Genomic DNA, 123351 nt, shown 5'->3' with positions numbered 1-123351 from the left:
TTTAATTTACTTGAAAGTGTAGTAGAGTCATGAAAACAAAACAAACCCAACAATTAGGACATGCATGCCGCTCATTCTGAGTAATCGAAGCATTGATTGAAAGGAGGTCGTTCAAAATAATAGCAGTGAGGAGTTCAATTGGTGAAGTCATTCATTCTGCAGAAGAATGGGTGTCAATTTTTGCCCTTATTTAATTTAGGAGGGTGGCAAATGTTGCACAGGTTGGTCATAGTGCATTTCCTTCTGAAATACTGGATAAAATGGGTTGTTCCAGACATTGTTCTGACGAACAGCGTACTTTTATTAAAAAGTTGATTGTAGAGGGAAAAACATACAGAGAAGTGCAGCAAATTATAGGCTGCTCAGCTAAAATGATCTCAAATGCCTTGAAGTGAAAACCAAAACCTGAAAGACGCGGAAGGAAGCATGGAACTACTGTTCAAAAGGATCGAAGAATAGCCAGAATGGCAAATACTCAGCCAATGATCACCACCAGAAAGATCAAGGAACATCTGAAGTTAACAGTAAGTACAGAAGATGATTAAGTGAAGCCAATTTACCAGCTAAAACTCCTTGCAAAGTTCCGTTGTTAAGAAAATGATGTCCTGAATGGGTTCAAATTTGCCAAGGAACACATTGACTGGTCCAAAGAGAAATGGCTCAACATTTTGTGGACTGATGAAAGCAAAATTGTTCTTTTTGGGTCTAGTGGCCGTAGACAGTATGTCAGACGACCCCCGAGCACTGAATTCAAGTCAAAGTACACTGTGAAGAAAGTAAAGCATGGTGGTACAAAATGATGATATGGGGATGTTTTTCATACCATGGTGTTACACCTATTTATCACAGACGAGGGATCATGGATTAGTTTAAATATATCAGAATACTTGAGGAGATCATGTTTCCCTTTGTCGAAGAAGAAATGTCCTTAAAATGGGTGTTTCAACATGACAATGACCCAAAACATCTTGGTTACAGACAAACAAGATTGAGGTAATAGAGTGGCCAGCACAATCCCCTGCCTTCAATCCCATAGAGAACTTGTGGGCTGACATCTGAAACACGTTTGTTTGAGGCAAAATCCAAAATTGCAGAAGAACTGGGGAATGTAGTGTAATCATCCTGGACTGGAATACCTGTTCAGAGGTGCCGGAAGTTGGTCGACTCCATGCAACACAGATCTCAGAAACAATTGTTATGCCACTAAATATTATTATTATTATAATTTAATGTAAAGTGAAACCTCAAACATTTTTTATCAGTTTATACAGACATTTTATGAGTTTTTAAAGAAAAATGCTGGCACTGCTATTTTTTTGAACAGCCTAATATTCATTTTTCTTAACTTTCTGTAAAGGATTAACACAAACTGGCTAAATTTTGTTAATGTTTTGATTTAGAATTGAAAGTGTAGTATTTTCAGTGCATTTGCATTTATGGAAATAAAAGTTATTATAATGATTTTGCGCTTTATTCACTTTTTAAAAATCACTGCTATTTTTTTGAACACCACTGTATGTCAGTTCACAGTATCAAACCTGCAGTGAGGTCCAAAAGGATATGAATATTAAGAAAAAACAGCATCAGTAGTAAGTAGAAATCAACAACAACCCAGTACTGTGCAGGTTGTGGAAGCCAGACTGGAAAGGTTTATAAAGATTATTTCTGTTTAGAAAATCCTGAAGCTGTGAGGCTATGACTCTTTTCATCATCTTAACTAAAAAAAGGAGGTTAAAGAGAAGCCCAGGCTTTTAAAGTATTGGTCTAAGTGCAGGCATTTTTAGAAAAGTGGTGACAGAATCTGGGGAACAACACTGGTTAATTAAATGAGCTATAGGAGAAGAAATAGCAGACATACAGGATTTAAGACAAGCAGTAGTAGCAGACATATTGTTGCAAGTTTCAGTCAGCAAAAGCATGTCCATAAATTTGTAAGTGATCATTTATCAATGATGCCTTATTAGTGATGGAACAAATGTTTAAAATGTCTATTTTTGTCAGATTTGTGGTTAAAGTTTTGGAGGATGTAGAAGTATGAGCTTTCAGTTGTCAGAACGAGCAAAGAAAATCATGGTGCCGAAGCCCGGGATTTGTTATTATGATGGAGATGGACAAAGTGAATAGACGGTCTACACGACAGAGGAAACTCCCCAGCTATCTTGAACAGTACCAAACGGATTCAGTGGGACCTGACCGCACAAAGGAGTCAAGTTCATCGCTCCCAAGGCCTTTGGCTACCCATCCTAAACATGGAAACCGAGAGCAAGTATTCCTGGACTCTTACCAGCAACCACCTCCTCCTTCACACCCTCAGGATTCTGACATCAAGGTTCTACAAGAAGAGGTACGGAATCTCAAAGAAACTGTTCAATGTTTAGTGGATAAAATGGAATCCATGTATAGCCATAATAGAGATTCTGAATCAGTATGTTCAGTCCCAGCTTCCCAGTCCTCTAGTTCCCATATTGAAGAATCTGATTCAGATGAAGACGAATCGCACTGTAAAGTAAGACCCCACAGTTGTGTAGAATTTGTAGATCCTAGTAAACGGCTCCAACCAAGAGCTGGAGGCTCCTGTTCAGCCCCTCCAAGATTAGCCTTACCTCACCCTCCTCCTGAAGCCAGCTCTTCGTCTCCTTATACAGTACCGACTTCCCAGCCAAGTGTGTTGCCTCATCCCAATTCTCAATCTGCAGCCATTCCTTCAGCCATTCCTTCAGCAAATCCACCAGCCAATTCATCCATTCCTTCATCCATTCCTTCAGCCATTCCTTCAGCCATTCCTTCAGCCATTCCTTCAGCAAATCCACCAGCCAATTCAGTTTTACTGACTAGCTAGCTTAAGTGTCCAAATAATGGGGATGCAGTCCTCCAAAGTGTACTTTAGTTGAAGTGCAATTCTGATGAAACCACAAAACTGATATGTCAAACATTTTAAGCTTTTAATTTATTTAAGCTTTTAATTTATTTGCCAAGTATGTGATCCACACAGGGAAAACAAAACCCCTTAGACCAAAAGCCAAAAAAAAACAACAGATGTGCAGATGTAGTCCAAAGTGTAACCACATCACAGCAAAATTACTGCCAACTTAGCGAGAGGTGGAAACTCATTCACCGCAGCTCCATTCCAGAGGTTCGGTAAAGGAGTTAGAGAGCTTAGAGTGGTTGGCTACCAGTGTTGCAATTAGGTAACACAGCATTCTACAACAAGAACACCTGGATTAAAAAAAAGGTTTCTCTGAGCTGATGTGACAAACATTGAACTATTTGGGTAAAACGGCAAGCATTAAGCAGGCACTGCAGGGTCATATCATCACTACAGGGGAGCATAGTGGGTGCAGCTTAATGCTAAAGTAGTGCTTCTCAGGGGCAAGGACAGGAAGACTGTAAAAAAATAAGGGACAGATAAATGCAGCCAAATCTGTAGGCAACCAACAGAGTTCCAAAGGGGTTAAATGGTATGTGCCTAAAATGAGTACATTTGTTTCAAAAACAAGTCAAAAATAAACAACAGAACAAAATAGGCATTTCTATAAACCAGTCTTGACAAACAATGTAAATGTATAACATTAACAAAACTGGAGTTCATGGCAACATTACACACTCTTGGTATAAAAGGCTAATGGGCAAAGATGCATAACAGTGTAAGGAGCACAATATATGGACCACTGAGTAATGGATAAAGTCATTTTCTCATAAGGCAACCTTTACAATATTTGCTACATCTTAGATTTATCCATCAAGAAAGCCCAGATGCCACCTCGCCTGCTGACGACAGTTCTGTACAGTGGGAAATCCATAATGCTAAGAGTCATATTATTGAAATCATTAGATCCAATTATTTCTTTATATTGTTTTATGGCAGTAAAAAAATTAACATAACAGGGTGCACTTCTTCTGATAATGGTTTTATATTCTATGATGTTAATATTTTTAAACATACTGCTGATTTATTTTTAAGAGTTGCAGGATTAACCACAAAATAAAGACTTTCATGGCCATAAACAATATTAAAGTATTACAGAAAGTTCAAAATGTGCTGGAGGCCAAAAGTGGCCTCACTTATGACTTTCCACAGACACACACTTAAATAACACACTTTCTTTTCATTCCTTTATTCATTGTCTGATTTACGACAGCATTATCAGACCTGCCTTCAAAGCCTGCTTGCCTTTTTGCTCAACATTATGGGAAAATGAAAATAAATCAACCAAGACATCACAAAAACAATTATGGTCCTCCACAAGTCTTGAATGTGTGTTTATACATGGTGGGGGTGTGTTAGTGTGTTTTGTGCTGGTATGAGTGGATCAGACACAGCGGCGCTGCTGGATTTTTTAAATACTGTGTCCACTCACTGTCCACTCCTACCTAGTTGGTCCACCTAGTAGATGTAAAGTCAGAGACAATCGCTCATCTATTGCTGCTGTTTGAGTTGGTCATCTTTGAGATCTTCATCAGTGGTAGAACTTCAAAGTGCTTCTATATGGTAAGTGGAGCTGATAAAATGGACAGTGAGTGTAGAAACAAGGAGGTGGTTTTAATGTTGTCTGATCAGTGTATGTTTCTGCTGACTCATGTTACAGGTGGTGTGCGGCCTTATGGGTTGCCACACTCCCCACCTGCAACCCCTGAGCCAGCAGATTATGTCACGGAATAAAGTGGCATGTTGATTACACTCGTGGAACACGTCTGGTAAGCCAGATCGCCACAATACTTTGGTGAGAAAAATACAAATATTGACAATGACCCCAAGCATACTTCCAAAGTTGTGGCAAATGTCGTAAGGACAACAAAGTAAAGGTAATGGCCTGACCATCACAAAGCCCTGACCTGCATCCGATAGAAAATGTACGTGTAGGACTGAAAAAGCGAGTTTGAACCATAAGGCCTTCAAACCTGACTCAGTAACACCAGGAGGTCCAAAATGTCAGCAACTAATTGTGAAAATCTTGTGTAAGGCTACCTGAAATGTTTGACCCAAGTTAAACACTTTATAGGCAATGCTACCAAATACTAACAATGTGTAAACTTTTGAGCCATTGAAAATGTAATGAAAGAAATAATAGCTTAAAAGGAACCATTGTCTATATTATTATTCTGACATGTTATATGCTTACAATATAGTAGTGATCCTAACTGACCTAAGAGAGTGAATGTGGACTAGAATTAAATGTGATTACATTTAAACTGTACTAATGCAAATTAAATAAATATGTAGGGAGTGGAATATAGAGGCTGTTTAATATAGCGTATTAGGCCTTTAGTTTAAAGGGGTGAGTAAACAAACTGTGCATGCAATAATTAAAATTAAATCCTTAAAGAATGAGAATTGTTCTACAGGAAGCATACACTAACTAGCATAAAATATTTGGATATCATTAGGGCCCTACCAAATTCACATTTCACAACAGTCATTAAATAACATACATAATTTGAATGACAGAATAAATGGAAGCTACAATACACAGTACAGCCTACCTTAATAGTTGAAAGACAAAAATTCTCGGCCACCCTCTCTACATCCACAGAATCAGTTTGAAGTTTTCCAAACTTAGTTACCCGAGTCGTGTTTTTAGCTGCTTTAGACTTCGACATCTTGGACATTCTGTCTAACCCATTGCTAATGTCACCAAGCATCTTTAGAGTTTGCTGTTCACAGCCAAATTATTGGGAGCATAATACTTTACTGGCTTGTTCTTTTGAGCACACCTTTCCATTGATTATGGAATCCCCAAAGGGACAAAATGCACTTAATATGTAAACACATACATCAAACACTGTCAGCACACTACACCACAGAAAAGTCTGTTACACTATATTATGATGCTGTATGACTGCTACTACCACCTCATATTTCATATTGCGCCTCATATTTCATATGCTATGCTAATAAAAAAACACACAAAAACTGGAAATAGCAGTTTCACCATAGGTCAAAACCAAATGTAATGATAGGTGTGAACTACACACTGGGACAAAACAGCTTTCCTTTGCTCTGTGTGCACTATGGTACAGCGTTACTGATGCTAATATTATTATTTTTTATGTGAAGTTTCTCGTCAATCCTGAGTGTTGTATCATTGGACTAATCCAGGATGGAGATAAGTCTGCATATCGGCAGGAGATTGAACAGTTGGTGCTCTGGTGCAGTCAGAAGAACCTAGAGCTGACCACTCTAAAGACTGTAGATGGTAGTGAATTTTAAAAGGAAACCCTCAACACTGCTTCCCATCACAATATCCAACAGCACTGTGTCAGCTGTGGAGACCTTCAGGATCTTGGAAACTACATTTTCCAGTGACCTAATGTGGGAGTCCAACACCAACTCCATCCTCAAAAAGGCCCAGCAAAGGATGTACTTTCTGTGTCAACTGAGAAAAAACGGTCTGCCACAGGAGCTGTTGAAGCAATTCTACACAATTCTACACAGTGTACTGTGCACATCCATCACAGTATGGTTTGGTTCAGCGACAAAACAGGACAGATGCGGATTGCAAAGAGTGGTGCATAGAGCAGAGAAAATCATCGGTGCTCCCGTGGCCACCCTCCAGGACTAATACAAAACAAGAACCAGTAAGCGGGCAGAAAAAAAAAAATCATGGACTCCTCACACCTGGACACAAACTTTTAATCTTTTACCCTCTGGCAGGCGCTACAGAGCCCTACAAACAAAATCAACCAGACAAAATTAGTTTTTTTTCCCCAAATGCCATCAAACTTATTAATAACCAGAACTGAACTGTTGCTTACATGCCACACTGCACTTGATACATACTGTACATTACTGTAATTTCGTTTAAATTTTTACTATTTATCTATTTTCTGTACATATACAAATTCTGTCTAGCATGTTACATTTGTACATTATCTGCATCCCTTAATTTAAATGTCCACCTAAAGACGACGTCCTAGTGACCCTTCTGCCTGTCCCTGTATATTAATTTTCCATTTTGTTTATCCGCCTGCAGTTTTCTCCACCACAGTAGGTGACGCTAACCGGCTAAACTCACTTCAGTTCCGTCAAAAACGGAAGTTGTTCCGGGTTGGACATGTGTTTCATGCGCATTTTCCACATACATGTAGTTTAATTATTTCATGATATTTTATTCTCAATCAAACACGAGTCTTTTATAAACACCATGGGAAAATTAAACGTGGTTCTACTGAGGTATTTATCTCGGGATGATTTTCGGGTCCTGACTGCTGTGAGTAATGTTTACCATGTATTTTAAAAGCTAGTTAGAAGTTCATGTAAACTGTATTAACTACAGTAACTGAACACTATAGTTTTTTAAATTTTCCACTTCATATATCCAGTATACATTTATTCACACAGTATACATGCACTCACAGTCATTTGTACTTATAGATAAAAAAGTACGTTTTTATTAGCATAAACAAATGTATGCTTAATATAAAAACTGATATAGGATATTTAGACACTGGTATACATTAGAGTCAGAGTCATTGTATTGTTTGGCTAGTAAAAAATAAACCCAGTTATCAATTAAATATACACCGATCAGCCATAACATTAAAACCACCTCCTTGTTTCTACACTCACTGTCCATTTTATCAGCTCCACTTTCCATATAGGAGCACTTTGTAGTTCTACAATTACTGACTGTAGTTCATCTGTTTCTCTACATACTTTTTTAACCTGCTTTCACTCTGTTCAGGACCACCACAGAGCAGGTATTATTTAGGTGGTGGATGATTCTCAGCACTGCAGTGACACTGACATGGTGGTGGTGTGTGTTGTGCTGGTATGAGTGGATCAAACACAGCAGCACTGCTGCAGTTTTTTTTAATACCATGTCCACTCACTGTCCACTCTATTAGACACTCCTACCTAGTTGATCCATCTTGTAGATGTAAGGTCAGAGACAATCGCTCATCTATTGCTGCCGTTTGAGTTGGTCATCTTCTAGACCATCAGTGGTCACAGGATGATGCCAACTGGGCGCTGTTGGCTGGATATATTTTTGGTTGGTGGACTATTTTCAGTCCAGCAGTGACAGTGAGGTGTTTAAAAAAATCTATCAGCGCTGCTGTTTCTGATCCACTCATACCAGCGCAACACACACTAACACACCACCACCATGTCATTGTCACTGCAGTGCTGAGAATGATCCACCACCCAAATAATATCTACTTTGTAGTGGTTCTGGGAGAGTTCTGACCATTGAAGAACAGCATGAAATGGGCTAGTAGATAGCACGTCTGAGATTTAAACTCGTATCTTAGCTGTGGTGGGCTAGCAAAAATTAGAAAAAGAGTAGAAGAGACTGCTGTGCCCTTTGGTTTGTATCGTTGTGGAGAAGGGTTATTACTGCATTAGAATAATAACACCAAAACACATCTAGACCAAAAAAGATTAAGAAGTGCTTGTTGTCATGAACTTTCTTTCAGTCACCTGATCCAAACACTGTCGATATTTATGGCAGCATTTGAAGACAGAAATGCTTGAAATACATAGCAAAATTAAGCTGGAATAAATCATGCTGGAATAAATCAGATTAACAGTTTAAATTCCAGTTGGATTTTAAATCTTTCTTTTTACATTTTTGACCAGGTGGAGATGGGCATGAAGAATCATGAAATCGTCCCGGTTAGCTTAATTGCATCTATTGCAAGTCTGAGGCATGGAGGGTGCAATAAAGTGCTGAGAGAGCTGGTGGAACACAAACTGCTGGCCTACGAACACACCAAAAGTAAAGAAACACTATATTAACAGCCGTAATAGCAGCCTAACTGGCTGATTTGTTTCTGACATTCATGTTAATGGAGTTTGTGTTATTTTTCTAGCTGTGCATGGGTACCGGCTGAACTATGGTGGTTATGATTACCTGGCTCTTAAGGCACTGTCATCAAGAGATGTGATTTTGTCTGTGGGAAACCAAATGGGAGTTGGGAAGGAGTCAGGTAAGAAATGAAAATAAGCTCACTACATTTTAACTGTTTTGCTATTTAAATATTCACATTGTGCCTTTTCCCCAATTTTCCAATCCAATCACCCAATTACATTTTGCTTCCTCTACTGCTGCAGACTACAAGGCGGGCCATAACTAAAACACACACCCTCTGACATGTGCTGTGACTGCTTGTCTTTCATTTGCCTGATGTGTGTTTATTTGGGAATCTCCAAAAGCATCTCCAAAACTGCAGCGCTTGTGGGGTGCTCATGGTCTGCAGTGGTCAGTATCTATCAAAAGTGGTCCAAAGAAGGAACAGTAGTAAACCAGCGACAGGGTCATGAGTGGCCAAGGCTCAGTGATGCATGTGGGGAGCGAAGGCTGGCAACAGACGAGCTACTGTAGCTCAGATTGCTGGAGACGTTAGTACTGGTTCTGATAGGGCTGTTTTGGCAGCAAAAGGGGGACCAACACAATATTAGGAAGGTGGTAATAATGTCTTGCCTGATCGGTGTATATTAGCAACTAGACTAAGTAAAAATTGTAAATAAGTCAAATACAATGTGTGATCATGTGATCTCATTTGCCCCTGTTGCTGCTGATGGAATTAAAGGCAAACTGTCATGTTATGACACACCTTGAAAAAATGCTTAGCATGCATTAATTTTTGGGTAAAGCACACTTGGCATGAGAAGATCAGTAGTTCACAATATTTTTGTTTCTGCTTCAGATATTTACATAGTGGCGGATGCGGAAGGTGAGCAGTTTGCACTTAAGCTCCACAGGCTGGGAAGAACATCCTTCAGGAACTTGAAAAATAAGCGTGATTACCACAAACACAGAAACAAAGTGTCCTGGCTTTATCTATCCCGCCTCTCGGCTATGAAGGAATATGCATACATGAAGGTAATGGATTCCAGACATGTATTTTTAAGATCATTAAAAGACTTTTTCGATTTAATTTTAAATGTAAAAATATTCCTTGACATTGCTAAGATACAGTAAAAATGAAAAAGTTAAAGAACATGGATTTCTAAAATGTAGTCCTAATGCTCATCCAGGTCATAATATCATGTCATGTCATGCTTAAACCAATAATAAAAAAAAACACAGTACTTTTTATGTCTTTATTGAACAGTTTTGAAGCTGCTGAACAGATTTGTTAAAAAGTGAGAGGAAAGTTTCACCATTCTGGTGTAGGGCTGCCGCGATTGGTCGACCTAGTTGATGACGTCAATGCATTTTAATATTTTAAGTCGATGCATTATTTTTAAAATGTACAATTTGTAATTTGTACAATGTTTCCATTTATATAACCGTTCATATGATTTTCCACAGCACTCTACTTGCTGTGACCTAAGTCGTATTTGGTCCAGTCACTGGTTGGCGGCATTAAGCGCAGTCTTAAAAAATGCCATCTGCAGCAGTCAGGGGCCGATTGTAGAGCTTTCAAAGAAAAGCTAAAAGTTTTCCAAGACCCAAATCATTAAAAGTTTGGGAAAACTTAAAACTAACACAAGACAAAAAGATGGTTTGTACACTCTACAAAGCTTTGATGGTATACCACAGCAGCACTAGCACGATGTTGCACGTCTATATTGTTTCATTAAGCTTCTTAATCAGGGAGATCTTGGAATACCGTATTTCTTAGCAAGTTCAGTTAGACCACCGCGCACTTTTGCTGCGTTGGGCTCGTGATTTTTGTGGTTGCCGCAAAGCACAAAAAGCTTCTCATGTGAAACACTTACACACTTTGTTTGCATTGCTTAGAATTTGAAGTAAGTTTTGAGTGAATGTGTAGGTTAGAATCTGGGCTCATTCTGTCATTACTGTATGTTGGACTTAATGAGACGTGCCTACCTCTAACTATTTTATTTCTGCTATAAGTTTAAGCACTTTGCTTTGTGTATGGAATGCCATAAACACATGTTGCACTTTGTTTGTTTTGGAACACTTGAGAATGTGATAATATGGACATAAACCCTGTTTACATTTAGTTTTGTGCCATATTATTATGCCATACAGTTTGTTGTTAAAATAAAAGTAGCTTAAATGAGATTCTGAATTACATTTTTTGGAGGAAAATTAATCGGTTAGATTAATCAACTAATTGATAAAAATAGTCTATAGATTAATCGATAGAAGAATAGTCGTTAGTGGTAGCCCTATTCTGGCGTTTCCTATGTAAACAAGAATCTCACTGCAACCCAGCTGGATCTGGACTCTAACATCCTATAACAAAGTCTGTTTTTGGATCTTTGTTACATTAAACTGCGGTTTAACCTTCTTGGTTAAAATGTTAAATTAATTATGTTTTTGTTTTATTTTTGCAAGTTACTAAATTAAATATTGTGCATTTTGTGCTAGCATTGTGTCATTTACACATCTAGGCTTTAATATTTTAAATCCTCTTACCTGATAATTGCCATGTTACATATGAAATAACATGGAATTTGGCAACCGTATTAGGTCTTAACCAGGGGAATTGCTGTCAGTTTAATCTGGTTTTATACTCTGGGTGCTTTTTAACATAACATTAACCAAGTAAATGTTTATGTATAAAATGTAAAGTATAAGGTTGTCTTTCAAAGTGTCGTTTAATGTTGGATATTCACTGTACCACTGTGTTTATAAAACTCAGATCTGGTGCACCGCATTTGTTTATTTTTTTATTTGATTGGTATATTTAGTGGGTTTTTTTTTTATCTGCATTCAGGCTCTGTATGATCGAGGCTTTCCTGTACCAAAGCCAGTGGATTTAAACAGACATGCAGTGGTTATGGAGCTCATCAATGGCCATCCTCTGTAAGTTAAATATATCAGCACTGTATGTCCAGAATAGATATTACATAGTCTACATTTTACATATACATTTTCGGCATTTAGCAGATGAGTGGCTGTTTGATTACTAGTCCAGTACCTTAACCACTATGCTACAACTGCCATAATGGTTTTTATCAAAATGGGTGGACTGATGCACTGATTACTAGGGTGAGGCCATGCAAAGCTCTGGAGAATTATGGAACACTTATGTATGGAAAAAGCTTATAAATGACTGGGGATTCTGCACTGACACCTTTTAAGTTAAGGATGAAATATGACAGGAGCGAAGAAAAGTGGTTTATTGAATATTTGCAATAGGATTTGCTAACTGATGAGTTAATAATTAGCAAACTATGAATGTAGGCTTGATATTAACAATTATCTGACACAAAAATGTACACTATGGGTGTGTTCGAAAAGCTAGGGAGCTCTACATAGACAGCATTTTACGTCATCCTACTTGCGCTCCCGAGAATGAGCGAAATCCTAGATGCCTTAATATCCTCACTACTAAGGCATCTTAAAATTTCAATGTTATTTTGACTCAAGAACGAGTGAGCATCGGAAGCGTCCTTAGTGATCAAGGCAATCCTGGCATTCAGTGCGGCAGCTCTTTTCTCACAGAAAAATAATAAAAACATGGCTGACAGGGCAGTGAAACGAATGGAGTTACTTTTAAACGTAAATAAATTATTGTTGATTTTTAACTTGTTTAAACTTGCACAAGTGTTTTCATTTGCAAGTTCGGGCTTGTCAGTGAATGTAACCATTTTCGGTACACGAAGGGAGATGTTAGTTGACATGCTAGCATGCTGTGCCACCCCATCCCATTGGTTTGAATGGCAAGATGCTAAATGCTACATCTGATGGAATCGCTGTCTAAGTAGTGCGTTCGAATAACCTGACTTATAAGTCATTGACTTATTAGAATCCTCTCTACTGAGGCAGCTGCCTATGTAGGCAGTAAGACAGCAAGGCAGCTCCCTAAGTTTTTGAACACACCCTATGTCTAATAAGGAATTAGAGGTTAATAAGGAAAAACATGAATGGTTCATCATTGTGTGCAGCTCTCGGTTAACAAAAATCTAATTTAATCTCTAAATATCTAATCTTATTCGGGCAGCACTGGTCACCGGGCTTGGTGGGTAGCACTGTCACCTCACAGCAAGAAGGTTCTGGGTTTGATTCCCAGGTGGAGTGGTCCGAGTCCTTTCTGTGTAGAGATTGCATGTTCTCCCAGTGCCTGCATGGGGGAGTAGTAGTTGGTCGTGACTAAGAGAGAGTGCTTATAGTCCGGATTTAGCACTGTCTGATTTCCACCTTTTTGGACCGCTCAAAGAAGCTTTGAGGGGAAGAAGATTTTCATGTGATGATGCTGTATAAGCAGCGGTGCATGAGTGGCTACACACTCAACTCAAATTTTTTTGCTGATAGCATTATGCTGGGAAAAATGCATCGCAAAGGAAAAATTATGTTTTTTGAAATTCTTAATAAATAGAGTTTTTAAAAGTGCGGAAACTCATAAAAAGTTGGATAGATTTATCCTTGTCTTTAAAAAGGAAAGGTGTCACAGCGGGATATTCCGCTAGCACACCAGTGCCAAGATTTTGAACTTCACGGTTTGAAACTTGCCGTTGCCACCGGTCGGCTGGGCGTGGACCGGACTATGTGGGTGGGGTCTTCAAACGCTGTGTAAGGACCATGATTATCAGATAGAGAGGCGCCTGTGCAAAATGCATGGGTGAAAAGGGGTTCCACTAAGAGCTGCACGTGGGTTGGAGGTGAGCAGCAATATACCCACCTCAACTGCTAGGCGTTGCCATGAGTGGTGGTGGATTTACACTGGGTAAAGCATGATGTTCTTAGCAATATACAGATCTGAAAATCCAATGCTAGATAGGAAAAAAGCAGCTGGCCACTGCATACCTGTTAAGGAAGCGGGTGCTAGTTCGTAGCTATCCTCGGTTTGCTTGTAATGCAAGTAGTAAAATTATTTTAAACTTACCTAAATGAGAGAAAGCAAGAGAATGTAAAATGCAAATAAGTTTATTTTTTAATGATTATTTTTCTTCTACAGGTGCCAGGTGCATGAGATTCAGGACCCTGCTTTGTTGTACAGTGAAATAATGGAGCTGATAGTTAAACTGGCAAACCATGGGCTCATTCACGGAGATTTTAATGAGTTTAATCTGATGCTGGATGATAACGACCAAGTCACAATGATCGACTTTCCACAGATGGTTTCCACGTCTCATCCGAACGCTGAATGGTGACTAAATTCATTTAACCACATATGCTCCTTTTCCCCTGCACGGTACCCTGTGGTATGGCACAGTCATCCATCATTTTGTAATTGCTTCCATTGTCAAGTAACCAGAACTACAAAAAAGAAGAACTACAGTACATAAAATAAAGGACCACAACAAGTAGGGCAAAGTGAAAATCATGCTGTTGTTGCTTCTGGTTTGTTTATGTTTACAGTTAGAATGGCGTATCTGCCTTCAGAGTCTGGTGGAGAATGCCATCACAGCCTTACCTTCGGCGAACTCCTAATTTAATGAGTACTCTTGTGCAATTAAGACAGATGATAGCACATTGAGTACATAACATAGTTCTGGATTTGGATGTGTACAGTATTGTACTGTAGGGTACCGTGGAATAAAGTACTTTTGATTGCAGGTGTAATATTTGGTTAGCTTTAGCTTTTAAGTTTTGATAGCACAAAATTGGAGTAAATAGTGTTATATAATTTAACATACTGTGAATTCAGAAAGTATTCAGACCCCCAATCACTTTTTGCACACTTTATTGTATTGTGGATCTGATTTTGAGTGAATACAATTGCCATTTTTACCTGTCAATCTACACTTAAATCACTGATAAGTAGTGCTCAATTGAATTAACAGGAAAATGTGCTTAATTTCACGGACCTCGTTTTTTTAAAATTATTATTTTGTTTATGTTTTTTTCCCCCCTTTCTCCCGTCTTTAAGCGCATCCAATTGCCTGATTGCATTATGCTTCCTCTCCACTAATGCCTATCCCCGCTCTGATTGAGGAGAATGAAGCTAACCCATGCCCCCTCCGACAAGTGGGCAGCAGCCGTATGCATTTTTTCACCTGCACAAGGCAAGTGCTTATGCGGATCAGCCCTGTGTACGGAGAGTAGGGTTGGGCGGTATTGCAGATTTTCATACCGTCATACCGTCTTCAGAAAATACTGCGGTATACGGTATTACCACGGATTGTGGGGGAGGCGGACAAACTTTACAGCGTACAAACTTTACACTGGTTAGTTTTTAGTTGTAGTTGCATCAGTCAAGTCAAAAAGTTCTTAAAAGTGCATGAAGCAGAACGCTGATTAAAATGCATTAAATGTTGTAATAGTTACACAGTTACACCCTTACTGTGGATGCGCAAATGTCTTCAGTTTTTAAGGTAGACCTGAAGCAGAAATTTGGTGCTTCACATTTTTTAAATACCGTCACCATTTTTAAATGCCGCAGTATACCACAATACCGTCATACCGCCCAACCCTAACGGAGAGACACAACCTGATCAACACAATCCTTCCCCGTCCCTGTGCAGGCGCCATCAATCAGCCAGCAGAGGTTGTAGTTGCATCAGTTATGAGGAGATTCTATCCAGCTTACTACTAGTCAAGTCAAAAAGTTCTTAAAAGTGCATGAAGCAGAACGCTGATTAAAATGCATTAAATGTTGTAATAGTTACACAGTGACATGTACGATTAGTTATGCCTGTATTACAGAATGACGTTTTTAAATTTCTGCTTGTTTGTTATTAGATTTTTGATCTTGAATCGAAGAACAAATAACACCCCGTTATTCATTATTGTTTTTTGAAATGAAAAACAACCCGTTTTCTTGTTTTTCAACTTTGGGATTTGAAGTGAAAAACGAATGACCAAAGGTACACGGACCATTCATCAAGGTTTGCTGGCTCCCCCTTTTCATTTGGAACAAATCCAAAATGCTGCCAAACTGCAGCAGTGGCATTTTTCTTCTGAACTAGTTTGCTTACCTCACAGCTAACACTAGCCATTGTGGCTTTTCACTTGTCTCTCTGTGTTATCACCTCAAACAGTGAGCACCCCTACAACCAATCAGTGAGCTCCAACCGCCTACCACTCCCACCCTTCCCTTACTGTGGATGCGCAAATGTCTTAAAGCCTCAGTTTTTAAGGTAGACCTGAAGCAGAAATTTGGTGCTTCACATTTTTTAAATACCGTCACCATTTTTAAATACCGCAGTATACCACAATACCATCATACCGCCCAACCCTAACGGAGAGACACACCCTGATCAACACAATCCTTCCCCGTCCTTGTGCAGGCGCCATCAATTAGCCAGCAGAGGTTGTAGTTGCATCAGTTATGAGGAGACCCTATCCGGCTTACTACTAGTCAAGTCAACTTTATTTATATAGCGCTTTTTACAGCAGACATTGTCTCAAAGCAACTTTACAAAATCCAGGACCAACAGATACAAAAACCCCTGATGAGCAAGCGGAGGGCGACTGTGGCAGGGAAAAACTCCCTGAAAATTACAGGAAGAAACCTTGAGAGAAACCAGACTCAGCAGGGCCCATCCTTCTTGGGTGGCCTGGAGGATAACTACCCCACCTCTATATGAACAACAGGCCAATTGTTGTTCATGTGGCCGCTCAGCTCAGTCTCTATGTATTCGAGATCCCAGCTCCAGTGTGCTAGCGTGTTTTTTTACCGCTGCGCCACCTGAGCGGCTGACCTCATTTTTTAAAAATCACAGATTTTTAAACAAAAGTGCCACATTTCACGGCAGTCATTAAATTGCACTTATAAAATGAATATTAAAATCAATGGAAGCTACAACACACAGCACAGCCTACCTTAATGGATACATAAATACCCGTCCGTGTTTTGACACACCCCACTCCCTCGGCGTCCACATAATTGGTTTTGTCTAACCAATTGCTAATGTAACCGAACGTACATGTACCTGTACATAGACAAACTGTCGGGAGCTTAATACTTTACTGGCTTGCTTTTTTTTTTTTTTTTTTTTAAGTACAGACCACAGAGAGATGATCATGTGTGTATAGAAGTGTACTTTTTTATTGACTATCTATTATTGGAATCCCCAAAGGGACAAAATGCACTCAATCCATAAACACATACATGATACATTGTCAGCACACTACACCAATGAAACGTGTGTTACACTAACATAATTATGCTGGCTGATTGATGACGCTGGCACAGAGACGAGGGATAATTTGTTGATCAGGGTGTGGCTCTCCGTGCACAAAGCTGATCCGCATATTAACTCACCTTGTGCACACAGATCGGAGGGGGCATGTGTCAGTCTCGGCTCTCCTCAACCAGGGTGGAGATCAACATCAGTAGTAATTGGATACAACTAGATTGGGAGGAAAATTGGGAAAAATGAAAAAAAAAAAAAAAAAAAACTACATACCTCTTATTCTTATAAGACAGAAAAAATGAACATAAATCATTGAAAAAATTAACATGTCACTCTAAAAGGGCTCCTGTTGGGAGGATATCTCTGCATCACTACATGAGTTAGACTTTAAAGAAAGAGTGGCAAGACGAAAGCTAAAAAGGCAAGTAAAGATGATAAAACAATTTTTTTTTAATCTTTGGATAGAACAGCAAGCACTACCATTGGCAACAATCAGGCACTGCTTCTTACCTGGCTAATACCATCCCTACTGTGAAAGATTGTGGTGGCAGGATCATGCTATAGGGATGCTTCTCAGGGACAGGGAGTCTGGTAAGAATTGAAGGACGGAGCAATGCAAGGGCAGGTCTCTGAGAGTTTTTGAGTGGCCCAGGCAAAGCCCAGATCCTGTCCAATGTCTGTAGAGAGACCTGAATATGTATTTACATAGACTCTCTATTTAGTCTGACAGTATGAGAGGATCTGCCATGAAGAATGGGATAAACTGCCTACGTACGTCTTGGTATGCAAAACTTGGAGATATGCATTCAAAACACTTGCAGCTGTTATTGCTGACACTAGGGCTTCTACAAAGTGTAGATCAAATCCACAACACAAACTGGGCATAAAGTCAAGCGAATGTAATACTTTCCCAATCCACTGTCTATATTTTTACTGATTTCTTTTTCCTCTACAGGTATTTTGACAGAGATGTCAAATGTGTTCGAGATTTCTTCATAAAACGGTTTAACTATGAAAGTGAACTTTACCCAACATTTAAAGATATCAGGTAATACTTTCATGTGCTTACCATTTTTGTCTGTTAATAAAAATGTTAAATAATAAATTGTTGATAGCTTAATGGTTGATAGCTTAATGGGTAAAGACGATTAAAATTCTTATCTCCCAATGCTTAATGCTGTTTAGAAAAGCCTGCTCTCTTGATGTGGAGGTCTCAGCCAGTGGTTACACCAAAGAGTTGCAGCAAGATGATGAGCTTCTACACCCAACTGGCCCAGAGGGAGAAGAAATGCTCAGTGAAGATGAAGATGACATGCAAGGAGCAACTGAGCTAGATACTGAGGAGCACATTAACATTGAGGAATACAAACAAGCCATTGATGAACTAGAGGGGCAGAGGATTGGTGACAATACCCCATTGGGAGAGGAGAACCCACAGGAACATGGGGAAAGTAGCTCATTTAAGAAGAACTGCAATGAAAATTTTACTGATAATTCAGAAGACATTGACAGTGAGGAGCTTGAGAATGAAGATGAATGCCCGGATTTGGTTGATATTTCAGCTTTCAACAAGGAATTCAAGCCTTTCAGGTAATGTTGTATTAGTTAAAATAGCAAGTGTAAGCAAAATTATATGTGGAGTACTAGCAGCAATCATAATGCAGTAAAATATGGTCAGACTGATATCAGTTAAGGTGTTTATATTTAGCAGTCGTTTGCTTTTAAGATTTCATAGGTATGTGACCTTCACACCTTTAGATTAGATTCTTGTAGTAAGTTATGAAGGAGGAGATATGATCAAGGCTTTATTTGAAAGCAATGACACATTTAATGAATACTTTTAAAATACACCGATCAGCCATAACATTAAAACCACCTCCTTGTTTCTACACTCACTGTCCATTTAATCAGCTTCACTTACCATGTAGAAGCACTTTGTAGTTCTACAATTACTGACTGTAGTCCATCTGTTTCTCTGCATGCTTTGTTAGCCCCTTTTCATGCTGTTTCTTAATGATCAGGACTCTCCCAGGACCACTACAGAGCAGGTATTATTTGGGTGGTGGATGATTCTCAGCACTGCAGTAACACTGACATATGGTGGTGGTGTGTTAGTGTGTGTTGTGCTGGTATGAGTGGATCAGACACAGCAGCGCTGCTGGAGTTTTTAAACACCTCACTGTCACTGCTGGACTGAGAAAAGTCCACCAACCAAAAATATCCAGCCAACAGTGCCCTGTGGCATCCTGTGACCACTGATGAAGTTCTAGAAGATGACCAACTCAAACAGCAGCAATAGATGAGCGATCATCTCTGACTTTACATCTACAAGGTGGACCAACTAGGGAGGAGTGTCTAATAGAGTGGACAATGAGTGGACATGGTATTTAAAAACTCCAGCAGCACTGATGTGTCTGATCCTCTCATACCAGCACAACACACACTAACACACCACCACCATGTCATTGTCACTGCAGTGCATCCACCAAATGTGAGAGGGGAGTGTCAAATTTTTCAGTTTTTTTGTTTTGCATGTTTGTTGAAGTGCTTGTGTTTAAAGAAGCTTTTTTTTGCACAAAATTAGGTTACCATTTCTGTTAAGGCACTGATATTTGCAAACCTCAAAGCAGAGCTTATGAACTTTCAGCTGCCTGAATCCATAACACATTTAAAACCCACAAGACAAAAATAATAATCTTAGATCAGATATAAGTTTTTCTGTAATTTCAGGTGTCTAAAGACTAGCGTCTTATGTCTAAATGCAGTACTGGCTAAGAATGCACTCTATTCCTCTATTCCACTCTACACATTCTAATCCTCTTTCGTTTTCAGTCATCCTCATCTGAATCTCCCTTTTCCACCTATTTTCCTTATTCAGTTGTTTTTTTGTCAAAATACAGGTATACTGAAAATAGTGCTGCTCCGCTACGCTCAAATTGTTACAAGTACAGTGTAATCTTCTTATAATCGACGAGGTCAGGAGGTCCCGGCTGAACGCCTATATAAATATTCAGAAAAACCATCGGATGTAACGGACTCGCTATAACGGAATTTCGGTTATAATGGACTAAAATGTACACACGTTGTTTTATTTGGTTATAACGGACAGTGTCATACAGTACATTTGCACCGGTCTGACGGGCTCATCACAGGAAGACCCGTCAGTCTAAAAATACACACTGCCCATGCGCACACCTCTGAACTGTGCTGTGTTTTGTAAAAATAGCTGGCAAGTCTGCTATTAAGCGGCGTTCAATAACATTAAAATTAAAACACGAGATTGTTAGTGTATTGGAAAACAAAAATAAAACACAAGCGGACATTGTACGCAAGTACGGTCTTGGGAAATCAACTGTCAGAGACATTTGAAATAATCATGAGAAATACAAATCAAATCAAGTTTACAAATGACTGCAAGAAATTGCGGAAATCCACATATGATGACGTTGAAGATGCGCTTTTCCTTTGGTTAAATCAAGCTGGTTCAGTCGGTGCACCTGTGTCTGGTGCAATATTGAAAGAAAAAGCATCAAGTCTTTCCACTGAACTTGGTCACAATGATTTTAAATGCAGTGACTGTTGGTTGGATCAATTTAAGAAACGCAGAGCAGTTATTTTTCCCCAGATATGTACTCCTTGAAGTCCGTTATAACGGGATTGTACTCTGTTACATCTTATTTATCTTATGAGTAAAAATTGCCAGCCAGTCATAGGCTGGAATTGTTTGAATAGAGGACAAAAATGACAACACTTCAGTCTTCATACTAACCCTTACTAAAGCACAAATGCCTTATTAATCACTGATTATTAAAGATTGTTGTTTTCACCCTAGTCTGTGTATTTGGTTTAATCTGACAGTGTTTGTTTTAATCTTTACAGAGACCAAGATAGTCTACTGCATGTGAATGCACACAGGCAAAGAACAACCAGTGAAGCCTCCATTGGAAGTGTAACTAGCCAGTCCACAATTCCTCCAGTGAGTATAAACATCAAAGGTTATTTAAATTGTGGTCATCATTGTAAGATTATAACACTGTCTTAAAGACAACTTAAAATCAAATGCTTTTTTTCTCTGCGTCAGGACACAGTTGTTATTACTGCTGTTTAGGTGTAACTACACTGCTCAAAAAATTAAAGGAACACTTAAATCACACATTGGATCTTTACTGATATAAATTGTGTAATTAGTTAGGAACAAAATGGCATAACAAAATCATCAACCCATGGAGGGCTGGAATCAAATTCATATCGAAAATCAAAGTAAAACAATGAAATCATAAGCTCATCTAATTTCCGTAAATTCCATCACGGCAACTCATAATGTTACTCAGTAGTGTGTATGGCCCCCACGTCCTGCACCAGGGAGGAACCCAGGGCCCACTGCACCATCTGACAGTGGCTCTGAGGATTTCATCTTGGCACCTAACAGCATTCAGGGTACCGTTGGCTATCACGTGGAGGTTTGTGCAACCCTCCAAGGATATGCCTCCCCAGACCATCACTGACCCACCACCAAACCGATCATGCTGGATGATGTTTTAGGCAGCATAACGTTTACCACGGCCTCTCCAGACTCCTTTATGTCTGTCACATGTGCTCATTGTTAACCTGCTCTAACATCTGTGAAGAGAATGGTGTGCCAGTGGTGGACCTGCCAATTCTGGTGTTCTCTGGTGAATGGCAATCGAGCTGCACAGTGCTGGGCTGTGAGTACAGGTCCCACGAGAGGACGTCGGGCTCTCATGCCACCCTTATGGATTCTGTTCCTTACAGTTTGTTCAGAAACATGCACACCTGTAGACCGCTGGAGGCCACTTTGTAGGGTTCTGGCAGTGCTCCTCCTTGCACAAAGGAGCAGATACCGGCCCTGCTGCTGGGTTGATGCTCTTCTACGGCCTTGTCCTGCTCTCCTCGTGTAATGGCCTGTGTTTTGGTATCTCTTCCATGCTCTTGAAACTGTGCTGGGAGACACAGCAAACCTTCTTGCAACAGTCTGTATGGATGTGCCATCTTAAAGGAACTGGACTACTTGTGCAACCTGAAAGGGCTCCAGTTACCGCATCATGCTACTAGTAGTGACAAGGACACTAGCAAAACTAGACAAGAATCAGACAGGAAGGATAAGGAGAGAGTAAATGTCTGTGGCCACCACCTGCAAAACCATTCCCTTTTTGGGGGTTGTCTTGCTGTTGCCCCTCCGGTGCACGTTGTCACTTTCATTTGCACCAAAGCAGGTAAACTTAATTCACAATCGCTTATGCTTCCTAACTGGGAAGATTGATATCCCTGAACTTTAACAGACTTTGTGTTATACTGTGATGATTAAGTGTTGTCTTAATTTTTTTTGAGCAGTGTATATAGTAGGCATTGGGCCTGGTTGAGCCAACCATAATGATTTTCTTTATATTTTAGTTTTAGTCCTTTTTATGCAATTATGATTACTGGAACACTGTAGCTTAACTTTTCACTCTTATTTTGCCTCTGTTCCAACTATTTTTTGTTATTAAAGAGAAAAATGAAAGAGAATTAAGAAATTGGAGATTCTTCTTTTTATTACTGCGTTTTACTAAATGTTCCACTTTTTTTTCTGGAAATTGTCTATATATCGAAATCGCTTATTAGAGGTTATCAAGGCAATACACCTCTATAATGCCTTTTGAAGGTAAGGGGGGTTAAGTATTTCTGATTACAACTGTACATAATTACAATTTACATTGAGTTTGTAGTTTATTTGGAATATGTGCCTTGTACAGTGGTGTTCAAAAAAAAAGCAAATAAAGCACAAAATCATTATAATAATTTTTATTTCCATAAATGCAAATGCACTGAAAATACTACACTTTCAATTCTAAATCAAAACATTAACAACATTTAGCCAGTTTGTGTTAATCCTTTACAGAAAATTAAGAAAAATTAATATTAGGCTGTTCAAAAAAATAAGTGCCAGCATTTTTCTTTAAAAAGGTTTTACTTTACTTTAAATTACTGAACTAATATTTAGTGGCATTACAATTGTTTCCGAGATCTGTGTTACATGGAGTCGACCAACTTCTGGCACCTCTGAACAGGTATTCAGTCCAGGATGATTAGACTACATTCCACAGTTCTTCTGCAATTTTGGGTTTTGGCTCAAAAAAACGTGTTTCAGATATCAGCCCACAAGTTCTCTATGAGATTGAAGTCAGGGGATTAGGCTGGCCACTCTATTACCTCAATCTTGTTTATCTGTAACCAAGATGTTTTGGGTCATTGTCATGTTGAAACACCCATTGCTCTTCGACATAGGGCAACATGATCTCCTCAAGTATTCTGATATATTCAAACTGATCCATGAACCCACGTATGCCATAAATAGGCGTAACACCGAGGTATGAAAAACATTCTCATATCATCATTTTGTACCACCGTGCTTTACTGTTTTCACAGTGAACTTTGGCTTGAATTCAGTGCTTGGGGGTCGTCTGACATACTGTCTATGGCCACTAGACCCAAAAAGAACAATTTTGCTTTCACCAGTCCACAGTTTCACCAGTCAATGTGTTCCTTGGCAAATTTTAACCCATTCAGGTCATGTCTTTTTTTTAACAACGGGACTTTGCAAGGAGTTCTTGCTGGTAAATTGGCTTCACTTAATCATCTTCTGTACTCACTGGTAACTTCAGATCTTCCTTGATCTTTCTGGAGGTGATCATTGGCTGAGTATTTGCCATTTTGGCTATTCTTCGATCCTTTCGAACAGTAGTTCCACGCTTCCTTCCGCGTCTTTCAGGTTTTGGTTTTCACTTTAAGACATTTGAGATCATTTTAGCTGAGCAGCCTATAATTTGCTGCACTTCTCTGTATGTTTTTTCCCTCTACAAACAACTTTTTAATCAAAGTATGCTGTTCATCAGAACAATGTCTGGAACAACCCATTTTATCCAGTATTTCAGAAGGAAATGCGCTATGACCAACCTGTGCAACATTTGCCACCCTCCTACCTTAAATAAGGGCCAAAATTGACACCCGTTCTTCTGCAGAATGAATGACTTCACCAATTGAACTCCTCACTGCTTTTATTTTGAACAAGCCCCTTTCAATCAATGCTTCGATTACTCAGAATGAGCGGCATGCACGTCCTAATTGTTGGGTTTGTTTTGTTTTCATTGCTCTACTACACTTTCAAGTAAATTTTTTGCTATGTAGAAATAGCATTTCTACTAAAAACAGTGATTTATCAGGTTAATGGTGTTGTGACTGCTATTTTTTTTTAACACCACTGTACCTGCAGTAATGGACAACATTAGTAACAAACGTAAAACAATTTGCCTATCAAAGTTTGCCTGCTAGACAACTTTAGATTATTTGCTATCTTTTTATTTAAAATTTTATACTATCATTTTGCACATTGCTCTTTGGTCCTAACTTGCTTATGTTACACCCTGATACTCTTCTTTCTACAGGCGGTGATTAAACAGAAGGTAAAACGGCAGCTTACTAAGCAGCAGAAGGTCACACAGAGAAGACGCCTGCAGAAAGGAGAGGCCAACCTGGTGACGAAAGCGAGAAGAGAGAACCAGAGCAACATTAAGGGCAGTCTAGAAGCAGCTCAATTCTGGGGCTGAGGGCAAATACTTACATAGAGACATCTCGGACTGAACTACATGTTTAAAAAGATTTTACTAAACAGACTGAGAGTCAGTTAAAGGTGACACTATGATCTTCCTGTGTGATGCTCATGAAATATATAATAAACTGTTTATTCTTAATGTCTAGGTGGTTGTCATTTGTCTGAATTAGCTGAATCATCAGTATATTGTTTAAAAACTGTAAAAAAAAATAAAATGCAAGCAGTGAGGAGTTGAGATTTTCCACTTATGTGGAAAAACTGAATAAACCAGTAGTTCAAAATTTAAAGTACAATGCCTCTCAATGCACAATCTCCAGGATTTAGGGATTTTACCCTTTATAGTCTACAACAGAATCAGGAGAAATCTATGCATACAAAGGTAAGGCTGAAAACCAAAGCAGATGAACAGACTCAAAGTGAAAACTTTCAGAAGCCAGCATCTGTCATGGTATGGGTGTGGTCATGGGGTACTTTAATAAAAACATTACATGTGCTTTAGCTGTAATCTTTGCAGGATACCCACTTAGAATATCAACTGCTTTTTGCTTTTGTAGACAGTTTGGCCTTTTATGGTCCTCATAAATGCTTTTCTAGCAACTCTGATGCCTGCATACAATTATACTTATGGTCTCTTAAATCTGTTTTATTCAGGAACATACACTGATCAGCCATAACATTAAAACCACCTCTTTGTTACTGCACTCACTGTCCATTTTATCAGCTCCACTTGCCATATAGAAGTACTGTTTTAGTTCTACAATTACTGACTGTAGTCCATCTGTTTCTCTACATACCTTTTTAGCCTGCTTTCACCATGTGCGTCAATGGTCAGGACCCCCATAGGACCACTACAGAGTAGGTATTATGTAGGTGGTGGATGATTCTCAGCACTGCAGCGACACTGACGTGGTGGTGGTGTGTTAGTGTGTGTTGTGCTGGTATGAGTGGATCAGACACCGCAGCGCCGCTGTATTAGACACTCCTACCTAGTTGGTCCACTTTGTAGATGTAAAGTCAGAGACGATCGCTCATCTATTGTTGCTGTTTGAGTTGGTCATATTTGAGACCTTCATCAGTGGACACAGGACGCTGGCCACGGGATGCTGCTGGCTGGATATTTTTGGTTGATGGACTATTCTCAGTTCAGCAGTGACAGTGAGGTGTTTAAAAACTCCATCAGCATTGCTGAGTCTGATCCACTCATACCAGCACAACACACACTAACACACCACCACCATGTCAGTGTCACTGCAGTGCTGAGAATGATTCACCACCTAAATAATACCTACTCTGTAGTAATCCTGTGGGGGTCCTGACCATTGAAGAACAGCATGAATTGGGGGCTAACAAAGCATGCAGAGAAACAGATGGACTACAGTCAGTAATTGTAGAACTACAAACTCTATCCCAAGAACACCCAACAATGGGAAAATGGGAATCCCTGGGCAGAAATACACTACATGAAATATGCCCTCATAACCACCCATACCATGATTAGACCACAAAACCAAGCAGATTAAAGTACGATATTCAGATGCCCACCCGTACTTACTGAGGAGGAGACATGCCAATCTACTCTAACATACTATCCGAATGCTCTGGATATTAATTTATTCATTAATTATCTGTTTTACCACCACTTTCTTCTATTTAGGGTCACAGTGGGTACAATTCAACAGGGTAGACACACATTCACATCTAGGGCAATTTTAGTAGCTCCAGTGCATTTCTTTGGACTGTGGGGACCTTTGAAAAACCATGCCGACACAGACATGCAGACTCGACACAAAAAGGACTGCTTCACCTAGGAATCAAACCCAGGACCTTTTAACTGAGGCGACAGTGATACCCACCGAGCCACCGTGCCACCCTTGCCCAAGATATGCATGTAACTGGATTGTGATATTTACAGTAGTGTTAAAAAAAATAGCAGTGATTTTAAAAAAGTGAATAAAGCACAAAATCATTATAATAACTTTTATTTCCATAAATGCAAATGCACTGAAAATACTACACTTTTAATTCTAAATCAAAACATTAACAACATTTAGCCAGTTTGTGTTAATCCTTTACAGAAAGTTAAGAAAAATTAATATTAGGCTGTTCAAAAAAATAGCAGTGCCAGCATTTTTCTTTAAAAACTAAAAAAATTTATCTATAAACTGAAAATGTTTGAGGTTTCACTTTACTTTAAATTACTGAACTAATATTTAGTGGCATAACAATTGTTTCCAAGATCTGTGTTGCATGGAGTCAACCAACTTCTGACACCTCTGAACAGGAGGTATTCCAGTCCAGGATGATTAGACTACATTCCACAGTTCTTCTGCAATTTTGGGTTTTGCCTCAAAAAAACGCGTTTCAGATGTCAGCCCACAAGTTCTCTATGGGATTGAAGTCAGGGGATTGGGCTGGCCACTCTATTACCTCAATCTTGTTTGTCTGCACTGATGGTCTGTAACGCGTTACTTAGTAACGCGTTACTCTAATCTGACCAATCTCTGACAGAGTAATCTAACGCGTTACTATTTCCAATCCAGTAATCAGATTAAAGTTACTTATTTAAGTTACTGTGCGTTACTATTTTTGTCATTTTCCTTAGTGAAAAGATATTGTAGCGTCAGTGGGAGGAGCCGGCAAGGGCTATACCCAGAAAGCCTTGCGGCCGTGGTATCCAGGCTTACCGTCAGCGTGTATCCCAGTGTGGGAGACTGGGTGGCTGCGGTGAGAGCTGGATAGGTAGCTTATGTGTTTGTCTGTTGTATGAATGTATGTGTGTATGAATGAGTATACGTCCTAAACCACTGAGAGAACTGCCAAGGGCAGCTCACTCGTGGCCCCGACGCTCGCCTTCCTGCTCGCCGGCGCCACAATATTTTTGATTTCTTCTTGGCAGGGGGCGGAGCCAGGGGGTGGCCAGTGGTTGCCATGGCCACCATAAAGTGTTCTCCGGCCACCCCTCTGGCCCCCCCACCACCGCTTTGCCGGCAATTTTTCAGATGAGTAGTTCTTCACCAAAACAGTGCAGTAACACACTCAACATAAATGTCAACCACCAACACAATTACAGAAGTAGTACTATTTAGTAGTATTCGTGGCGCGCTACGAGTAAAAGCGCCAGCTTCTCTGCGCATTCCAGTGTTGCCAGATTGGGCGATTATCCGCCAAATTGGGCGGATTTTGTTGGAAAACAATTTAATAGCAGGTAAATAACACTTCTATTTAAAAGAAAATCTTCCGTTTTAAGAAGCTCCAGCATTGTAGAAGGCTATTAAAAGTAAAGTCAATTTTCAATGCTGATTTAGCGTAATAGTGTTGGTCAGTCTGTATCATATTCTTGAAAGAAAATTAAAATTTGTTTTCCATGCATTCACACTGGCATGTTCTGGGATTCAATTGAGTCTCATCAGTACACACAAGTTGGCAGCCAAATGATAAAGTATTGCAAAGGAATATCTTTGAAATATTCCGCATTATATAACTAATAAAGTAACTTGTAATCTAACTTAGTTACTTTTAAAATCAAGTAATCCATAAAGTAACTAAGTTACTTTTTAAAGGAGTAATCAGTAATCAGATTACTTTTTCAAGGTAACTATGCCATCACTGTTTGTCTGTAACCAAGATGTTTTGGGTCATTGTCATGTTAAAACACCCATTTTAAGGGCATTTCTTCTTCGACATAGGGCAACATGATCTCCTCAAGTATTCTGATATATTTAATCTGATCCATGATCCCTCGTATGTGATAAATAGACATAACACCATGGTATGAAAAACATCCTCATATCATAGTTTTGTACCACCGTGCTTTACTGTCTTTACAGTGAACTTTGGCTCGAATTCAGACATACTGTCTATGGCCACTTGACCCAAAAAGAACAATTTTGCTTTCACCAGTCCACAAAATGTTGAGCCATTTCTCTTTGGACCAGTCAATGTGTTCTTTGGGAAATTTGAACCCATTCAGGACATGTCTTTTTCTTAACAACGGGACTTTGCAAGGAGTTCTTGCTGGTAAATTGGCTTCACTTAATCATCTTCTGTACTCACTGGGAACTTCAGATGTTCCTTGATCTTTCTGGAGGTGATCACTGGCTGAACCTTTGCCATTCTGGCTATTCTTTGATCCATTCAAACAGTAGTTCCACGGTTCCTTCTGCATCTTTCAGGTTTTGGTTGTCACTTTAAGGCATTTGAGATCATTTTAGCTGAGCAGCCTATCATTTGCTGCACTTCTCTGTATGTTTTTTCCCTCTAAAATCAACTTTTTAATCAAAGTACGCTGTTCATCAGAACAATGTCTGGAACAACCCATTTTACCCAGTATTTCAGAAGGAAATGCGCTATGACCAACCTGTGCAACATTTGCCACCCTCCTACCTTAAATAAGGGCCAAAATTTACACCCATTCTTCTGTTGGGTTTGTTTTGTTTTCAATACTCTACTACACTTTCAAGTAAATTTTTTGCTATGTAGAAATAGCATTTCTACGACGGCGTATTAGGGCCACTTTAAATAAATTTTTTTTTTAGTTTTGATTTTGAGAATAAAGTCACATAAGTTTCGATTTCGAGATTAAAGTCAAAATAATAACGAGATTAAAGTCAAAATAATTACGAGATTAAAGTCAAAATAATTACGAGATTAAAGTCAAAATAATAACGAGATTAAAGTCAAAATAATTACGAGATTAAAGTCAAAATAATTACGAGATTAAAGTCAAAATATTATAGCCATAGCAACCTCCTTGTGTTGAAATAAGGGGTGTTCATGATTTGTTATACTTTCATATCAGTTACACAAATAAAGAAATCATCACTCTCCTGCACATCAGCACCAGTTTGTTATTAGTATAAGGACAATGAAACGGCCTTGTAATAAACTGGGTTTATTTAGAAGAACGTGCAGCACCGGTGCGCTCGGTGTCTGCGTCGTCGCCGGTACCTCAACCGAGCCTTATGGACTCGTACGATAAACTAAAACCGTATGACATCGCTATAAATGATTGCAGTGACATGTATAGTCGTCATGTCATGTGGATGGAAGTGTACAATACAAACAGCCACCCAAAAATAATCACGGGTTATTGGATAACCACAATAACACGCATTATAAACTGCCCTCAGCGCATGCATGCCGATCCAGGTACTGAGACCCGAGTTTCTCTGAACTGACAAACCTGTGACGGCTGCACACTCTCTGGCCATAATATTTCAACTTTAATCTCAGAATAATGTCGACTTTAATCTCAGAATAATGTCGACTTTAAGCTCAGAATAATATCGACTTTAATCTCAGAATAATATCGACTTTAATCTCAGAATAATATCGACTTTAATCTCAGAATAATATCGACTTTAATCTCAGAACAAATAAAAAAAGAATTTCTTTAGTGGCCCTAATACGCCGTCGTAGTATCATATTCTTGAAATGATAAAGTATTGCAAAGGAATATCTTTGAAATTCTTCCTCATAATGTTAAGGTTGCTATATTTTGGTTTTTCACTTGTCAGGGAAAATTAAGAGAGAAAAAAGCTTATTATTATCATGCGTGTGATCTATTGTATATCATTTACGTGATTCACGTTACCACTGTACGTCACTGAGCTGATATGTGTATCAGGTGACCAGCGGGTAACGGCGTGTTATGTTTAAGTGTGATGCTCCAAGTTGTGGATTAAGCAATAAAGACAACACGTTCTCCACATAACTAGTGTCATTTGTATTTCGTGGTTAAGTACAAAACATAACAATGCGGGTCTTCGTGATGTAATTCTACATGGCACTCACTGCCTGTATAGATACATTTTTCCTGTATAGAATTTGCGTTAACGGCACTATTTTTTTTTATCGCGTTAAATTGAGGTCGCGTTAATGCGTTATTATCGCGTTAACTTCGACAGCCCTAATATACATATACAGTGTATCACAAAAGTGAGTACACCCCTCACATTTCTGCAGATATTTAAGTATATCTTTTCATGGGACAACACTGACAAAATGACACTTTGACACAATGAAAAGTAGTCTGTGTGCAGCTTATATAACAGTGTAAATTTATTCTTCCCTCAAAATAACTCAATATACAGCCATTAATGTCTAAACCACCGGCAACAAAAGTGAGTACACCCCTTAGTGAAAGTTCCTGAAGTGTCAATATTTTGTGTGGCCACCATTATTTCCCAGAACTGCCTTAACTCTCCTGGGCATGGAGTTTACCAGAGCTTCACAGGTTGCCACTGGAATGCTTTTCCACTCCTCCATGATGACATCACGGAGCTGGCGGATATTCGAGACTTTGCGCTCCTCCACCTTCCGCTTGAGGATGCCCCAAAGATGTTCTATTGGGTTTAGGTCTGGAGACATGCTTGGCCAGTCCATCACCTTTACCCTCAGCCTCTTCAATAAAGCAGTGGTCGTCTTAGAGGTGTGTTTGGGGTCATTATCATGCTGGAACACTGCCCTGCGACCCAGTTTCCGGAGGGAGGGGATCATGCTCTGCTTCAGTATTTCACAGTACATATTGGAGTTCATGTGTCCCTCAATGAAATGTAACTCCCCAACACCTGCTGCACTCATGCAGCCCCAGACCATGGCATTCCCACCACCATGCTTGACTGTAGGCATGACACACTTATCTTTGTACTCCTCACCTGATTGCCGCCACACATGCTTGAGACCATCTGAACCAAACAAATTAATCTTGGTCTCATCAGACCATAGGACATGGTTCCAGTAATCCATGTCCTTTGTTGACATGTCTTCAGCAAACTGTTTGCGGGCTTTCTTGTGTAGAGACTTCAGAAGAGGCTTCCTTCTGGGGTGACAGCCATGCAGACCAATTTGATGTAGTGTGCGGCGTATGGTCTGAGCACTGACAGGCTGACCCCCCACCTTTTCAATCTCTGCAGCAATGCTGACAGCACTCCTGCGCCTATCTTTCAAAGACAGCAGTTGGATGTGACGCTGAGCACGTGCACTCAGCTTCTTTGGACGACCAACGCGAGGTCTGTTCTGAGTGGACCCTGCTCTTTTAAAACGCTGGATGATCTTGACCACTGTGCTGCAGCTCAGTTTCAGGGTGTTGGCAATCTTCTTGTAGCCTTGGCCATCTTCATGTAGCGCAACAATTCGTCTTTTAAGATCCTCAGAGAGTTCTTTGCCATGAGGTGCCATGTTGGAACTTTCAGTGACCAGTATGAGAGAGTGTGAGAGCTGTACTACTAAATTGAACACACCTGCTCCCTATGCACACCTGAGACCTAGTAACACTAACAAATTACATGACATTTTGGAGGGAAAATGACAAGCAGTGCTCAATTTGGACATTTAGGGGTGTAGTCTCTTAGGGGTGTACTCACTTTTGTTGCCGGTGGTTTAGACATTAATGGCTGTATATTGAGTTATTTTGAGGGAAGAATAAATTTACACTGTTATATAAGCTGCACACAGACTACTTTTCATTGTGTCAAAGTGTCATTTTGTCAGTGTTGTCCCATGAAAAGATATACTTAAATATCTGCAGAAATGTGAGGGGTGTACTCACTTTTGTGATACACTGTATATATATATATATATATATATATATATATATATATATATATATATATATATATATATATATATATATATATATATATATATATATATATATATATATATATATATATATATATACAGGGGTTGAACAATGAAACTGAAACACCCGGTTTTAGACCACAATAATTTATTAGTATGGTGTAGGGCCTCCTTTTGCGGCCAATACAGCGTCAATTCGTCTTGGAAATGACATATACAAGTCCTGCACAGTGGTCAGAGGGATTTTAAGCCATTCTTCTTGCAGGATAGTGGCCAGGTCACTACGTGATGCTGGTGGAGGAAAACGTTTCCTGACTCGCTTCTCCAAAACACCCCAAAGTGGCTCAATAATATTTAGATCTGGTGACTGTGCAGGCCATGGGAGATGTTCAACTTCACTTTCATGTTCATCAAACCAATCTTTCACCAGTCTTGCTGTGTGTATTGGTGCATTGTCATCCTGATACACGGCACCGCCTTCAGGATACAATGTTTGAACCATTGGATGCACATGGTCCTCCAGAATGGTTCGGTAGTCCTTGGCAGTGACGCGCCCATCTAGCACAAGTATTGGGCCAAGGGAATGCCATGATATGGCAGCCCAAACCATCACTGATCCACCCCCATGCTTTACTCTGGGCATGCAACAGTCTGGGTGGTACGCTTCTTTGGGGCTTCTCCACACCGTAACTCTCCCGGATGTGGGGAAAACAGTAAAGGTGGACTCATCAGAGAACAATACATGTTTCACATTGTCCACAGCCCAAGATTTGCGCTCCTTGCACCATTGAAACCAACGTTTGGCATTGGCACGAGTGACCAAAGGTTTGGCTATAGCAGCCCGGCCGTGTATATTGACCCTGTGGAGCTCCCGACGGACAGTTCTGGTGGAAACAGGAGAGTTGAGGTGCACATTTAATTCTGCCGTGATTTGGGCAGCCGTGGTTTTATGTTTTTTGGATACAATCCGGGTTAGCACCCGAACATCCCTTTCAGACAGCTTCCTCTTGCGTCCACAGTTAATCCTGTTGGATGTGGTTTGTCCTTCTTGGTGGTATGCTGACATTACCCTGGATACCGTGGCTCTTGATACATCACAAAGACTTGCTGTCTTGGTCACAGATGCGCCAGCAAGACGTGCACCAACAATTTGTCCTCTTTTGAACTCTGGTATGTCACCCATAATGTTGTGTGCATTGCAATATTTTGAGCAAAACTGTGCTCTTACCCTGCTAATTGAACCTTCACACTCTGCTCTTACTGGTGCAATGTGCAATTAATGAAGATTGGCCACCAGACTGGTCCAATTTAGCCATGAAACCTCCCACACTAAAATGACAGGTGTTTCAGTTTCATTGTCCAACCCCTGTATATATATATATGAAATTTGTTGAGGGGGCCCAATTTTTTTTTTGAACTGGTGCCCATGAGCTCCTAGTTACGCCACTGGTACAAAGACACACAGGTGAGGTGAATTGGAGATACAAAATTGTCCATGACTGTGTTTGACATTAAACTTGTGAACTGATGAATCTTGTGTAACGAATAACTACCGTTTCTGTCATGAATGTAACCAAATTGTGTAAACAACGACGTTAAAATCGGTGTAAATAAATATTCATTTTACTTTCGTTTCGGTTTTGTCCCTCTTCCATTGCCGTCGATAGGTGGAGTCTCACGTGACTCACTTGCGACACAGTTCGCGGAAGAACGCAGACCAAAACAGAGCGACGAAGTGACAGGTATTAGTGTATTTTACTCCACTGTTTTTGTGCTTGTTTTGGTTAGTGTTAACAGCAGCAACAACAACAACAGAACGTATGTACTGTAAAAAAGTGCTGTAACGGTAAGTGATGTCTGTGATATTTGTGCTGTTGAGAAGTGAGCACTTTTATGAGAGCGATACAGTATTCAGTGTTTGTGTGATAAACAAGCTGCTGTAAATATGTGACTCTATGATCTGTTGTAGATAAGATAGTTTGTTTTTAGACTTCAGTGGCTATTTTTTTTTACACTGATTAGACAGTACTAGTTAAATGATGTTTATATAAAATTATAAAATGTGTGTATTCATGTGGCACATAGCTAATCTATCTATCTATCTATCTATCTATCTATCTATCTATCTATCTATCTATCTATCTATATTGTTATATGTTATATTTTGTTTTGTCTGTAGTTGTACATTTCAGGAATTATATATATATATATACAGTGTATCACAAAAGTGAGTACACCCCTCACATTTCTGCAGATATTTAAGTATATCTTTTCATGGGACAACACTGACAAAATGACACTTTGACACAATGAAAAGTAGTCTGTGTGCAGCTTATATAACAGTGTAAATTTATTCTTCCCTCAAAATAACTCAATATACAGCCATTAATGTCTAAACCACCAGCAACAAAAGTGAGTACACCCCTTAGTGAAAGTTCCTGAAGTGTCAATATTTTGTGTGGCCACCATTATTTCCCAGAACTGCCTTAACTCTCCTGGGCATGGAGTTTACCAGAGCTTCACAGGTTGCCACTGGAATGCTTTTCCACTCCTCCATGATGACATCACGGAGCTGGCGGATATTCGAGACTTTGCGCTCCTCCACCTTCCGCTTGAGGATGCCCCAAAGATGTTCTATTGGGTTTAGGTCTGGAGACATGCTTGGCCAGTCCATCACCTTTACCCTCAGCCTCTTCAATAAAGCAGTGGTCGTCTTAGAGGTGTGTTTGGGGTCATTATCATGCTGAAACACTGCCCTGCAACCCAGTTTCCGGAGGGAGGGGATCATGCTCTGCTTCAGTATTTCACAGTACATATTGGAGTTCATGTGTCCCTCAATGAAATGTAACTCCCCAACACCTGCTGCACTCATGCAGCCCCAGACCATGGCATTCCCACCACCATGCTTGACTGTAGGCATGACACACTTATCTTTGTACTCCTCACCTGATTGCCGCCACACATGCTTGAGACCATCTGAACCAAACAAATTAATCTTGGTCTCATCAGACCATAGGACATGGTTCCAGTAATCCATGTCCTTTGTTGACATGTCTTCAGCAAACTTTTTGCGGGCTTTCTTGTGTAGAGACTTCAGAAGAGGCTTCCTTCTGGGGTGACAGCCATGCAGACCAATTTGATGTAGTGTGCGGCGTATGGTCTGAGCACTGACAGGCTGACCCCCCACCTTTTCAATCTCTGCAGCAATGCTGACAGCACTCCTGCGCCTATCTTTCAAAGACAGCAGTTGGATGTGACGCTGAGCACGTGCACTCAGCTTCTTTGGACGACCAACGCGAGGTCTGTTCTGAGTGGACCCTGCTCTTTTAAAACGCTGGATGATCTTGGCCACTGTGCTGCAGCTCAGTTTCAGGGTGTTGGCAATCTTCTTGTAGCCTTGGCCATCTTCACGTAGCGCAACAATTCGTCTTTTAAGATCCTCAGAGAGTTCTTTGCCATGAGGTGCCATGTTGGAACTTTCAGTGACCAGTATGAGAGAGTGTGAGAGCTGTACTACTAAATTGAACACACCTGCTCCCTATGCACACCTGAGACCTAGTAACACTAACGAGTCACATGACATTTTGGAGGAAAAATGACAAGCAGTGCTCAATTTGGACATTTAGGGGTGTAGTCTCTTAGGGGTGTACTCACTTTTGTTGCCGGTGGTTTAGACATTAATGGCTGTATATTGAGTTATTTTGAGGGAAGAATAAATTTACACTGTTATATAAGCTGCACACAGACTACTTTTCATTGTGTCAAAGTGTCATTTTGTCAGTGTTGTCCCATGAAAAGATATACTTAAATATCTGCAGAAATGTGAGGGGTGTACTCACTTTTGTGATACACTGTATATATATATATATATATATTATATATATATATATATATATATATATACAGTGTATCACAAAAGTGAGTACACCCCTCACATTTCTGCAAATATTTTATTATATCTTTTCATGGGACAACACTATAGACATGAAACTTGGATATAACTTAGAGTAGTCAGTGTAGAACTTGTATAGCAGTGTAGATTTACTGTCTTCTGAAAATAACTCAACACACAGCCATTAATGTCTAAATAGCTGGCAACATAAGTGAGTACACCCCACAGTGAACATGTCCAAATTGTGCCCAAAGTGTCAATATTTTGTGTGACCACCATTATTATCCAGCACTGCCTTAACCCTCCTGGGCATGGAATTCACCAGAGCTGCACAGGTTGCTACTGGAATCCTCTTCCACTCCTCCATGATGACATCACGGAGCTGGTGGACACCTTGAACTGCTCCACCTTCCACTTGAGGATGCGCCACAGGTGCTCAATTGGGTTTAGTCCATCACCTTTACCTTCAGCTTCCTCAGCAAGGCAGTTGTCATCTTGGAGGTTGTGTTTGGGGTCATTATCCTGTTGGAAAACTGCCATGAGGCCCAGTTTTCGAAGGGAGGGGATCATGCTCTGTTTCAGAATGTCACAGTACATGTTGGAATTCATGTTTCCCTCAATGAACTGCAGCTCCCCAGTGCCAGCAACACTCATGCAGCCCAAGACCATGATGCTACCACCACCATGCTTGACTGTAGGCAAGATACAGTTGTCTTGGTACTTCTCACCAGGGCGCCGCCACACATGCTGGACACCATCTGAGCCAAACAAGTTTATCTTGGTCTCGTCAGACCACAGGGCATTCCCGTAATCCATGTTCTTGGACTGCTTGTTTTCAGCAAACTGTTTGCGGGCTTTCTTGTGCGTCAGCTTCCTTCTGGGATGACGACCATGCAGACCGAGTTGATGCAGTGTGCGGCGTATGGTCTGAGCACTGACAGGCTGACCTCCCAAGTCTTCAACCTCTGCAGCAATGCTGGCAGCACTCATGTGTCTATTTTTTAAAGCCAACCTCTGGATATGACGCCGAACACGTGGACTCGACTTCTTTGGTCGACCCTGGCGAAGCCTGTTCCGAGTGGAACCTGTCCTGGAAAACCGCTGTATGACCTTGGCCACCATGCTGTAGCTCAGTTTCAGGGTGTTAGCAATCTTCTTATAGCCCAGGCCATCTTTGTGGAGAGCAACAATTCTATTTCTCACATCCTCAGAGAGTTCTTTGCCATGAGGTGCCATGTTGAATATCCAGTGGCCAGTATGAGAGAATTGTACCCAAAACACCAAATTTAACAGCCCTGCTCCCCATTTACACCTGGGACCTTGACACATGACACCAGGGAGGGACAACGACACATTTGGGCACAATTTGGACATGTTCACTTTGGGGTGTACTCACTTATGTTGCCAGCTATTTAGACATTAATGGCTGTGTGTTGAGTTATTTTCAGAAGACAGTAAATCTACACTGCTATACAAGTTGTACACTGACTACTCTAAGTTATATCCAAGTTTCATGTCTATAGTGTTGTCCCATGAAAAGATATAATGAAATATTTGCAGAAATGTGAGGGGTGTACTCACTTATGTGATACACTGTATATATGGGTGAAAGACGAATAGGGTGTTCCAAGTACCAATAAAATGGTTTCATTTAATATGTGTCACCTATGTAAATATGTATTTTTTTTCTCAGCATTTTGCTTATTTGATAATTTTAGTGTTGTTGACACACAACAAGGGCACAAAAATGTCATTCAGTGCAACAACTAATTTATGACAAAATACACACACAAAAAACAATCTTAGCCATTTCAAATTTATAAGTTTAGTATATCTCTTACAAAAGATTTAAAACCTCAGAAAAAACTGTACTTACTCTATTTTGAATTTTCTGTGCATTGTTTGTACTCTAATGCATCTTGGGATTTTGTTTATTTGTATACAAGATGTTTTTGCTACACATTCTATTCTATTTGAAACCTAATCAAACTCTGTTTTCTATGAAGCAGGCCTGGATTATCTTGCATTCACATGAAAAAAATATATAATAATTACTTATTACAGTTATTTTAAGCAAATGTTTTTGTTGCACTGTATGATGATTTTATGTTGCACTGAATGACATACTCCAAATTATCCTGTTACATCAGAATATTCATGACTTAATTTGTTTTTAAGTTTTTTATTGATTAAAGTAGCAGTAGTAGAATGAAAATATGCCACACCAGTGGCAAGTATGTGTTATAATATTACTACATCATGAAAAAAGTAAGGCAATGAAAAACATAGCTAATGAAGCCATCATAACAACTTGTAAGGCACCAGAACAGTGTGGAAGTGTGGAATTTGTGTCATAACACGTGAAAAATGGCAGGTCATCGTACTTGGCAATAACAAAATCTCAGGGACCACTTCATCAAAAACATAATTATTAATATTCATTGTAATTACTGCTCTTATTAAGGAAGACTAGAATGGAAAAAAGTGGTTTTAATATTTAAAAATAATTTTAAAACATTATAAAGTCAGTATAACAATGTCATTGTCAATTTAGTGCAACAGCGAAATTCTGTTGCACTGAATGACTGTTGTTGTACTGAATGACAGAAATGTTACTTTACACATTTTACAGTTATCCCAGTGGTTAGCAAAAGCTAACATTGACCTTAGCTCAAAGACATTTCTACACATATTCACATTTAAATGTTAATAACCTTGTTTGTTTACAAGATTAACCGTAATATTACGTTTTCTGTGTTGTACTGAATGACACTCAGTTTTGTTTTTTAATGTACTGTGTCAGTAAAAAGACATTTTTATCAAATAATGTTAAAATGCATTGACCTCGTGTGTGTGCTGAAGGGTCCCCAGGAGTCTTCTTTTGTTGTTATAATTGGTCACATGACTGCAGTAGCTTGATTGCATATTAAAAATAAGGCTTTTTATTAACGTTGTACTGAATGACAACTGAAGATTGGGAAAATGGGGACTGAAAGTATCCTGAATATTATTAATATTAAAAAACACATCTGATTGAATATTATTTAATATGTCACACATGACATTTGTACAATTATGCCAAAGCAGTAAATTTTAAGTTTTACTTAAGATTAATTAGTTTTTTCTTAATGTTTTATTACTTAAAGAGGTAGGGGGACTGTTGCACTGAATGACATTTTGGGGGTTTCAAGGGTTATTTTTTCAAAAATCATACATTTTCCGTAAAAATTACTTTAGGTTTCAGTAAAGATGTACAAATGGAGTAGATTGAAGGTATATCCACTTATATTAATATAATTGTATATTATTTATCAAGTGGGGACACTAAAAAGTTACGTCTCGTCTTTGACCCATATATATACAGTATATGTTAGTGTATGTTGTGCTGGTAGCCTGGTACGAGTGGATAAAAATATATATATATATACAGTATATATACACTGATCAGCCATAACATTAAAACCACCTCCTCCTTGTTTCTACGTACACTCACTGTCCATTTTATCAGTTCCACTTACCATGTAGAAGCACTCTGTACTACTTTCACCCTGTTCTTCAATGGTCAGGACCCCCACAGGACCACCACAGAGCAGGTATTTTTTAGGTGGTGGATCATTCTCAGCACTGCAGTGACACTGATATGGTGGTGGTGTGTTAGTGTGTATGGTGGTGGTACGAGTGGATCAGACAGCGGTGCTGCTGGAGTTTTTAAGTACCGTGTCCACTCACTGTCCACTCTTAGACAGTTCTACCTAGCTGATCCACCTTGTAGATGTAAAGTCAATGATGATCGCGCATCTATTGCTGCTATTTGAGTTGGTCATCTTCTAGACTTTCATCAGTGGTCACAGGACGCTGCCCATGGGGTGCTGTTGGCTGGATATATTGTTGGTTGTTGGACTATTCTCAGTCCAGCAGTGACAGTGAGGTGTTTAAAAACTCCATCAGCATTGCTGTGTTTTATCCACTCGTACCAGGCTACCAGCACAGCACACACTAACACACCACCACCATGTCAGTGTCACTGCAGTGTTGAGAATGATCCAACATGCAAATAATATCTGGTCCTGGGAGAGTCCTGACCATTGAAGAACAGGGTGATAGGCTAAAAAAAAGCATACAGAGAAACAGATTGACTACAGTCAGTAATTGTAGAACTAAGAAGTGCTCCTATATGGTAAGTGGAGCTGATAAAATGAACAGTGAGTGTACAAACAAGGTGGTCATAATGTTATGCCTGATCAATGTGTGTATGTATATACTGTATATATAAGTTTATGATTTACACCTGTTAGCAATTGCTTCAGCTGTACCACATAAATTACACATATTAGGACACCTCTAGGACAGGGGTGGGCATTTAAATTTTGTAAGGGGGCACATGAGAAATTAGGACTGTTGTGGAGGGCAGGACCAATAGGCTGAACTTACTTCCACTCAATACTTATTTTATTCTTTTAAAAAGACAGTAAATTGTATGTTATAATAAACTCCTTTAGTTAAGAATTAATGTTACCATCAGGCAATGAAAATGAGATTTAGGCGGAGTAAAAACATTTTACTATTTCACAGTTTAACACAAAGTGCTACTGTCTAATTACCTTAGTTGCTGTTTTTCAGTCCTTTGTTCTGACATTTTTCCAGTCCTTGTTGCTTTTGCAGTTTAGCTAGCAAAGCTTCAGATGTGACCGTTGTGACTGCATCATTTAAGTTCTTGTATTTCTCTGTGTTTAGTACCGTGATGGCATTTCAAACTGTAATTCTTAAACGGCGGCCTGTTTTCCACAAACTAAACACAGGGCATTACATCTGACTTCAGTAAATAAATACTTATACTTGTATCTGTATCAATCGCACTCACAGTTTTGTTCACCAACACATTACGGTGAAGCTTGATACACTTGCACATATGCACAAACATAAATTAAAGAGGTGTAATCTAGGACCGCGGTGCAACACAGAACACAAGTGCAAACAATACAGTTGCAAAACAATGCAGATAAAAAACCCCAGACCAGACCGTAGAGTAAAGAAAGCAGCTCCTGTAGAAAATCACCATACCCCTTTGAAGTACAAAAATTTTTGTCTTATAGCCTGAAACCCTACTGTAGCCTTATTTTCACATTTGAACCTGCCACTAACTTCCACTTTTAGCCGTCTAACGGAGTGACGCATTTTGGTGTTTTTTAAAGTCGCCATTGACCTCTTGGCAAGGACGGATTAAGGATAGTCTGGGCCCCTGGGCAAAGAGTTGCCCAGGGCCCCCCCTCCAAAAACATAAATAAATTAATACATTAAACAACCTGTCAATAACTAACCCTAACACAAGAATCTATTTTATATAAGTTTCTTTCTACTCTTCTTTCTTGTAAAGTCATCCACTAATTCATCAAAATTAAGCTGTCTGACCAAATCTGATTCAATGGCCAGAAGTGACAGTGAGTTCAGGCGGTTTTGGCGCATCCTAATCCTGAGTTCATTCTTAATACCAGTTAAGTTTGGAGAATGAACGCTCCCCTTCACAATTTGTGATGGGCACAGTCAAAAAAAGTCTAAGTGCTATGTAGACATTTGGAAAGGTTGACTGTAAATTCAAATTTATCATGGTTTTGAGCATTTTACTAGGACATTTTTCTTTTTCTGTTATGAATGATTTGTATTGTATCAATTCATCTGCCAGGCTCATGTTCAGATCTGAAGGATATGCTGCAGCGAGTGAGTTAGCCTTTAAAGTGAGCTCACTGTTGGACATATTGTCAGGCATGAAAAGAACATCAAATAGCTCAGTTAAGTGTGTGTATGCATTCAAACTGCTTGAAATTGCTTGTCTTAAATTTAAATTGATAAATTGATTTGTGTCTCTGCGCTTAAGAGAAATTGAACATAATAATCTTAAAACAATACAAATTCAGAAACATTAAGTAAGGGCCTGAATCGCATATTTGCAACAAAACGTCAGTTATGAAATATGGTAGCTTGCCTGGCAATTTTTAGGTCCCTAGAAAGTCAAGGAGCCATGGTAAACGACTTCTATGGAAGTCAAGGGCCCCATAGCAGGGGCCCTCGTGATCAAGGGCCCTCTAATGGTATGCCCTGCTCTTCTCTAGGGCCCCCTGGTAGGGGCTCTCATAACCAGGGCCCTCTAAAAATATGCCCCCCTCTTTCCTAGGACCCCTAATAGCCAGAAGTCGAAGTCAGAGCAGTGCCACAACGCCTCATCCATTTTCATAAGGGGCCCAAAAGCATGGCTAGGGCCCCCAAAAGCATGGCTATGGGCCCCAAAAGCATGGCTAGGGGCCCCAAAAGCATGGCTAGGGCCCCCAAGAGGCCCTGGGGTCAAAGTCCCTAATAGTCAGAGGATCCTTAAAATGGAGGGCCCTCAGAAATAAAAATATATTGTATCATAAATGTTGATAGGCATCGCAAAATGTTTTGGGCCAGGGCCCCGGGGCCCCCTGACCTCAAGGGCCCCTGGGCGCTGGCCCCACGGGCCCGGTCAGTAATCCAGCCATGCCTCTTGGTACTTTCTCTAAATCAGTATTCTACTGGCTTAATTATTCATTTTGGTAGGATGGCAAGGTGTTGGTGAAAACACGATGAAGCAAGAGAAAATTGCCTTGTCAAAAATTAATTAAAATCTGAAACTAAAATCTATTTTTTCCACAATTTGCTGTTGACAGGTACTTCCAATTTTCTTTAATTATTCTTCTTACGTGTCTAGGACTCAGTTCGTCCACCCCTTTATCTCTGATCAGCTTTCCTGATGGTGCCATGCACTTCGCAGATCTTAATAACACTCTGAATGGTACTCAGGGGAATTATAAAACTAAAATGCTTTTGATCCGTCTTCAACTTGTGCTTTTCCACACCTTTATCTCGAAGCGTTTTTGAAAGCACCTTTGCATTACCATGCAGTTTGGAATCCTCACTATAATTGATGTCAGGTGTGGGCCAACTAGCCTAGTGTGATCTGGAAGGTAATTGGTTGTACATGATTAAGTTTATAGAAGTTACTATGTTGGGCTGATCATACACCGATGAGGCATAACATTATGACCACCCTCCAAATATTGTGTTGGTCCCCCTTTTGCTGCCAAAACAGCCCTGCAACTGCAATGCACTGTGTATTTTGTATTCCACTAAAACTGACACTTAGATTTTTTTTTATGTGATAAAGACATCTGTGAAAAGATCTGTGTAAAGATGGCTGAAGCAGTGAGACCAAAGAAATCAAAGGTGAAATCCTCTGGAAAATCACAGGTAAAACACACTGTTTCACTAAGTTTATTACACCTCACTTTATTACACCTTTTTTCTGTTTTCAGTTTAAGCAAACTAAACTTACCACAGTCAATTTTGCTGTTATATTTACCTTGTAAAAAGTACTAAAAAAACTGAAATTACTGTTATCATACATCATTAGATTTAAACAGTAATGCTTGGATCTACTGGGTAACTGTGTGATTTTGTACAACCCCAAATCAGAAAAAGTTTGGACAGCATGGAAAATGACTTTTATTTCATTACACGCAGGATGAACCTAAGATATTCCATGTTTTGTCTGCTCAACTTCATTTTATTTATTAATAAACATCCATTCCTGCATTTCAGGTCTGCAACACATTCCAAAAAAGGTTGGGACAGTAAAGCATTTACTACTTTGTAATGTTGCCATTCCTTTTCACTACACGTTTTGGCACCGAGGATACCAAGCGATTTAGTGTTTCAAGTTTTATTTTATCCTATTCTTCCTGCAAACACGTCTTAAGATGTGCAACAGTACAGGGTTGTCGTTGTCGCATTTTTCATTTCCAAATTCTCCACACATTCTCTATTGGGGACAGGTCAGGACTGCAGGCAGGCCAGTCCAGTACCAGCACCCTCTGCTTCTGCAGCCATGCCTTTTTAAAGTGTGCAGCATGTGGTTTTGCATTGTCTTGTTGAAAAATGCATGAACAGCCCTGCAAAGGATGATGTCTTGAAGGCAGCATATGTTGCTCTAAGATCTCAATGGACTTGTTGTTGATAATCATTGTTGATGATGGTCCTTTTCATCCATTTTTTCCAAAAAAGACCTGGAATGCTGATTCATCTGACCACAATACATGTTTCCACTGTGTGATGGTTCATCCTAGATGCCTCTGATCCCAGAGAAGTCGACACCGCTTCTGGACATGGTTAACTTAAGGCTTCTTTTTTGCACAGTAAAGTTTTAAGTGGCATTTGTGCATGTAACTCTGTATTGTAGTGCTTGACAAAGGTTTGCCAAAGTAATCCCTCACCCATGTGGTTATATCAGCTATTGTTGAGTGGTGGTTCTTGATGCAGTGCCGTCTGAGGGATCGAAGATCACAGGCGTTCAGCTTAAGCTTGCTGCTTTTGTACCAAACCATGATTACAATCACCTGCTGACATCACCTGTTTGGAATCACATTATTATTTAGTTTTTTTACCTCAATACTAGCCCTAAATTGCCCCCCTCCCAACTTTTTTTGGAATGTGTTGCAGGCCTGAAATGCAGGAATGGATGTATATTAACACATGAAATGAAGTTGAGCAGACAAAACATGAAATATCTTGGGTTCAAACTGTCTGCAATCAAATAAAAGTCAAAGTAAATGTAAGGAACTGTGTTTTTTTATTTTATTTGCATTTTCCAACTTTTTTTCTGATTTGGGGTTTTATTACTGGTTATTTGATATTAAGGGATTGGTAATAAACAAGATTAGTGTTAATCGAGTTTTAAAACAAGGAATTAACACTTTTCCAAAATCAGTGGTTGCGAAAGGAGAGGCAGCTAGAAATTATTAAAGATTGAGAGAACTCTAGAAACATCACCAATGAGTTTATTTACACTTAAGCATTGTGATTTCATACGCACTTCGTTAATGCATTGCTTTGTTGTTATAGGAGAAAAAGAAGAAACAGACTGACAGTTTGAGAAAAGCTGCTGAACCTGCAGAACATTGTGGTCCGGCCCCGAAGCTCACATCTGAATTTACAGATGTTTTTCTCAGCCTTCCTCCTGAACTACCTGTTTCTGTTCAAGAACCCTCATGCACCCAGCTCCTAGCAGACCAAAATGAAAAAGCAGAACAAGATCAAAACAAAGATGCATTGTTTCAAATTTCGGACACTGTGGAGGTCCCTTCTTGCCCTGGAGACACTGAGTCCGAAGAGTTCACACAAGACTCTGGAATCAAAATGGACCAACCTGATCTGTCTTCTCAGCTGAACCAGTGTAATGAAAAAACCTTATGCCATAAAATGGAGCTCCTTAATGTCTCCTCACTTTATCCATCACTTCTTGCTTCATCTGTGGAGCCCCAGCTTCTCGTCAACCTGTCCTCAGTCACTTCTGGAGTAGCACAAGCATCTCTCATGCCAATAGAAGATAAAGAAGCAGTAAGAATAGGTCATATAAGTCCAGCACCAGCCATTCTCCCTTTGGCTGATCAGGAGTCTTCACCCCCCAGTCTAGTACCAGTGCAGCTAGATAAAGCTGACAGGACCCACGAGAGGCTGTATCCAGAACTGCCTCAGGAATGCCAGACAGTCCAGCCTTTCACCAACCAGCAGCTCAAAATGTGGGAACCAGGTTCCTGGTTGGAGAATGTAGAGCTACATGCATCTGAGTTTCTGGCTCTAGTTCACTGTGAAGGCCATGAGCTGCATGAGCTGCTGCTAAATTACTGGAGGTGCCGAAAGCAGCTGACTCAAGCGCAGACCGAGTTGCAGGCAGCAGTTTCGGACTGCAAAAGTGTGCAAAACAGGCTGTGGAGTTTTAAAGATGAACAGCTGACGTTACAGGTCATAAAGATATCTTAGCTTAAATGTAGAGTTACTTACAACATTTTAAAACACAATATCTACAGCAAACTGTTCTTAAATGTTCTGAATGAAGTTTTTTTTAATGTTAATACACAGTTTATACACCGATCAGCCGTAACATTTAAACCACCTCCTTGTTTCTACACACACTGTCCATTTTATCAGCTCCACTTACCATATAGAAGCACTTTGTAGTTCTACAATTACTGACTGTAGTCCATCTGTTTGTCTGCATGCTTTGTTAGCCCCCTTTCATGCTGTTCTTTAATGGTCAGGACTCTCCCAGGACCACTACAGAGCAGGTATTATTTGGGTGGTGGGTCATTCTCAGCACTGCAAAGACTTAACCTTGACCAGGCAAAAACAGCAGCCATGGATCGAAAAGCGTGCAGGAATATTGTGAAGGAAGTTCGGAATCCTGCGGCACCCACAGCAGCGTATTGGCTAAGGAGTCGTCTCAAACCAGTCGCCAGCTAGGGACCAAAGAAGAAAAGACAAAGACTGCAGTGACACTGACATGGTGGTGATGTGTTAGTGTGTGTTGTGCTGGTATGAGTAGATAAGACACAGCAGCGCTGATGGAGTTTTTAAACACCTCACTGTCACTGCTGGACTGAGAATAGTCCACCAACCAAAAATATATCCAGCCAACCGCGCCCTGTGGGCAGCGTCCTGTGACCACGGATGAAGGTCTAGAAGATGACCAACTTAAACAGCAGCAATAGATCAGCGATCGTCTCTGACTTTACATCTACAAGGTGAACCAACACCAACACTCCAGGTAGGAGTGTCTAATAGAGTGGACAGTGAGTGGACACAGTATTTAAACCCAAATAATACCTACTCTGTGGGGGTCCTGACCATTGAAAAACAGGGCCAAAGCAGGCTAAAAGGTATGTAGAGAAACAGATGGACTACAGTCAATAATTGTAGAACTACAAAGTGCTTCTATATGGTAAGTGGAGCTGATAAAATGGACAGTGAATGTAGAAACAAGGAGGTGGTTTTAATGTTATGGCTGATTGGTGTATTTTTATAGACATACTCATGATCAGATGTCTAGATACTTTTTGACATTTAGTGTATATAATACAGTGGTACCTTGAAACTCAACGTCAATTGGTTCTGGGAATTTCGTTGAGTTTAAAATGTGTTGAGTTTCAAGGTATTTTTTCCTCTAAGGATGTATGGGAAACCTGTTAATGTGTGTCATAGTCCTGTGGAACTGCATATATTTTAGGCTTATGTAAAATAATGGGGTTGTTTTTGATGCTTATACACTGAAAACAACACAAATATAATATTAAAAAACACCGAAATACAATTGAAAACAGCAAACTTTAAGTTAATTGTTTTTTTATGCTTCTTAATCGTGAAGATGCTTGATCTTGGAATACCGTATTCCGTTCAATAAAGGCACATTCACATGAGAAGCACCAAACCGCTTTTGCGCAGGCTGTTCCGTTATTTCCTATGGAGTGTGGCGGTGCACAAAGCTTAACATGACTTATTGCACTAAAACAACGAGTGAGGAATTTCATTAGTGATGAAAACATATGAGCAGTAATAATTAAGAGTGGTTTAGTGTTCCTATTTTTTTCTTTTAATACATTGTTTTACATTGTAATACACAGGTTTTTTTTTAACGATAAGCGTTTTAGACTCTCGGAAAAGCTGATTTTCACAATTTCTCAGAACCCTGAGCTGTAACACAAGTTTAAAAGTGAAACAGGAGAAAACAAATGCAAATTTGTCTCATATACGCACTTTGATGACGTTTTACTGCTTAGCTCAATCGAAGCGCTGAGCAAAGTGGTTGTTCATTGCTAATTTGAAATTAAATAAATAAAAATTTTTTCAAAAAGCTGCACATTTAAGGGTACAAATGTACAAATTTCTTAATGAAGGACATTGAGTTTCAAAGATTTTAAGTTTAGAGGACGTTGAATTACAAGGTATCACTGTATATTAAAACAACAGGTAGAATAACAAAAAGTAGATGACACAAAGGGGGCTCATGTTAAAAACGCTAAAATAAATCTATGTGAAAATGCAATTTACTGTCCTGTAACAAATGTCCTTTACCTCACAGGGTCTGTGTGCTGACCAGAGTAAAGTATTCAGCTACCACCGTTTCCAGCAGGTGGTTTTGAACGAGGGTGTTGTAGCCGAGCTAAAGCATCTGTTCAAGGTGAAGGCTGAGCTTCTCCACCAGACCATAGCCCTGCACTCCTACACCTCTGTCTTGTCTCGGTTGCAAGTAGAATCTTATATCTACCACATGCTCAGCACCAATCCCCTTACCTGCAATGTGGCCGTGCATGAGGCCGGCTCAGGCAAGTCAATTTTGACTATGATATTCTTTCTGTTGCAAGTCATGAATACATGTCATGCTATGTAAATTGTTTTTAGAAGTGGTCAATAAGAAAACTGTTCCTGATAATAGTGTAGCAGCAGAGCTTTGTAGAATATGAACAAAAAACAGCTGAATTTGAGTGTACTAATTTAAAAAATGCGCATAACACAGCTTCAGTTTGTATATTTTGTTTGTTCTGGGTTTTACAGGTAATCACAAATCACAGTCATCATCTCTGATTCAGCTAAAAGAAAGCATCAGTGTGCTGTTCAGCTTTACCCGTCGAGTACTAGACGATTCTCAGTTCCAGAGTGACATTTATCTGTGGCTCCAGAGACTGGTAAACATGCTTTCATTAAGAATATAAAGTATGTTATTTTTTTTACAGAGATTAATGTACTGACACACTCTGTTTTGTTTGGTATTACATTTACTTTGACTTTTACTTTATTGTACAGGGTGGGCCATTTATATGGATACACCTAAATAAAATGGGAATGGTTGGTGATATTAACTTCCTGTTTGTGGCACATTAGTATATGGGAGGGGGAAAACTTTTCAAGATGGGTGGTGACCATGGCGGCCATTTTGAAGGCGGCCATTTTGGATCCAACTTTAGTTTTTTCAATGGGAAGTTTTCTCAAACTTATTGAGAATTTCACAAGAAAAACAATGGTGTGCTTGGTTTTAACGTAACTTTATTCTTTCATGAGTTATTTACAAGTTTCTGACCACTTATAAAATGTGTTCAAAGTGCTGCCCATTGTGTTGGATTGTCAATGCAACCCTCTTCTCCCACTCTTCACACACTGATAGCAACACCGCAGAAGAAATGCTAGCACAGGCTTCCAGTATCCGTAGTTTCAGGTGCTGCACATCTCGTATCTTCACAGCATAGACAATTGCCTTCAGATGACCCCAAAGATAAAAGTCTAAGGGGGTCAGATCGAAAGACCTTGGGGGCCATTCAACTGGCCCACGACGACCAATCCACTTTCCAGGAAACTGTTCATCTAGGAATGCTCGGACCTGACACCCATAATGTGGTGGTGCACCATCTTGCTGGAAAACCTCAGGGAATGTGCCAGCTTCAGTGCATAAAGAGGGAAACACATCATCATGTAGCAATTTCAAATATCCAGTGGCCTTGAGGTTTCCATTGATGAAGAATGGCCCCACTATCTTTGTACCCCATATACCACACCATACCATACATTTTTGTGTTCCAACAGTCTTGGAGGGATCTATCCAATGTGGGTTAGTGTCAGACCAATAGCGGTGGTTTTGTTTGTTAACTTCACCATTCACATAAAAGTTTGCCTCATCACTGAACAAAATGTTCTGTGTAAACTGAGGGTCCTGTTCCAATTTTTGTTTTGCCCATTCTGCAAATTCAGTGCGCCGATCTGGGTCATCCTCGTTGAGATGCTGCAGCAGCTGGAGTTTGTAAGGGTGCCATTTGTGAGTAGCTAATATCCGCCGAAGGGATGTTCGACTGATGCCACTCTCCAGTGACATGCGGCGAGTGCTACGCTGTGGGCTCTTGCTGAATGAAGCTAGGACAGCCACTGATGTTTCTTCATTAGTGACAGTTTTCATGCGTCCACATTTTGGCAAATCCAACACTGAACCAGTTTCACGAAACTTGGCAAGCAGTTTGCTAACTGTAGCATGGGAGATGGGTGGTCTCGTAGGGTGTCTTGCATTGAAATCTGCTGCAATGGCCCGGGTACTGCGTTCACCAGACATCAACACAATTTCTATCCGCTCCTCACGTGTTAACCTCTGCGACATGTCAATGGCTGTAAACAAAGAGAAGCTTGTAAATAACTCATGAAAGAAAAAAGTTACGTTAAAACCAAGCACACCATTGTTTTTCTTGTGAAATTCTCAATAAGGTTGATGTGTCACATGACCCTCTTCCCATTGAAAAAACTAAAGTTGGATCCAAAATGGCCGACTTCAAAATGGCCGCCATGGTCACCACCCATCTTGAAAAGTTTTCCCCCTCCCATATACTAATGTGCCACAAACAGAAAGTTAATATCAACAACCATTCCCATTTTATTTAGGTGTATCCATATAAATGGCCCACCCTACTGTAGAACTAGGGGTGGGTTTATAAAATCGATTTTTCGATTTTAATCGATCTTTATTTGAACGATCCAATATCGATTCATATAAATGCGAGATCGATTTTTTAAATACGCCCCTTTTTACGGTGCACACGGAAATCTATTACTATTGTTACCCCCTTTAATTTCGCGTGACCAGCCACTGTTTTTTCATGCAACGAGATCTGACCTGCACATCAGTTTAGCATGGCAGAAGCTCAAGTTATGACCACTACACAACTTTTTGCACTGATTTTCGCTCGGCTCTGGATTCAGGAGGAACTCGGTGTTCGCTCTGCGATCAAAACTCGGCTCTCAATCAATGTGAGAAACAGCGAGGGGAAACACAGGGGAGAGGTTGGAAACAGGTGGTGGAGCGCAATATAGTTTCTATCAGAATACATCAGCACACGCGAGATCGTTCTCTACAAAACAAAATATTTATTAACCTCCAACTCACTACAGAACGATCCATGCTGCTCGTGTTGCCAAATCCACTCAGATTCATTTATTTCATCAGCGCACAAACTTTGATTGCTCGCTACTTGTTGATGTGCATGTTTGGACGTGGTATCATTAAACCTTTCATCACTTCTCACGTGTGTTTTCGTGACAAAACGTAGTTTTGGAGACCAGAGAAGCTCGCCTGTGATTCCCCCTGGTGATGGATGGTGTAGTGTAAAACTCCCCATCGCCGATCAGTCGTGTAGTGTGAACATTACAGTGACCACGTGTTAATCAGAGTGTCGTGTAGTGTAAACTTGGCATAAGCTGTACAACAGCCAGGTGTATGTTTACATTACATTTACAATGTTGTAGCATGTCAGACAAATGGAAGAAAACAGTAACATTCATTTTTTATTATTATTTCATTTGTCTGACATGCTACAACATTGTAAATGTAATGTAAACATACACCTGGCTGTTGAATGTTACTGTTTTCTGTTTTGGATTAATTATTTATGTAAACAAAATACACAAATATTTTTAATAATGAGTGTTCTTTGTACAATTATCACATTCGTTCTCTGAACATCTGTACATATGTAAACAAAACCTGTTAATGTAACTCAAATATGCCTAAATGTGTTGAATCGAAATTGGATCGAAAATCGAATCGAAAATCGAAAATCGAAGATCGAATCGAATCGGGACCTGGTGAATCGGAATCGAATCGATCCAGGAAATTGGTGGCGATACCCAGCCCTATGTAGAACCCTAGCTATTTCATGTTTTGTCTGGTCAACTTTATTTCATTTGTTAATATACATTTATTCCTGCATTTCAGGCTTGCAACACATTTAAAAAAAAAAAGTGAAACAGGGGAAATTTAGGGTTAGAAATGAGGTTCAAATATGTGATTTTAAACAGGCGATATTAAAAGGTGATTGTAATCATGATTTGGTACAAAAGCAGTATCCATGAAAGATTGAGTTTCTGAGGAGCGAAGATGGGCAAATTATTAAAATATTTAAAAACAATGTTTTTCAAAAACGATTGGAAGGGTTTTGTATATTTCTCCCTCGAGAGTACATAATCTCATTAAACGATTCAAGGAATCTGGAGGAATTTCAGAGCACCAAGGGCAAGGGTGCAAACCTAAGCTGAGCGCCTTAATACATATTTACTGGAAAAATGGGATACAATTACACCTGATCTTTTAAGTGTTATAAGAAGGAATGGCAACATTACAAAGTGGTAAATGCTTTATGCTCCCAACTTTTTTGAAATCTGTTGCAAACCTGAAATAAAATTTACTAAATAAATGAAGTTGACCAGACAAAACATGAACGTACGTTCATACTGTCTGCAATAAAAAAAAGTCAGAGTGAATGTAAGAAACGCTGCTTTTTCAATTTTGCATTTTACATACTGTCCCGACCTTTTGGGGTTGTAGTTAAAAAAAACTTTTTAAGCATTTAATAATATCTTTTTTTATTATATCTTGAATGTAAAACCTGTTGGCAGCCCATGCATTAAGTACTTTATGCCTCCATTACAGTGCAGAAGGCTAGATTTAGGGTAGGTGTCACGTGGGGCTAAGGACGAGACAAAGGGGCGGACACACATGCAGAGATGAAACAAAAACAAAGGATTTATTAATAAGACAAAACTAGGCAAAACTGGGCAAACAAGGCAAAACTATTCCACAAAGTTGAATCAGTTCATCTGGACACAAGTTTGTTGTAGAGATACATTTCGTCACTCAATCCGAATGACTTCTTCAGTCTGAGCTGGTGTTGAATACCCCAACCTTATATGCAGTTGATTTGCATGACGACCGATCACTGCCTATTGCATAACAATGGAACCGGTGATCAGGTCCATATGCAATTCACAATGACCATTAATTACAATGGTCATGTGCGCCTTTCACACATGATTGGGGTAAAGCTCCTATTACGGCGTTGTAAGATGGTGAGAGATGTACTCTCAGGTCCCCTCCCCGGTTCAGGGATGGTCATTCCCTCTTCACGTAGATGGCCTCTTTGACTCCACGTTCAAACCAGCGTTCCTCCTTGTCAAGGATCTGCACATCTTCATCATTAAATGAGTGGCCGCTGGCTTGCAGGTGGGTGTAAACTGCGGAGTCCTGGCCAGAAGAGGTTGATCTTCTATGTTGGGCCATCCGTTTCGCCAGTGGCTGTTTAGTTTCCCGATGTACAGTTCCCGACAATCCTCCCGGCACCTAACAGCATACACTACGTTACTCTGTTTGTGTCGAGGAACCCGGTCCTTAGGGTGAACTAATTTCTGGCGTAGCGTGTTCTGGGGTTTGAAAGCAACTGAAACACGGTGTTTGGAGAATATCTGTCTTAATTGTTCCGATACTCCCGCCACATACGGAATCACCACTGGTTTGCGCTTAGACCGCGGTTGTTCTTCTCCTCCCTTCGATCCACTGGAGCTGTGTTTGGGCATTTTTCCCGCTTTTACGAATGCCCAGTTGGGATAACCACATTCACCCAGAGCCTTCTTGACATGAGATTTCTCTCAATCCTTGGCCGTAGTGTCTGTGGGGATGCTGTTCGCCCGGTGGTGCAGCGTCCTGATGACTCCTAGTTTGTGCTCCAAAGGATGATGGGAGTCAAACCTTAAGTACTGGTCTGTGTGTGTTGGTTTGCGGTACACATTTACTTTCAAACGTCCCCCATCCTTACTAGCAATTTCACAGTCTAAGAAGGCTAAAATGTTGTTGCTTGCATCCTCCCTTGTGAACTTGATGTGTTTGTCCACCGAGTTGATGTGGTCCGTGAAGTATAGTACTTCCTCTGAATTTATTTTAACCCAGGGTTCGTCCACATATCTAAACCAATGACTCGGTGGTGTCCCTGAGTAGGACCTTAGTGCCTTCTTTTCCACTTCCTCCATGTACAGGTTTGCAACAATAGGTGAGACGGGGGACCCCATAGCACACCCATGTTTCTGTTTGTAGAACTGTCCTCTGTATGAGAAGTAGGTGGACTGAAGACACAGTTCTAGGAGTGTGCACACCTGGTCCGTGGTAAGGGTGGTCCTCGTGCTCCTGGTGGGGTCACCTTGTAGTTTCCTACGGACCACCTCCACTGCCTCAGCAACCGGAATGCACGTGAAGAGGGATGTCACATCATACGAGACCATTGTTTCCTCCGTCTCCATGATGACGCCCTTCACCTTGTCCACAAATCCATGGTGTTCTGAATGTGGTGTTCCGTGCTACCTACCAACGGGTTGAGAATCGATGCTAGAAACTTAGAAATGTTATAAGTCACAGAGTTAATCATACAAACAATGGGTCGTAAAGGTACATCCTGTTTGTGTATCTTAGGTAACCCATACAGACTAGGTGTAGCCTCCCCCGGATATAATTTGTAGTACAAAGCCCTGTCAATAGCATTGTTCTGTTCTAAAACTTTCAGACAATCTATCACCTTTTTCTTGTAGCTACTACCTGGATCTCGTTTCAGCAGCTCCGGGGAGGGGGCCTGAGAGTACATCTCTCAATGCCGTAATAGGAGCTTTACCCCAGTCATGTGTGAAAGACGCACATGACCATTGTAATTAATGGTCATTGTGAATTGCATATGGACCTGTTCCATTGTTATGCAATGGGCAGTGATCGGCCGTTATGCAAATCAACTGCATATAAGGTTGGGGTATTCAACACCAGCTCAGACTGAAGAAGTCATTCGGATTGAGTGACGAAACGTATCTCTACAACAAACTTGTGCCCAGATGAACTGATTCAACTTTGTGGATTTGTGTACCTGGATTATTGAGCATGCATCAACAGAAGGCAAACATGGCAAAACAAAGAGCTAGCGTAACATGAGCTAGAAACATGACTAGTAACAAGGCTAGAAACATTACTAGTAACTAGTAAGCTCTCTCTGACTGAATGTGCTCACGGAGAGGGGGGCGTGGCACATAGGAGCACAGTGTTACATTAGCCCCTCCCAAAGGCATGCCTCCCGGAGTGCCCAAATAAACAAACCCAACAGGAGGCCCCAGACCGTGAGGGGCAAAAAGAAAGTTTCGAGGCAGGCATGACAAAAGCACTGGCCCACAGGCTGCTGACGGGAAAACTAGAAGCGCCATCTGGGGCACCAACGAGAGACCAGAAGCGCCGTCGAGGGATGCCAACGAGAAACCAGAAGCACCGTCGTGGGGCGCCAACGAGAGACCAGAAGCGCCGTTGTGGGACTCTGATGAGGAGCCAGGAGCACCATCTAGGGGTGCCAACGAGAGTTCAGGAGTGCCGTCGGAGGGCAGCAACGAGAGTTCAGAAGCTCCGTCGGGGGGCGCTGACGGGGAGCCAGAAGCACCATCTAGGGGTGCCAACGAGAGTTCAGAAGTGCCGTCGGAGGGCACCAACAAAAGTTCAGAAGCACCCTCTGGGGGTGCTGACTTGAGAGCAGAAGCGCCATCGGGGGCGCCAACTCGGGAACAGAAGCGCCATCGGGGGCCGCAAACTCGGGAACAGAAGCGCCGTCGGGGAGCACCAACTTGGGAATAGAAGCGCCATCGGGGAGCGCCAACTCGGGAACAGAAGCGCCATCAGGAAGCGCCGACGAGGAAACAGAAACGCCGTCAGGGAGCGCCAACAAGGAAACAGGAGCGCCGTCAGGAGGCACCAACGTGAGGACTGGAATCCCATCTAGAAGTGCAGACGTGGAACCTGGCGAAGAGGCATCGGGAGTCATCTGCGTGGACCCTGGAGAGGCGTCCGGAATCAGCTGCGAGGACCCTTGAGAAGAGGCGTCCGGAGTCAGCTGCAAGGACCCGTGAGAAACTCCTTGAATCAGCTGCAAGGAGCCTGGAGAGGCGTCCGAAGTCAGCTGCGAAAACTCTTGAGAAACTTCTTGAATCAGCTGCTTGGACCCTGGAGAACCTTCTTGAATCAGCTGCGAGAACACTGGAGAACCTTTATAAATCAGCTGCTTGGAGCCTGGTGAGGCGTCTTGAATCAGCTGCTTGGAGCCTGGTGAGGCGTCTTGAATCAGGTGCTTGGAGCCTGAAGAGGCGTCTTGAATCAGCTGCTTGGAGCCTGAATCAGTCTTGAATCAGCTGCTTGGAACCTGGTGAGGTTTCTTGAATCAGCTGCTTGGAACCTGGTGAGGCGTCTTGAATCAGCTGCTTAAAGCCTGGTGGCGGCAGCAGCAGAGCTGAAGGAGAATTGTCTGTAGTAGACTGTGGCTTGAACTTTGCAGGCTGGAACGTAAAGCTTGGACGGGACGGACGTATACCTGAGCACCCGGAACTGGAGCCGGCGAACAAACAGAAGAACCCCTGGAGCCTATGGGGTCATTACAAGAAACAGGCAAAACAGACAGAAACATCGCCGGAACAGAAGCCAGCGGAGAGACATAGGGACCCCTAGAGCCTTGAGAAGTGGCGATTTACGATACGATATAATGTAAACTTAACAAAGTACAATGGCAGACGGTAAACAGCAGCACCGCACCCAGATCAACCACACAGCAGCATAAAATTGTAATCATTGCTTACCTGAGCTTCTCTTCTTCAAACGAAAACCGTGTAAATTTATTCTCTCGGCTTTTGCGGTAACAAGCTGAACCCGTTAATTCATTAAATTAAGCTGTCATTTATACCTCTACAACCAACGAAAAGAGAGTTTTTCATTGCCTAAATTACATTGTCACCTAAATGGCACACAATGGAGAAATAAAAAATAGCATATATTGTTTTGGATTAAATGAACAACTAAAATTTTGCCCAAAATCTGAATTCGGAGGCTCTGATTGGTTTATACAGCTGTTTTTCAAGGCTTGAACCACGACTGAATCTCTTAAACAAATGAACTGATTCATGGAGTTGTTTACGCACGACACCATAATGAAATAGAGTGAGCAAAATGAGTGAATCTTTACCATAGATAATAATAATTAGTTTGAAAAGAGTCGTTCTATGACTTGTTTTTATCGCTCATGCGTGGAAGAAAGCGCGCTTTTTTGCTCTGTTTTAAACGTTCTCAAATGGTAACCTGTGTATCCTAGGCATACTCGATATAACGAATATGGGCATTTTCAACATCGTATACTTTTTATACGCTTTCTTCCGCGCATGAGCGATAAAAACAAGTCATAGAACGACTATTGAATATATCGATATTTTCGATATACTGCCCAGCCCTAATCATACGTCTGTTAAGCTCTTGCTGGCCACATAAAATGACGTGGCGGGCCAGATATTGACCTAACCATAGGACGGTTCATTTACAATTTATAAAAGCACCTAGTGAACTCCATGTGCTAATATTTGTGCTTAAAGATAAGGCTTTCTTTTGGTATGTATTCCAAATAGTTTCCTGACATTGAGCTTGCGTCTTATAATAGATTTGGAGACTTGATAAATCTAAAGTGCTAAAATTTGTAAACAAATATGAAAATGAACATGCCTTCATTATATTATTGTTCATAGGATTTTCTGCCTTTTCAGGTTTCAAGTTTCACTTTTAAGGTACTGGATAAGTGTTCAAATTGGTTTTATGCTAAAATTAACTGTGTTTTTATTTATCTTGTTTATGCCTGTGTAGGTATCTGTTCTTTATCATGTTGGCTCCACTGGGGACCAGCTCTTCATTCTCAACCATTTACTGTGCTGTCCTGCAGGAATTAGGAACTGGGGTGTTTCCTTTATGCAGGTATGAAAGTGTTTTGAACATGGATGACGAGGGTGATATGTGATGTGAAAACAACATGCATTATCTGTTGCTTATTTTACTTACCATAACATTTACGTTACAATAAAGGGATCTGCAGTTTAAATTATACTTAAAATTTGATATTAACATTATTAACATATTAACATTCGTTAATCGTTTAATTCTTTTTTTTGTCATGTGTTTTGCTTTTTAGTGTGACAAGAATACAAAAAATATTCTAATAATAGAGTGCACCAATGTCGTAGTGTTGTATAAAGCTAAACATTCATGGTCCTGTGTATTAAAATATTTTGCAAATGAGTAGATCCAGTTCTCATGCTCATTGTCTTGAATCTTGGTGATAATTGGACTTTCTAGCAAGACAATGATCCCAAGTGCACTTTAACCAATGTTTGGTTAATGAATCAGTCCTGGGAAATATTGTGGAGTTGCCTTCTCAGTCTAAAGATTTAAATTTCATAGAAAAGCTGTTATGATTAAAAGAAAGTTTGCAGCACAAAGGCCATCAAACCTTAATGAGGTGGATGTTTTTGCACAAGAAAAATGGAATTGTCATTCTTTAGTAATCTGTTGTACTAACATCTGTTTCTCGTTTTAGATTAAAGTGCTGGATAATCCATCAGGAGTTCATCACTTCATGCAGGCATTGGCTATTCTTATGTCTCCAGTAAGGTAAAGATCTCTTAACTTTTTACAGTAAAAATTTGTCCTTAAAGTATGCCCAGTTAGCAGCAGTGTTTTCATTTTATATTTAACAGTACAACATTACATACACCGATCAACCATAACATTAAAACCACCTCCTTGTTTCTACACTCACTGTCCATTTTATCAGCTCCACTTACCATATAGAAGCACTTTATAGTTTACAATACAATTATTGACTGTACTGTAGTTCATTTGTTTTTCTGCATGCTTTGTTAGCCCCTTTTCATGCTGTTCTTCAGTTGTCAGAACTCTCCCAGGACCATCACAGAGCAGGTATTATTTAGGTGGTGGATCATTCTCAGCACTGCAGTGACACTGACATGGTGGTGGTGTGTTAGTGTGTGTTGTGCTGGTATGAGTGCGTAAGACAGCAGTGCTGCTGGAGTTTTTAAATGCCTTACTGTCACTGCTGGACTGAGAATAGTCCACCAACCAAAAATATATCCAGCCAACAGCACCCTGTGGGCAGCGTCCTGTGACCACTGGTGAAGGTCTAGAAGATGACCAACTCAAACAGCAGAAATAGATTAGCGATCGTCTCTGACTTTACATCTACAAGGTGGATTAACTAGGTAGGAGTGTCTAATAGAGTGGACCGTGAGTGGACACGGTATTGAAAAACTCATACCATCACAACACACACTAACACATCACCCAAATCAGTGTCAGTGTCACTGCAGTGCTGAGAATGATCCACCACCTCAATTCCACAAAGTTGAATCAGTTTATCTGGACACAAGTTTGTTGTAGAGATACGTTTCGTCACTCAATCCGAATGACTTCTTCAGTCTGAGCTGGTGTTGAATACCCCAACCTTATATGCAGTTGATTTGCATAACGACCGATCACTGCCTATTGCATAACAATGGAACCGGTGATCAGGTCCATATGCAATTCACAATGACCATTAATTACAATTGCCATGTGTGTCTTTCACACATGATTGGGGTAAAGCTCCTATTACGGCATTGTAAGATGGTGAGAGATGTACTCTCAGGCCCCCTCCCCGGTTCAGGGATGGTCGTTCCCTCTTCACGTAAATGGCCTCTTTGACTACACGTTCAAACCAGCGTTCCTCCTTGTCAAGGATCTGCACATCTTCATCATTAAATGAGTGGCCGCTGGCTTGCAGGTGGGTGTAAACTGCGGAGTCCTGGCCAGAAGAGGTTGATCTTTTATGTTGGGCCATCCGTTTCGCCAGTGGCTGTTTAGTTTCCCCGATGTACAGTTCCCGACAATCCTCCCGGCACCTAACAGCATACACTACGTTACTCTGTTTGTGTCGAGGAACCCGGTCCTTAGGGTGAACTAATTTCTGGCGTAGCGTGTTCTGGGGTTTGAAAGCAACTGAAACACGGTGTTTGGAGAATATCCGTCTTAATTGTTCCAATACTCCCACCACATACGGAATCACCACTGGTTTGCGTTTAGACCGCGGTTGTTCTTCTCCTCCCTTCGATCCACTGGAGCTGTGTTTGGGCATTTTTCCCGCTTTTACGAATGCCCAGCTGGGATAACCACATTCACCCAGAGCCTTCTTGACATGAGATTTCTCTCAATCCTTGGCCGTAGTGTCTGTGGGGATGCTGTTCGCCCGGTGGTGCAGCGTCCTGATGACTCCTAGTTTGTGCTCCAAAGGATGAAGGGAGTCAAACCTTAAGTACTGGTCCATGTGTGTTGGTTTGCGGTACACATTTACTTTCAAACGTCCCCCATCTTTACTAGCAATTTTGAGCATGCATCAACACACCACCTCAATAATACCTGCGCTGTGGTGATCCTGTTTGGGTCCTGACCATTGAAGAACAGCATGAAAGGGGGCTAACAGAGAAACAGATGGACTACAGTCAGTAATTGTAGAACTACAAAGTGCCTCTATATGGTAAGTGGAGCGATAAGATGGACAGTAAATGTAGAAACAAGGAGGTGGTTTTAATGTTATGGCTGATCATTGTATATAACCATGGGTATTCATATGAGTGGGTATTGTTTTCACCCACTTTTAGGCTGGCAGTCTTTGATCTTTTTCCAAAGATTTCAGCAGGCATTGCAGTGACCTTTGGTCATCACGAAGTAATCGGCCTGAACAGAAGAGCTCAAGATAGAGAGGCTGCTTCATTAATTATTAATTACAGATTCTCTCTTTTTTATTGCGTTATTGCACACAGGTGGACAGTGTAGCTGGTTGTGTGTTTTGCTGAGGGTGTGATGTTTCTGTGGGGCAAATTTCTCTTTTATTTTCTGGTGGAGCATAGAGTGTGATAGCCCTGCTTTAAACAGACAACATATTATGTGGGAATCAACATTAATAAGAAATGAAATAGGACGTTTTAGAAATATCTGTCTGGAAAGGATAAGACATTAATATGACTCTTAAACTCCAGCCAACCCTGATGCATCCCTTACACGAGTACTGTAATGCCCATTCCAGTATGTCTTAAAAGAACCCAGACAAACATCTGATACATGGTAATGTTTCCACTATTATATACAGTAGACTGAATTAAATTTATACAACAGTTGCAAAGCAAACAACTGTTAACCAGGAGACACACAAAGGGTAAAACAAACCCTCCATGTCCCTCAAACCCTTTTATAATAATGTTTTTTAGTGCTAAAGCTAAAACAGCATTCCACAATAAGAAAATTATAACAACAATCAAACATGATGATGGTATTGCGATGCTCTGGGGATGGTTTGCTGCTTTAGGGCCTAAATGACATGCCATAAATGACAAAGACATGAATTCTGCTCTCTACCAAAAAATAGTGAAGGAGAATATATGTACAAAATTTCAAAACTTATATTGTATTGACAAGTTAAGAAGCAATAAAAAGGGGCATTTTTAACTCACTTATTCACTTACTCACATTTCTACTTTAGCATGTGAAAATTTATTCACCAAGAGTACAGTACTTTAAGCACTGTAATAGTTTTGTCTCTAGATCAGTTATGCTGGTGGTTTGCGTCAATGACACTGTGTATCCTTGTTTACATCATAACCATGTACTTTATTGTATTTAGTAAAGTAGAGACTGTATAATAAACTGACTAACATTTCTGTTACCTTCAGAGACCGGGCTGACCTTATGTGCCATATGAAGCCCAGTGATGTAAAAAGTAACAACAGCTATTCAGGACCTGAATCTGCCAACTGGACCCTTGTTGATGAGGGCGGGGAAGAGGTAAGCCTATTGTTTTTATGTTCTGTTGAATCATTGCAATATAATTTTTAAGTTGGGTTTTTAATTGTATATTTTTAAATATCTGGCATAAATTTTGCTTTTCTGGCATGTTTTTGATGATTGCAGGATGAAGATCCAGAGACAAGCTGGCTGCTCCTGTCAGAAGATGACCTTATTGCTTTGCTCTCTCAACTTTATTTTGATCAACTCTTTATGCACTTACTGGGGATGTCCTCAGAAGGTCAGACATTCACACCAACCTGCAGCTCTATAATACTGTCATTCAGTGTAACATTTTTTTAACCCATTAACCCAGCAACCAGGTATTTTAGCTAACTAGGGTCTTTCTGTGACCAGCGCAGTTGTGACTTTCCCTACCATAGTGTATAAAAAGTTTAAGCCATTTTCTAATGATGTGTGTGAGTAGGTGTGTGTGTGTGTGTGTGTGTGTGTGTGAAAGAGAGAGAGAGAGAGAAAGATTAAGAGTGACTTAGGTTAACGTCATGTGTATGTGCATTTGCATGTGCTGTGAATTAGGTGTTTTTTTATCTTCACATTAAGTACAATTAGCAATAATGTGCATTAGCAGTCTAACCAAAGCACAACACAGAGACACACACATTTTTTTTCTTTTTTTCCCCAAATGCCCTGTATATACCCTTATAATTATCTCTAGGTGACCATCATCAAAACTAGAAGTGCATTTTAGTTTACACACTTTTTGTTCTTTCAGGCAACTACCAACCTCAGGCCACCACAAGTCAAAAAATGATAAAGATATTTTCATTTGCTTCGTCACTTGTTGAGTTGCTAGCTGTTGGTCTGCAGACCTACAACCGAGCACGCTACAGACAGTTTGTGAAGAGGATTGGTCACATGATCAGGTTAGCCAATTATCCTAAGCCTAAGCAGTTGTTCTCTTTTTGTTTAGTTGTTCGAACATCTGTTATTTACATTTTCAACATAAAGTTAAGGTAAAAAGTTTACAAGGTTGTCATCTGTGACTAAATTATTGCAAATACCATTAAAAGCACCTCCTTGTTTCTACACTCACTGTCCATTTTTTCAGCTCCATTTACCATATAGAAGCACTTTGTAGTTCTACAATTACTGACTGTAGTCCATCTATACTCTGCATGCTTTGTTAGCCCCCTTTCATGCTGTTTTTCAATGGTCAGGACTCTCCCAGGACCACCACAGAGTAGGTATTATTTGGGTGGTGGATCAATCTCAGGACTGCATTGTTACTGTCATGGTGGTGGTGTGTTAGTGTGTGTTGTGCTGGTATGAGTGGATAAGACACAGCAGTGCTGATGGAGTTTTTAAACACCTCACTGTCACTGCTGGACTGAGAATAGTCCACCAACCAAAAATATCCAGCCAAAAGTGCCCCATGGGAAGCTTCCTATGACCACTGACCATTGAAGAACATCATGAAGGGGGGCTAACAAAGTATGTAGAGAAACAGATGGACTACAGTCAGTAATTGTAGTGCTTTTATATGGTAAGTGGAGTTGATAAAATGTGTAGAAACAAGGAGGTGGTTTTAATGTTATGGCATGTATTACAACATGTAAAATTTTTTGTCTAGTTACTGTGTTAGACCTGTGTAAAATACGACATGGTGTGTTCAGATGGTTTCTTTAAACTATAATATCTTGATGTTATAATAACATCTACTGTGATTTTGGTTGGCCAGGATGACGTTGTGCTATGTAAGTGATCACTGGGCACAGTACATCAGTTTAACTGGTGTAAGCAGAAACACAATGCAGGAACAATCCTTCTCCATGGAAAAACTGCAGGTGGAATTTGACCATCTTTTCCTTCGAGCCGTCTTACATGTGCTAAAGGCTAAGAGGTAGGTGTTTCTTTTTTCCTTCATGTTTCTGTGCCAGAAGTGAACACTTGTTCTTAAATCTGTAAACGCTTCTAGACTTTTCTTAAGTTAAAATTGTAAGTATGCAGATGGTTTGCCCAGGGTTGATGAAATAATTTATATGGTTTTAAGTTTTGGTTTGGACCTTTATGTTATTTTTAGCATTTACATTCAGTTTAAACGAGTTTTAGTTTATATTAGATATACATACAGTATTTTGCGTTTTAGAAAATGGATTTTATGTTTCATTTTCTTTTTGTTATTTTTAGTTCTTGAGACAGATGCTGTGAAGGTTTGATTAATTTAGAGAGGAATGAACATTATGTGATGCTGTAATAGGCAAAGCAAGTTCAGAAAAAAAAGTACTTATTAACTAAATATAGGAAAATACAACAGTGGTATTATTGTATAAATATGTTGTATTATATTTAAATTATTTTAATTTGCTATATATATATTTTTTACTTTGTAAACATGTTTGTACAAGTTCATTTCCGTGCATTGCCTCTCTTCACTTTTTATTTCCACCGATTAATTTATCATGTAATATATGTTGATTACATAGAATTAATTAATTAATCTGACTTTGTGCTTTATGTTTGGTGGAAATTAAATGTTACCCAGTATATAAAGTGAATTTTCCTATAAATAAGTGGTTCTTAACATGTAGCATATAATGGTAATACTACTGTAATAGTCACATGGGCACGGGAGTACCTCGAAAGACTTCTTATTATTTTACTCAGTCTGAATTATTTTACTCAGTTCTATTCAGAATTGCTTCCAAGTTCTCTGGGTTTATCTCTAATTGCAGAAAGGCTGTGGGAATGTGCTGTGGTCAGATGTGTCCAAGTTTAAGCCTTTTTTTAGGAAAATTTGACTTCTTTAACATCTGTCATGTTACAGGGGTGCATCAGTGCCCATGGTGTAGGGCAACGTCTTTTCCCAGGAAGTCCATGGTAATTTTGCAAGAGAATGCCAGGTCTCATTCTTCACATGATACAACAGAATGGCTTTGTAGACTGAGAGTATGTGTGTCTGCCTGGCCTGCCTGTAGTCCGAATCTGCCTTCTATTAAACATTTATGGTGCATCCTGAAGACAATGGCATCCACAGTCTTTTGAAATGCTGAAGTCTTATATCAGGCACGAAGGGGCAAAATTCCACTTTCAAAACTGCAAAAATTAGCATCCTTCATTCTCAAATTAAAAAGTGACAGCTGTAAACATGTCCCAATGTATTCCATGTCCATTTTATTCAATTCTAAATTTGTTACAAAAAGGTCCAACTCTGGAAATAAGGGTTTTTGTGTGCTTGTGTATTTCACATGCATTATATTATGCAATAATAAGTGCTGGTACACAACAAATCATGAAGTAAGACATTGTGACTTTAAACAGGGCTCATTTTCTCTTTTTTTATACCCTTTGTGCCCCAGACTTGGCATCTGGCTCTTCATGTCAGAGATGCCTTATGGAACTCTGTCTAGTGGAATGCTCTGGAAAATATTTTACATCATGCAGTGTGCTGAGATGGACAGTTTGGACCAGCTGGGCTGCGGTCTGAGTGTGGAGAGCTGCATACAGCGCCTGCAAGGTAAGGGTGCACTATAATAATAGTTCTGCTAAATGACTTAAGACACGGCAAATGTGTAATTATGAAACCAGTGTTTTATTGCGTGGTCCCTGGATAAGTGAAGGTCTGTGGATGCCTAAATTTTACCAAAAAATTGTCTCAGAGTTTTGTGGAGTTCGAAATCACTCTTCTGTATTTGATGGTCTGATGGACAAGTCTGGGTTTGGCAAATGCCTGTAGAACAAATACCTGACTGCATTGTGCCAACTATAAAGTTTGGTGGATGAGGAATAATGCTATCGTGTTGTTTTTAAGGGGTTGGCCCAGTTCTCTTAGTTCCAGTGAAGGAAAGTTTTAATGCTTTAGAATACAAATGCTTGTACCTTTGTGGAAACAGTTTGGGGAAGGCTCTGTTTTCTTCTTTGTGCCTCAGTGCATAAATGCATGGTTGGTTGAGTTTGGTGTAAAAGAACCTGACTGGTCTTGACCCTATCAAACAATTTTGTAGAAAGCCTTACCAGAGAGGTGGAAACTGTTATAGCTCCATAGTAGGGACTAACTCCATATTGATACTCCCAATACTATGTACATAGCTGTAATATACATCGATCAGCCATAACATTAAAACCACCTCCTTGTTTCTACACACAATGTCCATTTTATCAGCTCCACTTACCATGTAGAAGCACTTTCAATTCTACAATTACTGACTGTGGTCCATCTATTTCTCTACATACTTTTTTAGCCTGCTTTCACACCGTTCTTCAATGGTCAGGACCCCCACAGGACCACGACGAGCAGGTATTATTTAGGTGGTGGATGATTCTCAGCACTGCAGTGACAATGACATGGTGGTGGTGTGTTAGTGTATGTTGTGCTGGTATGAGTGGATCAGACACAGCAGCACTGCTGGAGTTTTTAAATAACATGTCCACTCACTGTCCACTCTGTTAGACACTCCTACCTAGTTGGTCCACCTTGTAGATGTAAAGTCAGAGACGATCACTCATCTATTGCTGCTATTTGAGTTGGTCATCTTCTAGACCTTCATCAGTAGTCACAGGACGCTGCCCATGGGGCGCTATTGTCTAGATATTTTTGGTTGGTGGACTATTCTCAGTCTAGCAGTGACAGTGAGGTGTTTAAAAACTCCAGCAGCGCTGCTGTGTCTGATCCACTCATACCAGCACAACACACACTAACACACCACCACCATGTCAGTGTCAGAGTCCTGACCCCTGAAGAACAACAAAGCATGTAGAGAAACAGATGGACTACAGTCAGTAATTGTAGAACTAAAAGTGCTTCTATGTGGTAAATGGAGCTGATAAAATGGACAGTGAATGTAGAAACAAGGAGGTGGATTTATTGTTATGGCTGATCTGTGTATAGCTGAAATAAAAAAATATATAGTACATACATTTAAACCGGTCTGTTTATGAGTACTATAGATGTTTTGGGTGTGTGTGTGTGTGTCTGTCTGTCTTTACAGAACCAAGTCATCAGGAGAAGTTTGAGGTCTGGCTGTCAGAGATAAATAGTTCAGATGGAATTTGCTTGCTGACAACATTTGCCCACATGGCCCAGCCCAGACGCACTGACGCAGACCCTGTTTTTGTCAGGACTCTTGTGCTGGAAATTTACAAGGTGATTTCACTCTTCAGCTTAGTAACTTCTGAAATGTGAGGGCTTTACGTACATTGGTGGAAAAAGTAATTGTGCCCCTTTTCTCTGTTATTGCATATTTTTCACAGTGGAAAAAAGATTGGTGTTTTTTTATTTAAAAAGTATTAAACAAAACATTATATTATGCAGGAAATTCAAGCACAACATGTAACCAACACAATTTTATTGGTAAGCTAGTTTTGCAAATGAATGTCTTCATTTTAGCGAACCAGTCATGTAAAATCTGTAGTATTTTACTCATAGCTTTTTTTTTTCTTTTATTATTTACACCTGAATAAAAACCAACTTGTGTTCCTCATAAAAAATATAGATGTATATAGGATAGTAAGATTTTTAGTTTGTACTAGGTGGTCTGAAATTAAACATTAAAAATTATGTTTCATTAGCTAAATTGACTTAAGAAGCTAAGTGGCAATTAAAAGTAACATGCCTGAGAGATCAATTTGTTCCTTAAATAACTGAAATTGTCTTTTACAGAATGAGTTGTGTTCTTGTGTCTTATTTGTGTAATATCGTGTTTAGTTTAATGATCTGAAATAATTAACTGTGACAAATGTACAGTAGCAGGTGCACTTTCTACAACCCCAAATCAGAATAAGTTGAGGCAGCATGGAAAGGATATTTCACCACAAACTATGTTTCTCAAAAAAAATTTAATGATACTACATAATCTCATTAAATGATTAAAGGAATTTGAATTTTTCAGTGCATAAAGGGCAGGGGCAACCTGTGATCTTTGATAAACCATCATTCATCAATAGCTAAAATAACCACATGGGCAAAGAATTAGTTTGGCAAATCTTTGTCAGGCACTACAATACAGAGTTACATGCACAAACGCCACCTAAAACTGCAAAAAGAAGCCTTATGTTAACCCTGTCCAGAAGTGGCTTTTAATTCTCTGGGCTCTGAGGCATCTGGGATGGATCATCACACAATGGAAATATGTATGTGGTCAAACCAATTTCAGATCTTTTTTGGAAGAAATGGACACCATGTGCTCCAAACCAAAGATGAAACGGGCTATTCAGACTGATCAGCAACAAGTCCAAAAGCCAGGGTACATTACATATAAAATAAAGTTGACCAGACAAAACATGAAGTATCTTGGTTCATACTTTCTGCAATTAAATACATTCAAAGTAAATTTAAGTAACACTGGGTTTTTTGCATTTTATATATTGTCCCAACTTTTTTCGTTTTGTGGTTGTAAGGTGTCTGTTCTAAAATATTATTTATTTATCATTTTTATGCTAGCAGCTAGCAGGATTTTTGGGTGGTCCTTACTAAATAAGGTTGCCACTGTAATGTAGTTATTAGTAATACTATCATCTTTTGGTGTTTCTGACATGGAATGACAACTTGTAAATTAAGTAATTGTTGCTAAGTTTCCCTTACATACAAATAATACATAAATGAATTATTTTTCTATGACTGCTCACCTACCATGATTTTTTCTTGTATTGAACAGGCTTTACAATAATACTGATCCACTTTTCTTAGGTGTCTTACGTTACTGTGGCTACACGAGAGACGTTCTCTAAAGTGGGGAGAGAGTTACTAGCTGCCATAGCCACGGCCCATCCATGCATGATTTCTGTCCTGCTGGAGAGGCTTAGAGAGACCATCGACAAAGTGGGCATGGTAATTCCACCTTAAAATCTTACTGGAATAAAACTTGATTTTATCATTTGTTTTAGCTGTAGGGTAACATTTCTAATTTTGTTTTTGCACTTAACATCACTCCTCTGAGTCCAGCACTCTGACCCCAGCTTTCAAGCAAGCTGGCATATGTGGAAAATAATTTAATTGTACTGTACACATTTTTATGTATGTATGACAAATAAAAGCAGGCCATCTATGTTCCATTTGCTAGTGGTTGGTCCAGGCTAAAGCTTATTACTAGTTGCTTGGCTTCAAAGTAGGGTTGCAAGATCTCAGCTATAGCTATACTGGCATAAAGGTGTACGTATATACACCGATCAGCCATAAAATTAGAACCACCTCCTTGTTTTTACACTCACTGTCCATTTTATCAGCTCCACTTACCATATATAAGCACTGTAAAGTTCTACAATTACTGACTGTAGTCCATCTGTTTCTCTGCATGCTTTGTTAGCCCCCTTTCATGCTGTTCTTCAATGGTCAGGACTCTTCCAGGACAACCACAGAGCAGGTATTATTTAGATGGTGGGTCCTTCTCAGCACTACAGTGACACTGACATGCTGGAGGTGTGTTAGTGTGTGCTGTGGTGGTATAAGTGAGTGGATAAGACACAGCAGCGCTGATGGAGTTTTTAAACACATCAATGTCACTGCTGGACTGAGAATAGTCCACCAACCAAAAACATCCAGCCAATAGCGCCCCGTGGGCAGCATCCTGTGACCACTGATGAAGGTCTAGAAGATGACCAACTCAAACAGCAGCAACAGATGAGCGATCGTCTCTGACTTTACATCTACAAGGTGGACCAACTAGGTAGTAGTGTCTAATAGAGTGGACAGTGAGTGGACACAGTATTTAAAAACTCCAGCAGTGCTGCTGTGTCAGATCCACTCATACCAGCACAACACACACTAACACACAACCAACATGTCATTGTCACTGCAGTGCTGAGAATGATCCACCACCTAAATAATACCTGCTCTGTGGTGGTCCTGTGGGGGTCCTGACCATTGAAAAAGAGAGTGAAAGCAAGCTAATAAAAAGCATGCAGAGAAACAGATGGACTACAGTCAGTAATTGTAGAACTAAAGTGCTCCTTTATGGGAAGTGGATAGTGAGTGTTGAAACAAGGAGGTGTTTTTAATGGTATGGCTGATCAGTGTATAGGTGTCTTGTGTGCGTAACATTTTCATTTTAACCCCTTTATAATGTATCATGACATGTTTTAAAGCTATGCATCTACACATCAGTGGGGTGTTTAGTTATAAACCGAACAACTAGGCTGAAACCTGAGATTTTGCAACCCAGTTTCTGTTTAACTGATGTACTGTCTCTCTTCACATGCAGATTTTTTAATTTGGGTTTATTGATCTGTAACATACTTGGTTACCAGAAAAAATGCAATTAGCGTTGTTAATTAGTTACTTTGCAACTTTTGCCAACCAGATAGTACTGTATGATGTTGTATAGCATTGACTGTGTGTTTTGGTAGTATGTAGTTTGGGAATAGTAATTTAAGAGAACTGCTTTGCTTAACTAGGGACCACAATGGAAATAATAGGGCCACAATAGGGACCACAATGGAAATAAGTCTACGGATTTTTTGTGTTATCCCTGACTGTTTCAGTTTCTTATAAGAGGCATTGCATCTATTTAGAAAATGTGAAATGGTTCAATAAAATCAATCAATCAATCAACTACTGTTACTGGTTGATAATGAACACTCCTGAAATATTTTTTCATATGTCTTTTTTTACATTTTGTCCCAAGCCATAAGTTATTTCGACTCCATCCTGACTGGGAACAAACAGTTTGACACTTGGAAAGAATTGAAAGTCACACTGTGCTTGTCAGCTTTTCCAGATTTTAACTGCTCTTATTAAAAATTAATGGATTGTGCCGGTGTGAAAGCATGATATAAAGGTCAAATGCAAAATTAAACCAGTAGCATATGTTTTTTCACTGACTGTTATATAGAAGCAATTTTTATGATAGTACTTTAAAACACTAGAAGTATAGATAAATAAATTAGTAAGAAATGAAATTGCTAACCCTCATATGAACTCTCCAATGTCTGCAGGTGTCATTATACTTGTTTAAGGAGCTTCCCCTGCACATGTGGAGCCCCAGTTCAGAAGAAGTTGGAGTTATTCGAAGTTGGTTGCTGGATCACAGCTTGACTACAGTTGAGAATAAACTGTCCTGTATTATCTTGGAAGGGCTGAACTGGGGATTCCTGTCTGTAAGCACAAACTGACTTTATTAAAAAAAATTCTGGTCTTTTTCTAGGATAGAAAGATTAGTACTAATTGTTAGTGCTAACTGGTAGATCAGTTTTAAATGTGTCAACTTGGAGCAGCAAGATAAATCTAAGCAAAATTTACAAAATATATGTACACCGATTAGCCATAACATTAAAACCACCTCCTTGTTTCTACACTCACTGTCCATTTTTTCAGCACCACTTACCATATAGAAGCACTTTGGAGTTCTACAATTACTGACTGTAGTCCATCTGTTTCTCTGCATGCTTTGTTACCCCCCTTTCATGCTGTTCTTCTTATATGGTAACCACTTACCATATAGAAGCACACAACACACTAACACACCACCACCACGTCAGTGTCACTGAGAATGTGCTGAGAATGATCCACCACCCAAATAATACCTACCCTGTGGTGGTCCCGGGAGAGCCCTGACCATTAAAGAACAGCATGAAAGAGGGCTAACAAAGCTGATACAATGGGCAATGTGTGTAGAAACAAGGAGGTGTTTTAATGTTAAAAAAACACAATTTTGTTAAGTATATCAGCTGTTGATGTCTGTAGTATAGCAATATTTGTAAATGCATGCACATGTATTAACTAATTATTAACTAAGTTTTGCTAATTAGTCTAAATACACATTGTTTTTGTTTTGTCTTTTAACTAGAGTGGCTGTCTTGCCCTGCAAGCTGAATTACACAATGAAATCGCACTGCTGGTGGTAGAGGCCTATCAGAAGTACCTTACAGACAAACCATATGCCGGCATCATCTCAGAGGGCATCAAACAGGTACAATTGATGTAAATAGAAAACAGAGAAACGAAGGTTAGGAAATGGAAATAAAACTGACTTACAGTTATGGTCAACATTGTTGGCACCCCTGAATATTATTATTATTAGAATATTAGAAAGTACACCATATATAATATCTCCTTCTTGGATTTAGAAACTTTTATAAATTTTTCACAAGCACAGGACACAAAAATAAAAAACTCTACAAAGGCTTGTTTAAAATGTAGCAAAGAAACTACATCCAGAACATCCAAAGAACAGGCAGAGCTGGAGACATCTGGGCTAAAGGTTTTAACCCATACAATACATAACAAATTGGAAAAAACAGGGCTTTATAAGTGAAGGCCAAAGAGGATCCCACTGCTTAAAGAAAGACTTAAAAATGACTGAACTTTGCTAACTTTTGCTACTTACATAGACAAACCACAATTTTTTGCAGACAAAGCATACCAGTGTTATGTTTATAGATGACAAAATGAAGCTTATAAAGAACATTGCACCTTACCCACAGTGAAACAATGTGGAAGATCCATAATGTTGTGGGGCTGCTTTTGCTGCCTCTAGCAATTGAGGCCTTGAACATGAATGAAAGGTTTCCCCAGTGTAAGAACTAGGTTTGAGTTGAACAACATACATTTACATTTACATTTTCTGCATTTAGCAGACGCTCTTATCCAGAGCGACTTACAGAAGTGCTTCCATAGTAAACATTTCATTTCTCAAGTTTTAGTAAACATCAGTTGAAGAACACAATCTGCTGAAACCTGTTAGAACCCCCAATTTTTTTTTTTTTTGGAAATGGAAAAAAAATGTTAGTAAGTAAGTACAAGTCAGCTTAAGTGCTTAGTAAAAAGGTGGGTTTTTAATCGTTTTTTAAAGACAGCAAGAGACTCAGATGTTCAGACAGACAGAGGAAGTTCATTCCACCACTTGGGTGCTAGAACAGAGAAGAGCCTTGATGCTTGTCTTCCTTTAGTCCTGGGTCCTGGGTGAAGGCTCAAGTCGAGCGAGACTAGTGGCTCGGAGGTTGCGTGGTACAGAGCGGGGTTTGATTAGACCGCGAAGGTAGCTTGGGGCTGGTCCATTTTTGGCTTTGTAGGCGAGCATCAGTGTTTTAAACTGAATGCGTGCAGCTACAGGAAGCCACTGAAGAGAACGCAGCAGTTGGGTGATGTGGCAGTGTTTGGGCTGGTTAAAAACCAGACGGGCAGCTGCATTTTGAATGAGCTGCAAGGGTTTAATAGTGGACATGGGAGCTCCTGCCAGGAGGGAGTTGCAGTAGTCCAACCGTGAGATTACAAGTGATTGGACCAGAATCTGGGTAGCTTCCCTGGAGAGAAATGGTCGAATCCTCCTGATGTTGTAGAGGAGGAACCGGCACGATCTTGTCATGTTGGCTATATAAGGAGAGAAGGTCAGCTGGTTATCCAGGACAACACCAAGGCTTCTTACCTTATCAGGTGGTCATCAAGAGAAAATGACTAGGTCCTGGGTTGGAGACTGATCTCCGGGAATGAGCAACATCTCTGTCTTGCTGGGATTGAGTTTTAGATGATGAGCTAACATCCATTGTGAGATATCTCACAGACATGCTGAGATGCGAGCTGAGACCTGTGTGTCTGAAGGAGGAAATGACAGAATGAGCTGAGTGTCATCTGCATAGGAGTGGTAGGAGAAGCCATGTGAGGCTATGACCTTACCCAGAGAGCGGGTATAGATAGAGAAAAGAAGTGGTCCAAGTACAGAACCCTGAGGAACACCGGTTGAGAGAGTGCATGGGTGAGATATGGATCCCCTCCATGACACTTGGTAGGAGCGCCCTTCGAGGTAGGAGGCCATCCATTGCCATGCCGAACCAGTTACTCCAAGGTTGGAGAGAGTGGACAAGAGAATGCTGTGATTCACTGTGTCGAAGGCTGCAGAGAGGTCAAGAAGAATAAGGACCGATGACAGTTTGGCTGCTTTGGCTGCATGAAGCTTCTCAGTAACAGCTACAAGTGCTGTTTCCGTAGAATGCGCTGCCTTGAAGCCAGACTGGTACGGATCGTGGAGGTCATTCTGAGTAAGAAAGGCAGATAGTTGGTTATAGACAGAACGTTCAAGAATTTTCGATAGAAAAGAGAGGAGTGAGACAGGTCTGTAGTTGTTAATGTCTGTAGTGTCTAGTGTAGGTTTCTTAAGAAGGGGAATGACCTGAGCCTTCTTAAAAGCAGTAGGGACAACACCTGATGTCAGGGAGTTGTTGATGATGGGTGTGATGAAGGGGATTAGGTCCTGTGAGATGTCTTTCAGGATGGTGGATGGTATAGGTTCGAGTGTGCATGTAGTGGGATTGCTGGATGAGAGGAGCTGTGCAACCTCATCCATGGTGAGTGGGGTGAAGCTGGTGAGTGTGTTGGTGGGTTGAGGGTATAACATAAGTCCGATGGCAGAATAATGACAAATCCAAAGCACAAATCCAACAGACAGAAAATGGTTTAAAAAGAAAAAATGTTCTTATAACTTTTTATTAAATGTATTTGGACATGGCCGCTCAGGTGGCGCAGCGGTAAAAACTGGAACCAGAGCTGGGATTTCGAATACAGCGTATCGAATCTCGGCTCTGCCTACCGGCTGAGGCTGAGCAGCCACATGAACAACGATTGGCCTGTTGTTCAGATATGGGCGGGACTAAGCCAGATGGGGTTTCTCTTCCATGACTGGTGCAATTACGACCTCTGCTGGCTGATTGATGGCGCCTGAACAGAGATGAGAAAAGAGTGCTCTCAGGGTGTGTCCTCTCCATACACAACGCTGAGCTGCACTGCATTCGTCAAAAGTGCAGGTGATAAAATGCATACGGCATGCTGCCCACATGTCGGAGGGGGCATGGGTTAGCTTCGTTCTCCTCAATCAGAGCAGGGATCGGCATTGGTGGAGAGGAAGCATGACGCAATTGGGCAATTGGACACGCTAAAAAGGGAGACAAAGGGAAGAAAATGCATTTAAAAAATGTATTTGGACATGCTATTAAAATGTTCTAATGATACAAAATCGGTGTATATCCGCTTACAGGTATTTCTGAAAATATTGGCTTTTCTATACCATACAGTCTAGGGTGACAGTAATGTTGACCGCAATTTTATGTAAAGTGTGGTCACGTATTCTGAAGCCTTAGCAGTTATTGTGGTCAATATTTTCAAATTTCTTCTATTATATATAATATATATATTTATTATACAGTCTTTTTGATCTTATTTTTTAGATGTCCTATCTAGCTAATATTATGAGGCTTGGCCAGACTCCAGAGGCATCCTTCAACCAGTGGGCGTGGGACCTCGTGCTCCGACTGAAGCTCCATGCCCATGAGAGGAATCCCCAGTATACCTGGTGCCCATTACCTTCTCACTGTGTACCCAATGTGCCAGAGGTCACAGACTCACCCATCATGCATCCAGTGCTCAAAGCTCTCAAGGCGGGCGTTCCCATTGGCTGTTTCCTGGCTCTGGACAGGAGTACCATCGGGCACAGGTTTTAAAATCAGCTCAGTTACAAACATTTTAATGTCCATTATACTTTTTATTATAATTTTAACTACTGGGTTACTGTCTCTTTTAATTTAGATTGGAGAAATTTTGCAGTGATGGCATTCCGCTGCTAAAAATCTTGGTTGAAACTCGCCACCTCAAAGCTGTTGTTCATGTGCTGGAAAATATTCTACCCATGGCTTACCACTGCCACTTCTATCTCCTAAAAAATGAACAGTAAGTATTTGTTTAACAGTTAGAATCTAGGTTTAAAACACCTGACCCTACATTCAGACCGGCAGTGATTTTTACCTTTTGTCTTCTGAATTGCTGATCACTTATTGCCCTGTATCCACACTGGAAGCATCTTGTCATCTGTTGCCATTTAGTTGCCATGGTTTAACTTATGCCAAGCAATAAAAAAAAGCAAATGCCATGGCAGGACAACTTACTTTACTAACCAGTATCTACAGAACATATACAACCCCAAATCAGAAAAAGTTGGGACAGCATGAAAAATGCAAATAATAAAAAAATTTAAGTGTCTTACATTTACTTTGACTTTTATTGCATTGCAGACAGGACAAACCTGAGATATTTCATGTTTTGTCTGCTCAACTTCATTTCATTAATTCATAAACATCTATCCCTGCATTTCAAGCCTGCAACACATTCCAAAAAAGTTGGGACAGTAAAGCATTCACCACTTTGTAATGTTGCCATTCCTTTTCACCACACATAAAAGACGTTTTGGCACCGAGGATACCAAGCGATTTAGTGTTTCAGCTTTTATTTTGTCCCATTCTTCCTGCAAACACGTCTTAATATGTGCAACAGTACAGGGTCGTCAGTTGTCACATTTTTCGTTTCAAAATTCTCCACACATTCTCAATTGGGTACTGCAGGCAGGCCAGTGCAGTACCAGTACACTCTTCTTCAGTAGCCATGCCTTTGTAACGTGTGCAGCATGTGGTTTTGCATCATCTTGTTGAAAAATGCATGGACGTCCCTAGAAAAGTTGACGTCTTGAAGGCAGCATATGTTTCTCTAAGATCTCAGTGTACTTTTCTGCATTAATGCTGCCATTACAGAAGTGTAAATGACCATTGCCAAGGGCACTGACACAGCCCCATACCATGACAGACCCAGGCTTTTGGACTTGTAGCTGATAACAAGTCTGGATTGTCCTTTTCGTCTTTGTTTTTACACATTTCAATAATTTTCCCACGCATTTGTTGACAAACTGTTCAAACTGTCTGCAATGAAATAAAAGTCAAAGGAAATGTAAGGAACACTGCATTTTTATTTTATTTGCATTTTCCATACTGTCCCAACTTTTTCTGATTTGGGGTTGTAAATACACCTATTTTTTTTTTTACAATAAATCCCTATAATTGTGTGCAACTACAATCTGGATGTTCTCCATAGTATGCCTGGAGGTCCAATTGTGTTGCTACAACCAGTTACTGACAAAGTCTGGTAAGAAAATGTTTTACTCATTATTGAAAAACTAGCAGCACAGTAGCCACATTTAATCCAAATGCGACTAATAGTTCAATTGGAATAGAATATACACTGATCAGCTATAACATTAAAACCACCTCCTTGTTTCTACACTCACTGTCCATTTTATCAACTCCACTTACCATATTAAAGCACTTTGTAGTTCTACAATTACTGACTGTAGTCCATCTGTTTCTCTACATACTTTTTTTTAGCCTGCTTTCACTCTTTAATGGTCAGGACCCCCCAGGACTACCACAGAGTAGGTATTATTTAGGTGGTGGATCATTCTCAGCACTGCAGTGACACTGATGTGGTGGTGTGTTAGTGTGTGTTGTGCTGGTATGAGTGCATCAGACACAGCACCGCTGCTGGAGTTTTTAAATACCATGTCCACTCACTGTCCACTCTATTAGACACTCCTACCCAGTTGGTCCACCTTGTAGATTGCTGCTGTTTGAGTTGGTCATTTTATAGACCTTCATCAGTGATCACAGGACGCTGCCCATGGGGCGCTGTTGGCTGGATATGTTTTTGGTTGGTGGACTATTCTCAGTCCAGCAGTGACAGTGAGGTGTTTAAAAACTCCATCAGCGCTGCTGTGTCTGATACACTCATACCAGCACAACACACACTAACACACCAGCACCATGTCAGTGTCACTGCAGTGCTGAGAATGATCCACCACCCCAATAATACCTACTCTGTAGTGGTCTGTAGAGTCCTGACCATTGAAGAACAGAGTAAAATTAGGTTTAAAAAGTATGTAGAGAAACAGATGGACTACAGTCAGTAATTGTAGAACTACAAAGTGCTTCTATATGGTAAGTGGAGCTGATAAAATGGACAGTGAGTGTAGAAACAAGGAGGTGGTTTTTTAATGTTTTTTTTTTTTTTTTTACCCCTTTTCTCCCCTTTTAGCGCATCCAATTGTTCAATTAGCATCATGCTTTCTCTCTGTCTATGCCGAACCCTGCCCTGACGGAGGTGATTGAAGCTAACCCGTATCCCCTCCGTAACACGACCAGCAGCCAGATGCATCTTTGCCACCCACACATTGATGAGTTTGGCGCCACCTAGCGTTGCATGCGGAGAGACACACCCTAAGGGCACCCTCTCCCATCCCTGTGCAAGCGCCTCCAATCAGCCGGCAGAGAACGTAATCGCATTCTGACAGAGAGAGACCCACATCCGGTTCTTTGTCCCTCATGAGCAACCGGCCAATCGTTGCTCATATAGCCACTCAGCTTCAAACCGGCAAAGCAAAGCTGGATTCGATACCAGGTATCTGAATCCAGCCCTGGTTGCAGCGCGTCTCTTTTACCGCTGCGCCACCTGAGCGGCACAAGGAGGTGGTTTTAATGTTATGGCTTATCAGTGTATCTATGTTTACGCCTCAATCAGAATAGGTATCCTTAAAATAATCCGTTATTTATATAAAATAATGTAAACACCTCATGTAAACACCTGTATCCAATTACATTCCCAATTGGAAAGTTTAAGTTTGTTCTGCGTATGTGCATTTGCGTCATAGCTAAAGTTAATACATTTAAACATGATGGGGGCGAAAAACTGGTCTGGAGAAGAGATTAAGTTTATGCGGCGTACTTTAAAATACAGTATATAATAGTTAACAGTGACTGTACTCATGGGATGCTTGTTGTCATGGTAACATGTATATTAAGTGGTACTCTACACATGCGCATCATTTAGGAGTGGATTACTTGTTTGTGTTAATAAGCATATTTCATTTATTGTGTTTATCTGATTGATCTTTTGTGTCTTTTAGGTTCCTGAACTGTCTCCACCTTTTCTTTAAATTAGACAGTGGGGCACCTCAGGGAGTAACCCAACAGGTCACTCACAAGGTGACCCAGCATCTTATTGGCACCTCGAGTTGTGAGAACATCAAGCTTCTCAACAGCATGATCCAGGTAGAGCTTCATATGTTGTTGGCCTTTTTTTCTTATGATAATGAGAATAGCCCACCAACCAAAAATAACCAGCCAACAGCGCCCTGTGGGCAGCGTCCTGTGACCACTGATGAAGGTCTAGAAGATGACCAACGCAAACAGCACCAATAGATGAGCGATAGTCTCTGACTACATCTACAAGGTGGACCAAGTAGGTAGGAGTGTCTAATAGAGTGGACAGTGAGTGGACACGGTATTTAAAAGCTCCAGCAGCGCTTCTGTGCCTGATCCACTCATACCAACACAACACACACTAACACACCACCACCATGTCATAGGCACTGCAGTGCTGAGAATGATCCATCACCTAAATAATACCTGCTCTGTGGTGGCTCCTGTTCTGTGCCTACTGAAGACATCTCCCACCTTCCAGTGCCTGCTGGGGACATTGCCTCATTTCTAATGCCCACTGGTGACTTTTCACGCTTATTGACCCTCCTGTCCTGTTTGCTGAACTGGCAGCATACAAAGGGTTCGCTGTCTTTTGTAGCATCTGTCTCTAATAAATTTAAATGGGGTGTCACCACATTGCCACTGGCTTTCTACTGGCTGTCACTATGCCGCCGCCCAGATTTTATGCATTGTCGCACTCCCACAGTACTCCAGCACTGTTGTTGGTCCCAGCCACTCCTAAAGCCCTGTCATGGGTCCCAGCAGGTCCTGCTTTTCTCTCATCAGTCCCAGTTGCTCTTCTAGCCCTATTGCCAGTCTCCGCTGACTCTTCAACTCTGTTGCTGGTTCCAACCAGCCCTCCAGCACTGTCTCTGTTCCCAGATGGCCCTACAGGCCTTTTTTCCTGCCCCAGGCACCCTCCAGCCCTGTTGCTAGTCCCAGGCGGCTTTCTAGACCTGTTGCCAGTCTTAGCCAGCTCTCTAGCTCTGTTGGTGATTCCAGTCGGCTTTTCAGATGAGTTGCCAGTTACAGTTTTCCAGATAAGTTGTAGACCCTGTCTGGCTCATGTCTGTCTGGCCAGATATGAATCTTCAGATGTGTCCCTAGCTAGATTTGCAGGTTCCAGCCAGCTCTCCAGACATGTCACCAGCTCCAGATGATCCTCTAGTGTTGTCGTTGACTCCAGTTGGTCAGTCTGACCTGTCCCCTGGTCTCCTGCTAAACCAGCCTCTAACCACCCCAAGCAGCAGAGAATTTGTCCCCCATGGCCTCCCGACTTTTCCCTAATGTTAGCTTGCTTCTGGAGCTAAAGGATTGGGGAGAGAAGTGCTGTAAAGAACGTTTTTTGTCATTTTCCAGGCTCACATATTGGAGAGCTCAAGGCCGGGCTGTGTGGGAGCTGTGGCTGTGCTAGAATTCTGGTTGCAGGTTTTGACTGAGCAAAACCTCTGGCACAGAGATAGAACCATTTTGTTTCTGTTAGACCATCTGTGCCGCGCCGCTTTTCTTCACCAGCAGGAGGAATGTCTTCATAAACTTCTCTACCAACAGCATAAGGTGACACATACAATTTACAACATATGTAATTTGTCATAAATGTTTAAAAATTACAACACTGAGCTTATGGTAAGGTAATTTAACTGTTGTTATAAAAAAATGTAAATGCGGTAGTGAGGGGGAACACAAACTCGCCACCAAATTGATTCTGAACCCAGTTGCAGTGCCTGACTCATTCAGTGAATCAAACCAAAAACAAAACACTATCTAAAGCTACGAGGTAGAGCACAAGGTGGAACTGTGATCAGGACCCAGAGGAAATTGTCATGGCCCACTATGCCCTCAGAGAGGGCCCAAAATATTCAAAAATATTTAATATTTCTAAATTGAGCAGTTCTAATACAAATCTACAGTGCCTTGCAAAAGTATTCGGCCCCCTTGAACTTTTCAACCTTTTGCCACATTTCAGGCTTCAAACATAACGATATGAAATTATAATTTTTTGTGAAGAATCAACAACAAGTGGGACACAATCGTGAAGTGGAACGAAATGTATTGGATATTTTAAACTTTTTTTAGAAATAAAAAACTAAAAAGTGGGGCGTGCAATATTATTCGGCCCCTTTACTTTCAGTGCAGCAAACTCACTCCAGAAGTTCAGTGAGGATCTCTGAATGATCCAATGTTGACCTTAATGACTGATGGTGATAAATAGAATCCACCTGTGTGTAATCAAGTCTCCGTATAAATGCACCTGCTCTGTGATAGTCTCAGAGTTCTGTTTAAAGCGCAGAGAGCATCATGAAGACCAAGGAACACACCAGGCAGGTCCGAGATACTGTTGTGGAGAAGTTTAAAGCCGGATTTGGATACAAAAAGATTTCCCAAGCTTTAAACATCTCAAGGAGCACTGTGCAAGTGATCATATTGAAATGGAAGGAGTATCAGACCACTGCAAATCTATCAAGACCCGGCCGTCCCTCTAAACTTTCAGCTCAAACAAGGAGAAGACTGATCAGAGATGCAGCCAAGAGGCCCATGATCACTCTGAATGAACTGCAGAGATCTACAGCTGAGGTGGGAGACTCTGTCCATAGGACACAATCAGTCGTACACTGCACAAATCTGGCCTTTATGGAAGAGTGGCAAGAAGAAAGCCATTTCTCAAAGATATCCATAAAAAGTCACCTGGGAGACACACCAAACATGTGGAAGAAGGTGCTCTGGTCAGATGAAACCAAAATCGAACTTTTTGGCCACAATGCAAAACGTTATGTTTGGCGTAAAAGCAACACAGCTCATCACCCTGAACACACCATCCCCACTGTCAAACATGGTGGTGGCAGCATCATGGTTTGGGCCTGCTTTTCTTCAGCAGGGACAGGGAAGATGGTTAAAATTGATGGGAAGATGGATGGAGCCAAATACAGGACCATTCTGGAAGAAAACCTGTTGCAGTCTGCAAAAGACCTGAGACTGGGACGGAGATTTATCTTCCAACAAGACAATGAACCAAAACATAAAGCAAAATCTACAACGGAATGGTTCACAAATAAACGTATCCAGGTGTTAGAATGGCCAAGTCAAAGTCCAGACCTGAATCCCATCGAGAATCTGTGGAAAGAGCTGAAAACTGCTGTTCACAAACGCTCTCCATCCAACCTCACTGAGCTCGAGCTGTTTTGCAAGGAAGAATGGGCAAAAATTTCAGTCTCTCGATGTGCAAAACTGATAGAGACATACCCCAAGCGACTTGCAGCTGTAATCGCAGCAAAAGGTGGCGCTACAAAGTATGAACGCAAGGGGGCCGAATAATATTGCACGCCCCACTTTTCAGTTTTTTATTTCTAAAAAAAGTTTAAAATATCCAATAAATTTCGTTCCACTTCACGATTGTGTCCCACTTGTTGTTGATTCTTCACAAAAAATTACAATTTCATATCGTTATGTTTGAAGCCTGAAATGTGGCAAAAGGTTGAAAAGTTCAAGGGGGCCGAATACTTTTGCAAGGCACTGTATATCCTATCCTATCCCAGCTCCAGAATGGTGCAAGGCACACAGAAACACTCTGAACAGGGTGCCAGTCCATCACAGAGCAGACACACAAACACATTCACACCATAACATACACATCAGGCAATTTTAGTATCTACAATTCACCTCAAGTCAGAAACGACTCTTTTCAAACAAATGATTCACTGGAATCGAATCAGGAAGCTGTGCTCTTATCTATGGTAAAGATTCATTCATTTTGCTCACTCTGTTTCATTGTGGTGTCATGCATAAACGACTCCATGGATCAGTTCATTTGTTTTAAAGATTCGGTCAGGGTTCAAGCCCCGAAAAACAGCTGTATAAACCAATCAGAGCTGCAGAATTTTAGTTCCTCTAATCCAAAGCAATATACGCTATTTTTCTTTAGTTACAAGGAGCACAAACACTAATGGAACAACACACGAGTATAGAAATGGTCTCAATTTGACGAAGAGAAACTCAGGTCAGCAGCGGTTTTGATTTTAAGCTGCTGTGTGGTTGATCTGGATCACGGTGCTGCTGTTTACTGTGTGCTTTTGTTTTGCATTGATAGCAAAGCATTATAAAATATTATTTTTTATTATTTTTTAAGTGCTCATTTATTTGAAGTAAAGCGACAGGTGCACACATGTCAAGTTTAAGAAAAACTTTGAGTTTAAGGATACACATTTCTTTACGAAAGGTGTTGAGTTACAAAGATTTCGAGTTTAGGGGACATTAAGTTACAAGGTACCACTGTATATACCTGAGCTTTGATTACTGGTACATTGTTAGTATTTATTGATTATTTTACTTGATTCCACCCTTCTTGTTTGTTAAAATAATACAACAAACATTTCTCCACAGAATGCTTTAGGTTACCATGGGGATAAAGGTCTGTTGTCATCTCTAATGGGATGGATTGTGGCAGGGAACATCACTCCATCCTTTATCGAGGGCAATGCACTGACTGATGAAGTATGTGTTTTATCTTAATAATGAACCTGTTTTTATAAAAGTAATGTAATATTTTACATATATTTTACAAATCTAATGAAAAAAAATTGGACATTCCGTAAAATGAAATACAAATAAGAATATGTAATCTGTGATGCTCTTAACTCTTTATTTAACAGACAAAAGTACAAAGAAAAGACGTGGTAGTCATAGAGTGTGTGTGCTCGACTGACCTGCCTGCAGTCCAAAACATATTGAAAATGTATGGAAATAATTCTAAATACAAAATTTAGTGTGTTGCAGGCATCAAATTTTAACTCTAGTAAGATTTACAAATTACAATGAAGTCGGTCAGGGAAAATATGTGAAATCTTTTTTTTGTACTTCTGTCAGGTTAAGAGAATTAAAAATCAGGTTTTTTTCTGGAAATTGGGTTTTAATATAAAGTGTAGAAATGTAGATTTTAGAATTAAAACTCTGTATGTGACATACACTGATCAGCCATAACATTAAAACCACCTCCCTGTCCATTTTATCAGCTCCACTTACCATATAGGAGCACTTTGTAGTTCTACAATTACTGACTGTAGTCCATCTGTTTCTCTGCATGCTTTATTAGCCCCCTTTCATGCGGTTCTTCAATGGTCAGGACCCCCACAGGACCACCACAGAGCAGGTATTATTTGGGTGGTGGTTCATTTTCAGCACTGCAGTGACACTGACATGGTGGTGGTGTGTTAGTGTGTATATTGCACTATTGGACTATTGGAGTTTTTAAATACCGTGTCCACTCACTGTCCACTCTATTAGGCACTCCTACCCAGTTGGTTCACCTTGTAGATGTAAAGTCAGACATGACCGCTCATCTATTGCTGCTGTTTGAGTTGGTCATCTTCTAGACCTTCATCAGTGGTCACAGGACACTGCCCACGGGGCTCTGTTGGCTGGATATTTTTGGTTGGTGGACTATTCTCAGTCCAGCAGTGACAGTGAGGTGTTTGAAAACTCCATCAGTGCTGCTGTTTCTTATCCACTTATACCAGCACAACACATACTAACACACCACCACCATGTCAGTGTCACTGCAGTGCTGAGAATGATCCCCCACCCAAATAATACCTGCTCTGTAGTGGTACTGGGAGAGTCCTGACCATTGAAGAACAGCATGAAAGGGGGCTTACAAAGCATGCAGAGAAACAGATGGACTACAGTCAGTAATTGTAGAACGACAAAATGCTTCTATATGGTAAGTGGAGCTGGTGGAGGTGGTTGTAATGTTATGGTTGATTGGTGTATGTTCTTAATACTAAACAAATGTTTATTACTAAACATTATACTTGTTATCAGGTATGGTTTGCTTGGCTAATTTTAAACATGGAATCCATTTTTGAAGAAGACTCTCAACTGCGACGCTGTGTTGAGCATGAGCTCCTCTCAAACCCTGTGCTTTCCCCAGATCAGGCTCTCAAGGTGCAGTTTACTTGAGTCTGTTATTTAAATTCAGTTATATTTTCTCACTTTGTAGAAGCCAGGCTCACTTTTTGTTAGAATAGCAAATATATTTATATATTTATTCATACATTTGTATTTATTTGTATTTATTAAAGTGGCTTGACATAAATGCAGTAAACTAGGTTATTCTAAAGTCTTAAACTTTTTTCTCTAATTCTGTGTTGTGTTGTGCATTTTGCTTGAATAGAAGGCTCAGGTGCGCTTAAAACTGCATGTTGTTCCCAGCCTGCAGAGGCTGATGGTCTATCGATGGGCTCAGCAGGCCCTGGCCACACCAGCAGATCACCCACTCATGCCTCTCATTTGGCAGAAATTTCTACACCTCTATCTTCGACAGCCTGGCCCAGAATTTGGGTATGTTTTGGTTTTAATAAAGTATGACTTTTTCATTTATGATCTTGCTAGGTAACTATATGATTAAAATAAAATTATATAGATCTTTACTCTTGCTCAGTCTCCATGTATAGAATAATTAGTGCTATGCTCAGTCTGCATCGAGATGGCCTGCTTATTCCTAAAAGCACCGTGCTGGTCATTTGACTGCTGTGATTACCTATTCTGAACGCTGTGTCTGTTTTGCCCTCTTACAGTGCACCTTTGTGGTCAGTCTGTGTCAAAAGACTGCCAAGCCTCTATACAAGGATGCTGTTACTGACACATCATAGTTTGGTTATAAGCTCATTAACATAGTAACTAAACTAAAAACCATCTCGTTTCCTCCCACAGTCCAAAGATATGCAAATGAGGTGAATTGGAGACACTAAATTGTCCAAGACAGTTTTTGTTATAACCTTGTGAACTGATGAACCTTGTGTAATTAATAACTACCGTTCCTGTGATGAATGTAACCAAACTGTAAAACATGATGTAAAAAAGCCCAATTAACAATAAGCAATTCAGACATCTTTTTAATTTAATGAATTAATTAGCATTTAAAGAATGGTACATGGTTCGCGAGTTGACTGCAGCTGATCTGTAAATACGTCGCTCAAATTTATCCATATTAAGCAGTGACAGTAATCATGTCACTTTTTTCAATAAATATGTGTGTTTTATATACAAATGTTTTTTATCATTCTAATTTTAGACTGGAGGCTAAAGGTTGTATTGGGAAGCGATACTTTCACAGTGCAGCCCACATTGCTCTGCTGAAAGACCTCAGACAGCGGCTGGTGGAGGTGTGTGACTTTCACCATGCGGCCGGTAAAGCCCTGAAAGTTCAGAGCCCAACTAACGACACACACAGTGAGGGAGAGATAACCCCAGGAACCCCTATTACCCAGTACATGACCTCTCCTAAGCTGCACGTTGAACTGGTTAGGTATGTTCAAATACTGTTTACTTTTAAAAAATAGCATATTTTGGCCATGTAAGGCTGTAATTTTGTTTGCTTTTGATGTGTTTACTAGCAGCATGACACATGTCAGTAGTATCATTAAACATCATAAATCTCCTGCTTTTAATAATTTTTGTTTCAGGCTTTTTAGTGCTTTTGTGGTGTGGCTGGATGATGAAAATCTACAAAAACAAGAATTGTACCTGCCCTCATTACCAAAGCATTATGATCCCCATAGACTGGCCAAAATTATGCAGGGTCAGCAGGTAAGAGATTTTTCCTATGTGCCTTATAATACATTTACTGTTGCTGTGGTGGTAATTAATATTAATTGTCTTCTGCATATTGAAAATGTGTATTTCTGCTAATAGTTTCACTTTGTAGTGCCTCAATAACTGAAATTTAGTGCGTTTATAAAATAGAATACCTTTATTTGTCATTTATACAGACGTACAGTACAACGTAATTCTTTCTACGCATACCCCAGCTTGTTTGGAAGCTGGGGTCAGAGCGCAGAGTCTGCCATTGTACGGCGTCCCTGGAGCAGAGAGGGTTATGGGCCTTGCTCAAGGGCCCAACAGTGGCTGCATGGCAGAGCATGGATTCAAACTCTTTTTTTAAATATTTTTGTTTTATGCATTTTCTCCCCTTTTTCTTCTTTTTAGCACGTCCAATTGCCCGATTACGTCATGCTTCCTCTCCACCAATGCCGATCCCTGCTCTGATTGAGGAGAACAAAGCTAACCCATGCCCCCTCCGCCACGTGGGCAGTAGTCGTATGCATCTTATCACCTACACTTTAAGGAGTGCAGTGCAACTCAGCGTTGTGTACGGAGAGACACACCTTGAGAGGTCATAATTGTACCAGTCATGGGAGAGAGACCCCATCTGGCTTAGTCCCGCCCATATCTGAACAACAGGCCAATCGTTGTTCATGTGGCCGCTCAGCCTTAGCTGGCAGGCATAGCTGAGATTCAAGATTCCAGCTCTGGTTCCAGCGTGTGTTATTACTGCTGCGCCACCTGAGCAGCTTGGATTCAAACTCTTAACCTTTCAGTTGATAGCCCAAAGCTCTTCCCACTAGGCAGCGTGATTGTGCTTAGCTTAAAATAATTGTGTTTTGGCATTTGAGCATGCAAAATCTTACATTAGTTTTTTTTTAATACAATTAGGAGCTGTGGATGGAATATCTGGACATTGAGCGAGTCCAGCATGAGCTAAATGAAGTTCTTAATCTGTGGGTGAAGGTAAAAAGTGAGCCATCCTTCTCTCAGGGGAGCAGCAATTCCATCTTCACAGACTTTATCAATCCTCAGGCTGGTTCGTGCTCTTTTTTTGTCCACTATTATTAAATAGGTTTAATAAAGCCTGTATGATGTGTCATCAAAATACTGTCAGTAATGTTGCACTTGTTCTAGGGATATACAGTGTATCACAAAAGTGAGTACACCCCTCACATTTCTGCAAATATTTCATTATATCTTTTCATGGGACAACACTATAGACATGAAACTTGGATATAACTTAGAGTAGTCAGTGTACAGCTTGTATAGCAGTGTAGATTTACTGTCTCCTGAAAATAACTCAACACACAGCCATTAATGTCTAAATGGCTGGCAACATAAGTGAGTACACCCCACAGTGAACATGTCCAAATTGTACCCAAATGTGTCGTTGTCCCTCCCTGGTGTCATGTGTCAAGGTCCCAGGTGTAAATGGGGAGCAGGACTGTTAAATTTGGTGTTTTGGGTACAATTCTCTCATACTGGCCACTGGATATTCAACATGGCACCTCATGGCAAAGAACTCTCTGAGGATGTGAGAAATAGAATTGTTGCTCTCCACAAAGATGGCCTTGGCTATAAGAAGATTGCTAACACCCTGAAACTGAGCTACAGCATGGTGGCCAAGGTCATACAGCGGTTTTCCAGGACAGGTTCCACTCGGAACAGGCTTCGCCAGGGTCGACCAAAGAAGTTGAGTCCACGTGTTCGGCGTCATATCCAGAGGTTGGCTTTAAAAAATAGACACATGAGTGCTGCCAGCATTGCTGCAGAGGTTGAAGACGTGGGAGGTCAGCCTGTCAGTGCTCAGACCATACGCCGCACACTGCATCAACTCGGTCTGCATGGTCGTCATCCCAGAAGGAAGCTGACGCACAAGAAAGCCCGCAAACAGTTTGCTGAAGACAAGCAGTCCAAGAACATGGATTACTGGAAATGGTCTGACGAGACCAAGATAAACTTGTTTGGCTCAGATGGTGTCCAGCATGTGTGCCGGCGCCCTGGTGAGAAGTACCAAGACAACTGTATCTTGCCTACAGTCAAGCATGGTGGTGGTAGCATCATGGTCTTGGGCTGCATGAGTGTTGCTGGCACTGGGGAGCTGCAGTTCATTGAGGGAAACATGAATTCCAACATGTACTGTGACATTCTGAAACAGAGCATGATCCCCTCCCTTCGAAAACTGGCAGTTTTCCAACAGGATAACGACCCCAAACACAACCTCCAAGATGACAACTGCCTTGCTGAGGAAGCTGAAGGTAAAGGTGATGGACTAAACCCAATTGAGCACCTGTGGCGCATCCTCAAGTGGAAGGTGGAGGAGTTCAAGGTGTCTAACATCCACCAGCTCCGTGATGTCATCATGGAGGAGTGGAAGAGGATTCCAGTAGCAACCTGTGCAGCTCTGGTGAATTCCATGCCCAGGAGGGTTAAGGCAGTGCTGGATAATAATGGTGGTCACACAAAATATTGACACTTTGGGCACAATTTGGACATGTTCACTGTGGGGTGTACTCACTTATGTTGCCAGCCATTTAGACATTAATGGCTGTGTGTTGAGTTGTTTTCAGAAGACAGTAAATCTACACTGCTATACAAGCTGTACACTGACTACTCTAAGTTATATCCAAGTTTTATTTCTATAGTGTTGTCCCATGAAAAGATATAATAAAATATTTGCAGAAATGTGAGGGGTGTACTCACTTTTGTGATACACTGTATATTTAAATTAATACTATTTTTCTGTGGTAGACATCTCTAAGTCTTAAGTTCTTAGGCAAAAAAGGGTAGAATAAAAATAAATTTTTTATTCTATAAGACCATTAAATTAAATGGCCTCAGACTAAACAAAATTAGATTAAATGGTTTTGCAGAAAACGTCATCAGGTAAACATTGGGTAAGCAGTGGGTAAAACTGTTTCAAATAAAAAAAAAACTTGACTATAGTCTCAGACAAGAAGACATCAGGTAAAATATTTTATCATTGTGCATGCACCAGTATTCCTCTCCACTAATGCCGACCCCCGCTCCGATTGAGGAGAACGAAGCTAACCCACGCCCCCTCCGGCACGTGGGCAGCAGCCGTATTCATTTTGTCACCCACACTTTGACGAGTGCAATGCGAATCAGCACTGTGTACAGAGAGATACACCCTGATCAGCGCACTCTTTCCCTGTCTCTGTGCAGGCGCCATCAATTAGCCAGCAGAAGTCGTAATTGCATTAGTTATGAGAGAGTCCCTATTCGGCTTAATATCCCACTTCCTATATGAACAACAGGCCAATCGTTGTTCATGTGGTTGCTTAGGCCAGCCGGCAGGCAGAGCTGAGACTCGATACGATGTATTCAAATCCCAGCTCTGGTGTTCTAGCGTGTGTTTTACCGCTGCGCCGCCTGAGCGGCCCTGTATGGGATTGTTAACTGTTAAAGGTTAATTGGACTAGACCTTAGTTTTAATTTACAGTAGTTACTGTTGTTTGAATTGTACATTTCATCTCAACATGTTTTTTTGGTACTTTATAGCAAAAGATCGTATCCTCATCAATCTGATGAAACATGAGCAACCCCAGCACGCACCACTATTAGTTACTATGAAGGCTCCAGTTTGTGACATCCCCACTGCCAGCCTTTCTGATGTGGAGACATCTGCTGCTTTAATTCAGGAGGACCTTACTAAGCTACAGCATCAAGCCAGGTAAGATTCATTGCTCCTAAACCGTTCTGACTGTTCATGACAATTCATTTCATGCACCCATAAGTTTGATCTTTGCAGGTTTTAGCTTTTACATTGATTAGCCATATTTAGATAATTAAGACTACCACGGTTTATCACAATATTATAATTATTAGGGAAGTTTTTTGTAACATTTTAATGCACAAAATAGTTTAATTACTAAAAAATTAGTTTAGGTGGCACAGAGGTAAATTATAATAGCACAATCCTGCTGGCATCCAGGATTCAAATCCCCAGTGGTGACATTAGCCAGTTGGGCGTCTACATACAGACATGCTTAGCTATGTTTAAGGGGTGGATAACCAAGGTTCTCTGTTGTGGGGGGATAAAATGAAATATTGTATTTTTAAATACAACCCCAGTCAGAAAAAGTTGGGACAGTATGGAAAATGCAAATAAAATAAAAGTGCAGTGTTACTTACATTTACTTTTATTTGATTTCAGACAGTTCGTCTGCTCAGTTTTATTTCATTTGTTAATATACTTCCATTCCTGCATTTCAGGCCTGCAACACATTCCAAAAAAGTTGGGACAGGGGCATTTTAGGGCTTGTAATGAGGATTTGCATATTTCTCCCTCTACAGTGCATAATATCATTAAACGATTCAATGAATCAGGAGGAATTTCAGTGCATAAAGGTCAAAGGCGCAATCTTAAGCTGAACGTCTGTGATCTTCGATCTCTCAGACGGCACTGCATCAAGAACCGCCACTCAACAATAGCTGATATAACCACATGGGCAAAGGATTACTTTGGCAAAGCTTTGTCAGGCACTACAATACAGAGTTACATGCACAAATACCACTAAAAACTTTACTGTGCAAAAAAGAAGCCTTATGTTAACCATGTCCAGAAGCTGCATCGACTTCTCTGGGCTCAGAGGCATCTAGGATGGACCATCACACAGTGGAAACGTGTATTGTGGTCAGATGAATCAGCATTACAGGCATTACAGGCTTTTTTGGAAAAAATGGACACCGTGTGCTTCGGTCTAAAGACGAAAAGGACCATCCAGACTTTTATCAGCAACAAGTCCAAAAGCCAGGGTCTGTCTTGGTATGGGGCTGTGTTAGTATCCTTGGCAAAGGTAATTTACACTCCTGTGATGGCAGCATTAATGCAGAAAAGAACATTGAGATCTTATACTACTCTCAAGACGTCATCTTTTCCAGGGACGTACATGCATTTTTTAACAAGACAGTGCAAAACCACATGCTGCACACATTACAAAGGCATGGCTGCTAAAGAAGAGGGTACGGGTACTGGACTGGGCTGACTGCAGTCCTGACCTGTCCCCAATAGAGAATGTGTGGAGAATTTTAAAATGAAAAATGCAATAATGACGACCCCGTACTGTTGCACATCTTAAGACGTGTTTGCAGGAAGAATGGGACGCAAAATTGCTTGGTATCCTCAGTGCTAAAATGTTTTTCATGTGTGGTGAAAAGGAATGGCAACATTACAAAGTGGTAAATGCTTTACTGTTCCAACTTTTTTTTGGAATGTGTTGCAGGCCTGAAATGCAGGAATGGATGTTTATTAATAAATGAAATAAAGTTAACCAGACAAAACATGAAATATCTCAGGTTCATCCTGTCTGCAATCAAATAAAAGTAAATGCAAGAAACAATTTTTTTTATTATTTGCATTTTTTATGCTGTCCCAACTTTTTCTGATTTGGGGTTGTACGTTAAGGTAATTATGAATCGGTCACTAATTGAAATAGTTTTTGTTGTGGCTTTATTATGTTAAGGTATTTAATTTCCGCTAGTACTGTAGTAGTTTTTTTTTTTTTTTTTTTTTTTTTTTTTTTCTTCTTTTTTTTTAACCTTATTTGCAATATGGGAATTTGCAGTTAAACTATCTTATTAGGCAATTGGTCAGGTAGTACAAAAAATACTACTTTTTATTTTTCATTATTAAAATGTATATTATGGAAGCCGCTCAGGTGGCGCAGCGGTAAAAACACACGCTGCAACCAGAGCTGGATTTCGAAAGTGCGTCGTTTCGAATCCAGCTCTGCCTTCAGCCGGTCGAAGGCTGGGCGGCTATATGAACAACGATTGGCCTGTTGTTCAGGTGGGGGGGGGGCGGGATTGGGGGCCGGAGGGGGTGGGTCTCTCTCTGTCAGAATGCGATTACGATCTCTGCCGGCTGATTAAGAGGCGCCTACACAGGAGATGAGGGAGGGTGCCCTTAGGGTGTGTCTCTCCGCATGCAGCGCTAGGTGGCGCCAAACTCATCAATGTGTGGGTGGCAAAGATGCATCCGGCTGCTGACAGTGTTTCGGAGGGGATGTTGGTTAGCTTCGATCTCCTCTGTCAGGGCAGGGTTCGACATAGACAGAGAGGAAGCACGATGCAAATTGGACAATTGGATGCGCTAAAGGGGGAGAAAAATTTTTTTTATATTGTAATGACCCAAATCCACACTCCATTGTAAAAACTAGATACAGTTTTCTGGCTTTGAAATATGCTTTGTTAACCAGGTATGTTTTTACTAAGCTTAACAGCTCATCATCAAAGTCATTTTCTGGTAAATATTTCTGGCACTTTAATTGCCTAACCATTAAAATTAGCAGATATTTTCTTTAGCATTAGCTTAACATGAGTAAAACTAACATGGAGTAATGAAATATAACTATTAAATTAGTGATTTAAATAATCATGCAATTGGCCGCACAGGTGGCGCAGAGGTAAAAACACATGCTAGCACACCAGAACTGGGATTTTGTATACATGGTATCGAATCTTAGCTCTGCCATCCGGCTGGGCTGGGCTGGGCTGAGCTGCCACATGAACACCGATTGGCCTGTTGTTCATATAGGGGTGGGGTATTAAGCCGGATAGGGACTCCTCATAACTGATGCATTACGACCTCTGCTGGCTGATTGATGCCACCTGCACAGAGGTGAGGAAGAAGTGCGGATCAGGGTGTGTCTCTCCGTACACAAGGCTGATTCACATATATGCACTCGCCTAGTGTGGGTGACAAAATGCATACGGCTGCTGCCCACATGTCGGAGGGGGTGTGAGTTAGCTTTGTTCTCCTCATATCTGAGCGGTGGTTGGCATTAGTGGAGAGGAAGCGTGATGCAATTGGGCAATTGGACGCGCGAAAAAGGGGAAAAATGCATAAACATAATATATATAATAATCATGCAATTGCTGCACCCTAATATTTATCAGATTATTAGTACACATCGATGCAACAAGTACAATTAAAATTGCATAATTTACTTGTGCCTTAACTTAATTGTGTTTTAGATTAGCAGCCTTGCGTGAGACACAGCAGGTGGCACTGGACAGCGAGTTGTTAGAGATCTTGCCTCAGCTCTATACCAATCGTGAAGAGCAGCTTTCTATGCAGCTAGAGTGCAAAGGCAAAGGAGGTCAGCCCTGCCAGGGAGCTGCTCACATCACCGTTAAGGTATGTAAGACACATTTTCTGACCAAATTTTACTGCACTCTCCAGCTTCTGTCATGAATTTGTATCATACAATTTGCTGTGTTTTTATAATCTTTAGTATGTAGGCATGCATAAACTGGAGCCGGTGCAGAATCAGATCCAGTCCCTGAAGTCTGACATTAAACAGCTACAAGCGGATGCAGTTAAGCCGCTCCCGCAGAGCCTAGCCGAGGCTGCCGTTCATACAGAGAACTTCATCACGTCAGTACCGTGCTTATCTTCCACTCAGTTTTAACAAGCTGCACTGTTAATCACAGGGTTGGACAAAAAAACAAATGGAGTTAAGTTATACATTGTTCTGGAAGGTTCCACAATTAGCTAGGTAACAGGTGAGGTTATTGAGTATAAAAGGAGCATCCAGAAAGAATTGTCAGTCAGTTCAAAGACCATGTTTTTCAGTGCTTTTACCATCTACAGTTCATAGTATTATGAAAAGATTCTAGGAGTCTAGGAATCTTTGTGCATAAAGGCCAAGGGCTACAACTGCTGCTGAATGTGCGTGACCATTAAGCCCTTGAGAAACCTTTATGGTACTGAGATAGATAGTCACATGGGCTCAGGAGTACTTAAAAAAATCGTCACCTGAAACTTGTAATGCCAAGACAAAGCCTTATTAATTTTGCACAAAAAACACCAACAAGTTTTCTAGGCCCAAAGTCATCTGAGATGGATGTGCTCAGACAAGTTCACCTTTCAACTTGTTTTGGGAAAAACAGACATTGGATTCTACATGCCAAAGATGAAAAAGTCCATCCAAACAACTACCATAGCAAAGTGCAAAAAACATCATTTGTAATTGCATGGGGGTGCATCACTGCTAACGACATTGGTGATCTGCATATACAGTCTTGTGAAAAAGTTAGGACACCCCATGAAAACCTTTGTCTTTTTGAACATATTTAAACATTGACATTTGATCTAATTTGAACAGTATTGAGAGATGGAGTTTATATAACTAAACAAAAAATTTTTAAAAATTACTTTTAAACACAAGTTGTAAAATGTAATGAACAAATGGTTACTAATGGTAATTTATTGTGAGGAAATAGTTAGGACACTCCCACATTTATTACTACTTAAAATGTCTAAAATTAGAATCAGGTGCACCACATCAGCTGCAATGATTAGACCATCGTTAGAGGACATTGGAGTTTTATTTAAATCTCAGACATTAGTTTGGTTTGCTCTTGATTGTTGAAGTGAGTGTAATCACCATGGTGAGATCTAAAGAGCCTTCACAAAGAAGGTTGTAGATGCATATGAGTCTGGGAAGGGATTTAAAAAGATCTCAAAACAATTAGAAATCAGCCATTCCACTGTCCGGAAAATAATATACAAGTGGAGAACATTTAAAACAACTGGCAACATGGCCAGGTCAGGCCGTCCTAGCAAGTTTAGCCTAAGAGAGACCGCAAGATGCGTAAAGAAGTTTCCAAAAATCCTACAATGTCATGTGGCTCTTGCCACAGTTGATAGCAAGGTACATGCATCTACCATCAGAAAGAGACTGTGCAAGGAGGAAACCCTTGATGTAAAAAAAACCCAAAAAACATCAGGGCAAGACTAAAGTTTGCCAAAGAACACCTAGACAAAGACCAGGACTTCTGAAATAATGTGCTTTGGACAGATGAATCCAAAGTCGAATTATTTGAGCACAAGAACCTCATACCAACTGTGAAGCATGGAGGTGGAAAGCAGGGCCTGGCAAGCGCTCCATTATATAATCAACGATGAATTCTTCACTGTATCAGAGGATGCTTGAGGAAAATGTAAGACCATCTGTCCAAAAACTTAAACTGAAGCTGAAGTGGACCATGCAGCATGACAGCGACCCAAAACATTCCAGTAAATCCACCAAGGAATGAATCAAAAGAAAGAAATTGAGAGTTTTGGAATGGCTAAGTCAAAGCCTGGATCTTAATCCTATTGAGATGCTGTGGGGTGATTTGAAACTGTGCATACAAGAAAGCCCTCAAACCTCACACAATTCTGCATGGAGGAGTGGGAAAAACTTTCTCCCAGTCGATGTCAGAGACTGTTAGATGGTTATCGGAAACGTCTAATTGAGGTTATTTCAGCAGCAGAAGGGGGAAATACCAGCTAACTTTTTCCTCACAATAAACTTCAATTTAGTTTAAAAGTATTTTTTTCAGTTTTTTTGTTTAGTTATATAAGCTCCATCTCTCAATACTGTTTAAATAATGCTCAAATGCCCATATGTTTAAATATGTTCAAAAAGACAAAGGTTCAAATACAAGTCCTCATTCTATCTGTCATGGCTTTGTAGACATATAGTGCGTGTGCTTGACTGGCCTGCCTGCAGTTTAGATGTGTCTCCACATTAAAAATGTATTGTGCATCATGAAGAGACTAATCAAAAACCAGTGACCACTGAGCAGCTCAAGTCTTGTATACAGCATGAACAGAGAAAATTTTTACTTGCAAAACTGCAACAATAGTAAATTCCCAAACATATAGTTAAAAGAACAGGTGATGTGACCCAGTGCCTCTGTCCCAACTTTTTTAGTGTGTTGCAGGCATCAATTTCTACATTTGTTTATATTTAACAGAGAGAATTTAGTTTATCATTAAAAAAAAATGAAATCCAGCTCACAATGACTCTTATTCTGTACTGGGTACCCAATCTCACTCACTTTCTTAACCGCTTATCTAATCAGGGTCGTAGTGCTGGAGCCTATCCCAGCTTTTCAATGGCCGCAAGGCACACAGTAACACCCTGGACAGGGCAGACACACACACAACCATTCACCTATAGGGCAATTTAGTGTCTCCAATTAACCTGACTGCATGTTTTTTGGACTGTGGGAGGAAACCCACGCAGACATGGGAAGAACATGCAAACTCCACACAGAAAGGTCCCGGACAGCCCCGCCTGGGGATCGAACCCAGGACCTTCTTGCTGTAAGGCGACAGTGCTACCCTGCCGCCCTACCGAGAATGAAAAATGAATGAAAAATGCTCAGCAATAATATAATGTATCCAGCTAGATTTAGCCACTATAACCAATATTAGCTAATATTTAATTGTGTATTATTTATATGAACTGTATTTTGATGCTCATGGTACTGAAATAGAATGTCCAACAATCCATTTGGCCATCTTGTGTTTTTTTAGGGTAAATCACTGTATAATGAGTAGAGTACATCTCTACCAGTAAACAATTTTACATCGTCAGACCATCTGTTTAACACAAAGCCAAAGTGTTTTAATACTAAGATTAAAACTAGATTAGATATTTTTACCTCACCACCACATTTTCTCTTTTTAGTTCCCTTGTTAATTCCTACAAGTTACATTCCTTGCCAGCCATGCAGAAGGTGGGAATTGCGGCCTTCTATCAGATTGTGGCATTCATTTGTGATGACATCCAGAGACACCCACCTACTCGCCAATTCTTTACCTCCTGTGTGGAAATCCTGGGACAGGTATTTTAAGCCTTAAGTAACTGTTTTAAATCGTTTTTTTATCAGTTAAAAGATGCAGCAAATGAAGAAAGAAAATTAATGATGTTGTATTTTAATGTAGACTTAGAACCTACTGCTAGTCTGTCAGACCTAAAGTTGAGTTACAACATGATTAAACCGTTTGGAACTTAATAACAACCCTTATTGTCATTTAGCTGTGATGTGTTATATAAACATCATTCAGAGATTTAAGTGTTCATGGTGAAAACTGGTCTCCATAGTGAAAACTGAGCTCTCAAAAAACCTGAGAGAGGAGATCATTTCATTGCACCAAAAGGGCAATGGGTAAAAGAAGATTTCTAAGACCTTGAACATTTCATATATATATTGGGACAGTATTGTTTGTAACATATGGCGCATCAGCAAACCTGCCTGGCTGTGGAAGAAAGTTTGTTCAGAAGCCATAGCAATCTTATATGGACATCAATGAAAGCACAAGACTTACAGGATAACCTCATAAAGGCTGGGACAAATGTGTCTGTAAAAACCATATAAAGATTATTTCCTGGCCAGACTTCATGATGTATACCATTCTTGAACAAATATTTGGACTGTAATATTGTACAATTCTGGGACTCCTTGGTAATTATTGTACAAAGAGTTTTCAGGTAGCCGATTCCCCCTGTTGAGATTTGGAAGACAAAATAACTTTCAGAGAGAACTGCTTGTAGGATTGCTAGAAAGGCTCAAATCATACATACATAAGACACTCATAAAGATTGAGCAGACCATGGAGTGGCACACTGTTGTACTGTAATAAGCAGAGGTATGTTTGAAGAGTAAAAACAGGGTGCAGAATTTCATGAAAGAACATCTCCATCTGTTTAGTGTGTGGGTGGATCTTTTATGCTTTGGGCTTGTATTGCAACCACTGGAACTAGGAACATTTCACTGCCAGAGGGACGAATGGGTATTTATACAATTTATTTACAATTTATACAACATAAAAAAATGTGGGTAAAACTCACAAGAACAGTGCACACAATCTCCGAAACAAGAACTGAAAGGAACTAGGAACAAGAACTGCCATATTGTTTAAACTATTAAAGAAATACAGTATGTCATATTTATACAACCCCTGGCAAAAATTATGGAATCACCACTCTTGGAAGATGTTCTTTCAATTGTTTAATTTTGTAGAAAAAAAAGAAATCACAGACATGCCACAAAGCTATCATTTCTCAAACTGTCAACCCTCTGGCATTAAGAAACAATAAAAAAAGAAACAAATATAATAGTTGTGGTCAGTCACAATTGCTTTTTTTTTAGATCAAGTAGAGGAAAAAAATATGGAATCACTCAAATCTGAGGAAAAAATTATGGAATCATTAGAAAACACTGCACCATTATTACTTTGTTGCACCACCTCTGGCTTTTATAATGGTTTAAACTCTATGAGGCATGGAGTTAACTAATGACAAACAGTATTCTTCATCAATCTGCCTTCAACTGTCTCTTGCTGTTGCCAGATCAGCTTTGCAGGTTGGAACCTTGTCATTGACCATTTTCTTCAATTTCCACCAGAGATTTTCAAATGGATTGAGATCCGGACTATTTGCAGGCCATGCCATTGACATTATATGTTTTCTTGAAGGAAAGTTTTCACGTCCTTTGCCCTATGGCAAGATGCATTATCATCTTGAAAAATGAAGTCATCATCACCAAACATCCTTTCAACTGATGGAATAAGAAAAGCGTCCAAAATTTCAATGTGGACTTTGGCATTTATTGAAGACCATCTCCCCTGTGCCTTTACCCGACATGCAGGCCCATATCATCAACAACTGTGGAAATTAACATGTTTTCTTTAGGCAGTTATCTTCATAAATTTCATTGGACAGACACCAAACAAAAGTTCCAGCATCATCACCTTGCCCAATGCAGATTCGCGATTCATCACTGAAGATCACTTTTATCCAGTCACCCACAGTCCACGATTGCTTTTCTTTAGCCTACTTTAACCTTGTTCTTTTCTTTTTAGGTGTTAATGGTGGCTTTTGTTTGGCTTTTCTGTATGTAAATCCCATTTCTTTTAGGTGATTTCTTACAGTTCAGTCACAGACATTGACTCCACTTTCCGGCCACTTGTTTCTCATTTGTTTTGTTGTGCATTTTCTGTTTTCAAGACATATTGCTTTGTTTTCTATCTTGATGCTTTGATGTCTTACTTGGTCTACCAGTATGCTTCCCTTTTACAACCTTCCCATTTTGTTTGTACTTGGTCCAGATTTTAAACACAGCTTACTGGGAACAACCAACATCTTTTGCGACATTCCACAATGATTTATCTTCTTGAAGGAGTTTTATAATCCTCTCATTTGTTTCAACTGACATATCTTGTGTTGGAACCATGATTCATGACAATCTGCTTTGTGCAACAGCTCTCCGAGGTGTGAGCACTCTTTTTAAACTGAAGAATAATTAGCAAATCTAATCTGCTGCAGATGTTTTGTTTTTAAACTGCAAATTACAGAGTGATTCCATAATTTTTTCCTCAGATTTGAGTGATTCCATATTTTTTTCCTTTACTTGATCTAAAAAAAGCAATTGTGACTGACCACAACTATTATATTTGTTTCTTTTTTTTATTGTTTCTTAATGCCAGAAGGTTGACATTTTGAAAAATGATAGTTTTGTGGCATGTCTGTGATTAATTTTTTTTCTACAAAATTAAACAATTGACAGAACAACTTCCAAGAGTGGTGATTCCATAATTTTTGCCAGGGGTTGTATATTTTGGAAGTCAGGTCATTTTTTACCTTTTTGCCATTTGCTTGTATTCATTTTGTGAATAGATGAATTAATAAGAATTTCTGTGGCTTTAGGTCTTTATTAGTGACACTCCAACTGAATGCAAACGCATGCTGAAGACCATTCTGTCGAAGAGGCGTCTGTGTAACCTGCTGTCTCCTTACTTCACTCCCAATGCTTCACCTTCTGAACTAGTGGCTTTATATAAGGGAGTGGTGACAGCACTTCACGCCGACAGCGGAGACGTCATCTTCATGCTTCTCACAAAAGTTAGTTATTTTTGTGTTATTAACGTAAATACTTGCTTGTAGTAATATCTTACACTGTTTTCATAGCCCTACACTGATCACCCATAACATTAAAACCATGGATATTTTTAGTTGGTGGACTATTCTTAGTCCAGCAGTGACAGTGAGGTGTTTAAAAACTCCATCAGCGCTGCTGTGTCTGATCCACTCATACCAGCACAATACACACTAACACACCACGACTATGTCGTTGTCACTGCAGTGCTGAGAATGATCCACCACCAAAATAATACCTACTCTGTAGTGGTCCTGTGGGGGTCCTGACCACTGAAGAACAGCATGAAAGGGGGCTAACAAAGCATGCAGATAAACAAATGGACTACAGTCAATAATTGTGGAACTACAAAGTGCTTCTATATGGTAAGTGGAGCTGATAAAATGGACAGTGTGTGTAGAAACAAGGAGGTGGTTTTAATGTTATGGCTGATCAGTACACCCCTCACATTTCTGCAAATATTTCATTATATCTTTTCATGGGTCAACACTATAGACATGAAACTTGGATATAACTTAGAGTAGTCAGTGTACAGCTTGTATAGCAGTGTAGATTTACTGTCTTCTGAAAATAACTCAACACACAGCCATTAATGTCTAAATAGCTGGCAACATTAGTGAGTACACCCCACAGTGAACATGTCCAAATTGTGCCCAAATGTGTCGTTGTCCCTCCCTGGTGTCATGTGTCAAGGTCCCAGGTGTAAATGGGGAGCAGGGCTGTTAAATTTGGTGTTTTGGGTACAATTCTCTCATACTGGCCACTGGATATTCAACATGGCACCTCATGGCAAAGAACTCTCTGAGGATGTGAGAAATAGAATTGTTGCTCTCCACAAAGATGGCCTGGGCTATAAGAAGATTGCTAACACCCTGAAACTGAGCTACAGCATGGTGGCCAAGGTCATACAGCGGTTTTCCAGGACAGGTTCCACTCGGAACAGGCTTCGCCAGAGTCGACCAAAGAAGTTGAGTCCACGTGTTCGGCGTCATATCCAGAGGTTGGCTTTAAAAAATAGTCACATGAGTGCTGCCAGCATTGCTGCAGAGGTTGAAGACGTGGGAGGTCAGCCTGTCAGTGCTCAGACCATACGCCGCACACTGCATCAACTCAGTCTGCATGGTCATCATCCCAGAAGGAAGCTGACGCACAAGAAAGCCATCAAACAGTTTGCTGAAAACAAGCAGTCCAAGAACATGGATTACTGGAATGCCCTGTGGTCTGACGAGACCAAGATAAACTTGTTTGGCTCAGATGGTGTCCAGCATGTGTGGCGGCGCCCTGGTGAGAAGTACCAAGACAACTGTATCTTGCCTACAGTCAAGCATGGTGGTGGTAGCATCATGGTCTTGGGCTGCATGAGTGTTGCTGGCACTGAATTCCAACATGTACTGTGACATTCTGAAACAGAGCATGATCCCCTCCCTTCGAAAACTGGGCCTCATGGCAGTTTTCCAACAGGATAACGACCCCAAACACAACCTCCAAGATGACAACTGCCTTGCTGAGGAAGCTGAAGGTAAAGGTGATGGACTAAACCCAATTGAGCACCTGTGGCGCATCCTCAAGTGGAAGGTGGAGGAGTTCAAGGTGTCTAACATCCACCAGCTCCGTGATGTCATCATGGAGGAGTGGAAGAGGATTCCAGTAGCAACCTGTGCAGCTCTGGTGAATTCCATGCCCAGGAGGGTTAAGGCAGTGCTGGATAATAATGGTGGTCACACAAAATATTGACACTTTGGGCACAATTTGGACATGTTCACTGTGGGGTGTACTCACTTATGTTGCCAGCCATTTAGACATTAATGGCTGTGTGTTGAGTTATTTTCAGAAGACAGTAAATCTACACTGCTATACAAGTTGTACACTGACTGCTCTAAGTTATATCCAAGTTTCATGTCTATAGTGTTGTCCCATGAAAAGATATAATGAAATATTTGCAGAAATGTGAGGGGTGTACTCACTTTTGTGATACACTGTACATGGTTGCAAAGAGTTGCTGATATTGATGTTTCCATATTGTTTAACATTCAGTTGTGGTAGGAGTTGCTAACCCCAGCCAATACAAAGCTCACTTTTGAGTTTTTTTTAATTATTTTGACTTACCCATTATTAGAATAAATGCATTACATTATACTGTTTCCCCTCTAGTTTGACCTGGTACAGTGGCTCTCTGCCACTCAGCCATCGTTTACTGAGCGGAGTTGTTTGATGGAGCTCATCCATCTGGCCCTCACAGCCTGTGGCCTGGAGCCTGAACCTGAGGTTCTTGTGCCCTTTAACCTCTTTTGCAAGCACTGGACCTACCTTCTGGTTTATCAGTTTCCTGACCACTACAGTGACTTCCTCAGACTCTTCACAGAGAGTGAGTAGCCCACACATGAAACTGACTTGCCTTTGCTAACATGCGGTAAATTAAAACTTATTGTAGTTTTTTGTGAGAAATAGTATATTTTCTTTAATCTAATGCTGTAATTAACATGAACGAATTGACATATATTACATATTTTTACAGTGTCTTAAAGCAGTATTCAACCCAAACTACTTTTACTCAACTTTCATAGCCTGGGATTTGTATCATACACCACCGAGGCATAACATTATGACCACTCACAGGTGAAGTGAATAACACTGATTATCTCTTCATCACGGCACCTGTTAGTGGGTGGGATATATGAGGCAGCAAGTGAACTATTTATCCTCAAAGTTGATGTGTTAGAAGCAGGAAAAACGGGCAAGCGTAAGGATTTGAACGGGCGACCATCATGGGCGGCCAAAGCTCATTGATGCACGTGGGGAGCGAAGGCTGGCCCGTGTGGTCCGATCCAACAGACGAGCTACTGTAGCTCAAATTGCTGAAGAAGTTAATGTTGGTTCTGATAGAAAGGTGTCAAAATACACAGTGCATCGCAGCTGGTTGCGTATGGGGCTGCATAGCCCATGCTGACCCCCGTCCACTTCCGAAAGTGACAACAATGGGCACATGAGCATCGGAACTGGACCACGGAGCAATGGAAGAAGGTGGCCTGGTCTTTTACATCACATGGATGGCCGGGTGCGTGTGCATCGTTTACCTTGGGAACACATGCCACCAGGATGCACTATGGAAAGAATGCAAGCTGGCGGAGGCAGTGTGATGCTTTGGGCAACGCTCTGCTTGGAAACCTTGCGTCCTACCATCCATGTGGATGTTACTTTGACACGTAGCACCTACCTAAGCATTGTTGCAGACCATGTACACCCTTTCATGGAAACGGTATTCCCTGATGGCTGTGGCCTCTCTCAGCAGGATAATGCGTCCTGCCACAAAGGGTTTGAGGAGCACAACAACGAGTTTGAGGTGTTGACTTGGCCTCCAAATTCCCAGATCTCAGTATAATCGAGCGTTTGTGGAAGCTCTTTTTGAATATGTTTAAATTATTTTTATTTTCTTTAGCATCTTACTTTGATTTGACATACTTCATACTGCTTTAAAGATTACAATAAAAATACATGTATTTTAATCTTGAACAATGATTTGCTTGTACGACAGGTAGCTCAAAACAACTTCTGAGCCCAGATTGCTGGAGGGCTTCTCTGCAAGTGCTTGGCTGTGGCACTAATCAGAAAAAGAAAGCGACCTTGTCCATCTGTCTCTCAACCCAACAGGTAACATTTTTCACCTTTTGTCTGTTAATTTGTCCTATATTTTCAAAATATGAGCAGCAAACCATTTCCAGAATGTTGCAAAAGTTGGTGCACCCTGTTATATCACAATACTGCTAGTACACAACGACATTGATAATACACTGCCTGGCCAAAAAAAAGGTCACACACTCTAATATTTTGTTGGACCGCCTTTAGCTTTGATTACGGCACGCATTCGCTGTGGCATCGTTTCCACAAGCTTCTGCAATGTCACAACATTTATTTCTGTCCAGAGTTGCATTAATTTTTCCCCAAGATCTTGTATTGATGATGGGAGATTTGGACCACTGCGCAAAGTCTTCTCCAGCACATCCCAAAGATTCTCAATGGGGTTCAGGTCTGGACTCTGTGGTGGCCAATCCATGTGTGAAAATGATGTCTCATGCTCCCTGAACCACTCTTTCACAATTTGAGCCCGATGAATCCTGGCATTGTCATCTTGGAATATGCCCATGCCATCAGGGAAGAAAAAATCCATTGATGGATTAACATTGTTGTTCAGTATATTCAGGTAGTCAGCTGACCTCATTCTTTGGGCATATAACGTTGCTGAACCTAGACCTGACCAACTGCAGCAACCCCACATCATAGCACTGCCCCCACAGGCTTGTACGGTAGGTACTAGGCATGATGGGTGCATCACTTCAGCCGCCTCTCTTCTTACCCTGATGCGCCCATCACATCACTCTGGAACAGGGTAAATCTGGACTCATCAGACCACATGACCTTCTTCCATTGCTTCCATGCAGTAATTATCCAATGGGAGGCTTTTACCTATTTGCTTAGTTAAATCCAGGTGGTGACCTTTTTTTTGGCCAGGCAGTGTATAATGAACACCCAGTAACCCCCTAGCAACCACCAGGCAACCCTCTTGGATAAAACCTCTAACAATTACTCTGCAACACACTATTAACCACCTAAGATACCATGTTATGAACAGTTCCAAATATCAGCTAATTTTGACTAAAAAACCTTCAGGTCTCTGCAAAAATCTAAAGATTAGGAGGAATACCTCCACATCAACAAATGAATGGCTTCACCAGAAGATGATCAAGAAGTTCAATATTTAAGGACCAGTTGTTATCCTTTAGTAGTCTAACAAATCTGTTAGAAATTAAAAAAGATTATCAATACATGTGTAGCGTACAATGTACCCACATTTTAGTTCCTATTTTATCATCTCACTGTACCTTTACCTCCCTTATCTCCACAAGTAACCTTTTCTTTCAGGTTGATGAAACAATAGAATGGCTATCAAACTACTTTCTGAAGCTGCGTTTGTCCAATGGAGACTTCCGTAGTTTTGGCATCCTCTCCAAATGGAGACCTTACATCAAGGAAGTAAAGATGTTTTTGGAGTTTCTGATCAGTTACCTCATTAACATGGAACTGAACAACTGTAGCAAGGAGCCAGTGGGGAGTGGAAGATTGCTCAAAGGTATGGGAATCAAAACCACATGAACTTTTAAATGTTTAATGACTCAGAAGTGTTAATAATAAGAGTTAATAAAAGTTATGCTATTTACTACTAAACAAATATAAATTCAGTTTTCAGGTATATGCATTTATAGTATAGTTTGCTTGCTTTATAACTGGTCATTTGTATTGGATTGTTTTTGATGTAGCTGTTCAGGACCTCTATTCAAAAATGGCTAAACTCTTCAGGCCCTGGATTCAAGTGCTGGACACAGATGATGCAAGGTATTTCCTAATTCTGTTCATTCATACTGTTATGTACGCTTTTTTTATATTATTATTATTATTATTATTATTTAACCACGGTTCCCCCCAAATACAGCAACCCTCGCTGTTCTCCCTGGCTTGAATCCGATAGCACTTCAGCGGTCAGTTTGGTTGGCCTTTCTACGCAGTTAACTGAGTCCTTGCATAACAAATTTAAAGGTTAGTAGAACTATTTTTAAATACAATGCAATTAATATTACATGTTTGTGAACTCTTTGTTTTTATTTGGATATGTATTAATAACTTATAAAATGTGATCTTATCTATATTAAGGTTACGATAATAAACAAACAATCTTTTTTATGTGTTTTTTCAGCCCCAAATTAGAAATTAAAGTTTCTTACATTTAGTTTAACTTTTATGTCATTGCAGACAGAATGAACCTGAGATATTTCATGTTTTGTCTGCTCAACTTTATTTCATTTGTTAATCCTCTGTTAAACCTCCATTCCTGCATTTCAGGCCTGCAACACATTCCAAAAAAAGTTGGGAAAGTTGGGACAGTAAAGCATTTACCACTTTGTAACGTTGCCATTCCTTTTCACATGTTTTGGCACCGATGATACCAAGCGATTTAGTGTTACAGGTTTTATTTTGTCCCATTCTTCCTGCAAACACGTCTTAAGATTCTCTATTGGGGACAGGTCAGGACTGCAGGCAGGCCAGTCCAGCGCTTGTACCCTCTTATTCCGCAGCCATGCCTTTGTAATGTGTTCAGCATGTGGTTTTGCATTGTCTTGTTAAAAAAATGCATGGACGTGTCTGGAAAAGATGACATCTTGAAGGCAGCATATGTTGCTCTAAGATCTCAATGTACTTTTTTGCATGAATGCTGCCATCACAGAAGTGTAAATGACCTTTGCCAAGGGCACTGACACAGCCCCATACCATGACAGACCTGGCATTTGGACTTGTCTGGATGGTCCTATTCATCTTTGGTCCGGAGCACACGGCGTCCATTTTTTCCAAAAAAGAAACTGGAATGCTGATTCATGTGACCACAATACATGTTTACACTGTGTGATGGTCCATCCTAGATGCCTCAGAGCCCAGAGAAGTCGACGCCGCTTCTGGACAGGGTTAACATAAAGTTTCTTTTTTGCACAGTAAAGTTTTAAGTGGCATTTGTGCCCCACCTGGGCACCCAGGTACATTGTTTTTAAACATTTCAATCATTTTCTTACACATTTCTTTGCTCATCAAAGACTCAGCCTTTCCTGGATGCTGCTTTTGTACCTTGTACCAAATCATGATTACAATCACCTGTTGACATCACCTGTTAGGAATCACATCATTATTTAGTTTGTTCACCTCACTACTAGCCCTAAATTGCCCCATCCCAACTTTTTTGGAATGTGTTGCAGGCCTGAATTGCAGGAATTGATGTATATTAATAAATGAAGTAAAGTTCAGCAGACAAAACATGAAATATCTTGGGTTCAAACTGTCTGCAATGAAATAAAAGTCAAAGTAAATGTAAGGAACACTGCATTTTTATTTTATTTGCATTTTCCATACTGTCCCAACTTCTTCTGATTTAGGGTTGTATAACTTTCCTATTAAAGAGAATTTAGTTTGCAAAACTCTAATTGTTGCAAATAAAATTCTCCATTCTTGCTTGATACGAGACTTCAGCTGCTCAACAGTCTGTGGTCATCATTGTCTGATTCCCCTTTTCATGACATATGTTGGCTTTTGCACCTTTTACTGATAACAGTCTGGATGGTCCTATTCATCATTGGCACAAATAACTTAACGTCTGTTTTTCCCGAAAACATGCTGAACCGTGGCTACAGCACAGATGAGCTTGGGCCCAGAGGACGCTGAGGCATTTCTGCAGAGAGCTGATGTACAGCTTATTCTTTGTGAAATATACACCAAACTGGCATAACATTATGACCACCTTTCTATCAGAACCAGCATTAACTTTTTCAGCAATCCGAGCTACAGTAGATCGTTTGTTGGATCGGACCACACAGGCCTGCCTTCGCTCCCCACGTGCATCAATGAGCCTTGGCCAAGGCCCATGACCCATGTCGCTGGTTTACTACTGTTCCTTCCTTGGAACTATTTTGATAGATACTGACCACTGCAGACCGGGAACACCCCACAAGAGCCGCATTTTTGGACACTGCTCTGACCCAGTCGTCTAGCCATCATAATTTGGCCCTTGTCAAACTCGCTCAAATCCTTACGCTTGTCCATTTTTCCTGCTTCTTAAACATCAACTTTGAGGATTAAATGTTCACTTGCTGCCTAATATATGCCACCCACTAACAGGTGCCGTGATGAAGAGATAATCAGTGTTATTCACTTAACCTGTCATAATGTTATGCTTGGTCAGTGTAGTTTCTGGTTCTGGTTGCCTTTCTTGATGCAGTGGCAGACTGTATTGTGACAGTGGTTCTACTCCATAGGGGCTATATTTATCACAGAAGCATGATGGTTTTTCATATTAATATTAAAGGTTACGCATATTAAACAGTGGTTTGTGGCTTAAATAAGTAGTTAGGTAGGTAGGTCGGTCGGTCGATAGATACTTTATTATTATGACTTTATTATTATGAATAGAATATGGTTAAATACTAAATTGTTTGTCCTGCATTGAGAAGGGTTCTTTTTTAATTGATTTTTAAAGTCTTTCTTGAAGTTTGGCACAATTGGTGAGCCACGACCAATAATTGCTTTGGAGGATCCAACTTTGGTGGATCCTCCTTTTATACCCAATCATGATTTTCTCATCTGTTACCAGTTCATCTGCTTATTGTGGAACGCTGTAACTTAAATGTTATATAAACTTTTCATTCTCATTTCCAACTTTTCAAGAGTTCCAGCTTTTGTTAATTTATTGACCTGTTTTTGGAGTAGATCGGCTGTTACCAGGTCAAAGAGGTGCCCTGTGGCTGCATCTCATGCATTACTGCAAGAGCTGCACCTTTCCTAAGATGCCTGAGTATCTGCTGTATGATTATCACACTGAGTATAGCAAGCTGCCATGGAAAGATCTTCATCCAGACCAGGAGCTAATGAACCAGTTCTTCAATGTAAGATGCATCTGCATTGTATTTAAGACTAATATTTATGCTTCCTAGATCTTTGTTATTCTAATAAAATATTTGTTTTTAATGGAAAGGCAGGCTTATTTAATAAATTATGGCCTGTTAAGTAATTGCTGGGTTAGTTTGGGCTAGAAAAGGTATTTTCTAATATTTTACCTAAAACTACATGACTATGTGGAATCTATCTGGCTTTCTGATCTGATCTGACTATACACTGATCAGCCATAACATTACAACCACCTCCTAGTGTCTACACTCACTGTTCATTTTATCAGCTCCATTTACCACATAAAAGCACTTTGTAGTTCTGCAATTACTGACTGTAGTCCATCTGTTTCTCTGCATGCTTTGTTAGCCCCCTTTCATGCTGTTCTTCAGTGGTCAGGACCATCACAGAGCAGGTATCATTTAGGTGGTGGATCATTCTCAGCACTGCAGTGACACTGACATGGTGGTGGTGTGTTAGTTTGTGTTGTGCTGGTATGAGTGGATAAGACACAGCAGCACTGCTGGAGTTTTTAAATACATCACTGTCACTGCTGGACTGAGAATAGTCCACCAATCAAAAACATTCAGCCAACAGCACCCTGTGGGCAGCGTCCTGTGACCACTTATACAGCAGCAATAGATGAGCGATCATCTCTGACTTTACATCTACAAGGTAGGAGTGTCTTGAGTGGACAGTGAGTGGACACGGAAAACTCCAGCAGCGCTTCTGTGTCTGATCCACTCATACCAGCACAACACACACTAACACACCACCACCATGTCATTGTAACTGCAGTGCTGAGAATGACCCACCACCTAAATAATACCCACTCTGTGGTGGTCTTGTGGGGGTCCTGACCATTGAAGAACAGAGTAAAAGGAGGTTACCGTGTCCATGCCACCTAACACACCAACACCAAGTCATTGTCACTGCAGTGCTGAGAATGATCCACCACCTAAATAATACCTGACCATTGAAGAACAAGGTGAAAGCAGGCTAAAATGGTATGTAGAGAAACAGGTGGACTACAGTCAGTAATTGTAGAACAACAAAGTGTTTCTGTATGGTAAGTGGAGCTGATAAAATGGACAGTGAGTGTAGAAACAAGGAAGTGGTTTTAATGTTATGGCTGATCAGTGTATTATTACTGCTTTCTCTCAGCTTGAAATTACGAACCCAAACTTTCTGTATGTGGTGTTAACAAAATTGTTATCATCTCTACTCCAGGTGGAAAGAGGAAGCCCGAAGAGTTGTTTTTTGTTTCTGGGCAGAGTGCTGTGTGAAGTCAACTGGGTCAGTGTGTTGAACGACACCCTGAACCCTCAACCTAGTGACAGTGCCCAGACAATGGTGGTCTACCTCCTCTACCTAATGGTGTTCCTAGCCAAAGAGGACAATCTCGTCAGCAAATCTGTAAGTGGTCACATTTATATGGTTTCATTCACTTTATAAACACAAATACACTGTGCATTCAATTAGGTACACACTTTTATACTTTTATACAGTTTTATGCTTTTACTAGCCCTTGTATTGTCTTATAAATAGGGCCCTACTAAATTCCCAGGGAAATTTGCTTAATTTCACGGAACTTCATGGAATTTTAAAGAAAAGTGCCACATTTCACGGCAGTCAATGATTGATGCCTATACGGACAATGATTGGCTCGTTTGAAGGCTGGGAATGCCGGAGGGGATTTCTCATAACTGCTGCAATCATTACCTCTGCTAACTGAAATGGGAGATAATGGTCACAAATGGTCATGAAGTGGTCACAAAAAAGCTGCAACTGCATGTGTTTTAAAAGTGCACCGATCAATATTTATTTATTCCAGCTATTAAAAATTAGGTGGAATATCATTCATTTATTTATTCATTGTCTGTTTTATCTATCCAAATCAGGGTCATGGTGGGTACAATTCACTGGGTAAAAGTAGTGCTGGGCGGTATGACGGTACGCTCGGTATACCGGCTTCAATTATTTGAATGATATGGATTTTTCATATACCGCCATACCGTGGCATAGTTTATACAGTTGCTGTAGACTTCAAATATAGGCAGCATTTAGTTCCACGTTTTTCGTTGCAAGATAAAAATCAAATAACATTTTCTATCAGTTCAACCGGAAATAAACGTGCAAGCGTGTGCACGCACTAACGTGTATATTTGCTCTATAAAGAGCGGGAAAGTCGGGCAGGAGTTTTGAGAAAAAAGAAAAAATAATGACTGCATCCCCTGTTGTTCTGACTTTTGTGTTTGTATATTTGACGGGATTTTCGTACTGGACACTGTACACCACCATGGTCATATTAGCTTTATACTGGATGTTCTCCTGACGCCCGAGGTTCGTTCGTCTTGTTTGCAGCCAATAAACATCCAAAAATCAATAGAACTGCACGAACTGATTGTGCAGTAATCAAGGAACAAACAACAATCAGATAGATTTCAAAAGGATCTTTGTTCACTTTTAGTTAACATTGTTTCTTAAATACGAGGTTCATCTGCAAGGACAAACTAAAGGAGTGTCTAAAAAGTGCATGATGACATACAATGCACTCTACCTGTATTACAGAATAAATGTCCTACACAGTAAAAAAAAAAATGATATAAATATATTGTAAAAATGATAAATGTAAATTTTAATATAATAAATTTATTAGGTACCTAGAGACGTGCTTTATTACAGAAAAAAGGCCTTACAGGATGGGTACAGTAGTAAATCATACAATGTGAAAAAAATCCAAAAACTGTGAAATGTAAATTTTAAAAGGTTGTAGATTAATATCACATCACTATCATGACATTATGAACGCAGTAACAATCCACCTAGGCAAGGACACGATTTCTCTATAGACAATCGGAATAAAAGATTAAAAAAGTGGATTCGCCTTTATCTGATCGAAACATAGTGTTTTTTTGTTATACTAACAACACTGAAGCAAGCTGGAAGCGGGGCTGTATACAATAGCCCTCTTTCCTACAATAGCTCTGTAGTCATGTTGTTCAGTAGAGCAATACCTCAGTATAACAGTATAATAATTATACTGGGAGAACTAAGGTAATGGTATAATACTTACAACATAATAAAATGTTATGGTTTTGGCATCAATGTTCTGTTTTTACCACATTGCAGTTTGCACAATAAAACTTGCTTACATTCTGCAACTGTTGCATGCATATTCATACCTTCATATATTGAGTCATTTTGTGTGGCCAAGCAAATCTTACAGTTCTCAAATTCTCCGTTATATACTGTATATGCATGATGAAATAAAAATGCTTTATATTCTGTGTACTCTCGAAAAAAGAATAAGACCTATATAAAATTTCATATAAAAAAATACTGTGATATACCATACCGTGATGTGCCATACCGCCCAGCCCTAGGTGAAAGGTAGAAAACACCTTCAACAGGTTGCCAGTCTATCACAGGGCAGATAGACTAAACATGCAAACTCCTCACAGAAAGACCCCGAACCGATCTCGGAATCGAACCTAGGACCTTCCTAATGGGATCAAAGTTAGTAAATCATAAGCTTAAAAACGGCAGATAAACAGCATAGGTCAGACTGGCGTGTTTACATCCTTTTTTTCAGACATAGACACTCATCATGACTGCCTTCCTTACTGCTCACAAATGCAAACAGAGTGGACTCTATTACTAAATGACTTAAATATTAATATGCTATGGTTACTGGGAAAAAACAAACGGGATGAAACCACATCTTAAGTGTATGAAACAACTGGAATGTAATATAGTTTAAAGAAACTTTGTAGTATCCTGCCAAATACATCTGGACAGTTAGAGCCCTAAATTGCCACAGACGTAATGCTCACCCACATCACAATTAAATTTAATATTTCACTGTACCTTACATTGTTTGTAATTTAAAACTTAGCTCATTTAAGTGATTTGTGATATGTATCAACATAATTTGTACAATGCAAAATCTGTGTTGATTTAAAAGTTTTTGTTATTCCTTTTCCACAGGATTCTCCCCTTCTGAATCTCCTTGGTCAGTCAACTTCTCTGCCTTGGCACCTAGTAGACTTCTCTTCGTACCAAAATGTAACAGGATACGTGAATACACACTACCCGGCTACTCTTGTTCTCAGCCAAGATACATCTTCAAAGCTTGTGATCAAACTCCTGAAAATGTCTGCTGGTTTTGGATCCACTTTAGAGGAACTTCATCACAAAGTTAGCATATTTCATATAAAAAATAAACACATTTAATCAATTATATATAGTATTATATAAGTATTCACAGCTCTTCACTGTTTTCCACATTTTGTTGTTACAGTCTAATTCCAAAATGGATTAAATTAATTTTTTCCCTCAAAATTCTACACACACACACACACACACACACACACACACACACACACACACAATACCCCATGATGACAAAGTGAAAAAGGTTTGTTTGAAATTTTTGCAAAGGCATTAAAAATAAAACACAAAAATATAACATGTACATAAGTATTTACAGCCTTTGCCATGACACTCAAAATTGAGCTCAGGTGCATCCTGTTTCCACTGATCATCCTTCAGATGTTTCTACAACTTGATTGGAGTCCACCTGTGGTAAATTCAGTTGATTGGACTTGGATTTGAATGATTTGGAAAGGCACACACCTGTTTATATAAGGTCCCATAGTAGACGGTGCATGTCAGAGCACAAACGAAGCCATGAAGTCCAAGGAATTGTCTGTAGACCTCAGAAACAGGATTGTAATGAGGCACAGATCTGGGGAAGGGTACAGAAACATTTCTGCAACATTGAAGGTCCCAATGAGCACAGTGGCCACCATCATTCGCAAATGGAAGAAGTTTGGAACCACCAGGACTCTTCCTGGAGCTGGCCCCCAAGTTGTAGAAGGGCCTTAGTCAGGGAGGTGACCAAGAAACCGATGGTCACACTGACAGAGCTCCAGAGTTGCTCTGATTGAACTCAAAGATTGAACTCCCAAGTGTCATGTCTGGAGGAAACCAGACACCGCTCATCACCTGGCTAAAATGCCATCCCTACAGTGAAGCATGGTGGTGGCAGCATTATGCTGTGGGAATGTTTTTCGGCAGCAGGAGCTGGGAGACTAGTCAGGGTCGAGGGAAAGATGACTGCAGCAATGTACAGAGACATCCGTGAATAAAACCTGCTCCAGAGTGCTCTGGACCTCAGACTGGGGTGAAGGTTCATCTTCCAACAGGACAACGACCCTAAGCACACAGCCAAGAGAACAAAGGAGTGGCTTCAGGACAACTCTGTGAATGTTTTTGAGTGGCCCAGCCAGAGCCCAGACTTGAACCTGAGTGAACATCTTTGAAGAGATCTGAAAATGGCTGTGCAACCAGATGGAGCTTGAGAGGTTCTGCAAAGACAAATGGGAGAAACTGCCCAATAGGTGTGCCAAGCTTGTAGCATCATACTCAAAAACTTGAGGCTGTAATTGCTGCAAATGTGCTTCAACAAAGTATTGAGCAATACTGTGAATACAAACTTTTAAACAAACTTTTTTCACTTTGTCATCATGGGGTATTGTGTGTGTGTGTAGAAGTTTGAGGGAAAAATGAATGTAATCCATTTTGGAATAAGGCTGTAACATAACACAATGTGGAAAAAAGTAAAGCGCCGTGAATACTTTCCGGATGCACTGTAAAAAAAAATTTTTCTTTTATTGTTTACCACACTTGTTAGGACATGACTCTGAAGTGCCAAGCCTTTCTTCGTCTTATGGTGCAGTTCCTGACATCTCTGGATCAAAATGGTAATATCAGTTTGGCTTTCCTAGAAACCGAGCTGGAGAGGCTTATGGATTGCATTGTGCTTTTTAACCCCCCTGGTAAGAGAACACAGCTTTTCTTTTGTTTCAACACTTTTTAATGTCATTTATTTGCTGTATTTAGGTATAAAAAATTCTAATTAGTTTATAAATTTTTATAGCAAAGTATTTTGCATTATTTTTGCATTGCATTATTAGTACTGGCTAAAATAACTAACTAACTTATTATATCATGTAATAGATTGACCCTAGTCTTTTTTTCTAATGTATTAAAATACAGCATTATTATTTTATTTCATTAGTAAGTGACAATCAGCAGAGGCACATGGCCACGTGCAGCCTGTTTGCTGAGCTGCTGAGCCTGTTAAACACAGCAAATGTGTCAACAGCCGAAGGCCTTGCTACCAAGCTCCACTCCTGGGTGAAGAAGAAGGATAGGAGTCCCCTGGTGTTGCCTCTTCTTACTGCTACCTGCAGATGCCTGGCCTCTGTACGCCATATGGCTCACACCACTGAGGCCTGCATACTGTCATACTTTACTAATGGTAACTATAATTTAGCTTTGGCTCTTTAAATATTGGATATGGGTTAAGTCTATATTCTATTAGTCATACATATTTTATGGTAAAGTAACTACACTGAGCATTGCCAATTTGAAATGTTCTCTGCAGTGTCACATGACATTTCTGTAGTGCACTATGTAGCCTTATGGCTACCCCTGTGCCCTGTAAAGAATTCCATTGTACTGTACACAAGTACACCGATCAGCCATAACATTAAAACCACCTCCTTGTTTCTACACTCACTGTCCATTTTATCAGCTCCACTTACCATATAGAAGCACTTTGTAGTTCTACAATTACTGACTGTAGTCCATCTGTTTCTCTACATACTTTTTAACCTGCTTTCACCCTGTTCTTTAATGGCCAGGACCCCCACAGGACCACCACAGAGCAGGTATTATTTAGGTGGTGGATCATTCTCAGCAATGCAGTGACAATGACATGGTGTTGGTGTGTTAGTGTGTGTTCTGCTGGTATGAGTGGATCAGACACAGCAACGCTGCTGGAGTTTTTAAATACCGTGTCCACTCACTGTCCACTCTATTAGACACTCCCACCTAGTTGGTCCATCTTGTAGATGTAAAGTCAGAGACGATCGCTCATCCTTTGCTGCTGTTTAAGTTGGTCAGTGTTACATTTCATCCTAAATATATTTCAGCCAGTGTGTCTATTACTAGGCTGTCTCAGACCTAGATTTTATAGATTTTAATTGTACATTTAGATAGATTAGATAGCTTGCTGTCCAGCTGAACTCCAAGGTACCTGTAGTTAGGTACAAGTTCCACCTCAGTTCCTAGAATGGTAACTGGCTCAGGATCCCTCCTCCTTCTTCTAAAGTCCACCATCATTTCTTTGGTTTTTGAGATGTTGAGTTGTAGGTGGTTGTTGCTACACCAGTCCACAAAATTCTTGACCATGCCCCTGTATCCCTGCTCACATCATGCCCTAATACAACCCACGACTGCTGAATCATCTGAAAACTTCTGAAGAAAACAGTTGTTGGAGTTATATTGAAAGTTTGATGTATACAGCGTAAACAGGAAAGGGGACAGGACTGTTCCTTGTGGGGCCCCGATACTGCTCAAGGTATTTATAGAGACACAGTTTTTAGGTCGCACAAACTGTGGTCTAGAAGATAGATAGTCCATAACCCAGTAGACTAGAGCTTGTTCCATATTTATCTTCAACATCTTTTCACCTAGCAGTGCAGGTTGGATAGTATTGAAGGCGCATGAAAAATCGAAAAACATAATCCTCACAGTAGCGTCCACACTGTCCAGATGAGCATGAGCCCTCTGTAACATGTAGATGAGAGCATCATCCACATCGATGTTTTGTTGTTAGGCAAATTGTAGAGGATCCATGTATTCCCTCACCCTGGGTCTGATGTGAGCAAGGACCAGTCTCTCTAGCGACTTCATAACATGTGAAGTAAGGACCACAGGCCTGTAATCATTGGGGTTTTTTGGGTGTCTCTTTTTGGGAACGGGAACCAAGCAGGAAGTTTTTCACAGAGTGGGAAGGTGTGAAAGGTGTGTGAAAATACCACAAAGCTGACTGGAACAAATCCTCAACAGCCTGGGGCAGATTCCGTCAGGTCCGGCTGCTTTTCCCTGCTTAAGTCAATCCAGTTCCCTTTTCACTTGAGATGGTTTAAGTGTTAAGGGTGAGGTTACTGATGACAAGGTGGAATTGTGTGCAACAGGTAGAAGGCATGATGGGGTAGATTGTTCAAATCTGTTTAAGAACAAATGCAGGTCCTCAGCCATGTCCTGTTCACCATCCAGCAGCCCTCCTCCCTTCTGTTCCAAACCAGTTTAAAGATATACCAAAAGTTATGGTTAAATTATTAAACCGATCTAATCAATAAATATTCTTCATTCTCCTAGGTGGGTCTGTGGATAAGTACTCTGGCTGGGGGCCCATCCTGGTATCCCTCCAGGTTCCTGAACTCACTGTAGAGGAATTCATCCAAGAGAGCCTGAATCTGGGCAGTTACCTCACCCTCTATGTCTACATCCTTCAGAAGCTCAACATGGAGCAAACCCTGCTCAATGAGAAGAAAACTCTGATGCTGCTTAACTCCTGGATTAACCAAGTTTTTCCTAGGTAACCTGCAGTGTTTATACACATTAGTCTGTTTGTCTGTAAGAAACGATGACTGTGGTGAATGTAAACATGTATAGGTGTATTAAAATGTGTATATGTATAAACACCAATATTCATGTCAGGGTCAAGATGGGTCAGGCTGCTGACAGATGTTTTAACAAGTATTATTAAGTATCATTTGTTTTTTAAAATCAAGGAGTTTATTTTGCATTTACAATACAATGATTGTGTTTACACTTTCTTAGCATTACAGAACATTATTGCAGGGACAAAATTTGTTCACTCAAATAAATACATGTTCAAGTTTTCTTAAAACACTGTTACAAATAAGCAACAGTGTACATTTGTTTAAACTGCAAACTGTAAAAAAGTACAAATAAATAAACCTTATTACGTATGTACTCATGAGCCAAAACATTAGGAGCACTGGCCTAATACATTGACGTTTACATTTATGGCATTGCGGTGGTAAGACTTGAACTAGCAACATTCCGAGTCCTGTAAACAGACTGCTTTAGACTTAAGCCCACCACAGCCAAGTTGCAACTGTTGGGCTCCAGTGCGAGGCTCTTACCCCTCAGTCTATTTGAATAAAAATCACACAGGAATCTTTAATGAGAAAATTCATGTATTAATGTTCCTACAGAAGTCCAGCAGATGAGGCCAAGGTGTTCCTGTGGTGGCATAAGGCCTTGCAGCTGCTTCAGGTTCAGGTGAATCAGTGTGACCCCTGTGAGCTGGACACACTGGTACTTGTCATTATTTCCCTCCAGAGTCACCTGACCCAGCTGGGAGAGGAGAGACTCAATTCAGGTTTCTTCGGAGCGATTGGCCTGGGCCGCAAGTCACCACTCTCCAATAAGTAAATACATCCACATGATTTTACACTATTTTAATGCACTACTAATCATTTTACCATTTGAAATTTTTTTACAAAAGTATGTTTATAAAAAATGTAGCATTTATTAGAGTGAAAAACTACATTAGCTGTCTGGTCAAAGCACCTAAATTAATGGTGGATGAATCACAGAGACTCTCCGTACGCGATTCGGCTCTCTGTGGGAATCCATCACTGCCAGGTGAAGTAACTCCCAACTGCATGCATGCAGAGGGTATTGTGGGAGATGTATTCTGTAGTACTCCTTGGTCAGCGGAGTTGCAATTGGTAAATGGGATTTGAACAAGGAGGAAATGCCCCAAAAAGACATAGCATTAAATAACTTCATTTTATGAAGTATGTCATCAGTGGTAGTGGACTAGTAATAAGAATGTCACTGGTTCAGGTCCTACATCTGCCAGGTTGTCAATATAGATACTAAATTAATTGTAAATGGTATTTATAATAAACTTGACATATATTTATGCTGTTCACTGAATAGATTAATGTTTTGTTTACATGTCTCTATTTTATATACACCGATCAGCCATAACATTAAAACCACCTCCTTGTTTCTACACTCACTGTCCATGTTAGCAGCTCCACTTACCATATAGAAGCACTTTGTAGTTACACAATTATTGACTGTAATATAAAGCCCCCTTTCATGCTGTTCTTCAATGGTCAGGACCCCCACAGCACCACCACAGAGCAGGTATTATTTAGGTGGTGGATCATTCTCAGTAGTGCAGTGACACTGACATGGTGGTGGTGTGTTAGTGTGTGTTGAGATCTTTGAGATCTTCATCAGTGATCATAGGACGCTGCCCACAGGGCGCTGTTGGCTGGATATTTTTGGGTGGTGGACTATTCTCAGTCCAGCAGTGACAGTTAGGTGTTTAAAAACTCCAGCAGCGCTGTTGTGTCTGATCCACTCATACCAGCACAACACACACTTAACACACCACCATCATGTCAGTGTCATTGCAGAGCTGAGAATGATCCACCACCCAAATAATACCATTGAAGAACAGCATGAAAGAAGGCTAACAAAGCCTGCAGAGAAACAGATGGACTACAGTCAGTAATTGTAGAACTACAAAGTGCTCCTATATGGTAAGTGGAGCTGATAAAATTGACAGTGAGTGTAGAAACAAGAAGGTGGTTTTAATGTTATAAAATTGCTGAACTCCATACATTTAGACATATCAAAATTTTTCTTGCATCATTGTTCACCTAATTTAACTGGACAATAGCAATAGCAATAGTTGTTTCCATTCATACCAGTAAAATATGACTAAAAGACAACACTGTGAAAATAAAAGGTGTTTATGCGTTTTTTTGTGTTCATTGCAGATTTCGAGTAGTTGCACGTAGCATGTCAGCATTCCTTCTGGTGCAGGTGCCATCAGAAAACCAGTTACGCACTCAGCCAGGAACAGAGCTGCAGCTGTCACAAAAGGCCCATCAGGTAAGAGCCACATTTACTAACATTTTATTCCAGTATGTGCATGTCAAGTAGGGAAGAATTATATAATGATACTAAATATGCTTTTTAGTTCAGATTATTGTTTAATATCTAATATCTACGTTTGGTCAAAGCTCAGGGTTAGCCATTGTACTGCCTGGAGCAGACAGGGCTTTGATAGCCCAAAGCTCTACCCACTAGGCTACGACTCTCCCTCTAATCATAAGTTGTGGCTTAATTAATCGTTGATAATTGAATAGTAGCAAATGAAAGAGGTTTCAAGTTGTTTTTATGCGTAGTTTCACATTTTCAACTAAACATCTTTGTTTCCTCAGGCTTTTGCATTGCTGGAGGCCACGTTGAGCAATAAACAGTATTCTGAACTGCAGCCAACTTTGAGCCAAGCCTGTCAGTTTATTAAGTACCCAGGTCACTGCCTTTATGATGCCAACCGTCTTTTATCCCTGCTTATCAACTCGCTTTACCCGGATCTTCATTACTTAGACATCATGCGCTAGATATCGAGGCCAGAATCACAGACTCAATAACCAAGGTTCTGCACAAGTTCTGCCAACATGCACTGAAGAAGAGATTCTAAAGTACTCTGGACTCGAGAGGAGTATGTGCTGTGTTTGGGCGGTATACAAAAAAAGTGTTAATGGCTAAAAGCTGAATACAGTGTATTTAGTATTGTATTCCGTTAAATGCAGAAAAGGGTCAGACATTCAAAATACATTTAAATATCACACTGTTCAGTGTTACTGGTGTAGTGAGGTGTGGAGTTATATTACACAGTCTGTTTCTGCCCTGCTAATAATAACATAATTTAAGAAATTATAAAATGTTAAGGTTTTTATATTGTAAAAATACACTGATCAGCCATAACATTAAAACCACCTTCTTGTTTTTACACTTACTGTCCATTTTATCAGCTCCACTTACCATATAGAAGCACTTTGTAGTTCTACAGTTACTGACTGTAGTCCATCTGTTTCTCTGCATGCTTTGTTAGCCCCCTTTCATGCTGTTCTTCAATGGTCAGGACTCTCCCAGGACCACTACAGAGTAGGTATTATGGGGGCAGCATCCTGTGACCACTGATGAAGGTCTAGAAGATGACCAACTTAAACAGCAGCAACAGATGAGCGATCATCTCTGACTTTACATCTACAAGGTGGACCAACTAGGTAGGAGTGTTTAAATGAGTGGACACGGTATTTAAAAACTCCAGCAGTGCTGCTTTGTCTGATCCACACACACTAACACACCTAAATAATACCTGCTCTGTGATGGTCCTGTGGGGGTCCTGACCATTGAAGAACAGGGTGAAAGCTGGTTAAAAAAAATGTAGAGAAATATATGGACTACAGTCAGTGATTGTACAACTACAAAGTGCTTCTATGTGGTAAGCGGAGCTGATAAAATAGACAGTAAATGTAGAAACAAGGAGGTGGTTTTAATGTTATGGCTAATCAGTGTATACATAAAACAATTTTCACATTGTCACTGTTGGAACTACTCAGCTTTGAGTTCAAATCTTACCTCTGCTCATTGTCTTTAAGAAGTTTTACATGGCTGTGTGAAATACTCTCGTTTTGTCCCATGTCTTAAAAATATTCTATAAGTTATATGCTAGTAGGTAGGTTGGCTACTCCAAAATTGTGATTCTTTATAAAGGAATCTATCGCCCAGGGTCTGCAGGTAGGCCCCTGATCCACCATGATTATTTATATGGAAGAAGTGGTTGCTGAAAATGAATGAATGAATAAATCAATAAACTCTATTCTGCTGCATTTTTAAAATGATCCTAAACTGCATGAATTCTGAACTAAATGAATACTACTAGTTTATATTCAATTTTTGCCCAACCCTGGTTGCTACCTGAAACTTTTGTCTTATGCCTTATCACACCACAGTGACTATGAGAATGTTTTGAAGTTGTGATGAGTCTGAAGGGTAAGCAGGATTTACACTCTCTTTCCTTGATTAGGCTCTTAGTATGTTTTTTGTACGTAGGCCTGTTATCACAGCAATCTTTGTTATACAAAGTAATCTTTTAATTTTCACTGGGTTTAAAAACTAAATGTAACCACAGCAGTGGTGTTTGATTTGTAACAAGGTTTAAATCCATGCATGTTGTTGTTTAATAACTGTTCATTGCTAGGAGCATACATTTTGTGCAAGAGAGTATATCCCAAATCATACCATATTATGCTAACAGAGTATAAACCGTAAAAACAGCTACATAAGGAAGCAGGGTGGGAGGGGGTGATCATGCTGACACATGCCCCCTCTGACACATGCGCAGTACCGAATGCCTTTTTTCACCTGCACGAGGTGAGTTCACATGCGGATCAGCCTTGTTCATGGAGAGCCACACCCTGATCAACGCATTATTCCCCAACTCTGCGCGGGCGCCATGAATCAGCCAGCAGAGGTCGTAATTGCACCAGTTATGAGGAACCCTGGTTCGGCTCATCCCACCCTGAACAACAGCCAATCATTGTTTTTTTGGCCGCCCAGCCCAGCTGAATCCCAGCTCTGGTGCGCTGGCTTGTTTTACCACTGTGCCACCTAAGCGGCCTGTTAACAGTGTTTTAAAACCAATTAAATGTTTCCAACCATTTCAGTCTCTGTTGATTAAAAAAAAAAATTGATACCCCACAAATTTTACTTCCTGCACCAATGTACACCGATAAGGAATAACATTATGACCACCTTCCTAATATTGTATCAGTCCCCCTTTTGCTGCCAAAATAGCTCTAACCTGTCAAGGCATGGACTCCACTACACCCTTGAAGGTGTGCTGTGCTATCTGGCACCAAGATGTTAGCAGCAGATCCTTTAACTCATGTAAATTGTGAGGTGGGGCCTCCATGGATCGGACTTGTTTGTCCAGCAAATCCCACAGATGCTTGATTGGATTGAGATCTGGGGAATTTGGAGGCCAAGTCAACACCTTAAACTCGTTTGTGGCAGGGCACATTATCCTGCTGAAAGAGGCCACAGCCATCAGGGAATACCGTCTCCATGAAAGGGTGTCAATTAAAGGTCTGCAACAAGGTAGGTGGTATGTGTCAAAGTAACATCCACATGGATGGCAGAACCCAAGGTTTTCTAGCAGAACATTGCCCAATATTGGATCTCCATCCTTGGACCACATTTGATATATACTGACCACTGCAGACCAGGAACACCCCACAAGAGCTGCAGTTTTGGAGATGCTCTGACCGTCGTCTAGCCATCACAATTTGGCCCTTGTCAAACTCGCTCAAATCCTTACGCTTGTCTATTTTTTCTGCTTCTAACATCAACTTTGAGGATAAAATGTTCACTTGCTGCCTAATATATCCCACCCACCAACAGGTGCCGTGATGAAGAGATAATCAGTGTTATTCACTTCGCCTGTCAGTGGTCATAATCTTATGCCTAGTTGATGTATGTTGTATAATGTTAACCAGTTTTACGAATAACTTTGTCTTCAAAGAAAAACACATTCTTGCTTTGTCATTATGGGATATTTAGCGTAAAATGATGGGTAACAGTAGCATTTATATCCATTCAAAATCAATTCCACAACATAAATAGTGTAAAAAGTCAAGGAGTCTATCTGGCCATCTTAACTCCAGTTATGACCTTTGGGATGAATCGGATCATAAGGTTATAATTATTACAAAAGCATGTGCTATCTGAGGTATCTATGTTCGAGTAAGTTAGATTTAGATTAATCTTGTTCTTTACACAAAGATTCTCTAAATATTTTAATAATGTTACAAAATGTAGACTAAATTCCTGGAAGTATGCAACAAGAAACATTGTTGGACTTCCACCCATCACAACTGAGCCTTCAGTTAATGCTTCTTTTATTTGATTATAATAGCATCACATATTACGCAGCTGTTCAAAACAGGTGTTTTTGATCATTCCACAAATTTCACAGACTTACATTTCCACTGTCCCAACTTTTATTAATGAGTTAGAGAAATAAGGACCCTTAAAAAGACAGATGATAAATTGAGAAATCAAAATGTAACATTAGGAGCCAATGATATAAAGTGATGAAAATACACTTAAAGTGCAAACCTTTCCATTTTTTTATTTACAGAATACTCAGATGAAATGTATAAGTGTAATTGTGTAATGTTTGTCTTGCCTTTCATTCTCTTCACATTGTGTGGCTTTTAAAGTTTTGCCTTGATTTTTATTTAAGCTTATATTTATATTGTTGTCGAAAAGTGCCCAACATCTAAAATAAAACAATAAATTGAGTGTTTGTGTCCTGTCGTTGTTATTTTCAGTGTTTGCTACATTTTACACATTTTAGACTTTTTTAGCTGTTTGATCCTGTCAAAATACATGACTTGTAAACTGATCAGCCATAACACTGATCCAGCTGTTGGCTGGATATATTTTTGGTTGGTGGACTATTCTCAGTCCAGCAGTGACAGTGAGGTGTTTAAAAACTCCATCAGCGCTGCTGTGTCTGATCCACTCAAACCAGCACTCAAACGAGTCGTTTTTTTGAGAGTCGAGTCGAGTCCAAGTCATTTAAAACAAGTCAGAGTCGAGTCTGAAGTCGCTGTGTGTGTTGCAGACTCGAGTCCCCATCTCTGGAG

At 40.2% G+C, this 123351-nt stretch overlaps 2 protein-coding genes across 2 annotated transcripts; both read left to right on the top strand.

The window, feature by feature from the left end:
* Window positions 1-7064: 7064 nt before the first annotated feature.
* Window positions 7065-24690, top strand: riok2 (RIO kinase 2 (yeast)). Its single transcript, XM_063017649.1, has 10 exons — window positions 7065-7208; window positions 8579-8717; window positions 8812-8928; window positions 9649-9824; window positions 11635-11723; window positions 13819-14010; window positions 17898-17990; window positions 18128-18532; window positions 20822-20918; window positions 24385-24690. The coding sequence occupies exons 1-10, from the start codon at window positions 7143-7145 to the stop codon at window positions 24544-24546; spliced, it is 1536 nt and encodes a 511-aa protein (XP_062873719.1). The 5' UTR covers window positions 7065-7142; the 3' UTR covers window positions 24547-24690.
* A 9266-nt stretch (window positions 24691-33956) lies between these two features.
* On the top strand, window positions 33957-119612 carry epg5 (ectopic P-granules autophagy protein 5 homolog (C. elegans)). The gene is made up of 45 exons (XM_063017964.1): window positions 33957-33978; window positions 43202-43284; window positions 44935-45834; window positions 47948-48191; window positions 48421-48551; window positions 57362-57469; window positions 58089-58162; window positions 61273-61384; window positions 61511-61625; window positions 62118-62268; window positions 63084-63245; window positions 64702-64859; window positions 66331-66485; window positions 68028-68168; window positions 70271-70432; window positions 71122-71244; window positions 74492-74757; window positions 74850-74990; window positions 78046-78190; window positions 79481-79678; window positions 82499-82609; window positions 83936-84058; window positions 84288-84454; window positions 85188-85421; window positions 85579-85702; window positions 86609-86756; window positions 89243-89414; window positions 92720-92882; window positions 92980-93122; window positions 96211-96367; window positions 99232-99426; window positions 101612-101825; window positions 102993-103108; window positions 104378-104585; window positions 104773-104848; window positions 104946-105049; window positions 107759-107934; window positions 109166-109351; window positions 111926-112135; window positions 113634-113778; window positions 114021-114263; window positions 116171-116390; window positions 117037-117252; window positions 118624-118738; window positions 119071-119612. The coding sequence occupies exons 2-45, from the start codon at window positions 43228-43230 to the stop codon at window positions 119251-119253; spliced, it is 7692 nt and encodes a 2563-aa protein (XP_062874034.1). The 5' UTR covers window positions 33957-33978; window positions 43202-43227; the 3' UTR covers window positions 119254-119612.
* The last annotated feature ends 3739 nt before the right edge of the window (window positions 119613-123351 follow it).

The sequence above is a fragment of the Trichomycterus rosablanca genome, chromosome 21, assembly GCF_030014385.1.
Source record: "Trichomycterus rosablanca isolate fTriRos1 chromosome 21, fTriRos1.hap1, whole genome shotgun sequence".
Lineage (NCBI taxonomy): Eukaryota > Metazoa > Chordata > Actinopteri > Siluriformes > Trichomycteridae > Trichomycterus > Trichomycterus rosablanca.
Note: the sequence above shows the minus strand (reverse complement) of the source record. Positions and strands in the feature narration are given on the sequence as shown.

Coding starts and splice junctions, on each gene's coding strand:
- epg5 (XM_063017964.1), top strand. CDS start 43,228: ATGGCTGAAGCAGTGAGACCAAAGAAATCAAAGGTGAAATCCTCTGGA. Junction 61,385..61,510: donor TTGATGAGGGCGGGGAAGAG/GTAAGCCTATTG, acceptor TGATGATTGCAG/GATGAAGATCCAGAGACAAG. Junction 118,739..119,070: donor TGTCACAAAAGGCCCATCAG/GTAAGAGCCACA, acceptor TTGTTTCCTCAG/GCTTTTGCATTGCTGGAGGC.
- riok2 (XM_063017649.1), top strand. CDS start 7,143: ATGGGAAAATTAAACGTGGTTCTACTGAGGTATTTATCTCGGGATGAT. Junction 9,825..11,634: donor AGGAATATGCATACATGAAG/GTAATGGATTCC, acceptor ATCTGCATTCAG/GCTCTGTATGATCGAGGCTT. Junction 18,533..20,821: donor AAGGAATTCAAGCCTTTCAG/GTAATGTTGTAT, acceptor TAATCTTTACAG/AGACCAAGATAGTCTACTGC.